The 131,723-nt window shown below is 50.8% G+C and overlaps 2 protein-coding genes and 1 long non-coding RNA gene across 5 annotated transcripts; 2 read left to right on the top strand and 1 right to left on the bottom strand.

Annotated features, from left to right (window-relative positions):
* Positions 1 to 52,313: 52,313 nt before the first annotated feature.
* LOC133220552 (uncharacterized) lies at positions 52,314 to 54,282 on the bottom strand. The gene is made up of 3 exons (XR_009727752.1): positions 53,947 to 54,282; positions 53,746 to 53,818; positions 52,314 to 53,083 (listed from the first exon to the last, which is right to left on the bottom strand). It is a non-coding gene; the product is annotated as an uncharacterized LOC133220552 (long non-coding RNA).
* A 13,061-nt stretch (positions 54,283 to 67,343) lies between these two features.
* ATP5MC2 (ATP synthase membrane subunit c locus 2) lies at positions 67,344 to 68,586 on the top strand. Its single transcript, XM_061368698.1, has 4 exons — positions 67,344 to 67,437; positions 67,880 to 67,957; positions 68,106 to 68,272; positions 68,353 to 68,586. The coding sequence occupies exons 1-4, from the start codon at positions 67,399 to 67,401 to the stop codon at positions 68,465 to 68,467; spliced, it is 399 nt and encodes a 132-aa protein (XP_061224682.1). The 5' UTR covers positions 67,344 to 67,398; the 3' UTR covers positions 68,468 to 68,586.
* Positions 68,587 to 69,050: 464 nt separating this feature from the next.
* On the top strand, positions 69,051 to 131,065 carry ATF7 (activating transcription factor 7). 3 transcript variants are annotated; one of them, XM_061368738.1, is made up of 13 exons: positions 69,113 to 69,133; positions 87,042 to 87,110; positions 105,591 to 105,844; positions 110,777 to 110,873; positions 113,917 to 114,035; positions 116,620 to 116,754; positions 117,746 to 117,903; positions 120,679 to 120,778; positions 122,269 to 122,382; positions 123,528 to 123,674; positions 125,686 to 125,883; positions 127,515 to 127,623; positions 130,817 to 131,065. In XM_061368738.1, exons 4-13 carry the CDS (start codon positions 110,825 to 110,827, stop codon positions 131,032 to 131,034), a joined length of 1,347 nt encoding a protein of 448 aa, XP_061224722.1. In that variant the 5' UTR covers positions 69,113 to 69,133; positions 87,042 to 87,110; positions 105,591 to 105,844; positions 110,777 to 110,824; the 3' UTR covers positions 131,035 to 131,065. The 3 variants fall into 3 exon arrangements, with proteins under 3 accessions (XP_061224720.1, XP_061224722.1, XP_061224721.1); XM_061368736.1 differs by lacking the exon at positions 105,591 to 105,844 and having other exon boundaries at positions 69,051 to 69,133; XM_061368737.1 differs by lacking the exons at positions 69,113 to 69,133; positions 105,591 to 105,844 and adding an exon at positions 78,185 to 78,379.
* Positions 131,066 to 131,723: the final 658 nt, after the last annotated feature.

Below are 131,723 nucleotides of genomic sequence, written 5' to 3'. Positions count from 1 at the left end.
TCCGAAAAGGCCGTCGAAGTCCAAGTTCAAGGCGAGGGAGCCCAAGCTGGTCCCTGTGAGCACCGGGAATGCGGCACCTTCCGAGGGCCTGGGAGTGGGTTCGGAAGTGGAATGGAAAAGGGCTGCAGTGGGTAGAGGTGGGGGAAGATGAAAACAGGAAAAGTAAGCGGATGGGATGGAATAAAATAGAATTGAAAGAAATAAAAATAAATACAATAAGAAGGAAATAAAAATAAATGCAAAGATAAAAATTAAAAATAAATTGAAGAAAATAAAAGAAAAAATAGTGGAATTAATATGAATTAGGAAATAAAATAAAGCAAAATAAAATAAGTAAAATAAATAAAACAAGTAAAATACGTGAAAAAGCCGTGCCCGCACCTTTGGAATTCCACAAAGCGCCGTGAATCCATCCAGAAATCACCCAGCAGAATTACTCCCCCCCCATCCCAAGAACCACATGGCTCGAGTGATAACGCAGAAGCCGAACGAGAAACGACGTGTAAATTAAAGCCGGGTGTCCCCCACGTCGGGGGCACGGGAAGTGGGGAGCGGAATAAAACCCTTCCCTCCCTCAGCAGCCCTCGATATATTTGTTTTCCCCCTTTAATTTGGAAGATGTAGTTAACAGTTTGTAGCACATGCCCTATGTGTGCGGCATGGGGAGGGAATTCAATGTACATGTACATTACGAATGTAAAGGTTGCTGCGAGGGTGGCAGGGTTGGGTGCTGGGGTGTTCGGGGAAAGAGAGGAGCCCCAAAGAAAGGAACCCGGGCCAGAGAAATGAAATATCAAATAGCTCTGACGGGTGAGGAAGGGCTTTGCCACCTTGGCTCCGGGGAAAGAGTGGGTCAATAGGACACTGAATTTTGTCATTCAGTGGGTTATGCTCTGGAAATTAAGGGAGGGAGGAGAAGCAAGGGGAAAAGAGAAGATAAGAGGAAAAGAGTTGGGGAAAGAAGGAAAAAATATAAGAAAACAAGAGGAAAAAAAAAAGGGGGGGGAGGGAACCCCCAAAACAAACAAGGGGGGAAAAAGAGAAAACAAGAGAGAAAGAGAAAAAATATTAAAAAGAGAAATAGAGAGGAAAAAATAAAAAAGAAGAGCAAAACAAGAGAAAAAGGGCTTTTTCTGGAGGTAACGGAGAAGAAAAATCACATTTAACCCATTTAACCCTGCCGTTTCCTAGGCAAGGGTCGGTGTCATAATTTCTTTTCATGCCTGAGCTTTGAGGGTGGCTCTACCCGCGATGGCGAGTAAGGAACCCAGACTAGCTCCGCTTCCCAAAATGTGGAACTGCTTAAGAGAGTGGTACCCATAAATAAAAAATAGGAAGAGGGGAAGGAGCAATTAGAAATAAGAGCAGATGTGTGACCCTTCCTTAGGTTTTCATTTATTTATTTTTGTATACATATATATATACGTATATAGTTCCCCCCCCCCGCCCCCCCCCCAAATTAAAGCTCACAAGTACTCCTCTGTTTGTGCTCTTGTAGATAAAGGCTGGAGACTCCGTCGCATCCTATTTTCAACTTATATTTTAAATCACGGAAGGATGAGGGAAAATTGACCAATATGAAATAACATGGACTTGGAAATTCCTCTTTCTCAGCCTCCAGCCGGCTCTAGGCTTGCAGATTGCTCCGGGAAAAGGAAGGGTTTATATGGATATTTCTGCAGGGAGCGGTTCCCTCTCCCTCTACCAGCGGGTTCCGAGAGGAAAACCTGATTTTTCTTCTTCTGAAGACATGGATGGCTCTGCCTTTTCCCCCTTCCCTTCCTCTGCCATCTTGAAGACGGACCCTGGAAGGAATTCAGTGTATTTTTATCTATCTTTTTATTCCTGCTGGAAAGGAAGAGAGAAACAGATTCCTCACCGAGTCCGTGGGAATAACTCAAATAATTAGATCTATCCTTGCGATATCCAGCTCTGTTCTTTGCAAAACTGCAAGTTGTTTCTCATTCCCTTCTCTCCAGCGCTTTAACTGCTGTGGTTTAAGGCAGTTTTCGACCTTATCTCCTTTAAAATAGCTGTTTTCTTCTTTAAATTAGCCGTTTTCTTTGTTAATTAGCCCTTTTCTTTGCTGCCCCTCTCCCGTTTAAAGAGAAAACACGGACATTTAGGGCTGAACACAGTTTCGCAGGTGAACGCGTGTTTGCAGTCGGAGATCTTGAGGTGGTCAACAGATCGCCTTTGTTAAAAAGCTAATTTGACTTGTAGATATTCAAAGCAAACGCTCCAAAAGCAGGATTTCTGCCCCAAACGGGTGAAGGTAGCTGTTACCCTGAAGTCACGGATGCGTTTGTGGCCAAATGCATTCGTGCTCACATCTAAGGGAGCTCAAAGTCAAGCCAGGCCAGGGAAACCTCACCTAAAATAAAGTTAATCTGCTGCGTAATTTTATGATAAAAATCCCTTTTTATCATACTCATATTCTGGAGGAAAAACACCCAGTAAATAAATGGGATGGAGGAGAGAAAGAAAAAGGCAAATCCTTAATTTCAGTTAGGGATAGACAAATAGTTCACCCCAAATCTGCTGCAAGTGGGTATTTTCCCTTTCCTCTTAATTTTCCTTTTCTCCCCTCTTTGTTTCCCCTTTTCTCCCCTCATTGTTGCCCAAAAGGTTTAGAAATCCCCCCTCGCTACGCCATTTTCTGCAGGAAAAAGACCACGTATTTATGGTTCTTCCCACCTCCAGACATCTTCCATACAAAGGGAAATGGCCAAGGTGGGAATTTTATTGAAGGAAAATCGGCTCCAGCCGCTGTCAGTGCCTCTAAACCACGATGAACCCGCACAGAAAAACCTCTACCTAGATTTATGAAAAGAAAAGTGGCTTTTCCATTATATATATATATATATATTTGGAGGGGGAGGGGGAAGAAGGGGGATAAAGGAGGAGAATTGTAGCTGTGGAGCCCTCAGGGAAATTAGAGCCCGTGGTATGAGAACGTCTGACATCAACATACAATTTTCCCACTGGAGTCCCAATTTAGTGAAGAAATATTCCACTAAATCTCATATTCTTGCAGAGGAATCCAAGGAAAGCTTTCCCAGGCTTTGTTCAAAATGTGCTTTGGATAAATAAAAACCAAAGCCGACTTCTTTTCCCAAACTTCGCGTGCCTTTTTTTTTTCCGAGAGAGAGAAAAATAAATCCTTACATCCCTGCTTCAGCTCATTGCTGAATTAATACAACCACGGAGGCTGTGGCCAAGCCTTAGCAGCATTCTTACAAAAGCAATGCCTGGAATAGAGCAGGAAAAGAAGATTAAATACAGGCTAGATGCCTTGTGCCCCAAAAGGGACACAAAAACACACCCCAAAAGGGGGCAAAAAAAAAAGGGGGGGGGGGAGGTTATAGTAGTTATATTTATCTTACTCCTAGTTTATCACTAATTCTTCATCACCCTCTTGAAGTGGAGATGTTTATGTAGGGAATAAATGGTAGGATAAGTCATAATAAGATAAGGTAGGATATGGTAAGATAATCAGATAATAAAATAAATAATAAAATAAAATAAAATAAAACTTCCCCTGCTTAACCTTTAATTTAAATGCTTTTAAAGAGAGGGAGCGAGGGGGAAAGATGCATCAAGGACGGAAACACAAGATCGGATTTCTGCCCCCTTCGCCCCCCTCCGCGGTCTGGATCAAACTGTCTCGGGCGGTGTCAGGCGGGGAATTGAGCCTGACCCGAGACGATCCGGCTTTTCTCCTTCCTAACCTGTCAGATTCTTGCAACCTGTTTGGAGTGGATCCACCCTCAGGCTTTTTTCAACCTTTTCCTTGGTTTTGTTTTAGCTACCTTAGAATCATGGAATGGTTTGGGTTGGAAAGGACCTTAAAGATCATCCAGTTCCAACTCCCTACTATAGGCAGGGATACCATCAGGAAGAAGCTGCCAGCCCATCACCTCCATCATTCCCTAGCTTAGGAGCGGGGAAAGATGCTACTAAATCTTGAGAATCGTCTTTGTGCCTTTTGCTTTGCCTTCCCTGCATTTTGCTATGCAGAAAAGGGGGAAAATATAGAATCCGGCCCCACGCAAGGCCAGAGGTAGTTTTACAAAGTCAGACTTCGCTGCCTCCATCCCGCGACTTTATCACTGTGTTTTATCCCTTTCCACGCAAAAACCCACCCGCGTTAAAGTGGAAAAGAAAAGGACAAGGATAAATCCCTCTTGGTCTCACTCATCTGCCCAATCACCCCAGGGGTGACAACGCAGCTTCCAAAATCCCTTTCCTCCCATCCCGCCGGCCCTTAACACGGCGGCATCACATTTTGAGGCAAATAAAGGCTTTTCCCCCACCACTCTTTCTGGTTTTTACAGCGACTGCGGAATGTCCCGGCTCTTGGCAATTCCCCACCGTTAATTATTGTTATTATTTCCACGCTGGTCCGGTGCAATAGGTGCTTCTTGACTCAGCGATTCAGAGACAGACAAATAAAATATCTGCCTCAGTTTAGGGCCCCTGTCTGGTCGGAAGTCCAAGTTCAATTCCAAGTTAAAACAGGAGGTCGCCTGAAGCGTTGACAAAAGAAAAGGGGGCCATTTGGTCGGGCTGGTGTCAACAAAGTGGTATCTGGAGAGGGTAATTACTGCCTTTCTCTCATCATTTTTGCCTGCATATTCTCAGGGAGAGAAAGAGGGAGAGGAGACGGGGACACTCAGGTGCTTTGCAGCCCTTTGTGCTCGGATGAAGCTTTATTTCCCCTTTAAATGTAATTTTAGGTCTTTATTTGTAAATGCTCTGAAATACGGAGGCTTATTTTAAAATACAGGGTTTGGTTTTTTTTACTCTGATTTTTTTTTTGGCCGTAGGATTACAACCATCCGGGGCTCTTTTCTCCCCCATCTCCTGGTCCCGAATTAACTCAAGATGCGTCTGGAAGGTCGGAGACTAACACCAGGCCAGTGTAAGAAACCTTCTTTCTCTCTCCAAGTCCCCTTCAGAACCAGCTGTGTGAGAGCTGCATGTTTTAGACTGTTCCTCCCCTTCTCCCACCCGAACTGTTTGCTTCTTGGTCCACTTCATGGCCAAATATTTCATTCCTTGGAGCTGCTGGGAGGGATTGAGGGGGAAGAGAGGGGGCTTTGTGCCAAGTGTATTCACATTTTGAACAGTAAAACACTGGAGAGTTTCATTTCCATAGGTAGAAGCTGAACTTGCATGATGTGTATTTGCCAGACTGGGGTTTAGAGTGTATTAAATAGAGAAATAGAAATGATAAATTAGGCACAAGCGATGCCCACACGTTCACACTGAGGGTGAAAAAAAAGGATGCAATTCCATTTCCAAACAGCATCATGATGGGAGAAGGGTAACTCTCTATGGGAAACCTGGGATTTATTAGGCATTAGCTAGGGAAAATATGTATGCAATAAGCAAGGAAGCAAGAAAACGGAAAAACACCCCCAAAGCAGGCTGATGTTTGCCTTCGAAAAACTATTTTTTTTTTTTTTTTTTTGGTAAATGGAGGGATCCCAGCCTGTTCCCAAAATTATTTGCTGGGCTGAATTTTCAAGAAGAAATGCTTAGGGAAATAAACTGATACATGACTCCACCTTGGCAGGGAGAAGCTGAAATCGCCGGTTTCCCCCCCAAAACGTGTGCGGGTGGTGTGTGGGATGGGCCGCTTTGGTTTTTGCAGGCTCTTGATCTGCCTGTATAGGAATAACCAGAAGTGGGACTGTGCCTTCACCTCAGGTATGGCTATTTATTCTCCATGGCGATTAATAACACTGATTTCATGATAATACTCAGAGTCTATTCTAACTGCCAAGAACCCGATGAGATTCCTCTTTCACGAGCTTAAACTCCAAATATGGATTTTGGGGGTTAAAGTCGGGCTTAAAAAGCTGCTGCCTTTCCACCCCTCTCCTGTAATTGCTCCAAGAGCATCCAAAGCATTAGTAAAACTTTAGCACAAGCAAGATACTTCTAAATTCAGCACCCAGGTAAAAAAAGAGGTGAAAAAAAGGGATTTTTATCCTTTACTGGCAAAAGAAAGTAATTTCTCTCCCTGTCCTCCAAGGCTTTCTCAGGCTCCGACACACCATGAGTGAGCTGCACAACTCCTATGTGTTTAACCCCTCCAGAAACACATGGAAAAGGCCCATGAGGAGGTTTCCCCCCCCCTTCTCCCTGAGGATGTGCCTTCGCAACTGAAAAAACGTAAAATATCGGGGTTTTGTATTGACACGCTGGGGGTTTTAGGCATTAAATGGCAAGTGCATAGAGCAAAGGCTTCCTGAGGAACAGCTACAGAGGAGCAAGGGACGAAGAGGTGGGGATGGAGAGGGATGGGAAGGGGGGATTGTGTTTGCTGAGCTGGAAATGCAAGTTAAATAAGGGAAGGCTAAAATTTTGCTCCTGTGGACCTCTGGGTGCTGCAGAATATGGAGGTTTACCTAAAAAATAGAACATCTATAGAAAATTTAAGTTTTCTGTCCTATATGGTATGGGTTGGCATGAGGATTCATCCCACTCTGAGGGCTGGTGGGGGCAAAAAGAACAAAAATATGGTTGGTTTTGTCCTTTGTATTCATTTTGGGGGTTGGCGTTTAGGTGTAGCCCCGTTTACCTGATTCAGTGCAATTTCGGCATGGGCAAAGGCGGTGTTGGGGTGATGCGGTGATGTTGGATGGTGTTGGGCTGATGCTGGGTAGTGTCACCAGTTCCCCCCGGGGCCCCCTCAACCCTCCCCAGTCTCCGCTTCTAGACACAAGTTGGGCCACGGTAACTCAAGGAGGGACAAGGACCCAGGTGAGTGCCCCCCCCCGGGAGAGGATGATCCTGGGGGATCCTTTCCCTGCATCCCCTTTGTCCCCACCCCACGAAGCTGCAGCGTACTTTGGAGGCAGGAGAAGAGCAGCAGCATCCCAGCCTTACGTGTGATGAGCTCCCAAAATGAGCTCAAAATGGGTATAAAAAATCAAACCTAATTGATTTAGAGTGTGTGGCAGAATTGTGCTGAACAGGTGGGAGCCCAGCAGAACTCGGGCGATGCATCTCTCCCTTCTTCCCTCCATCCCTCCACCTATCTACATATCCATGTCCCCACCTATCCATCCAATTACCGTACATCCTGTATCCATTCTATACCATGCATACCTCTAAGAACTTCCCTCACAGCCTTTGCCTCCAGTCCATCTTCCCTCCGGCGGTTATGTCTGTTCCTACATATCTATCCCGACTATTCCCAGTGCTGCCTGGGAAGATGCTGAAGCCCCCGGAAGATACCTCACCTTTTATTTGCCTTCCAGTTTATTTGACATTATGCCTTTTGCTAAAAACAAAGCTCAAACCAACCAACATTCTCCCTAACCAGTTATTTATCAAATCTTTCTGCAAAATACTTGCAGACATCCCGGGTCCTGCTTTTTATTTCCCCTCCCCACAGCTCGCTTTGAAAGCCCGCTGGCACGTTGTGTCTTTCCAAGGAGCACTATTTAATTATGCCCTTTAATTAATGACTCGCACGGAGACGTTTGGACTCCTCAGCTCTTTCAGGACACTTTTTATCCCCTGTTCAGCTTTGCAGATCAAGTGAAGAGCCAAAGCATTCCCAACCCGCTCCTAAGGCTTTCATTCTGGAGCTAAAGCACTCCCAAATATTCAGCAGGTGAGAAATTAGAGGTAGAGAAATGGGGAATTTAACTGTAGGAAGGCTACAGGGAGGTGGGAACTGGAGACAGCTCTTGGGAGTGTGTTGGCGATGGGAAAGCGGTTGGGTGGCTTCTGCAGTGATTACCCCATGTTATATTAACCTTACGTAACATCATATTATTATATGTAAATGCATCTTGTGAGCTGGAGACCTCCTAGAGCTATTTACGAATAAAAACCACCAAAAAAAAAAAAAAAAAAAAAAAAGCCCCTGTATAATTTCTGTTGGGGACGAGCCTCTTTTGATTCCTTCTCTCCATTTGTCATTGCACGACCTCTGGAAGCAGAACCTGAAGATCTGAGAGTGAAGTAACGGACGCTTGGGAAAATCAAGGGTACAAAAAGGGTTTTATCTCTGCAGATCAATAGATTCGCTGTCTAAAATAAAAAGAGAGAACCTGTTCATTTCAAATAAAAAATGCGCATAAACTGCAGGGAAGGGAGCGATTTTCCAGGGGTGTCAGCCCCTTAAATTAATTCTTCTGTCTTTTTCCTTTCGTTCTTTGAGAATAAACAATGAAAAATAACGGGGAGGGGGGGAATATATGTGTGTATATATTTAAATAACGGACCAGAAACATTTCCCTTGGTATTTTGCAAAGCACTCTCAAAGCTTCTTTCTCTCCTTGCAGCAAAGTCGGGCCGTGGAAGGTAAACTCCCAGCCGGGTCCCTTCTGCACATTTCTGTTGTGCTTTCTTTTCCCAAATTGGTCATTTTTCGAGCTGCTCGTGGGATTTATTCCCCACCGAGCTGTTCCTGCAGCAGCCCTGGTCGCATTCCTGCCTGCCAAATGCATAAACACCAATTACGGGACTTTATCGCTCTTAACGGCTCCAAATATTTACAGGTAAAATTCCTTTTTCTACATAATTCCCCTCCCGATTCCTCCTAAATATTTGCACGTTATTTTTCCAGTCGCGCTTTGAGGTTACTGCAAACTCCCGGCTTTGCTCCTTCTTGCACAGAGCTTTTTACTCATGCAAAGGCTCCAAGGATGTGCCAAGCACCTGGGAAAAACGACAGGATTTGGGGAAGATTTGAGGTTTTCCATGGAAAAAAAAAAAAACAACCCGCAGTTCTGGAGAGCGGGAGGATTTAAATGCCAACAAGGTGGTTAATAATAATAGTAATGAAAGTAAATAAGATTAAAGCCGCCGGTTTATGCCACGAGTGCGGGTTTAGGAGGGTAAATACACGAATTTCTTTTTCGCCCCAATTGCTTTTTACAGCCGGGATGGATTAATGTAAGAAAAACTGCGGGGTAAAGGTGTTTTGTTTCCACAAGTCCCCATTTCGCGGTGGCAGGAGCTTCTCAAGGGCTAGGGAGATATAGAAAGCTGTGTTTTCCTCCCTTGCTTTTGCTGGCCCACGGACACCCCACGGTGGCCATAGCCCTGGCGCTTTCCAGCCACACTTCACCCCACCGCAAAGCCGATGGGAAACAGAGAGGGGAGGAATTCGTGGCCCTAAGAAGTTAAAAGCTGCAAATTCGGCACCTTTGCCCAGCAAATGAAGCTGAAAATAAAGAGTCCAGGGCAGGGCTGAGGTTGGCGACTCCGGTTTTAGCCCTCGGAGCCCCGTGGAAGGTGGGGGGGATGCTCTCGGCTGGACCCTAGGGTGCTCCTGGCCCTCTCAATGGACAGAGACCACTCAGCATAGGCTGTTTACTCCCTAAATACCCCCTTAGAAAGACCTAAATCCTGCATCTCCCATGAGTTTGACAGGGAGCAAGCACCGAGGTGACCCTGAGTCCTCTTCATTCCGTGGCAGGAGGAATTTTCATGAAGGGGAAGTTAAGCAATTTAAAGATGATTTGTTCCTCTTTTCCTGCTCCTCTATATGCAGCCAGAGATTTGAGGATAAAAGAATCTGTGCCTAGACAGATGAGTATGCCTGTATTTACGGCTATGCCTGTGGTTATGTATATATATACAGGCATATTTGCATGCAGATATGGATAAATGGTTGGGGGAATTTAATTAAGAATGTACTTGGCTGCACTAGGTTAACTGGAGCAGCGCTAGGGCTTTGGGGGATACTTGCGTCGGCTTTTTAGGTGAACTTGGGAGTTCTGCTGCAGCTTCTGGGGAGGGAGAGGCCACTGCAGGTGATAAATGCGGCGATTTGCAACTTCTGTGGTTCATTTCGGTCTCTTTGTGGAAGAAAAAGGAAGAAGGAGAGAGGGAAAAGGAGAAATAGGAGAATGAGGGAGCGAATGACAGAAAGGAAAACTTCGATTTCAATATATCCCCCCCCCCCCCCTTTTTTTAAGGCAACTTCAATCACACAAAGCCAAAAGAAACAAGAGGAAAAAATTCACTGGCAAAACTCCAACTTCAGATAATTACAACTGTTCTTCTCTTCCCAGCGGCGGCTGCTTTTGGCATTCCTTGTTCTTTGCTTCCTAGCGACACATTTTACCATTTGCCCATATTAAGCCAAATTTTGCCCGGGGATATACAGAGTGAACCAGAAAGTCCTGGGGCTGAGGAGAGTCGTTACGTAGCCAAGGGGAAGGTGCTTGATGCATCCCATGTGTTAAGCCCTAGAGCCACAAACCTGATCCCCCACTGTGGGCACCTTGTGCCTCCATGAAACATGTCCTGCTCCTGGAAACCTCTTCCAGCTCCCACATTTTTGTTCTTTTCTGTCTGGATGGGGATTAGTAGGAACTTCAGCTCCAAGGTCTCTTGTTGCTGCATCCCCGCCTTGTCTCCTTCATCTGGGTTTCTCCCCCCCTCAGAGGTTAGCTATGGGCTTCAGAGTTAATAGTCCCCAGAGAGAGTTCTTTGCTCTTCTTTCCTGCCCCAATCCCAAATCTGGCACAGATGCCCCTCTTTGCTCATTTTAGGCCCAAATTTGCTGAAGTCTCAGCATTCCATCCAGCCCCATGGAGACAATGAAGCTGTCCCCACCATTCCCCGTGGGGGAGAACAGGATCCCCAGACAACAGAGAAGCGCCAGCAGCCACCATGCTCAAAGCAACAAAGGTCCCCTCCTGCCCCCCAGGAGAACAATGTGGACATCCCCACCCTCCCAAAAACAATAGGAGCAGCCTGTAGCCAGGGCCTGGCCACATCTGGCCTCTTTCATGTCAGGGGCATGCATCCCTGTGGAATTCAGGGTACAGACTCATCACAATTGATCTACCAGGATGCAGGGACCATCTCAGTCCTCCCTTATATTGTCCCCTTGGCCACCTTCTGTGTCTTGAGTCTTCTCAAGTTCAAGGCCATTTTCTGCCTGTTTCATCTTTGTTGTTCCATTTTCTCTGGGACACCAGAAAGGAGAGATCACCTCCAAAAAGTGGGTCCAGTCCATCCAGCTGTATCTATCTGTGCATTTCCTCTCTCCCCTTCTGTCTGCCTTCACCAAGGATGAAATACAGCTGACACCAGGACAGGAAAGGTTTCACCTCCAGGAACAGCTGGCCTTTGTCTCTTGTCCAAGGGGACAGTGTGGGATGGTGCAACGACCAGGACACACACTCCCACTCCTACCTGTTGCAGGACCATGATATGGAGCTGCATGGTGGCAACCTCCACTCCCAGTCCACACACAGCCTGAACCCAGATCTGCTGTTTTAGCAGTCACCCCAACAGAAACATATATCTCTGTGTTCATCTTCCCATCCATCCATCCATCCATCCATCCATCCTTCCCAACCCTGGGAGATCCATGCCACTTCTGGCCTCTCCTTGCCTTGGGGTTTGAGGGGATCCACAAGCTGAGAGGTGTCACTTGGGGACCCCACGATCTGGGGGAGTCGGCAAAAGGCTGGAGAGGCAAAGCAGATCCTGCCGGCTCTGATTAAGTGTTAAGTGGGCATTTTGATTTGCTAATGGACTTGGGGTACGGGGAATGGGGGAAGCCGGGAGCGGTTCTTTTGGATGTCTGGCGTAGATTTTGCACTTTAACTAATGGAAAAGATGCTCCAGGCGATGCTTTTCAACCGACACTGAAACTCAGACATTCTGAAATGCCCAGAGAAATAAAAACAGTGACTGTCAGAAAATAATTACACTGGGCCGGGCAATCCCGGATGACTTGAGCAACAATTCTCCCTGTTCCCCCATCCTGCCTTTCCCCTTTAAGAAACAAAAACAAAAACAACAACAACAACAAAAAAAAGAGGGCAAAACCCCCAAACCCTTAAAACGATGATGTGTCTGGGCTTAAACTCGGGAAAATCCGCCTCCCTCTCGACCGGAGGTGATGAGTTAGAGGCAAGTACCGCGATGCACCTTCCTTGCTTCAGTTTATCCCAGTTTTCTCCGTTCGGGTTGTTGCGTTTTGATGTGGTTTGCTTTGGAGACTTTTTTTCTCAGCAAAGGCCTAATTTTTTCCATGTTGCCTGCGCTTTTGGACTCCCATTATTCCTCTCATACCCCATTTTTCTTCATCTTCCCTCAAAGCAGCCCCTAAAGCAGGGGAGCCCGGTGGGATCGCACCCATCACCTCCCCATGTCCATGTTTCTTCTTCTCCTTCTCCTTCTCCTTCTCCTTCTCCTTCTCCTTCTCCCTCCTTCTCCTTCCGTTTCCTCCCCCTTTTTCCATCCTTTTGCGTGTATTTAATTCAAATCGTTATTTTCCCGACCTGCAGCACAAAACGCGGAATGCCGTGAGGAATTAATGCTCCGAAAAAATACTCGCCCTGGGACCAGCGTTTGACTCTACTTCGGACTTAAGAATTCCACAGAAATCAGTGAAAATGGGCAAAACCGGGAAGTCATCACCCTCCGGTGTCCGATCACGAAGTGTTCTGGGTGGGGTTTTTTCACCTGATGCTCTGTACAGGTCGTTTCGGTGGGTTTTCTGTTAAAGAAATGTATTTCATTAAAGGAATTCATAAACCAGCTCATCATCTTTCTCGGAGATAACAAGAAAAAAGCCCTAAAATATCCTTTTAAACCAGGTTTCTCCTTTTTCCCTCCCAGAAAGCTTTTAACTTCCAGATAAGTTACCTGATGGACAAAGACTGCAAATACTGAGGAGCAAACGCATCGAAAATAAGAAAGTCCGTTTTAAAAAGAGATGAAATAGGTCCTGGAAAAGGTCCTCGAGGTTTAAAGTTGTGATTTTCTGCAAGGACAAAAAAAGCACCAACTCTTAAATAAAAATCGTTTGTTTTTCTTTTGTTTTCAGGGCATATTTATACATGGTTTTCCTTCGGGAATTTCAGTTTCAGATCCAACCTTGGAACTCTCTGCTCCTGAGTGCACACACGCCTTCCTACTCAGTCCATTTCTTTTATTCCTCATTTAAATACCTATTAATTTAGGAAAGCAAAGCGCTGATTGAAAAAGTATTCGATCATTATCAGTCGCGAAACCGCAGCGCCGGGTTTGAATTGGGAATAATTTATTTAAGGAAGGGAATCGTTTCTTTGGGCTTGATTTTCTTTTCCCTTTAAGGTTTTGCTTTTCACCTCCCCAGACGGGAGGCTGCTTTAAAACCCATCGACGGGTTATTTTGGAAAGGAGAGAGGGTAGAATTATGGATCTACTCTGGGTTTTCCTAAGAGGAAAACATAACAATAATAGTAATGAAACAAAATAATACTACTAGTAAAAGCCAGGAAAGCGGCCCTGCACGGGTGGTTAGGTGCCAGCTCGCTCCCGTGGGAATGGGGAGAGATTTCCATGATGATTCGTGCATGTCTTAACTCGGAGCCTTCCCGGTGACCTATGACTAATGCGATGAGCGTTTCCAGGCTCAGCTGGGGATGCGGAGGATGGGGCTCTGCCCCCCGGCACCTGTAGCGCCGATCACCCCCCAACCCCCCCTCCCCCCCCCCCGCAGCATCCTGAGTTTTTTTTCAGGAAAAACCCTAAATAATCGCATTTTGGGGAGTATGGGAAACGCCGGGAGCATCTTCTGCTTACCGCGACGGCGGAAATAGCGCGTTGGTGGAGCTGCGCGGGCGCGTATGGGCACCTCCTCCTACTCCCCCTTCCCATGCAGTGTTTGTACAGCCCCAATTACCCCTTTTTTTCCCCCCTTCTTTTTCCCCCAAGCAACGTGCATCGCTCTGCCCTGTTGTTCCCGGCCCCTTTAAATGAAAACTGTGCACTTTTGGAAGCCACGCTGGGTTTGTCACCTCTCTGACACGCAGTTGTGTCTGTAACTCTCTGTTGGGGTGTAGAGGTGATGGTTATGTCTGGGTGCACCCCCTCTTCAGATCCAAGCTGCAGTATCCCTTGGAGGTGGATGCATTCCACTCACTGCCCATCTCTTCGTGCATCCACTGCTTTTCTGGCCCTTTTCCTCTTCTCCTGATGCCCCCATAGCTCTGTTCAAATGCATCATCTGTACCAACCTGGTGGAAAATGCAGCTGGTGAAAAATGAGACTTTATTTCTCTTGCCAGTACATGAGACTCCAGTTGAGGTTGAAACCTCCAACTCCAGAGATCACTGGCACATGCCTCAAACGCTGGGTAGGAGAGAAGGACCCAGAGGAGGACTATGTACAGGAGGTCTGTTGTACAAAATATGCATTAGAAGAATGACTTCAAAGGTGTTGCAGAGTTCTGTTTGCTTTGGGAAACCCCCGTTTTCCTTCTTGACGATCAGGTTTGCTGGAAGTGGGAGCTGGGAAGGAGAAACATAGGGGAAAGGACTCCCTTTCCCACAGCAGGACGTGTGGGGCAAGAAATACTGCTTCTTCTGGGAGACCTGGTCTTCTCTGCAGCCTCTTATGTGCCCACCTGTGGAGGCCTGTGGTTCCTGTGGGTCACCAGAAAGAAGATCACTGACAGAGAAGATAATCAGGGAGCAGTGTTGAGGTGATACAAGTCAACATGGAAGTAAATGCACATGTCTATTGCTACTGAGTTGAATTTCCACACAGGGATTTCACCCCTAGATGATATTTTTGGGACAAATATTACTTTTTATGGAAAACATTGAATTCTTCAGTGCGAAGTTGGTGGGTTTTTTTCAGTCTTGGGTGCTCTTTACAGACCCAAGACCCTCCATAGAAAATTCTGAATAGAAATTAAATTAAAGGGAAGGTCCATTTAGGAAGGTCCATCTGTCCGTCCGTCCATCCATCCATCCCATTGTGCCATATGTGCAGACGTGGACCTTGGACATTCTCTTACCACATGCGTGGTGAGAGAAAGGGGTCAGCAATGTCCTGGCCCTACAATAGAACTCTCTATCCTCCGGAATATGTTCCCTGTGTATTTCCCAGGTTGTATATTACATTTCCAGGGTATTCTGTCTGTCTTGTCTGTGAACTGAAGAGCAAACCACTGCAAAACAGAGCAGACGCTTCCTCCCTCTCCCTGTGAGGAGTAGGAGGAGGAGGTCTGAAGGCATCTGAACCCAGCCAGGACCTCCTGGACATGCAACTGGCTTTGACCTTCTTGGTTTCCCCCTGCTTCCAAGGCACCATGCAAGGATTTGATTTACTTTCCAGTGCGGTTTCTTTGTTGGTTTTCCCTTACATCGTCCGGCAGCCGTTATGGACTCTTAACTATATTTATAAGAGGCCTTTTGCTCTCATTTTAGTTATGTATTTTGCTTTTCCTTTAGCTAGAGGGGCTGGTTCAATAAATAATGGTAATGAGGCTCCTGTAATTGCTTTTGGATGTGCCTGCAGATGGAATCTTGGATAAATTATTTCTTGGTGGGAAGATTTCACTTGACTTTTTGTTGTTGTTGTTTATTTCCCCTTTCTTCTTGCCCAGCTGCCAAAGAAAATTGGATTTCCTAAAAACCAGCTACAGCTTGGGGACTTTTGAGGGCTTTTTATAAAACAACAACTTTACAATTTACCACCTTGTAGGGTCGTTGGTTAGTTTTCTCCCCCATGTGCTTCCCTGTGCACGGGGAGAGATTTATTCTACCTCAAATGCCTCCTGCTCACAGCAACCCTGTATGAAAAATCGCTGCCCTTACGAGATGTTCAAGCTCATTCTTTGCCTCCTAAATTTGTCAGGCGTAAATTCAACAAAATAAAACATGTCAACAGGAAGAGAAATGACTCACACTTGTATGGAATAGTCCTCTTGATAGGAAAATGGTACTTTTACTGGGTTTAAAGAAAGTTCCCTTTTGACCCGGACTGGAGTTATGCTTAAAACTTGATGGCTGGAGGGGACTCCATAACATTAACTAAATATTGAAGTCAAGAGGGTTGGTTTTGGTTAAAAGAAAGGAAAATAAGTCCGGAAAAGTGGGGTGCTGGGGTTGGAAGCAGCAGAGAGAGGAAACAGGGATGGAGGGATGGTTGAAATGGGATGAAAATGCCCTGGGAGCTGTTGGAGAGGTTTGGCTGGATGGAAATTCAGAGGGTAATGGGATCGGTTGTTGTTATGTGAACTGATTAACAAGAGCTAAAAAAGAAAAGCAACTCACACACCCCCACGACTAAATATGCCTTTGGTTGTCCAGGCTGAAGAAACCTTCCCTCTCCGCAGTGTCTCGCATGGTTAAAAATCTGTTTTCCAGTCAAACAACGGATTTTTCCCATGACTCGCTGCCTCTGGAAATATTCCTCTCCCAGACCTTTCTCCCCTCCCCCAAATCTGTATTTTTTTCCCCTTCTCTTGGACATTTTTGTCTTATTTATTTCCACTGCTAGAACAAAACTTTCCGAGTCAGTAAGGAGAAAAATGGCAGCAAATGGCCAAGGGGCTTCAAACCCAGGGATGCCATTTCCAAAGGCTCGGAAAATCACTAGGGGAACAGTTTCAGAAGTGCCTGCTCATCTCAGCAACTCCAAAAGTGCCCAAGCCAAGAAGGAATTAACCCTTTGGCCCCTAATTTGCTTAAACGTAAGGCAGAAAAAGGTCATCCCCCTTGTCTCAAATCCCACTGTGTCTTGGGGCATGAAATTTGGGCAAGGATCCTTTGGAAACTGCTTGCTGGGGAGACTGGGGGCAGGTAGAAAATGGGAGGGATGGTTCTGGGGGCAAATCTGTCCTGCTTGCTTCACCCTGGCATTTGCAACCAAAGTTGGTCAAAGCAGGGAGGGAAGGCTTTGCTATAACAAAGAATACAGAATCATATAAAGGGCTTTGCTCTTTTGCTTTATATCTTTTCTTTCTAAATCTGAGGGGATGTGTGTGACCCCTCTGCTCCAGTCCCATAGGAGCATTTTATTTCCCTTCACATGGGCAAGGTGCAAAGCTGCTTGGTCCAAAGGTGATCTAGGGAGAAACTACACAAAACCCCACAATGATGGGCAAGAGGGGGTCATTCCATGTCATCACCTTTCCCATTCTATTGCCTTTTCCCACTGAGTTTTGGCAGGGGTAAAAAGCCTGCCTTGATAAGTCCCAACTCGTCACAGGGGCTCCGATTTACACGAGCTGGGACGAGCAGTGATGAGAGCAGCTATAGAAATAAAAGGTAAATTCCCTTCCTAATCCCATGACTTAAAGTGGTTTATTCTTCAACACATACATGGATCTTTTAGGTTAGTGTTAGAGCCAAAAGAAGGATTTCTCTTGCCTTTCTGAAGCCAACAGCCAACACTTGTGCACACACAGACATGCAAAACTGCTTAGTTTCACCTCCTGCATACCAAAACCCAAATGTGATCTCCCTTGCATGCATCCATGGTGCATTTTAGATCTGCAGATATTATTCTGACCTCTGGATAATTAACGTATTAATTGTCATTAATGAAATGCCCAGCCTGCCTCACGCAAGGAGCAAAGTAAATCCAACCTGAGTGCTAGTGTGTTTGCCAGCTCCACCAGTGCTGATGCTTGGGATGGTGCTGGGCTGTGGAGCCAAACGAAGGCAGCTTTCATCAGAGCATCACTCTCGGGCCAGGGCTGAGCTGAGCCCTGGCGTGGCTGGAAGCTCCAACTGCCAAGAAAAAGTCTTCCTTGGGCCAAGAGTGTTGGTGGTGTAAGGCAGGCCTGGCTCCTTTGAAGTGTTTGGGGCAGAGCCAACTTACGCCCAGTTGGGTTTGGCCCATGGTTCATGTTTAGCAACAATATTTTCAAAAACAAACACTGGGGAGGGAACTCATGGGTATTTTTTCCTCCAGGGCATTCAATTTACTAGCATTAAAGGAAGTATTCCTCTTCCTTTCCTTTCCTTTCCTTTCCTTTCCTTTCCTTTCCTTTCCTTTCCTTTCCTTTCCTTTCCTTTCCTTTCCTTTCCTTTCCTTTCCTTTCCTTTCCTTTCCTTTCCTTTCCTTTCCTTTCCTTTCCTTTCCTTTCCTTTCCTTTCCTTTCCTTTCCTTTCCTTTCCTTTCCTTCCCTTTCCTTTCCTTTCCTTTCCTTTCCTTTCCTTTCCTTTCCTTCCCTTCCCTTCCCTTCCCTTCCCTTCCCTTCCCTTCCCTTCCCTTCCCTTCCCTTCCCTTCCCTTCCCTTCCCTTCCCTTCCCTTCCCTTCCCTTCCCTTCCCTTCCCTTCCCTTCCCTTCCCTTCCCCTCTCTGCTCTTCTCTCTTCTGTTTCCTTTTCTTTCTTTCCATCCTCAAACTTGTGAATTGATTCTCCAGGCCCAGTTCCTGGTTCCTGCAGGATTTCAGCGCTCAGGTCCCCAAGGCCTTCCCTGGCCCCAGCCCATCTCAGTGGGAATTAGGTTCCTGGTTCTTGGAAGTCTCAACAGCTGGATCACACCAGAGGTCACTGACCACCCTCAATCCCCACCTGGTTGGGATCTGATGGAGGTAATGCCCACTAAGTTGGAAGACCTCATGCAAACCTCGGGGTTGCTTGTAGGGAATAGGTTGCACGCTCCAAAATCTCTGGAGCAGGCACAGCCTCGTGCACACTCCTGATCCCTGAATCACAGAGCTTGGCTCTGGGGAGTGGGCCTTTACTCAGCATTTGCAACCCTGTGATTCACAGAGGCTGATGGCTGCTTATACCCACGCGCAGCAAATCCACCTCGAAACAACCTCTGCCAAGATGAGCCAGGCTCGACTTTCTGTTTGCAAAGAGATTTTCTTTTGAAGTCTCTGTCTGGTGAGCTAAAAATAAGACAGAAGGATGGGGAAGGAAAAGACGTTGGAAAAGCCAACTGTGGCTTTGGGTTTCAGATGTATGGGCACCAAGGTGTTTGCATGCTTGGCTTCAGCACCTCAAAGGGTCAGTCCGGATGTATAGCCGGAGTGCCACCATCAAAGACAGCTTTATTCCTCCCTGGAGATCTTGGGACCTGAGTAAAATCCATCACCAATGAAGTTGTCCCATCCAGGGAATCATGATTTCACCCTGGGATTTTGGAGCTTGGGTATCAAAACATTGCACAGTCTGCTTCCTCCCAGCAAAATACGCATTACTTTGGCATCATCACGATGGATTAGGGTGACTGAAGTCAGCTGAGGGGACGGCAAAGAAAGCTCACCCCTTTATCCACCTGCAGAGGCAGGAGCTGCCAGGCCAGTCACACATGAACCAGTTCTGCAGCGCTTCAAACCAGCCGCAGCTCCTGATGACACCAGCCCAGCCAAGCTGAGGGTGTCTGGGATTTGGGACATCTTTGGCTTCATCATGTCTGAAGACACAGAAGAGCTGTGAAGTTGGGTAAATGAAGCCCTTTTTAATGATCAGCTTCTCTTTGGTCCTATGTTTGCCCTGTTCCTTGTACAATGAGCCTGGATTTGAATCAGGTGTCTCAGCTCTCCCCTACAAGGTTTTGCCACCACAATGCTTTGTACATTATCTTCTTATATCAATATCTTCTTCACCTTCCAGATCCTGGAGAAGGTCAGTAAATGGGATTTCTGGAAACTCAAGACCTTTGGGGAGGCAAAGCCAGTTGAATCTACCCCTGTCATCATGCTGGGATGAAACTCAGACCAGGGAGTTTTCTTATTGTGTGTTGATGACACCACCTTTTAACTCCATGACTAAGCTCTGGGGATGAGCCATACCCACTCTCACCTTGTTTCTTGCCAAAGCAGTGCACCTTGCTGCAGACACCAGAGATGAGGATCGTTCCAAAGAGCACTACCATATTCATTATGTTATGCAAACCCCCAAATCAGGAATGAACCATTAACCTCCCCAGTTGCTCAGGTCCCTCTTTCAGAATGTCCTCTGCTGTGTATTTCTGTGGAACCTGCCTGCTTCAGCACCTGCATCCATCTCTTCCCACATATGGGACAGACTGAGTTGCATTTGCTGGGTGGGAAGGTATAAGAATGGTTTTTCCATGGATTTTTATTTGCTTTCCTTGCTCTCCAAACGGCAAATCCAAGGAGTGGTAAGGATGTGCATCAACAGGAGAGGACCATTCCTACTGAGCTGGATACATTTCCTAACAATGCTCCATCTTTTTGCACAAATCCAGGTTGATTGCCACAACATCCCATTTCAGGAAAGGGCTGGGAGCCCTTCATCATCTTGTTCTACCTTATCTGCTGTGTGCTCATTCCTGGCTCTGCCATCAACTCACTTGTGACCTTGGCTACATCATTTCCCCTCCCAGTGCTCTAATTTCTTATTCTATAAAATGAAGCTAACGGCTGTGGTTTCCCTGGCAAAACACTTTGACAACTCCAGCTGAAAGACTTTCTAACAACGGGTGCGATGGTTTTATCACTGTCTGACAGGTAGATTTGGGGTTGCTGGGAATTACATGGCTCTGAAGCATTTACTGAGCTGTTTTTAAGCTCGTAAAAGCAAACCAAACCTGTGAATGAGCAGAGGACTCCTCACCTCAAGGCTCCCTTCCACCAGAGCCAAGTGGTTCTTATCCTAAAGTTATAGTCAATGAGGTGGGGTGGGATCAAGTCACCCGCTTGGTTATCTTGGCACGAGCAGAAAGCCTTCCCCATGGAGATATGTCTGAGTTGCTCTTCCAGCACTTGAGATTCAATGTTCCCTGTGAGCAACAGGTTTTAACATCTCCCATTTTGTAACAGCCAGGGCTGTATTTCATCCCTCTTCCCCAGAGATTCTGCATTAGAAAAATTTATAAGCTTGGAGGATTGTACTCAGGGATGAGCTAATGGAGGCCAGGGGTGCCTCTTCTGGGAAATGCTTTGGTGGTCTGATAAAAGCTGGAAATACATACCTATTTTTTCCAGTTAGATCCATTCATCAAATTAAAGACACCAGCTGCCCCGGATAGGTTTTGGCAGTCCCTGGACAAACAAACAGGAAGATCAGCATGGAGCAGGCAATGTTGGGCATCCTGCAGAAATTGCATCTGAAATGGGAATAACTTTCCTCTGTACCTGTAACTCCTTCCATAAGGAAAGAGGAGGAGGAGAGAAGGGTCTAACCCACCAGCCGCATGCTCTGGAGGCAATGGAACTGGTTGTGGACTGGTTAAATATGGGATAAACTGCAGAAAGAGGTGCCCAGCTGGCCCCCACCTGGGATTGCCAACTCCAGGAGGGATTACCATGTCCGGAGTGTGAATGTGGCTTTGCAGCTTCTCCAGCCTGGGCTGGTTTGACTGGGGTCAGCTTGACATGGAGCCAAGTGGGGAGGGAGCGGGCAGGCTCTGGCTGTTCAGCCTGAATTCACCCCTGCATCCTGTAATGTTTTACAATGACCTTATGGGGCCAAGAAACCAGCCCAGATCCTTTCTGGAGAAGCCAAGCACTGGCTGCAGGAGATGAACCATTTATAGGCATCCTTCAGTGGTGGCAAAGCCTGATCCCACAGAAGACCCATCAGAAACAGGCTGCAAGTTCTTCCATTGACTCCAACAAGCCTCAAGCTCATCCTGCAAAATGGCAGATGCTCTTGGTCCTACCATGAGAGACTTCAAAGAGCTGAAAGCTGGGCCATGCCTCCTTTCTACTTTTGCAGATGCTTTGGCTCTTCCACTCCAAGCCAAGAGTTGATGCCCTTTGAGTAATCACAGTGCAAATCCTCATCTTCCATTACGAGACGCTGCACACGTTGAGGGCTCAACACCCAGGATTTAAATCCCAGGCAAGTCCCAGAGGCTCAAGCCATCCCTGGTTGGTGGCTGCTGCAATTGTGTAGAGATGCTCAGAGCACCATGGAAAGAAGGTTTGAAGGAGAAACCAACAATTATTGTTCAGCCAAATAACTCAATTGGGGGGAAGTGGGAACGGGTGCGTTCGCTTTCCTCCTGCCATCCCTTTGCTGAGCTTATTTATCTGAAAATAAATGAGTGGCCGTCCTGTAAAACACTTTACTGGCAGCTTTTAAAAATGGTCTCTCCCTCCAGCTCCTAATGCCACGTTATCCAGCAAAAAAAGCAGTGTTCCACACACGGCAGCCATCAACCGCATTGATTTGTGAGGACTCAAAGATGAATGATAATGCCAGGCCATGGGACGGATGGTGATTTATGAGCCAGGAGGGAGCTGGTGGCTCAGTCCTTGTAGCCCAGGCTCTAGCACTGCTCAGGCACAAGTATCACATCACCATCCTACTACTGGTCCCACTAGGACCAGTAGGAGAGGATTACTGGGAAGGGATGTTGGAGAGAATTACTGGGGATGATGGAGAGTGGCCCCTTGCTTGTGTTCATGGCCCAACAAGGTGATGGCACACCATGGTTTGTCATGCCATCACTGGGAATGGTTGCACTGAAGGTGAGTTGAGGGTGGGTGGAAGCTCCCCAGGACATGATGCCTGTGTTTTTTGGGTGCCATTTGAGCCAGCAGCTATGGAGGGATGGAGGAAACATGGTTGCCAGTGTTCATAACTTGCCCTTTTGAGTAAAGTCTCATTAACTCTAAAGCACGACCTCAGAAATGGATTTTCCCTTTGCCAGCAGGATCTGGGCTCTGGGTGGTTTCTGCTGGGCTTTGGGCAGCATCAACATCTCTCTTTGGCAGCGAGGCTCCAAAGGTTACACTGGTGTGGAGCTCACCCAGACCTCCCTGAGATAGAAATACTGTCCCTCGCCTTCACCTGGTTACATCAATACTGCAGGATTTTAATTACCTTTGAGACCTTTAGCTCAGTACTGATATTAATATGGCCAACAGGTCTAAAAGCCATGGAGAGGTGGGAATTTACACACCGGCTTACATGGACACACACAGAGCATGAGCAATAATTCCTTTAGGAAAGCAGCCTAAAGGTTTCAGTAGGGATTTTTGCAGGTGGATCCAGGTAAAATGGGGATGCGTAGTTGGAGGAGAAACCCCACATCTAGGAACGATGGCTCAGCACCTCCTAAATTTAAGTTAATACTTAAATCCATCTGGACTGCACCCTCTCCCGCTGCCATCCCAAATGCCAGGTTCTTCTTGCGCAAGATCCCAAGGAATCCAATGACGTGCCAGGATTTTCCTTATAAAACTTTTCGCCCTGCTCTGCAGGATTGCAGAGGGTTGGAAAATTCTGCTGGGCATGTGCAACTCTGGGTCGTGCTGGATGCAAATTACCTTGATTACAGGTTGGGTAATTATAGTCGCAGCACTGGCGGTTGGAGGGCTGCGGGGGGGAAGCCCCTTGCCTTGTTTCTTTGGAGGCTGCCTGTGAATCCATCTTAAAGCTTTCAACAGAGAAGGGGGGTGATTGCGTGTGTGTGTGGGGGGGGGGGGACGACTCTGCCACTCCACACTGCAAAGAGCATAAATCACTTATAGGGAATCATAAATCAATCTTTTTCCCGAGCCCTCCAGCCCGTGAATGCAATGAGGCGATGGTGGAGCTCATGCTTCACAGCCTGCATGCGACTCTGGCAAGAAAAACACTCTCCAAAACATAAAGAAAGCTTGAGAGTCTCAAAGCCCTTCATTCAGAATGGGCAGACCCAGGAGGCTGGTAAAAGGGGCCCTGGAAACTCTAGGTATTTAGATAGGGGAAGATTAAGGGGGGCTATTAAGGGAATTAGTGCTGGGGCACCTTTCCCACTTGGATTTTGGGGAAACAAGCGTGGTTTCATCCTGATTTAGTCCCTTTGGGATGCAGACACCTTTGTGCATTTATGTCCTCCACTCTCAACCTCAGCCCACCGCAAACACAGGCCTCAAATCCTGGTCCTGACTTGATAACCGATGCCTTTAGTTTTATGGGGAGGTTTTGTGCCAGCCCCAAGCAAGCCAGTGGTGGGGCTGCTGTGGAGGATGCATGCCTCTGACCCAGCTAGAGAGCATTAACTGCTCAACGCTTGAGCTGCGCACGTTGGGGTTTGCCAGTGGGAGCCACTGATTTCTCTCTGATGAGCATTTTGAACAAGTGTATTAAATGCTCAGCATCCTGCTGAGCCCTCTGTGCTCAGCATGGGTAATATATGTATTAACATGCCAGTGAGACACAGCATTATTCTTATTAAAAGTAATTTATGCAGCCCCATCACTTGACATTTATGTTTCGAAGATGGTATAAATCTGGCGTGCCCAGGCAGGGGGGTTTCTGCATGGATGGGCCATCCCGAAAGGGATGCTCCTACCACCAAAAGCTTTGGTTTGAGGCCAGGGAGAGAAAAAGCAGCTTTGGGAGGCTTTTATTAAGGGGGAAAAGGGAATATTTAGGGAAAGGGGGCTAAGGAAGTGTGTGGCTCTTTCTCCTGTTTTGACTACGCTGTTAATTTGACAGTGAATGACGACGGGGTGGTTGTAAATCTGCTGCCTGTGGATGCAGTCGGCTGAAGCCGTCTGCAGGGTGGGAACTGTGACAGCGAGGTCCCCCCTGGGCCTTGGTGCCTCCAGGTGAGGCTCAGTCCCATGGGATCTGCCTGTGGGGTGCCCCCATGCTGGAGCAAACCTCCTGGTGTGAGTGGGGCACAGCAGGGTCAGAGCAACCGGTTGTGGCACGTCCCTGTGTCCCCAGGTCTGCTGAGCGCCAGCCGCTCCATGAGCTCATCGCTCGGGGGATCTCTGACTCAGTAAATGACCCGTTGGAAGAAATGAGGGGGAAAAATACTGATGGAAAGCAGAAAAAAAACAGGCCTAAAAAAACCCAAAGAAGAGCAAAAGGTTTTGGAACGCGGCTGTCTAATTTGACATCATCGGGTGCTCTTTCCACCCAGCCTCTGCCGTATGCTGCAGGCTGTCCCCAGTGCCCTGATGTGAATTAGTCCTATATGCATGCTGTGCCTCAGTTTCCCCATCTCTAAACCAGCATGCTGCTTGCTCGAATAGGTTGCAGTGCCCCCTGAAGTGAGATACGGCAGACAAATGTGTTTCTCTGTGGGTTATGTGTAGACAAGAGGGGACAGAGCCCCAAAAGAGCTCTCTCCCAAACCCAAAGAGCTCAAAAAGGGATCCCAGTGAGCTTTACCTCAAGCGCATGGCACAATCCTGTCCCTGTGCCCTGAGATGCCCCCTTACACCCCATTTCCCATCACCTGGGCTTTGCCATCACCCAGCATGCAGCACACAGAGGGTACATTGGCCACCTACTCCAAGCTGCTTATCTCAGGATGAGGGGAACCACGCACTGGAGGAAACTATTTCTCTTTAGGGACTCCAAAGGGTGGTGAGGACAACTGGAGCAGGCCCAGGTCTCTGGGGTAACCGCCAGTGTTACAGACAGGGAACTCTGATGAATGAAGGCTGGATTGTGGGCACAGGCAAGGCTGTGCCAGCGGGTGAATGAGAGCGGGGTGACAGCAGGGACAGACGCCGCGTCCCTCTGCATCACTGGCAGCCAGTGTGGGCCTGCATCCAGTGTCTACAGCTCATGGGAAGAAGCCAAGAGTAGTGCCAAAAACCTCTCCTAGAATGGAGGTAGCCAGCAGGTCCCGGAGCGATTGCTGCCACAAAAAGTATGGGGTGACCTGCTTGCTGTGGAGTTTAACTCAGTGCTAAGAAGAAAATAGATGCCTTTAACTAAATCTGCTCCGCTTTTAGTGCCCTATATTCCAGCCTGCCTCTTCAGCAGCAACAAAGTCTCTTCTGCCAAGAAACGCTGCAGCAATGACCTGTTTCTTGCACTGCCAATGCCTCCAGCCCATCACGGTGGCATGAGGAACTGGAGGAGCCTAGACGCTCAAAGATGATGCATAAAGGGGCTCCTCCAACCTCCTCCTTCTGCATGCCTTAATATGGGGTGTAATGAGGACTTTTCCCCTTCCTGGCTATAGTCAAGCAACTTTTTCCACAGGTTTTCTTGCTTTTACAGGTCCAAGGACAAGGGTTTTGTGGCAATCACCTTGTTCCCTTAACCTAAGGGTACATTCTCCATGGTTCTGACCTCCCTTCCTTGGGAAACACACAGCAAAGTGTCACAGGACGGTGGCGGAAAGGGGTTCACCTTGCTTGGCGCTGCAGAAATGCCTTTAATTCCTTAATATCCCCATTTTTAGGGTACAATTACAGATTGGCTGCACCTCGCTGCCGTAAATCAGCATCAAAGGCTCCCTCGCGTCAATAGGAGAACACATGTACTTACAAGACTATGGGTGTTTGACGCTAATAAAAGAAGATTAAACGAGAGGTCGTAATCACCCGCCGAGCCTACGAGTGCCAACACAGTGTGTGCAGCCTGGCCAGGCTGGAGGAGCTGGGGCTGACCCCCTGAGGACACCCCTCACCCCAGGGACCATCCCTTAGGGACCCACTGGGGCGGCTCCAGCTCCCGTCGCCCTCCGCTTCCCCCTTCCCACACCCCACGCTGGATTTTGGGAACATTAATCACCCTCCCTGAACTGACAGTCCGGCTTTCTGTAGCCGTAGCGATTATCCAAGCGTTTTAATGACACCTTGGACCCAAGGTATCAATTAGACATGTCAGGATAAGAACTGCCTTGAGCTGATTCAGCCCATCACGACCACAAGGCAGGGACCTGTTCCAGGCTCTCCCCGGGATGCGTTCAAGCCTCTGGGGCTGGGATGGCCCCGAAATGCCGGCGGGGGGGAACCAGACAAGGATTTTGCACCTTTTATTTAGTGCCTCGCGTGCTGCTAACTCCTTCCCTTGTGCAACAGCTCCTGCAAAGAGAGGCAGGAGTGTGCTTAGAGTTATACTGTTGGGATAGTGTTGTATGGGATTATTGGATCATATGGGTTGGATGGCTCCTTGGCTCAAGCTCCTGCTGGAAGTAGGGTCATCTACAGGGTTAGACAAGGTTGTTGAGGGCTTCATCTTCCATCTGCTTATCTACTCATCCTTTATCTTCAACTGTCTCCCCCTATTTCTCGTATTATTTCATCCCAGGCTGGTGCATCACCCACCTGCAACAGCTTTTAATGTCCAGAATGCTTCCCCGTTGCTCACAGGTGAATCTGCATGATTTTCCTCCTGGATATATCCCTGATTTGCAAATGTGATACCTGCAGCCACCACAGCTGCTGCGGTTGATGATTTTATTTCCCTTTGCTACTAGATAAGAGCTAAGCAGGAGCATCATTTCAGAGTGAGGAAAGGAAAGTGCTCAAGGGAGACCCAAACCAGCAGGTCGCAGTGGTTTGGGTTTGAGTTGCATCTCACACCTTCATGGGCTGTAAGCAGCATCCAGGTGATGGGATGCAGAAGAAAAACCCCACATAGGAGGCAGGAAAAGCTCCCAAAGCCGAGTCCTGGGGGCTTGGGAATTGCTGCTGAGCTACACAACGAGGCTTTTTGTTGACAGATGCTTCTCCAAGGAGTTTGCCAAACAGTCATCAGCATAAAAGGGACCAAACATCTGTGGGGCAGACAGGTCTTAGGAGGAGCCCCCAGAACAGCCCCAGATGGGATTGCTGTGCTGCAGTATGGAGATCACCAGTTATTGCTCTAAAACCTCTCTTCTAGGTGGGTGCCTCAGGCCTCCTGGATCCTTCTGAGACTTGCCACTTGCCATATCCCATGGGAATGCCATCAAGTGGGGTTTGGGGCACAGAGTCCTGGGGCAGCTCTAGGGGGAGCTGAGGGTCACAAATTGGGATGTTGAACATAGCAAAGGTGGATTTAAAGAATCATTTTTCTATCCCTTCGCTGGTGGAGGTTCAAGGCCCAAAGAACCCCTATGCCTATCCTGCCCACAACCCATGCCGCTGTGGGATGGGACACACATGGTACATGAAGCACATCCCTCTCCCAGCTGCTGCATTCCAGCACAGAGCAGATGTGCTTGTAGGTCTCGAGATGACTCTCACAGATGTGGCTGCTCTTGGAAGATGCAAAGCTCTACTCTGCAGGTGGGTATTTCTCTTCCTTGGGGTCACCCAAGATGCATGGACCTCTTTCTCCTGACAAAGCCCAAACTTCTCCATAGTCTTCCCCTGGTGCCAGACGGTCAAATCAAGGATTTCCGCTGAGGGAGACCAAAACACGACAGAAAACCACCCTACCAGTGCAAGAGGCTCAGGGCTTGGGCGGCAGCTCGGCCCGTGGTTGCTTGCCATGTCCAATGACTCAACATGGTTGTGGGCTCAGGTTTTTCACATTCTTCTTTGCACGCAGGGAGTATTTACACCCACAGACTGTAGTGCACACAGAGCTCAGCATCCTTCCTCCTTAGAAAAGCCTCCAAGAAGACAAGAGAGCCTTGAAGCTGTCGTCAACATGTGGGCAAGCAGATGAGCACTTTGTGGTGACAGAGGGCCTGTCTTCGTGAGCTGGCCTGCCAAAAATGTGCCTCTCAAAATGCTGGCAATGACATATTTTTGGGAGCTGGCTTCCTCCTCCTCTGGAGCTGGAAGGGCTCTAAAGCCAATGATCTGTCAAAGCCTAAGGGCTATAAACATGTGGTTTTGCCACCCAAGGTCTTTCTCCTTGGCTTTTGCCTTTGCCATTCTTGGATTGGGTGTTTTCTTTCTTTCTTGGTTTTTTTTTTTTAGAAGAGTCTGTGGGATTGGGCAAATTTAATCCAGCCTACGGTTCCCTGCATTGCTGGGGCCTGCAGCTACACCACTTTTGGGCCAAGAATAGTGCAAGTGTTTGGAGGCTTTGCCGTGAAGCCACAGGCGTGGGATGCAGGACATATCGGCTCCTCTTCACCACAAGGTTGGACAACCTCTGTCCATAATTCATCTGTTTCTGAGTCCCTGGGGAAAAGGTCAGAGTTTCTCAAGTGGACCTTGTCTATGCTCCTTTATTAGGAGGACATGGCGAACCCATTTCACGTGGTGCACGCTGTACAGTACTAAGGGCGATTGAGGTTGGGTCATTCTCAAGAGGTATTCAGCTAAAAGTGACTGCAATACCCCAGTTCTTTTAGAGAGGGAGAAGAAGAAACATTTTTGGCTCCAAGGCCAGCGCTAAACCACTTCATATGACATATTCCTCATAGCGAGGTTGATATTAGGCTTTGAATGATATTTCATGTAGTGCAATCATAGGAAAACCCATCTAAGTGTTTGGCTCCCAGCTGCTGTCTAGGACTCTGAGATTTCTATTCCTCTTCCATTTTGGACTCTTCAAGCACAAAAGTTGCTCCATGGTGTGATAGCCTGGATAGGACTCAGCTTGTTACACGCTGCTCAAGCTTTTGCCTTCTTCTCTTATCCTCAGCAGACAGAAGGGTTAATTTACTCTTTTCAGCACACTTTGACATGAAGCAGCTATTGCTGCTCCTTTTGCTTCTTCTTCCCTAAAGTCCTTGCATAGATTGAGCAAGGTCGTGTTTCCTTCGGCTTCTGATCATTCTCAGCATGTTTCCTTTACCCTCCAGATCAGCCTCGAACAAGGTGCTCAAAAGCAGCCACACAGGTAGGACCTGTCTACGATGAAGGCTGAGATATCAAAGACTCCCGTTATAATCAAAGGTGAGGAAGAGACACCTGCAGAGGGTGAATCACTGGAGATCGGTACCCGAGATAGTGCCGATGAATTGTCCTCTGCGTGTGCGTACTTCTCCCCATGCCGATGGCAGGAACCAGGTGGAACCTGCTTCAATTTAGATGTCGCAGGGTTTCCATTGGAGATGGGGTGGCATGGGCTGAGGTGGCATTTCATGCTGATTGAAGGGGGTCACTTCTCCTCTCTCATTTATGCATCACCATAGGAAGTTGGTGTGAACACATGCAACAGATGCAGTGCCAGGGAGCAAACAGCATCTGGCTACTCTTTTTCTTTTTAATTTACCTTTTCCTTTTCTTCTTCCCTTTTCCTTTTTTTTTTCTTTTGATTTGCTTTTTCCTTTTTTCCTTTTTCTTTTTTTTTCTTTTCCCTATTATTTTTCTTCTTTTCTTTTTTCTTTTTTTTTTTGTATTTCTTATGTTTTCCTTTTTTTTTTTTTTTTTTTTTTTTTTTCCACACAGAACATTGGTTTGATTCCAGGACATTTTTTAAATTGCTTTCAGAATTAGTAGGAGGTGGGGCAGGGAAGAGATCTGCTCTGGAGCTAAGCTGGGATATACAGGCTTAATTTCCCATTCCAAGGGGAGCTTGGTGATGCAAACAGGCGGCAAAGGCCCTGAGCTGAGCAGTTGCAATCCCATCTTCTCTGGGGCACGCGGGAATGTCGGGGTGACTCAGAAAGCTGCTGTAGCTGCTGCTAGGAATGGAGCTAGTCTGAGCCCGTTGCTGCACGTGAGAGTGGGCAAGGGAGGGCAGGCAGGGTTAGGATCAACGTGGCAAAAGGCAAGGAAGAAACCTGCAGTTTCTCATTGAGAAATTAGCTTTGGAAACGGTGGTGTTGTTCACCAGGGCCCTGGTGGCATGAAAGGAGGGGAGCCATCTGTCCATCATTATCCTCATGCCCCAGGCACAGAGTCCAGTGTTACGTGGTCAGGGAGCAGGACTGAGATGGTGATGGGTCTGGCTCATGCACGGGTGGGTGTACATCTGGCTTGTTGAGTTAGGGTCCCTCCGTGTCATCGCTGATGCATCCAATAATCCCTGAATGGCACAAGGTGTGGGTGAACTACAAAAGACCTGCTCTATAAGATACCTCAGATGCCCTGGGGCATCTGAAACAACTCCAGACACCTACATGTAGGCAACCCAACTGAGCTGAACCCTCAACTCAGGCAATCTTAGAAGACCAAAGGGAAGATGTCCCTACATGAGCTGCTCTTGCCAGGCTTCCTGTATTAGCCGGGCAGGGGACCATACACTCCGCAACCATCACAGCAGCATGTTGGGCTCCATCTCAACAATGGTGAGACACAGAAAGGCAGATCCCTTGTGGGATTCAAGCAGTATTCATGGTGGTAATGCATGGAGTAGATGCTCCAATCACTATCTCTTCAAGTCTCAGTGTCACCTCAGTCTCTGCATCTGTGCTTGTGAGCTACACCTTCCTCATTGTCCCATATCTCAAACAGCCCCTCAAAGCATCGCAACAAGTCAAGGGGGAGCAAGAACCCAACCAATGGTCTATAGAACCTCAACTATGGGCACCTGAGAGCAGCTTTCAAGAGCAAAGTGAGGCTCAGAGCTGCACTGATGGGAGCAGTGATAATGGGGTTCCAGTGGATAGGTTTGGGCAGCTCGGGTCTCATAGGGCTTGTTCATCATGTGGAGGTTTCTTGCCATAGGCTTAGTGGTGAGTTGAGTTGGGAGGAACCAAGAGACTCTTGTCAAACCTCTCCTTCTCCTCTTGGGTAAGACTTTATCTTGTCTATCAACAGCCATGGAAAGCTTTTTACTCAACAGAGACTGGTACCTCCAAAAACCCCTCCTTTGATCCTGATTTTGCTGTCTTAGATGATCCAGAGAAGAACTGAGAAGGTGCTCATTTCTCTTCATCAGCTCCAAAAGAACACTAGACAAATTCATGCCACAAGACATCTCCCGGCCTCCATACTAGGGCCACCACATTGCCCTCTCCCATCAAGCCATTTTGGGGTGGACATAGAGTTAGAAGGAGAGGTAGAGGATGGGTTGGAGAAGGCCACCCTAGGTACCAACAAGACCTTGCCTTGCTTTCCTTACCCCTACAGCTCTTGCCATGAGGAGACATGCACCTGAAGAGGTCACGAGTTGAGAGGAGACGTCTTGGCGGTTGGGTTGGCGGAGGAAGCAGGGAGGAGGCAAAGGGGGTGGATTTGTTCTAGGCAAGGAGACAACCAGGCAAAAGAGTCATGAGTTCTTGGCTATGGAGGGGCCCGTTCCTTGGAGAGAAAATTATTGGCAAGTGGCTGAAACACTGAGTGTTTCTCCCCAGCCCTTCCCTTGCTGAGAGCAATATGAAGGCAATTATTAGAGCTACTTCTGAAAGGAAAAAGGGGGAGGGAGAGGAGGGGAAAATGCAACCAAAAAAAAAAAAAAGGGAACAACCTGGAGAGCTGAAAGCTGCTGCCTGGATGTGGGTTTTCAACAAGACTGCTTGGCACATCTGTTTGCCTAACCCAATGCATCACACAACCTCCGAAAGCTATAATCAGGCAATTTCAGGGTGTGGAGCTGGGCACTAAATAAGTACTGAGATAAGTGCACGCATTGTTCACACGCCAAGAGTCAAAGAAGTGCAGACGGAGAGACCTGCATTGGCCCAAGCCATGAAATCATGAGAGCCTTGGGGGCTTGGGGACAGTGGGGACGGTATTGGGCCTGGGTGCTGGTTGTCTCGCAGTGGAGAGCCTGAGGGGAGAAAAGGATGAGCATTAAAAGAACACAAAAAGAAGGGAGAAAAGAGCCTGGCTTCTGCTTCTCCACACCTCCCCACGCCAAAAAAGCCTCGGTGTAAGTGTCAATGGCGTCATCGCGGAAAGGTGGTGCTTGTCACAAATAAATCAGCCCTTGCCTTTTAGCTGTGCTGATAATTATATGGTGTCTTAAGTATCTGTACAAACTGTCAGGGGAAATATATGGTGAGTAAAGAAACTTGGAGCTTGCTAGCAGGGAAATGTTAAGGTGTCTCAGCTTAGCTGCTACAAAGGAACCTTGTCTGGATTTATTTGGAGGGGGGGAATGATGAAAGGTTGGATTCATGTCCTTTCTTGTCCGTCAGGAGACATTTCATGTGGTTGTATAACCCTAATGGTTTTTCTTGAAGGAAAATTAGAGAACCTGAGAGTTGGGAACAAATGTGGTCCAGGACAAGAGGCCAGAACCTGGGCACCTTCCATGGTGGCAGAGAAGGTCTTCATGGCCAGGACAGTGGGGTGGCAGCACCCCAAGTGTTGCCACTCTGCAAATGCAAGGCTAGAAAGCTCAGGTGGGGTCAGGAGTGATGCTAATTTGGGATCAAACCCCACAGGGAGAATGCATGAGTGAGCGTCCGTGCAGGACTTTCACCCGCAGGTGCAGATATCATCTGGGGTTTAGGAAATCCCCATACTGTGGATGCTCGTAGGTATTTCATTCGCCACCCGCCCATTATCGGAACCCATAACTACAAGCAGGCAGCAGCCCAACTTAGAGAATACCACCAACAAGGACTTGACCTTGGCACTGAGAACAGCCCCAGCCTCACTGCATGGTCAACTCAGGCCATGCTGGGCACTTATGGCAGGATACGGGCCCCACTGAGGTGGCATTTCTGCGTTTGGCTGGGCTTTTCCTAGGGCTCCCATCACCATGGCCTTTGGGCGCCTCGTAGCTGAGCTGGGAGTGTAATATCCATGGTGATCACAGCATTAAAAGAAGCTGCGGAGACACCGCAAGAGGGTTATGCTTTCATTTCCCTTCACCCAAACGCAATCAGCAGCCGTGTGCAAACCAAGTTTGCTTCAAAAGGCTCTATTTTTACCAAAACCTGCTCCATTCCTTCTGCATTTCCTTCTCTCTTTGAGCTCCTGGTTTTGGTGAATCCAAGACCTAACACCCCCCCCCCCTCCCCCCCCCCAGGTTGGGTTTGGGCACAGCTATTTCAGTTCTAGGTGTGGCTGCTTACACAAACTATAATTACACCAACAAAACCCCCATGGGGGACACGGTTACAACGACACCGATGTGCCAAAGACATGCATGGAGATAACAAGTCCTCAGTAGACACGTCTGCCCTAGCACCTTCAGAAGAGGGCATCAGCATCACTGTCCCAGCTTTACAGGCAGGGAAACTGAGGCACGGGGCCATGAATTGCTCAAGGCCAGCCATAATAAGGACCAACCTCACCCCTCGCTGCTGCTGTGCTTCACATTCCTCCCTCTCCTTGACAGCCCACAGCCGGGAGCTTCTTACACATATCCTACGTGAGGGCTCCTGGGTTATTAAGCGGAGCCAGGGCTCAGTGTCGGGAAGGATGCTGCAAGCTCCTACATGCTGGAGCTGGGTTAATCCCCGCCGGTGCAGCTGCAGCCGGGCAGGGTGGCTCCACGCTGTGGCAGGGTCCAAAATGTGGGGGTTTTGGTACCCTAAAGATTGGGGAACCGGAGATCTGCCAGGGGGTGGGTTAACAGAGATGAGGGCATGGCAGCCCTGTGGCAGTCCCTGTGCTTGTGCCCATCCCAGCAGCTCTCAAAGCCTTAGCAGATGGGGCTGCTCATCCAGTTTGCAAACTGGATAGAGAAGAGCATCTCCCCTTGTAGTGGTGCCCTGGAGCGGGCACATTCTACTCCAGGGGTCTGCATCCCACCCCAGCCTCCCCTTATTCCACAGGGCACCCCACCTACAGCATCTTCCCAGGGGTCATATCCTGCCCAAGTCCAGCTGCACCATGGGCATCTTCCCTTATCCCTACCCCTCAGCCAATCCCACTCTGCCATCTGTGTTCTTGACCAACCCTGTGCTGTCACCTAGCTCTGCTTCCAGCCAATCTTGTGCTGCCACCTCATTCTGCTTCCAGCCAATCCTGTACTACCACCCATATTTCCAGCCAATCCCATGCTGCCTCCCCAGGGATATATAAACCCCCAGCAGCCACTCCCCTGGAGGGACTGTTACACTTTTGGGGGGTAAAAATGGGTTTCTTTGGTTAATGAAACCACCCCAGAGCACCCAAACCTCTTCCCCACATGGGAAAAAGGGGTCCCTGCACCCCACAAGACCTCCATCCCTGCTTTCCTGCCGGATACAGCTCTAATGCTACCTGAGCTCATTAGAACCTGGTGCTAATTGCCTTTCTGAGCAAATTTGGGCATCGGGGGGGGGTGGTGGTGGTGGTGGTGGTGGTGGTGTGTGTGTCTCATTAACCCCCACCCAGTGTCTTTGCCCTGCCAGTGTGTCTCATGAAGCTGCAATTAAACCCAAGCTCATTTGCATGCAGGTAACGAGCTCTTCAGGAGCAAGCCAGCATCCCATTTCTTAATTCTACATTCCCCCCCTCCTTGTTTCTCCTCAACTCTCTCCAGTTCCTTTGCTTGTTTATTTATTGGCCTTTTATTGCAACCGATATTTGCATGGAAACTGTTTCCTGCTGTTCCCTTCCCACTCCAAGCCATCATCCTCGGGTTGTGACATTAGAGTTTCCATGGCAACACGTTAAGATGCCACAGAGGACCGCGCTGCCTTCAGGTGGGGAGTCAGGCAGATGGAGCTGGTGAGAAACAAAGAGGGGAGGGAAGAAAACACCCGGTTTTGTGTGGCTGGAGTGGTCCAGGGCTTGCTGCAAAGCTGGGCTGGGATAGTGGGGGATGCTGGGCTTGGGGGTTTGTTGCTGAGCTGCGTGAGGGTGAACTGTGGGGCTAAAGATGTCTGTAAAATGCTTAGAAAGGGCTGGGGGGTGATGAGGAGGGGGTTGCTCAAAGGGAAAAGAGCTGAGGTGGTGTTCTACCTGCATCTCAGAGCACCCCATTTCACGCCGGGATGCCCAAGACCTCTATAGGTTCATGCATCTTCAAGAAAACCCCTTGGCATCTCTGTTTGAGGGGCACTGGGAGCTGCAACACCACCTCTCCATAGGCAGCTCTCTCAGCCTCTTCCACTAATACCCTAATACCTTTTCTCCTCCAGATCTGCCCCATTTCCAGCTGAGGCCACTGGCTGGTGTTGTTCCTTCCCCTCCTCGGCTGCAGGCGGGGATGTCTGGAAATCGTTAATCCCAAGAATGTTGCCAGGTTTCTGGCGCAATGGGAAGGGGACGGGGTCGGTCCTATAAAACCTGAGCAGCCTGAGAGCGGGTGGTTTGTGAGCTCGCTCCTCCTCGCCTTGGCCTCTTTGGCAGAGGTCGGGCTCTCGGCTTTCCTGATCTATCCTGATGGCTGCTGCATCTCCAGATGTTTGTGATCCTAGGGGGGGCTCCTTGGTTAGGTGCATGCCCATCTGCAGCCCCATCTTCTGGCTGAACCATTGCCCTTCTGTGGCCCCATTGGGTCCAAATCTCTCTCTGATGTGGGAGAGGAAGAGAAGAGACAGAGGTCTGCTTGCTTGGCTTTCCTTGACCCCTAAAGGTGACCCTCTTTTGGATCCAAAACCCTGGATGTGCTGATCCACACCTTGAGGTGCCAATTCAAGGGGATGTTGGGAAGTTCATGTTTCACCTTTCAGTACAAAACCTGCCCCTGTGAAGGGTGGGATGCGTTGCATTAGGTAGGAAACCCAAAAGTGCTCATTTCTGGTGAGTTTCATACACTACCTCGTATCTCACCTCCATGCACCCAACCTCCTATAGACACCAGCGAGTCCACAGGGCTGTCACAGATGTGGCACCTCCAGGAGTAAGGCCATCATGGAACATCTCCAGTCATCGAATGGTTTAGCAAAGGTGAAATCCAAACCACATCCAAACAACCTCTTCCTCTAGATCTTCCCAAAATGGATGCTGAAGCCTTTGGGATAGCTGCCAGCACCTCTCCAGCACCATGAACCCAGGCTCTAACTGGCTCTCAACTGATTTTTGGATCATATTTTGAGCAAACCTTCATTTCTCCCTTTCCCAGGACCAGCCCTTGGTAGCTCTGTGCTGTCTTTTGTTGTATTTTTGCTTTTATTTCTTTCCCAGTCTATAAAATGACACTAATAGGTGCTGCAAATCAAGGGTGTCTAGATGCTAAACACGCTGCCACTCACCGATGGGCTCTTTGTGACCTCAGCACAGTGGTGCTGAGGGGCTTTTTTTTCATGGAAAAGAGCTTGGGAAAGATCATTTCTCTGCAAAACTAAACCATGACTTCCTGCAACAAAGGAGGGAGCTATTACTGCAAAAAAAAAAACCCACCACCCTGCTGACTGCAACCAGGACACATCTTCGCAGTATATTACTGCTTATTGGAATATTCCCCGCATCTACTTTACCATATGTTTGTCCTCCCTCATTTTAGGTTGTGCTGCTTTGCTAAATTACATGTTTAAAGCCAACCAAAGGAGAGAAGAGGAGAGGGGAGACTGGAAACACACTAAGGGCTTTTCCTTTCGCAAACCCATCGTGATAAAATGAGGCAGAGCTCTACGCTCGCAGCCAAAACCAACCCGATTTTCCTTGTCATTTTGGTCTGGAAGGGGAAAAAACCCCAAGTGTGATGGCTGCATCTTCCAGTTTTGATTCCCCTTGTAAGTCACAGTGGAACAATCGGCTGCTCTGTTCGTGCTACTCTCTATTCATACGGTAATTAGAAAGCTAGGAATGACAGCCCGTTTAATGACGGCTGTAATATGTACCTGCATCTCGCACAACAGCTGGTGCACTGGAGAAAATGCAGCCATGTTTCTTTGAGATGGGCTAATAGGAAAATCTTGAGCTAACAAGGAAATAAATCTCCCCAAGGCTAAACTTCCCCGAAAATGGTTTCGTGTGCAGAGAAAGGAATTTTAAACAAGTCGGGCCAAATTCAGCTTGGTTGGAGCTGAATCCAGCGCTGCTGTGGGTGCCTTCAGCCCGCTGCCGCTGTAACGGAGCTCAGTACCTGCACCTCAATGGAGGTTTTTTTGCTGTTTATGTTGGTATAAATCAGGGCTGACACATCCTGAGCCGCTGGGTTTACACTGGGCTGTAAAAGCTGTGGCTGGGTAGATGTAAAAGGACACGGTAGTTAGGGCTGGGGTTGCTCGCTGGGGCTGGTGGGTGCTGTTAGCTGCCCGTTCCTGGCATGAGCTGGTGGCTGTGGTGTGGCTGTGACAGAGGGTCTCATGTCAGGAGGGATGCAATGAAAACTCCATGGGATTTATGCTGTTTAATTAGATCCCACTTTCTAGGTGACCCTGACTTGGGAGGGGGTTTGGAATAGATGATCTCCAAAGGTCCCTTCCAACCCTAATGATGCTGTATTCTGTATTGCAGGAGATGACAAGTATTGAATGCCTTGGCTGGAGGTACTGATGTCCTATGCAGTGTCCAGGCTCAAGCTCTGTTTTTTCAGGCTCCAAGAGGCAAAAGACACAAGAATGAGGCTGAAGACAAAAAAAATGAGACCTTTGTGTAGGCCCGAGTGATGCAGTGGACCACTGGGAGAAAGATCTGCAGGCGATCTGCAGTCTACGTGGGACTTATCATGGGGTTAACCCTCTCCATTGGAAACCACCTCTGATTTTGAAAGGGGATGTGATTTTCCCAATGACTAGCCACCTCCTCAGGGTCTCCTTTCCTTCCCAGGTCTACTACAGGTCTCTCCATTCATCCACCAGCTCTGGTTGCCTTCTTGTTTTCATTGTGTCTCTTTGGGTGATGGCAGCTGGGAGGAAAGAAAAAAAGAAGCTGAGATCTCCCATCATCCATCAATCACCCCAAAGCCCCTCTCATACAGCTGGTTTCAGCGTGCACAAGGGCATCCCTTTGCACAGCATCCCATCAGAAGGGGCCCATCCCAAACTACACCCATCAACCTGACCTTTAGATGCCCAACAGAAGCAAGCTGAGGTCGCAGCTCCTCCATCTCATGGTCCACAGCCAGGAAAGAGGGCAGGATGGGACGAGGACCCCTGCTGTGCCATGAATTACAGCCGCGGGGCTGCCGAGTCCCAGCCCAGCGAGGACCTGCCGGTGCGGTGATGATTTGCAGCTCGGCCCAGCCCAGCTCGCTGCGTGCCTTCTCCAAACGGATCCGTCTGAACCGGCTCAAGTTCTCCCCAGCACTAATTGATTTCTGCTTGCAGCCGGCTCCCTTTCAGCCCCCTGCTAGCCCCCAGCCCTCAGAAACCCGGAGATAAAGCCCCAGGGTCTCAGTTTCCTGTAGTCAACCTCCAAACATCTGATCAAGTGTCTTAAATTGTGTAGATTTCTCTCTTCCCCCCCACCCCCCTTCCCCTTTCTCAGGCATCCCCAGGGAAGTTCCCAGAACCATTCCTCATTTCTTCCAGCCATCTGCTCCGACCCACGGCGAGAAAAGTCTCCCTTCCTCCCAAATTCCCCTTAAAAACCGCGTTAATCCAACCCGCTTGGGTCGCACATGGGTTTTGCAAGGGACGTGGGAAACAGCTCCTCGGCAGGAGAGGACCTCAAAGGAAACCCGGAGCAAGCGGAAAGCTCTCGGTGTGGAAGGGGGAGAGGGTGAACTCAGTAGCATCCACAGTGCCGTGAAACAGGGCGTCTCAGGGGGCCAGCCCCGACCGTTGTCAGCCCATAAAAAGGAATCCTGCAAACAACTTCTCAGTGTCCTTCCGAAGGGAGCTGCTGCTCTGCTTCGTCCCTCCTCGGGCTGTAATTTAAGGGCTCGAAGGGGGTGTGTGTCCCTTCCTGGAACCGCTGGCGCTCCGCATGCTGTGAATAATATTCCGCTTTTTCCATCTGTGACTAGATTTATGACCCGGCAGCTCCGTTCAGATCTAGGTCTGATTTCGACGGTCGATGCTGGAATGTGATATTTTCCTAAATGTCCCTGTAGTGCCATGAAATCCAGTTATAAAGAAAACAAGGACATGTTTTAACAATAAAACCAATGTGCATGATCTAATTAAATGGCATAATAAAATTAGGAAATAAATGCACAAAGCATGAAAACCTGTTCCTTGAAAAGTGAATCAAATTGGCTACTAAAATGAACGTTTATTCCTTGTGAAGGAAACGGGAAGATCTTGTCCTTTTGCTCCGGGAAGGGATCTCCAAGCTTTTTCCAGGTTTTGGGGAGGTTTGGTCTTTGAGGGTTGTTTTTCTCCAAGAGCTGGATGGAGCCGGAGGCAGCCAGGAGGGGGAAAAGGAAAGAAATATTTGCCTAGTGAATGCATTTACCTGCTGGAAAAACCATTCTTGCACACAAGATTAATAAATACATCGCAAAGAAGCTTAAGATGCCAAAGCTGGGGGAGGAAGAGGTTTGCTGCTTGCTCCAGCAAGACCCAGAAACATGGTTGGGAGGTGATAACCACCCTACAGAGCTGCTGTCAGTAAAAGAAGGAGCAAATTTGGTTGTTCAACACTTAAGCTCCTCTGATGTGCAAATAATATGACTCTCTTTTTATCCATAAGCTTCCTGATGCCCTCCAACAGCGGGTCTGTGAGCTGGAGCAGGGGAAACTGAGGCAACGGTGACATTCCCAGCCCATGGCCATGAGTGGTATTGGCTCCATGTGTGCAAAGTGGAGGCAACAGAGGAGGAGGAGGTGAGTTTGACTCACCAGCTTAGAGCCTCGCATCCCACCGCATTAGCAAGGGAAGAAGGAGCAGGACCAAAGCTGGAGCCCTGGGTTTGTAGCCAGCACCAGGCACAGATAAAAGCCTGGCTCTGCCTGGGGGTTTGATGCTAAAACCTGGCAGTCCCAGGATGCTTGGGCTGTGCTGGAGGCTCCTGGGGGGAATTTTGCAGGATTTTTTCATTTTTCAGTTTTGCAAAACTGTGGAAATTGTGTCTGGAGTTTGCAAACCTCAATGTTTTGAAGCGCAGAGCTCCGGCATTTACAATCACCCTGTGGTCTAAGTTAGGCTAGTGCCAACAACCCTATGGCTCTGGGGGGGCTGAGGTCTACCTGGGGGTAGCCACTTCTTCTCTCCCTCTCTCTCAGCAATGCCTTATGATGCCGGTAGAAAATACCCTTTTCCTTTTCTGCTTGGCACGGCGATCCATCCTTCATCGAGCCCATCCATCAACGAGCTTGGCTCGCTCTCGTTCGCAACTGGCTGTGACATCTCCTGTACCCCTGTGGTGTTAAATAATTAAACTGTAGCACGTTGTAAAAGAGGGGGAAAAAATAGGGATCTGTCTTACAGCTGCGGAATAAAATCATTTGGCACCAGCGCCGAGATCAGATATCGTTCTGGCAGGCAACGGTGCCAAAGCTGGGCGCCGGTTGGAGCTGGTGGCTTGGCTGATGTGTGGGATTTCAGATGACCCTGGTGCTGGATTTGGCCTCCACAGCAGAAGGAAAAGCTCCTCAGTGGAAGGGGGATTTTCAGGAAATGGGAAAATCTATTCCAAATTAATTATTGCCCAACATCAGGTGATGCTGTGAACTCGTAAGTCAGCGTGGGAACGCGGAGTGGTTGGGTTATTGCTTTAATCAGCCTTGCAGGGTGTCGATAAAGATGCGGGGTCTTATTTATTGTGTAGGTGAAAGAACATTTCAGCTCCATGCTGGATCCTTCAGGATCCTGATAGGAACAGAGTTCCACGTGCCTTCACGGCAAGAAGCTGAGCAGCATCTCCGAGCCAGTGGGAGATGTATGGCCACATCCCAACACCAGCGTGGCTGCAGCAGGGGACACAAGAGGGGTAAAACCCCCAGGAATTTGGGGTTTCTCTTTTTGCTTTGCAGTTTTTTACCTGCCAAAGAAACTTCCTGATTTATTCTTGGCCCCTATTTTTCACGCTTAAGGGCATGACACACATTATCATTCACCACCTTCGTTTACATGTAGCAAACATAGGTCAATTTATTTCTAAATCCCCTTTTTTATGGCTCTATTGAACTATTTGCCACATTATTTATACGTTAATGCGATGAATCCCTCTGGATATCCCACTGTCTAATAAATAACGCGACAAATCATTAAGCAGGGTGATAAAATCAAGCCATTTAAAAATACATCAACCTGTGTTGCTTTCGTGTAAAATAAGCTCCAGGGGCCCATCAGCGCGAGAGGAGGCGAGAGACACACACACGTGCACACACACACACACAGAAAAAAGGCAAAACATCTGCTTTTGCTGAATACCCTGGAAAATTAGGACTTGGTTGCTTGGGGGAGGGTGGTTTATTATGCAGGCGATGAGGCTGGAAGGGGAAGAATGAAATGAAAAGGAGGGATGATGCAGGGTTGCACTCACTGGGGGATGAATGGGTAGTTGTGGATGAAAAGTTGGAGGCAGATGGGTGAAACTCGCCCCCAAAACCACGCGAGACCTAAATCTTGCTGGCGGGATGGCGCATGCGGCATCCTCCTGGAACAGTCACGTAGGTAACACAGGCAAAGCCGGCTTGCTGCAACACGCCGAGGCATTCACAGCTCCCAGCTTTGGGCGAGGGAAGGTGCCAGGTGGGAGAGAGGACCCGCACTCCCGGCATTGTGTCTGGGATTTTCCACTGGAGCCATGGCCATGGGATCCCAAATCCCAGGTGCCTGAGTAATAGGTGAGCGGGGAGGGGAGGTGGCATCTCATTCAAGCAACCTCAAGGTGGATTAGGTAGTGGGTGCTTTTGCAATCACACCCCTGACAGCACCCAAAATCCTTCCAAGGATGAAGGAGGTGACCAAGGCCAGTGGAAAAGCAGTGTCAGAGGAACGACAGCTCCCCTCATCTTACCATCATCACCCACCTCTCATCTTGCCTTCATCACCCACCTCTCAATGTCCTTACAAACAGATGAGCATCCAGAGAGGCTTCATCCTCCCCATCGAACAGATCCGCCTGCTCCATGCAGCTCCCCCACTGGAGGTGTCTTTGCTGGGCATCATCCCACCCAAGCCCAAGGAGAAAACCCGCATAACTCGCCTGCTCGCTGCTCCCGAGCCATCGCTTGCCTCTGGCACTTACAAATGATGTAATCCACTTTATTTGTGTGACAACAAAACGGTTATTATAGTAATAAGTATAATTAGCACCAGACAATTACCATAATAATACATTTCCCTTGTTCCAGAGGTGCTTTTAAAAAACAGGTTTATTTAAGATTTTGAAGAAACAAATAAAAACTGCTCAGCAAGGCGCAGCTATCAAGGGTTTCATTGTGCTGATGCATGGGGAACAAAAAGCGGCTCCTGCCAGAGGCGACTGTGGACTCGGAGGTCATCAGGTTGCTCTTTGCCCGGAGCTCAGGAAAACCTTATCCCAGAGATCTTCTCCAAGCAGGCAATGAAGGGAAATATATGGGATAACCTGGAAAGAACACTCCAGCACCATCTCCTGATGGATGCAGCCCATCAAGCTGGGGATGCCCTTTAGATGTGCCATGTGCATGGATCATGGTTTGGTGGTCACCATTGGAGGATGTTTCAGGGCTCAACGCTGTCACTTTTGAAGATGCTGCAGGGAAGTGGAGCTTAAGGAACCACCATCTGCAGCCAGGACTTACAGAGGGATAATTACATGGGTTAAAAACTTGCTTTTTCTTTCATTTTCAAAACACACCCTTCGCGTCCATCGGCAGAGCAGGGAAGCTTTTCCAGGGAGCTTGGGGCTGGAGGTGCTTCAGGGCTGGGAGTTGAGCATCACGCGAAGGGCTTAGCCACTCCGCTGGGGTCTTTAGGATGGATTTGGAACCCAGAGTGGTTAAAAATAGTCTGGGAGACGCGTTGCTGCTGTGACACCCTTGTTCCCAACACTGCTGGGACGTGCCTGGCTCCAGTTGGAATGAAAATGTCACATTCACTGAACCTTGTGTCATTTCAGGGAGTCTAATGGGTGATGGGAAAGCGATAGGAGCAGGCTGGTCCCATCCTAAGCCACCCACCACCATGCACCCCCAAATTCTCCTCTGTTCAGTCCCCTTTATGCTAGTGTCTCTACATGTTGTGGAGTCTCTGATGGCTTGTAGGGTTGTGAAGCTTTTCCTTTGGTTAGACAGGTCATGTCCATGGGGATAGGGCAACAAAGGGACATTTTTGCCTCAAGGTCCAGCTGGAGCTTTGGGCACACCAGAGGCAGCTGCAGAGGATAATGGTCAACAAGCCTCTTGGTGTTGCCTCTTCTTGCCACTGTGGTCCCATGAGCATCTCCCCAGCCACTGTGCTCAAGAATCAGTTCAAAACCATTCCCAAGCTCAGCTTCCTTCCCTGCTTCACTGCCTCTGCCTTCTCTCCTTGGATCATGCAACGCTGCATTGGCAGGATGCCTCTTCCAGAGCATCAGCCTGTGTTTTGGGGCAGGATTTGGGAATTTTGGGCGGAGGCAGCTGTGACGGAGCCACCTGGTGCTGACTTGACTGCTGCCCAAGGGCTGAATCACCTTCTTCTTGGTCTCTTGGCCAAAAGGGATGGGTTTTCCACCCAGACCAGCAGAAGACACCGCTGCCACTTCAGGATGGCGCTTGAGCACTGTCAAACCATCCTGAGTTTCCCAAACTGATGACATTTTTGCATTGAACCCTTCCTGCTTGTCCCAGAGCCGCGATCCACAGGATCCTTGCTCATCTCCTTCCTCACACAGTCCAGGTCGAGCTGTGACCCAAAGACATTTCGTCTTCCTGCCTTTGAAGCAGACGGCGTCTCCTGACCGTGCAGAAAAGCCTTGAGTGTAAACACAAGCCTGGCCTTGGTATTTTTAAAAGATGCTTTGAAAAATCCACTTTAGGACTATTATTCCTGCAGCCTTATTATTTTCAGATGCAACAAGCGAGCTGCTTGGCAGCCGGCAGCCGGAGTTAATACGATGCAAATGCAGCGAATCCACCGCAGCTGAACTCCTTCCATGCCGGAGTAAGGCAGCGCCCTTGATTTCTTTGACAATGGCTCTTTGGAAAGACACCAAAACATCTTCTGCAGAGGCTTTTTCTCTTCTCAAGTCTGGTTCAAGCAAAAGTTTATTAGTGGAAAGGGGGTAATGAAAATAACGTGAGCTGGCATCGTAAACACGCACACTCAGACGGAGGAGCTGAATGGAGTTTGGAACAAGCCATGTAAGCACCATGGTATCGTATTCCTTCAATCCTCTCAGCCAAATGCCAATAATTAGCCATAAATAATACCTAGGCTCCTCACAGCAGGTTAATCCACTATAAACATGAACCAAGCTGGAGAAATAACCCGAGGATGGAAAACAGCCTGGTAGCCAAGTGAAAAGTTTTGCGCAGACGGAGCCGTTGCCAGGTTCCAAGTTGCTGGATATAAACAGCTTCTTGGCTCATTCCACAGCTGCTTGGCCACCGAGCATCCCTGCATTCGCGGGGGATTCGGGTTCCTCCACACTGCAGCAGGGACATCCGGCGGCTGTGGTCCTTCCTCGTGGTGCTCCTGAAATCCCAGCAGGATGCAGGTGGGGTTTGCTGCGCCCACAGGGGTGGGTGAATGGGCACTACTGGGAACCGTGTTGTGAAGGAGCAACTCAAGATCCATCCGGATGGGCTGCAGCGTGGAGAGGATGGGTGGGATTTCACTTGTCACTGGCCCTGATTTCAGCCCAGGAGACATCAAGGTGGTCATTGACCTACAACCCCCTAAATCATCCAGCAACAGTGAAGGCAGGGGAAAACCTGACCAAAATACACCTTTCCCATGGCTCTGTGGGGAGCTCCTGATGTTAGAGATGATGAAGCCCGGCTGTGGGTAAGCAGAAAGTGACAGAGGTACCACTAAGCTCCTGAGATGGAAACTCAGCCTGATCCCCTGCCCTGGACCATTGTTTCCCACCTCCTGGATAGACCAGGATCGAGGCACCCGGGATGCCGGCTCCCGCTTGATTCCCCTTTGCAGGAGCTGCCGATGCTTTGTCTAAATAGAGAACTGTTAAACCAGGCGGATTCCCATCCAGGACCTCTCAGCTGCTATTTATAAAAGCTGCTGCTTTCATTAGAGCAGAGCGGGAGAGCAGGGAGAGCTCACCCAGCCTGGGAGAGGCGAAGCAGAGCGGCTGGAGCAGCGTGCCTGGTTTGAAGACAGCGCCGTGTCCGTAACGCTGTGCAGATGTTTAACCAGAGCAATTCAGTCACCAGTTGCTTTCATTTTCCTAATGGGTTTTTTATCTTTTCTTCTCTTTCCCCCCCCACCTCTTCCCTTCCCATATGTATTTTTTCCTCCTTTTAGTTCCATGCTACAAACCCCATATGCTCTCTCCCTCCTCACAGGGATAACCTCAGTGATCCATCAGGGATAACTTCCCTGTGGCTCTGTCTCAGGTCATTTCCATGGGCCCAAAATCAAGAATCATAGGAGCATAGAATCATAGAAAAAAGAAACAAGTTAAGACCCCAAACCCACAGGCCATGTGGATGCTCAAGTACCACAACATCCCCCAAAGGTCCCCATTGCCCGTTTCTCTCCACCCCAGTCCTCCCAGCATGGGTGGGGGGGCCCTGGGCTGTTCAGGGTGGGGGAGGCATTAGGGACTCATCCCCTGCCAGCAACCAGAGCAACCAGCTTTTAGTTTTTAAGAGAAAAACCTGGATGTCTCCTGCTCAGGGACTGCTTTCCTGCTGAGATGGATTAATCAAATGCAAAGAAAGAAATCCAGAGCAAAAATCCCCATGGAAGTGAATAGAGGGTAGAAAAGCTCTGTCAGTGGCCCCATCTAGAGAAGCAAGCGGTTCTCCATAGCCAGAGAAAGGATGTGGAGTAATGGGGAGAGGATGGTGCTGCTGTGCAAGACAATATGGGACATCTGGGAGGGATGATGTCGTTCCCAAGCAAACCCAGCCTCAGCAGTTCACCTCCTATTTGTATATATATATAATATTGGGTGTCAGCCCTGATGTGAGCTGGGTGGATGGTGAAGAAAGGCCATTTGCTGTCCCAGCATAATTCCTCCTTGTCACTCGCCGTGAGGAGCCACATTCCAGCACCACCAGCCGAGGCAAGCCTTCCAAAAATATCTCTTTCACAAGGAGTTATGGTTTTCGGCTTCCTCTCTGGGGGCAAAATCCTTCCCTCCCCCATCCCTCCATCCCAGCATCCCTTCCAGCCAGCAGAGAAATGAAACACAGGATATTTTGCCCCAGATCTCTCCAGCTGCAGCCAAGAAAAGACACGGTTCCATTGGAGCCAAACGTGGCCCCATTCCAGCTCCCATGAATGGGATGTTTGGAAACCAGTTATAAGTTCTGAAGGGAACCTCAAAGAGTAGGAGGAGGGGTTGGTGGGGTTTGGGGCTTTAGGAGACATCTCTGATGTCATTTGACTTAAAAGTAGAAGAAGGGAAGAGCCAAAGGGGTAAAAAATGGCTTTTTATGCAACTGTTCTCTCCATGTGAATGTGTGTCACCTAATAGCTTGAAGCCTGGAGGCCAATCCCAACTGGATTAGGCAGCGATGCTCCAATCTGCCTAACTCCATTGAAGCAGAAGAAACATCCCCAAAGGAGGATCCTCAATCATTTGCAACTGAGAATCCACTCTGTGGCATATCCTCCGCAGTCACCATGAACCCAACACTGCTCCCTATGACCATTCACGATCTTCTTCTTTACAACCAGGATGACTTCTGGAATTTCAGAGAGCATTCCCTTGCCCAATCCTCTCCGGATTAGCCCCAAATCACTGCTTTCTCTTGCATAAGCCACATACCTCCAAGATGACACCACCACCAATTAGGGATCATGTGTTGGCAATTAAGCATGTTGGTATCCTTGCGCAAGAAAATTCAACTCAAATATCAAGTGGAGCCCATTATATGGACTAATTGGCATGGAGAGGGTGTTAAAATGGGTCTTTTAACTGTGCGTTAATCTCCCCGAAAACAAACTGTTTGTTTTCACAGCTTTATGACTCTCACTCCCACACACATTGTAGATTTTGACCCAGATGATGGACAGAGTTATGGGAGAGAACTGTAAAAAAGTAATTAGGAATTATGAAAAACATATATAGCCCTTTTCAGCCTGGTGGATGAGGCAGTGTGGCCGGTGTCTCGTGAAGATTTAATACTCCTGGGCTTTATTATCTCTATCTAACCATCCATCCTTATAAAGCGATCATGGGACAGTATGCTACTGTAATAGCCCCAAACACGACAGCCTGCAGAAGAGATAAGACAGCTCATGCCCAGCCAATACTCAAGCATCGTTTTATCCTTTAAACCCATGTGAAATGGTCGATTCTTCAAGGTCAAGGCATTTGGGGCAATACCAAAGCTCCATCAATCCCCCTGACGTTAACGAGGTGGAAGAGGCAGGCGCTTGGCCAAGCTGCTGTTTGGCTGAGGATGAGGAGCCAGGCTCTGCGCTGGGGTAGCTGAGCTGCATCCCCATCCCATGGAGCTGGCAGAACCCCTGCGGGGTTCCCCACGTCATTGAATCCACAATGGTGGCTCACAGCCAACACGTCAACCCTGTTGAGTTGACAACACGTTGTGTTTGGTGCTGGGAAGAGCTTCCAGGATCGCTCGGACGTGACCATGTGCGTATGCAACATGCGTGCACAATGATCCTGGCCGCCGACATGTCTTGATCCCACCACATGTGCACCCTGCCAAAAGCTACGCATGTCCTCAGTGGTAGTAGAAGTGCTTTGGGATCATCCAGAAACCACAACTCCACCTTCATAGCCTTTATTTCTGCAAAAAAACAATGAAAAAGGGGCACAAGCGGTGGGTAGCCCAGGCTGGGAGGTAGTCAGCAGCAGTCAGGATGAAGCCACCACCCACCCTGGCAGGTCTCTCCCACTCGATGGATGCTCCCGCTGTGGTCAGAAAGCCAGTGAGGCTGGATGCTGGCAAGGAGCTGACAACGAAATGAGAAACATCAGGTTGGAGACGCTCCAGCTTCTTGACAAGGCGACTACTCACACGCGGCGATGCCAGATGAGCTCCGGCCAAGAGGCGATGGCCAGCTCCCTGCGGGGACACTGCTCCACACTGGCTTCAGCCACAGCTGTGGTGGGAAGGGGGGGGTTGTAAAAACACCTCCATGCCTCGGATTTTAAAATGTGCTTCCAAAAAGATTCAGGTCACCAGGAGGAGGTCCGGTGGCAGGCAGCAGGATGCTGGCTCCTTGTCTGCCATGACGTGCAGGTGAGTCAGAAAACCTCCCCGTATCAGCCAATTCAAGTTCGATGGTGAGGTCTGCTCCAGGCTGGAGAGAAGAGGACATTATCCAAGTTCAAGATGTGTTGGCTGGCTCTCACTTCAGCACTGGTTTCTAGCCAAGGGCATTCTCCAACTTGTCCTCCTGGAGGGGTAACACTGAAAGCAGGGCAGAGGAACCGCCATGAAGGTCTTTGCACTCTCCATTGTCTCTAGCCCTGCTCTTGATGCTTGCATGTGATAAGGATGGTAGAAGCTCTGGAGCAAGTGGACAGTCTTCATCCTTGGCATCACTGTCCTTGATGTCTTCAAGCCTTGGTCATCATTAATGGCCCTAGGTTGGTCCAATGGTCCTTCATGGTCTCTTCCAGCCCACTGTGACATACCAAAGAGCCTCAACAACAGATTTGTCTCCTAGATGGCACGGAGGGATCAGAGGTCCCTTCCCACCTCCTCCTACCCTGCGTTGCCCTTCAAACCCAGCCGCTGCTCTTCAGGCAATGCCAGAGCGATGCAACCAGTGGGAGATGAGAACATCTGTGATCCTCAGCCAGTCCTTTGGCCGTACTCAGAAACATGCAGGAAAATCTTAACTCACCATCTCCCCTCCAGATTGCACCTGTTTAATTCCATGTCTGATTTGGATATTGATTTATAGCAGCCAGGCCCTGGATCTGGGTATTCTCAAATTGATTCCAACCTGCTTTCTATTGATTGAGCTTTATGTTAAGCAGCCGTAAGGTGCTTTTAAATCAACGTTCCTGGCCAATGCAGAGCTGGCACTGGCAGCTTAATAGGGAGGTATTCCCGTAAAATGCCGGTCATCTGGAAGCCAGCGCCTGCACCAGGCTGGGAGCAAACGTAATGGGGTTTTATTTGAAATCCAAGACAAAGGTGGGGTTTGGAGGCAGAGTTTGGCAGGGAGGAAGGGCTTGTGGAGGCCTGTTTGAATTGAAGGGAGTGAATCTGGGGGCCCAGCCCAAGCTGTGTTGCTTTAAGATGGGTAGGGGGGATCACTGTGACCATAACACAGTGGTCGTAACCGGGCTGAGAGGTATCCCCACCACATCACCACATGCAAATGCAGAGGAGGGCCACGAGGATGAGCAGGGGCTGGAGCAGCTTCCGTACAAAGGCAGGCTGAGGACATGGGGGCTGTTCAGCCTGGAGAAGAGAAGCTGTGTGGAGACCTCAGAGCAGCTTCCAGTGTCTGAAGGGAGCTACAAAGATGCTGGAGAGGGACCTGCATCAGGGATTGGAGCAAAGGGACAAGGGGTGATGGGTTCAGACTGGAACAGGGGAAGTTCAGGTTAGATATAAGGCAGAAGTTCTTCCCTGTGAGGGTGCTGAGGCCCTGACACAGATTGCCCAAAGAAGCTGTGGCTGCCCCATCCCTGGCAGTGTTCAAGGCCACGTTGGATGGGACTTGGAGCAAGCTGCTCTAGTGGAAGGACAATCTTAAGGTCCTTTCCAACCCATTCTATGATTCTATGCCCCCATTAGTAAACCTGCAATGCCCAAATGCATAGGGCCAGGAGGGAAACTGAGGCACAAGAACCCATGTTCCTTCTTGCCAGCCCATCTTCTGCAAGATGCTACCAAACATCCCCAGGAGGTGATTTGGATCGGTTATGCCTCCATCCATGAGTCCTTGCTTGTTCACATGGGTGGCTGGGGTGTCCTGGGTCCCTGAATTGCCTCCTGCAGCATCCCCTTGCTCCCCCACAGCTGGAGAACCTCACGAAATCCTCTTCATTGTGCGGGTTTTATTGCACAATAAAAAGGTGTGGACCTTCCAGTCCAGCCTGGCAGAGGAGGGAGAAGAAGATAAATAACAGAGTCCTGTAAATCATGAGAGATTAATGGAGAGAGCTGAGGTAAAGCAAATAAGAGCACGTGCAGGAGTGCAGCGCCACGGCAGAGTCGCTGTGTCCTTCAGGGAAGGGTGGATGAGGCTGTTGGTGATGAGATGCTGTTGGTGATGCGATGCTGTTGGTGATGGGATGCTGTTGCTGCTGGGATGCTGGTGGTGATGGGATGCCATTGGCAATGGGATGCCATCCAGTGCTGCTTAAGCACTAACTGCTCTGTACCTCAGTTTCCCTTCCCCACCTCCATACCTATGGGATGCTCTGGGGGGGCTCTTCCTGCTTCCTCATCTTTCACTGCAACACACCAGCTCCCCATTCCCATCCATCCCTCTGCATCCCCCAGAGCCCAGATGTCATTTGGCTCCTTCAAAGCACCAAATCCAGCTCCAGAGGCAAAAGCCGGGTAACCTGGATGCTCTGACTACTGAGCTGTGCTCCCCCATGTGCTGAAAGATTTATCCCTGGGTAGTTGGCTGAGTTTCTAATGAGAGCCAAGACGGATGCTCCACTCACCAGTTAATAGGCTGGGGCTTGGATTAGTCACACTAACTGGCATCAATGCACTGATTTTCTTTTTATTGCACATTGTAACTCATGCTCTGGGGAGGCGAGATAGAGAGAAGCCTCGTGACACTGGGAAGATACAGCTCCAGAGGGCTATTCCACACTCACCGCCAAGGATTTGCCATGGGTGGATGGAAGGGATGGTTCAGTGCCCCAAACCGGGACCCTCTTGGCCCTTGGGAAGGGGGATACAGGGATAAGGAGGCTGTGGAAAGGATGCTGGGTTTGAGCATCCCATTTGGGATGCTCTACAGCAGCTCCATCATGCTCTTCCCTTCCTGGGGAGGAAGGATGCAGCACCACACCCCTGCTGATGGAGCCCTCATTGCATTTCCTGAATATCCTCCTTTTGGGTTTTGGTGTTTTGTCAAATGTTTAGGGGCTGGGGGGACCCTCCATCATCTGCCACCCTTGGGAGCAGCAGGATCCAGGCGGCCATGGAGCTAGGACAAGCCCTGGACCATAAATCAATGGTCCTGGACATGCTGGGATGAAGCTCAATGAGCGCCCATAGCATCAGTGCACCCAGCACCCATCCGTCTCCAGCTCAAGGCTGGAAATCCCAGCTCTGCAAGGCTGGAGTTGCTCTGGCAGCCAGGCAGGAGCAGGCAGGAGCTCCACACGCTCTTGCTAAGCTGTTATCTCCCCATCTAGTGACCACAGCACGCATAGCAAGACGCACGGAGCTGCAAATTCTTTGGGATGCTCCCAAATTATTTAGGAGCTGAATAAACACTGGACGGAACAAGAGCTCCTGGAAAACACCCTTCCCAAAACCAAAACCATTTGGGTTTGGAGGTGCTTGGAGATGCCACGCGTGCAACGCCACCCAAAAGCCAAGTGCATGTGTAAGGGAGAGGGGTGTCACATCTCTTGCGTGTCCCCCGAAGTGGGGACACGGGGAGCACCCCGAGGCATTCCCACCCCGGGAGGCTTTGAGCGTGAGGCTGCTCCAACCGCAGCCGCCGCGGGGTTTTTCCTTTGCTTTTCCCACTCAGCAGCTGGTTGTGATTTATGGCTCTCGCCTAAACGCTGCCACGTGGCCCAGCTCCCATGGGCGCCAGCCCCGAGCCCCCGGAATCCCGCCGGAGGCCGATGGGATGCGCAAGGGGGATTTGGGGGCTGGTTTGTTGGGTTTGGGTGGTTTTCTTGCGCCGTGCTCGGTGCTTTCTTTGGCTTGAAAAGGCAAATAAGGGGAAAAAAAAAGAAAAAGAGAAAGGCAAAATATGTGCTTGGATTGCCAGGATTGCTTCTGTCTGGAGGGTGCAGCGGGGCTGGGAATGGGCTGGGCACCTCGGGCGCTCTGGGTTTAAGTTCTTTCACCCCTGTTTTCCCCTTTTAAAGTGCTACGGGGGTTGAGTGTTTTTTCTCTGAACTGATTCATTCCACCCCACAACGGTGATGCTTGGGCCTGGCTTCCCCATCCCCCATCGCATCATAGGGCGTCAGGACACCTATTTCCCACCCCTCAAAACCAATCCTTGACTCTGTCTTCAGACAAATCCCATCCTCCCCCTTCCCTTTCTGACCTCATGGGTTGTTTCAAGCTTTACACCCCAAGACACAAAGGCTCCAGCTCTTCCCATACACAACGCAGCTACCGATGCTGGTGATTCACGAATCCCTTCTTTATTCCAGACATTTCCATAACTTTCCCAACCTTTCCAGAGGCAAAACGCGGCCGGTAATTGTGTTAATGCAAATTCGAGCCAATTAAACCGAGATAGAGGAAGGCGAGACGGACTTTCCATCGAGTGAAACCTGTTTGCATTTCATCAGGGCAGTAATTACAGGTTAACAACGGGGGTGATTGCGCGGCCGCTTCTCGGGTGCACGTTTGGCTCCTGGCAGGTTGGGTTTCCTCCTTTTTTAAAGGCTTTTCTTCGTTTCCATGCTAAAAACAAAGCCATGGGACTTCCTCTGCCTGCCCTACGCGAGGGGGCTCCATCCCGCCTGGAAACGGGAAGGAGATGGAAGAAGGATCCAACCCCGCTTAGGGGCAGGCAGGGAAATTTGGGGCTGGTTTTGGCAGGAATGCTGAAATCCTCGCGGGAGTGAGGAAGGGGGTAATTGCTCTGCAGAACCTCTGGAGCCTCGCAGAGCCCCAAAGGGAGGCAGAACCTCACCGACGCATCCGTAAACTCCGCATACAGGGAACAAGCCGCAACAGGCTACAGCCGCCCGCTGTGCCTGGCTCCACTCGGGATGGAGCACAAGGAGAAACGTGTTCTCCCCACACGTTTTCCTCGATTTTTTTTCTCTTCCCCTTTGGCATCCCCATGTAATTCTGGCAAAGAATCGCCCGGTGGAGCTCGTGGAGAGGTTGGTGCAAAGTGGGTGCAGGCACGGAGTGAGGTCTTTGCTTGGTTTCACTTGGATGGTTGGGTGCTCCTGCAGTGTGAAAGCAAAGCCAAGGTGGGGATGTCCAGTGGTGCAAGAGTAAAGGCAAGATGGGGATTTCCAGTGGTGCAAGAGCAAATCCAAGGTGGGGATGTTCAATGGTGCAAAAGCAAAGCCAAGGTGGGCATGTCCAGTGGTGCAAAAGCAATGTGGAGATGCTCTCCTGGTGCAAGAGCAAGGCCAAGCTGAGGAGGATCCCATAGTGCAAGTGCAAAAACCAAGGCTGGGAGGTTCCTCCAGTGCAAAAATCAAGTTGAGGTGGGCTTTTTCCTGCAGTGCAAAAGCCAGATCAAGGTGGGGATGTTCCTGTGGTGCAAAACTAAGATAGAGATGGGGCACAAGCAAAACCCAGGCGGGGATGTTTTCCCATACAAAAGCAAACCCAGAAAGGTCCCACACCAGCTTTGTGGTCCCTCTGCACCCCCAACGCTGCGCAAATTCCCCCAAGCATCCACATTTCCACACAGGGACTCATCCCATGTGCCCATTTTCCCTCATCCCGCCTGCTTTGGAAGGGGGACAAAGGAGCCCAACCCGCTGCAGAGCCCAAAACGCCGGCGCAGCAGCAAGCTGGGACAAGCAAAGCCCAGACAGGAGGTGGCTGCCCAGAAAATGCACCCTGGAGAGGTAAAACCCTCTTGGATTATGCAAACCTTCAGACGCCGCCTTTGCCACCGAACGCCCTTCCAAAGCCCGCTCCCTCCTTGCCTGCAGCGAGTCGTTTTCCTTTTGATCAGCAAATAAAATAGAGTTAGTCAGGGCTTTTTTGGTTTTCCTGCCATTTTGGGTTTTTTTTTCCCACTGTCAGCACAGACCAAAAGGGGGATTTCAATCGTTTTCGTTTCTATTTCCACCTTTTCTGGGCTTTTCTCCACCCAGAATCACCGGGTCCTGGATCCGTGGGGATGCTGCTCGGCCAACAGCAGAGGATTTTGCAGGATTTGGCCCTTTGGAGAGCACTTACAGCAGGATTTGACCAAACTGCAAAGTACCATCAGTTGGGATTGCCTCCTCCCCGGGGGCTCACTGCCTTCTGCTTGGCTTCTCTAGTGTCTAATACGAGGTTGTGCCCTCTGCAGAGGACACTGGTGCCGTGTCTCCCCTTTACCCAGCTGCCTCATTCAGGATAATTTAGAGGTTTTCTCCCTGGATTGGCCACGTTCAGCTCGATTTTGACAAGAGGATTAAGAAATAAGAGTTGGGAGAGGAGAAAGGGGGGGGGGTCAGGAGCACCCCAGGGCGCTGTGGGAGATGCTCGGTGCTGCGAGCAAGGACACGCAGGGCTGCGGATGCGCGGGCACAACGCTCCCCCTGTCGAAGGCGGGTTGGAAAGCCGGGATCCATCCACGCTGCCGCAGAGCCAGGGCTGCCTCTTCCAGGCGGGATAAAACAGGGATGGGGAGGGATGAGAGTCCCAGGGGAATGGGTGTCCTACAGCTGCGATTTCTCTCCCCCCCCTTATCTCCAAGAAGAAGCCTCATTGCCTGTTGAATCCATATTCCCCACGACGCTGGAGAGCAGCATCTTGTTTCCTCCTTGGATTTATTTACCTGCAGCTCCCCAGGCTGATGGAAGCGCCCTGGGCTAACAGCTCCTTTCTCCCCGTGCAGCTATTTATAGACAAGGATATTTATAAACAAGCCAGGAATGCTCCAAACGGATCGAACATCCCATAAAAAGAAGGAGATTTGCAAGGTGGACACAGCCAGGCTGGAGGGGGGGGAAGCTCTCCGAGGCCTGAAGCATCGTGAAGCATCCCCAAGCCATGGGACATTGGGGGATGGGGGTTTGCTCCTTCCTTCCTCCCCCCCCACCCCGCTCCCCGGAATCCAGCTTTTCAGGCTGGAAAATGATGGTTTTCCACCCAAAAATGACCATAAAGGTCTCAGTGGGTCTTAGATATGGGTGTCCTTCTGCAGGGTGGCTACTGAAAGCAGAGCAGTGGCCACCAAAATGTCCCTTTATTTCACCTCCCCACCCCTAAAAGGGCAAATTTCATCCCAAATTACACCCCAGGAAGAGCAGGAAAAGGAGCACAAAACGGAAAATGGGGCAATTCTCAGGGATTTTGAGTCACTCGTGACCAGGGCAGTGGGAAAGGGGTGTTTTGTCCTGTCAGGAACGTCTACCCAAGCTTGGTGCCAATTGGATGGATATGGATGGGTTTCTGCTTTGATTAACCCCCCTCAATTAAATCAGGTGCACAAAATCCCACTTATCTCCATAAAATGGGGCAAAAACCATGGATATAGGGAAAACAATTGCCATGGAGGAGCATTGTGAGGAGCCTGGAGCCCATCTTTGGATGGGCAGGAGCCATCTGAGTATTTCAGACCAGAAGCCTCCCCCCCCCAAAACCCTCTTTTATTTGTCTCATCTCATTTTAATGTTATTAACGGGATATTTTCCCCAAAAGCAGCGGATTTTCAAGCGGAATGAGCCAACGCTGGTGTTCTCAAGGGGCAGATAAAGCAAGCGGTGGGGGAAGGAGCAGCGCCTGACCTTTCCAAAGACAATTAGAATCCTGACGGAAACGGTGGTTTAAGGAGAAGAATCCAAGCTCTGCATAGCAAAAAATCATCAAATCAGGGCTTTTGAATCCCAAGGAGGGTGTTTTTTAGGAACGACGCTGGTTTATGGGGAAATAAGTGGGATTCGGGCTGTGTTTGCACCTGATGATGGCAATTGGGCACAGCGAAAATCCCCCCAGTGGTTTTGGGGAGGTGATAACAGGTTTTAAGGGGAAAGGGGGGGGGGGGGGGAATGATTGAATCCTTGTTGCTTTTTATTCCCCCTTCCTTCGCTATCCCTGCAGCCTTGCTGTGGTTTATAGAGCATCTCTGCGGTGCTCATTACCAGCGGCTCTGGTCTTTTGGACTATTTTAACTTTCTTTCTGATTTTATTATTGGATTTTATCACCTTTTTTTTTTTCTTCCCCCCCCCTTTTCCTAGGTAATACCAAAAAAAAAAAAAGAAAAAAAAAAGCACCTCCCGCAGCCCCTTTGCCTGGAGGGATCCGAGATAAAATACGGAACAATTTGTCAGTTACAACAGGAAATAAAAATGATCTATTAGAGGGACAGAGCCAACCTCCACCCGGCTCCCATCGGCAAAGCTTTCACCTCCTCTTGTCGCAAGGAGCAGAAATGCCGGCTCAAAAGCACAAGAAAGGTGGAGGAAAGATGCTTTGGGGTAAATCGTTGGAATTTGGGGTGATTTATCCACGCTGGGCAATGGCAAGCTGGTTGCAATGGGGATTTCTAAGCGTGGAAAAAGAAGGTGAACAAGTGGAGCTGGATCCTGATAGGCTTCAAAGGAGGTGAAATGCAGGATCCCAAAATGTCCAAGAATTCTTTTTCCATCGATTTCAATAGAAATGGAATCATTTCCCATCATTTTCAATAGAAAAATGTAGATTTGGGGAGTAAAAATGCACCACAAGGGTCAAAACTGCTGTAACCAGAGCTGGACCTGCAGCCAAATGCTCTTAAATGTTCACCTTGAGGTTGGGAGTGGCCAGATTTGGGGTTTCTTCACCAAAAATGAGTTTTTCCCTGCAGGAAACAAATCATCCATGTTAAAAAGTGAGGTGTAGGTAAAAAAATGGTTGGAAATGATGGGAAAAAAGCTATTTTGCCATCATCCTGTTGGTATTTTTTAATCTTGGCATCTTTTTGGGAGCGCTGCTGCAGGAGATGCTGGAGACAAGTTAGTGCAAGGAAAGAAGGTTATTTTATTGGGGGATGAAAATGGAGCATCCCATTGCGGAGGAGGGAGGATCTCCCTGGAAAGCCCCGATCCTGGGGAATGGAGCTGGGAATCCTGCCCAAAACCCGTCTTGCCTCCTCCAGGCCCCACCCATGCCTTGGGATCACCCATAGGAGATGGTGGGTTGGGGGAAAGATGCCTCTCAAGGAGCTGCTGCATCCTGGTTTGGGCAAAATGGGATTAAATCCAAAGCTTCAGGAGGAATTGGGGTGTCTCAGCTCTCACCTCCCTGTCACACACCCCATGGGGCCTGGCTGGGGTGTAGAGGCTGCTCTAGGAGCATTTTGGCCAAGCAGCCATGAAGAAACTCTTCTCTGCTGTATTTTGGGCTGTTTCTAACCCAAATGGATCCTATTGGATATTTGCTTGGGAAGGAGAGATGTGAATTTGGGGGTGGAGGTGGCTGCATCCGCCAGCATCCCAATCCTTAAACCCAAGGTGAAATCCTGCTTACAGTGCTTCACACCATCGTGTTCCTGTTGTTCCCCGTCTCCGTTTTCCCTGCAAAGCTGTGGGAAAAGGGAAATAAAGGCGGAATTCCCCGTTTTGGGAGCGCGGCGCGGACAAAGAACTGCAGCGCCCGCATGGAACAAAGCCCTGACAGGAGGCAGATGCCTCCCGAGGAGCTGCCGGTACTAAATCACGGCCGTGCCGGTGCTTTTCCGGATCCCCGGAGCTGGAAGCACAAGGGGACATGTGGGAATGCCAAGGCTCGGTGTCACCCCCCCGCAAAGCACCCCTTGGTGTGTGTGTGGGGGAGGTTGGGGTGTCTCCCACCCCAGGGTGGGGTTTGGTCCCTGTCCTGCTATCACTGGGGATGGAGGGATCAATACAGGTGCTGGTGTCCAGGGCTGGCCTGTCCGGTCCCCCTCCCAGCCCCTCTGCTGGCCAGTTCGGGTCACTGAACATGCAGGAAACTGGTTGGAAACTGGGATGGGGCAAATCCGTTGGGATAAGGATGGGGCTGAGAGGCTCAAACCCATCAGGATAAGAATGAGGGGACTGGAGGCTCAGCCCCATTGGGATAAGGATGGGGTGGACAAGGGCAGACAGACAGGAAGGACAGGTGGAGAGGAAGGATGGAGAAGTGGACAGAAAGGACAGAGGGGTGGATAGGAAGAATAGACAGAAAAGATGGATAAATGGATGGAAAGGACAGACAGATGGCTGCGTGGGCTGGCTGGATGGAGAGGATGGATGGAAGGAAGGAACAAGCAGACAGATAAAAAGGATAGAAGGCCAGGAAGGATAAATAGGAAGGATCGACAGGAAGGATAGAAAGAATGGGTGGATGGATGGATGGATGGATGGATGGATGGATGGATGGATGGATGATGGATAGGAAGGGGAAATGGATGGGTAGGAAGGACAGATGGATAGAAAAGACAGATAGATGGATCAAATGGATGGACATGAGCAGGAAGGATGGGGGATCCAGGGATATGAAGTCTGTACGGAGAAGGACAGAGAGAAAGGAGAGAAAGGATAGGCAGATAGGTAAGTAGACAGACAGACATACAGGCAGACAGGAAAGAGACATAGGCAGTAAGGACAGATGGACAGAAGGATTTCTCTCTCCCTGGGTACCTCCTTGGACATCTCCTTGCACCTCAGCACCCCTCTCCTTCACCTTGGCCTCCACTGCTCCCCTACCAGCCTGGCTACATCACCTCGACCCCTCCCATGTCCCCACTGCCCTTGTCCCCATCCCTGTCCCCATCCCAATCCCTGTCCCCATCCTGTCCTGTGTCCCCATCCCCTTTCCTGTGCCCTATCCCCATCCCTGTTCCCATCCTTGTCCCCATCCTGTCCCCTTTCTATCCCCATCCCCGTCCTCATCCTGTCCCCATCCCCTTCTCATTCCCAGTCCCCATCGTGTTCCCACTGTGTCTCCGTCGCGTCCCCGTCTTTGTCTTCATCCCCCTTATCCTGTCCCCATCCCCATCTCACTCCCCATCCCTAACTTGTCCCCGCTGTATCCCTATCCCGGTTTCATTCCCCATCTGCATCCTATCCTCATCCCTGTCCCCTGGCCTGGCACTATCTGCCTCCTCCCCCCCGCAGCCCTTCTTCTGCCTTCGCCTGTTTCATTCTCTGCTCGGGTTTCGCGGCGCGGCGCCTGCATACAAATGACACCTTTTCCCCCCTAAACGGAGGAGCGGAGAGGGGGGTTTTTTGGCTGTTGCCATGGAAACCTTCCCTCGGCTGCTCTTCAACTTCCCGAGCATCCCTGGCCAACGTGGCGGCCGTTCAGCCGGAAAGTGGTCCCCGTGGTCCCCCTGCAAGGACTCGCAGGGGACAAGATGAGGACGTGCGATGCACAGGGTGATGGGCAGGGACCAGGGTCCCCAACGACCTTGGGTGTCCCCCACACTGCGGATATAGAAATGGGGTTCCGGGTGGAGCGGATCACTGCAGCATCCCTGCAGGATGGGCCCCTTCCCCACAAGGAAGGGTGAGATGGTTGTGGGCAACGCTCCCTATTTCACCTGGTTTTAACCCCAAAATGGGTCTCTCCGGCCATTTTGCAGCTCTGCTCAAGTTTGCTCTTACAACCTGCCTGTGTTACCCAAATTCCTGATGCTTGGCACCATAAAAGCGGCCACGGAGCCGGTGGTGCCAGGGGGAGCTTCGGTTTTATGGGGTTTGGGGTTCAGGCAGCACCTCATGGCCTCGATGTTACCAGGGGTTCAGGGAGCTATTTCCAACCCCCAAATCCAGCTCCCAACCCCGACGTAGCTTTAAGGAGCCATTCCCAGCCCCAAATTCCACCTCCGGGTGGGCAAACCGGGAGGGATGGAGGGAGCCGGGTGTCCTCCCCTAGATGTGCACATAGGGAAACTGAGGCACGGGAGGGCAGGAGGTGTTGGAGGGGCTGCAGGTCTCCCTATGGAAGAGCTGGTGGCTGTGTACGTGTTCCCCCCTCTCCCCCTCTGCAGCCGCCCTGCCTCTGCTTGCCCCGGCATTGATTTAATGGGCTGTAATGGGAATAAAAATGAAGCCGTTTTAATGGGTTTCCTCCGCTTTTAAATATTCATTTTCCAGCGGCTTTGCCGGCTCCTTTTTCGCCTCCTTTTGTTGCCGGCGCTGGTGGAACGAATCCCATTTCCCACCGGCGGCTTTCACAGGCAGCAGCGGGGTGGCCGCAGCACCCAGGACCCCACCGCTCCGTCCCAAAACACTCCAGTAACAGGGTCAAAGCCTCTGCCCTGGCTTTGGGGTATCCCAATTTGAACCAGGAACTGTGTGTGTGTGTGTGTGTGTGTGTGTGTCAGAGTGTGGCCCCTCAGCCTCCCCCCCCCAATAATTTTTACCCTTTTTTTCGGCTTTTTTCAACCAAATTTGGTAGATGGGGAGTAAAAAATGCAGAGTTCATCGATTTGGCTAAATCTGGGGGAAGGTTGGGGATTAGGCAAAGAGCCGGAGTGAGCCCATAGGGAAGAGCCAGGCAAGCACAACCTTTATTAGACACCAGAGAATCCACTGCAGATGGGTGCTGGGGGGGGGGAGGGGGGGCTGTTGCGCTATGCCTGGGGTCTCTGGGGGTTTGGGGGGTGGGAGGACGTTGGGGAGCCCCACCGAGCCTTCGGTCCCCCTTGGACTTCCCCCATGCGGGGGTGACAGCCCCGGCTGGTCCCAAGGGTGAGGGGCGGGCGCGTCGCTGCGTTCCTGGGCGAGCCCGGAGGGGGGAGCAAGTGTCCCGAGAATGGGAATTGCTGGATCCTTCTGCCCCCTCCCCACTCAGGGGACAGACCCCAGCCCAGGCTTCCAGGGACCTGGAATCTTGGGGGCCATCACAGCACCCATGGGTGCCCCGGCTCCCACAGTGCATCCCATCCTGTGATGCAGCTCCATCCCTTGGGATGTGGTTCTTCCCATGCTGGAATGCTGCACCCCACCCTACCCCACTCTGTCTCATCCCAACCTGCATCACCTCATCCTATCCCGTGGCTTTCCATATGTCCCATCCTGTCACCTATTTTCCCACTCTGTGGTCCACCACCCCACCCTACCTACAACCACCCCATTCCATTGCTCCAAACCCATCCCCAAACCCCACCATTCTGTCCCACCACCTCATCCCACAACCTATTGCCCCAACCCATGACCCACAGCATGACCCACCCCTTCATCCTACAACTCATCACCCTCTCCCATGTCCTACCACCCCCTCCTGTATCCCATCACCCCATCCCTGAGCTCATCAATCCTCATTTTCTCCCCACTCATCACATTGCTTGGGATGAGGCTCCAGAGAGGAGGTCACAAGAAGGAAAGAATACCCCGGTTTAGGTGGAAATCCCAAAGGAGAAAACATGGGAATGGTGGGAGAAGAGGAAGCCCTTGGAGGCGGGCGCTGCTCCTCTGCAGTGCTGCTCGTGTCAGAGCTTCCCGAGGAGAACAAAGGAACAGCAGAAAATATTGGGAGAAAAGGCTCGGGATTGATCCATGGCCTCCCCCTCAGCCAGGCTTTTGTTGCAGGTTCCTGAAGGGGGGATTGGGGGGAAGAGAGGTTTGTGCCTATAAATCACTGCTCTTCACTCAGCTGCTGTAATTGAGGGCCTTAATGAAGCTGCCCCTGTGTCAGCATCCTTAATACCTGGCTGTGGGCAATCCATGGCATCCAAAACTGGGATACTGGGATGTGGGCACCTAAAACTGGGATGCTTGGGACATGGGCACCCTATGGCACCCACAACCAGGGTACCTGGCTATGGGCAAGCACCCCAAACCAGGATACAGAGACACAGGTACCCTGTGGCATCCAAAACTGGGACACTGGGATATGGGCACCCCATGGCATGGAGATGCATGCACACATTCACATGCCCACACGTATGTAAGCATGTGCTTGGGGGGGGGGGCTGTCCCCTAATTCCCACCTCCTCAGGGCTCTCCTGGCCTTGGGTGCACAGGATCCTGCAGGATCAGAATAAGGAGCTGGGGCTGGGTTGACCCAGAAGCCAAAGAACCTTCTTAGGGTTGGTCCAGGGGGGGCTCTGACATCATTGGCTTGTTAAGAGAACTGATGACATCACAGTAAGCAAGCAGTGAAGTCACAGATGCAAGCAGTGACATCACCTCTTCCATCCCAGTGGCTGCAGCTCTGGACCAGACACCTCGGTGAGGGGCATTTGCACAAGGGGAAAGGGCTGATCTCCTCCTGGCTCTGCAGCACCATGGACCCACCAACCCATCATACGTTCCCATATGCAGCAGGTAAAGACATGGCCCCAGGTCCAAGGTACTTGACCGCAGACATGGCCCCAGGTCCCAGAGACTGTTCCCAGCCCAAGGCACATCCCTAGGGAGGAAACGTTGGAGAGCAGGAAAGGGGGAAAGCAACAGGAAGGGGTTGAGGATGACATGGAAAAGCCAAGCCTCTTCCTTTCAAACAGCAAAACCCCTCCAGAAAGCAACATGGTCACCCCAGCACAACATTATACGTGCCACTAGAGAATCCCCATGGGCTCAGTTGGGCTCTACCAACCCTTGTCTTCTAAAGCAAGCCCCAAGCCCCGCATAAATCGTTGTCCTTTGCCTGTGGCGCATCCCATGGCTCCAGCATCCCGCCCGGACAGAGACGGTATCGCTAATCCTGCCGCGCTGTCGGAGTAAATCTCGCAGCTCTCCTGGCATCAGCGAGACCCCAATAAATATCTCCATTTCCTGCTGTCCTGCAGGGGAGATCTGATCAGCTTTTAAATGTCAAATGTAAAGGAAAGTTTGTCATAAAAGAGCATATAAAAAGGAAAAATAGAAAAGAGGAAAAGACCCCATGGAAGTGGAGGATTTGGCGCGGAGCACGAAGCATCCGAAGGTGCTGAGGGATGTTTGGGTACCCCCTTCCCATCAGTGTGGGTTGGGAGGATGGGATACCCAAACCCCTTACACCCCCAAATTACACCCCATGTTTCGGATGAGAGGGTCTGGGGGCACAATGGTGGGTTAAGGGTGCTATTGCAGCATGGGTTGCTCAGCACCCAAAATCCCAGTGGATAAATTGAAGTGTAGCATCACCGGGGAGGCCAAAAAATCCCTGAATCCCCCCCAAAACTCCCCCCTCCACCCCTGTTTTTTCTCACTCGCCGCCGATCCCCTTCCATTTAATGCCTCCCATGACGCCATCCCCATTTGGGCTCTTCTGAATCATCTCGTTTCATGGACTAATTAAGCAATAAGAGCCACCAGGGCCGGGATTTATGGAGCTGTATTTCACACGGAGGTGTGCAATGGCACCGCATGGCCGCCAGCGCTTCCCCGTGGCCACCGCAGCACCCTCTGTGTGGGGCTGAGGCACCCAAGGGTCCCACTGACACCCAAGGGTCGTGGGGGGCCACCCTACGGGTCCTGGTTCCCAACCCAGGGGTCCTGGTTGCCATCCTGGGGGACCCGACTGCTACCTTGGGGTTCTGGTTGCCAAGCCTGGGGTCCTGGTTGTCACCTTGGCATCCTGGCTGCCACAGTAGAGGTCCTGATTGCCACTATGGAGGTCCTGGTTGCCACCCTGGGGGTCCTGGCTGCCACTGTCCAGTTGTGGGTGCAATGGTGACCCTCATAATCCAGCTGTGGATGTGATAGAGCCCCTCAGGATCCAGTTGTGGGGGTAAAACTGACCCCCGTGATCGCTGGGATCCAGCTGTGGACCCCATGATCCAGCTGTGCAGGGGGGCCGGGCCCGGTGCTCACACGCAGGGGGGTGCGCGGTTGTGCCCCCCGGGTCCTACCCACCCTTCTACCTCCGGCCCCGGGGGGTCCGTCGGGGCAGCCGTTCCCCATCCCGGTCCCATCCCAGTCCCATCCCGGTCCCAATCCCTGTCCCCATCCCGGTCCCCATCCCGGTCCCCATCCCGGCTCCCATCCCGGTCCCCATCCCGGCTCCTATCCCGGTTCCCATCCCAATCCCCATCCCGGTGTTTCGGGGTCTCTTCGCGGCTGGTCCCGCTCCCGCCGCCGCCTCATTAGGATGCAGCGCGGGCGGCGACTGCGCCAGCCCCGGGATCGGGATCGAAGACGGGGACCGGGAGCGGGCACAGGGATGGGGACGAGAACAGGGACCCGTAACCCCCGCTCAGGGGCACCCGTTCCCCTTTGCCCCCCCATCCCCGCCCGCCCCAGCCCCCTGAACCCCCTCGTGAGCCCCCATCTGCTCCACTGCCCCCCCATCCTCCCTTCACCCCGTTTCCCCACCGGCTCACCCCACAGCAGCCACCCGGACCCCAGAGACACCCCCCCCCCCCGCCATTCACACGCGTGTGTCCCCCTTGAAATTCCCCATCACCCCCCCAACCCCTCCTCCATCACCTCCCCATTCATCCCCCCCTTTCAATCCTCAGCATCCCCCAATCCCCCCCCATTCCCCACTCCTCCCGCACTCCCCCCTCGCATCCAACCCCCCCCTCCAAAATGGGACACCCCGAACCCCCCCCGCCCAAAACCCCCTATCCCCCCCCCTCGGAACCGCGGCCGCTGTTACGCCGCGGCAGCTTCGCACCCCCCGCTATTAATCGCAAGGTCAAAGCCATTACGGTGAGATTAAAACCATCAGAGCCCATGCGGGGGGTGAGGAGGAGAAGGGGGGGGTGAGCGGGTGCTCCCCCCCCTCCCCCCCCCCCCCGGATGCTCCCCCCCCCATCTCCGCGCACACAGAACATTGCTTTTTAATTTAAGCCGTTAAGGTCAGTTGCAGCGAACGGAGCCGCCGCTTCCATCAGGGAATAAAGGAATAAAAAGTGGGGAAAGGAGGAAAAATAAAGGAGAAGGGGGAGGAAACGGGGGGGGTGTCGAGGTTTGAGGGGGAGCGGGGGCAGTTTAAGGGGGTAAAAGGGGGTTGGGGTGACGGGGGCAGGTTGAGGGGTGCGGGTATGTGCCTTGCACAGGTGCACACGCGTGTGTGGCTGTGTAAAGCCTGTGTGTACACCCTAAGTGCACACGTACAGGAGTGCTCACAGCCATGTGCAACCCCCTTCACACACATGTGCACACACATGCACACGCACGCATCCCAATGTGCGTGCATGTACATGCACACAGGAGTGCTCACTGCTGTGTGCACCACTATGTACACACACATGTACACATATGTGCACACACATGTGCGCACACATACACACACACGCATCCTAATGTGCGTGCACACACATGCACAGTCATGCTCACAGACATGTGCACCTCTGTGCACACACGTACACACACATGTACACATACATGTACACACACATGTACACGCATCTTGATGTGCGTGCACACACATGCACACAGGTGTGCTCACAGCTGTGTGCACCCCATGCAGACATGTACACACACATGTACACACACATGCACACACGTGCTCACAGACACATGTACACACACATGTACACATACATGTACACACACATGTACACACGCATGTACACACATGCATCTTGATGTGCGTGCACACACATGCACACAGGTGTGCTCACAGCTGTGTGCACCCCATGCACACACGTACACACACATGTACACACACATGCACACACACTTGTGCACACACATGCACACAGGCGTGCTCAAAGCCATGTGCGTGTACAACCCGCATCCATGTGGGTGCACACACAACAGTGCACATACATTCACATCCATGTGCACGTGTGCCCCTCGGTCCCGTTTCCCGTCCCCCCTCCCCCCATTTCAGCCCCGTCTCCTCGTTATTGATTTTCCTTTAATGAAAGTTAATTATCGCCATGATTTAATTAATGGCAGCTCCCGCATTAGGGCTGCTCGTAAATCCCCTGCCTGACAACGCAGCCCCGCACCCACCCGGTCACAACGCCCCCCCCCCCGTCTGTAAGGGGAGGTTCCCCGGGGCTCCAGCACCCATCGGGGGTGCCCCCAGCACCCTGGGGTGACACGGTGCCCCCCTCAGCTTCACACGCATGCTTCTTGCACACGCATGTGCAGACACTCTCACGTGCAAGCACAGGGGTCACAGCCACGCACATGCCACTGTGCACACGTCTGTGCAACAGGCACACGCATGTGGGAATGCACACGTGTCACATGTACACACATGGACACACGTCCAGGCATATACACACACTAGCATGCACACGTGTACACACGTGCACACAATGTAAACACGTGTGAGCACACACTCGTGTACAAACATATACATACATGCACACACAGATACATACATGCACACACACATACATGTACACATGTGCCCCTACAATACAGACTGCAGTGCCCCTTCTGGCCGCCAGAGGGCACGGTGCGTAACACCCCCCTCCACCCCGCTCCACTCGGAGCTATCCCCCCGCCTCCCAGCAGAAGGCGCACAGCCCCGGGTCTCCGCCACCTCCCGTCCGACAGGCGGCGCTGCGCAGCGCTCTGAGCGGCTTTCTCAGTGATACTTCCGGGTAGCGTTTCCGGTTGCGCCTGTGCACTCGCTGCCTCCGCGACCTGCCCGCCGCCGGTGCGCCAGGTGAGAGCCGCCGCCGGGCCCGGGGCGGCAGCGGGGGGAGCCCCTCGGTGGGGACAGGGGGAGAGGGGACCCGCGGGTGGGGACGGGGATGGAGACCCGCCCCCCGGGCGTTATGGTGTGGGGGGACAGGGCTCAGCCAACCCTCGCCATGGGGAGCTGGTTGGGGCTGGGGCATCCCCTCACGCACTGCTTTGAGGTGAGCGCCCCGAGCAGGGTCGGGCCTGGTTTGGGGTGAGCACCCCTGGGTTGGAATGCTCCCGGTTTGGGGTGATAACCCCGTGTTCTGAGGTGACCTGGCCCTTTCTTAGGGTGCACCCCCCATTTTGGGTGAGTAGTCGCTGTTTTGGTGTAAAAAACGCCTGTTTTGGGATGATCTCCTTCTTTTCTGGAGCGCCCCTCCTGTTTTGGGGTGAAAACCCCCTGTTTTAGTCTTCCTCCCTCGTTTGGGGTTGACAACCCCCTGTTTTGGTGTGAGAATCCCCCGTTTTGGGGTGATCTTCTCTTCTGGAGTGTCGCCCCATGTTTTGGGGTGACAACCCTCTATTTTAATCTTCCTTCCTCGTTTTGGGTTGACAACCTCCTGTTTCGGAGTGAGCACCCCCTGTTTTGAGGTGCCCCCTCCTTTAGGATGGCCACCCCCTGTTTTAACCTCGCCCCTGTTTTGGGGTTCCCATTCCCTCATTCTGCCTTTTGGGGTGACCTCCCTCCACGCTGGGCTGTGCCCCCTCCCATGCTCTGTCCTCTCCAGCCCCCATGTGCCCTGCAAGGGCTGGGGGTCTCCCCAGGCCATTCCCCCCCCACCACCCATTGAGTGCCTCAGGCTGCACCATTCTCTGCCTCAGATGGGAACCAGGGGCCTCCTGTTTCCCCCCCCGAACCCCAAATCCCTGTACCCCAAAGTGATGGTGCTGAGCCGGGAGCTGTCACTTGGGTGACCAAGGCATGTCTTGCCCTGCATGGCTCCTGTCCCACGGGTCTCCATGCCCCCTGCCTGTCCCCAGCACCCATGAGGCCACGTCCTGTGTACCCCATGCCTGTGTCTCTTCCAGCCGTGCCCTCCACACCCGTGTCCCTCCGTCCCTCACCATGTCCGCCTGTGCAAAGTTCCTCTGCACTCCTGCACTAGTGAGTAGTGACAAACCCCCCTTCCCTCTCCGTTCTTTGGGGGTGGGGGGGGGTGATGTATGACCCCCTTAGGGACAGGGGCTGAGGTTTGGGGACACTTCCTGCTGCTTTAGGGCCACCCTGGAAGGTGAATGGAGCCGCACTCTGGTTGAAGATCATTTGTCATCACTCCAGGGTTAATTACCCCCATGGAGGTGGATGCGGTGCTGGGAGTTTAAGCACCTTTGGGTGCTGGCCCCAGTGGCACACAGGACCCATCCACCCGCTGTGGTTGTGGGTGCCAGTTCAGGCTTTCCCATCTGGGTGCTGCTGGCTCATGGGGCTGAGCATATGGGGGGGGACGACACCAGAGGTGACAGCAGTGGCCTCAGGGGACTCTTGGGTGCTGGGGAGGATGGGTTGGGACATCCCACCCCAATCTGAGGCTGAATGTGCCTTGCAGGTGAGGAGGAGCCCGCGGGTGCTGTGCCAGCCCCTCTCTGCCTCTGTGCTGAGCAGCCCCGAGGCCCGGACGGAGCAGGTAACGTGGTCAGCTTGGACTGGGGGACAGTGGGGAGCCACAGGGGTGCTGAGCACAGGCCTTGGGAGGGGTGCGGGGAGGAAACTGAGGCTGGGGTGAGGTTAATCCCCCCCTCATCTGCTTGCCCACCCTCCTGTCACATCCGCAGGCACTGGCGGGCACCCACCGGGCCCGGGCCATCCAGACGAGTGCAGCCCACCGGGACATTGACACGGCTGCCAAGTTCATCGGTGCCGGCGCTGCCACAGTGGGGGTGGCCGGTTCCGGCGCTGGCATCGGCACTGTCTTCGGTAGCCTCATCATTGGCTATGCAAGGTCGGGGGGGGGCACCAGGGTGGGACTGGGGGGCTCGGGGCTGGGTGTGCTCTGCTGAGCCGCCTCTCCTCTCCCCACAGGAACCCCTCGCTCAAACAGCAGCTCTTCTCCTATGCCATCTTGGGCTTCGCCCTCTCCGAGGCCATGGGGCTCTTCTGCCTCATGGTGGCCTTCCTTATCCTCTTTGCCATGTGATGGAGATGGTGACGGTGACAGTGACAGAGCCCCGCTGTGCCCGGTGCCCTGGCAGGGGAGACCCCCGAGCCTGGCCTTACCGCAGGTGGGAGGGGAATAAAGACGGTTTGATAACAGGACCCAGCTCCTTGTGTCTCTTTGGTGCCTCCTGTGTCACTTGGCCATGGTTGGCATGGGGAGACCGCGCTGTGGGGAGGTGGCAGTGTCCCCAGAGGGCACACAAAGTGCCTGCAGCCACCCTGAGCCCCAAGGGGACAGGGACATCATTGACCCCCAGGGGCAGTGGGGAGCTGCTGGGGCTGCGGCCTGGGCTGTCACCTCCCCTCGTCCCTCCCGGGGCACCACCCGCTGGGGGACACCTCAGCCGGGCCCTGGGGTTCCGGTGTCCCGGTACCGGGGTGGCCCCGTCTCGCTGTCCCCGCTGCAAGGCGGGTCCCTTCTCTCGGAGGCGTGGCTAGCTCCGCCCCTTCGCGATGAAGCCCCGCCCCTTTGCAGCGAGGCTCCGCCCCTGAAGCCCCCTCATTGGTCCGGCACTGTCACCTCCCCTCTGGTCTCGCGAGAGTCTCGCTCTGTGGGGAGGGGCGGTGAGGAGGGGGGGCCCCAGCGCGAAGAGGCAGGCAGCGCGAGGCCCCGGCGGCGGCGCGGCCCGGCCCGGCGCTCCCTCAGGTAACCGGCGGGGCACTGGGCTCGGTGGGGCCGCCACGGGACGGGGATGGCGGCGGCGGTGGAGCCCCCGGGGGCCGGTGGAGGAGCCCCGGCCGGCCCTTCCCCCCCACAACTCTCCCCGAGTTTTGGTGAGGCGGCCTCTCTGCCTTGCCCTTCCCCTTCGTTGATTGACAGCGCCTTCCAGCCAATCGGCTCGCTGCCAGGCCTGGAGTGAGGGGCGCCGCAGCCAATAGCGGCTGAGGGGGCGCCGCGATGGGGCAAGCCCCGCCCCAAGTGGGCGGGGCTGCTGGAGGCAGCGAGGGGCCCGGGCGGTGCCGGAGGGGGGGAACCGGAGGCCCCGGGGCGGGGGGGAACGCGGAAAATGGGGGGTTTCCGGGACTGGGGGTGGAGGTGTCGGGGGCTCAGTGGGATATGGGGTGCCTGGAGTGTGGGGGGGCAGGAGAAAAAGGGTCTGGCGGGGGTCTGTGTGGTGAGGGGCTTGGGGGGGGAGTGCCGGGGCTATGAGAGGGCTGGAGAGGTGCAAATAAGGGGGGGCATTGACTGGGGGGGGTCCTGGGGTATTAAGGAGAGAGCGGTCTTGTATGTCATTCTGGGGGTGAACCCTGCAGAGGTATTGGGGGTCTGTGGATGGGGGGGACGACTTGAGGGGTGAGAGAGCTCTGGAAGATGAGAGAGAACTGAGGGGGGGCTCTGGAGGTTGCAGGTATGGAACACCCCTCGGTGTGCAGGTCTTGGGGGACCCGGAAGAGACGTGGGGTGTCCTGAAGGGGTGATAGATATGGAGACCTGAAGGGTTAGAGGGGCCTTGCGATGGATCCTGTTGGGGACCCCCTGAGGTGCAGTGGGAACCCCTTTAATTGGGCTCTGCCCTCCTGAATGAGGAGGGGCTTGGGCTCAGTGACTCTTTTGGGGCAGGTGGGGAGGGTCCAGGCCTATGTGTGAGGGCTCCCAGTGGCAAGCAGCTGTAGACAGGGTATAGAGAGATTGTATGGTGAGGTGGGGGTGTAGACGGGGTGTAGAGAGGTTGTATGGTGTAGTCTGGGGCCTGGCTGTCGGTCTGCAGGGTGCTGAGAGGTGGGGGACGCTCAGCAGGTCACTGCCTCCTGGGGTACTGTCAGTAAGATGCAAACAGCAAGAATCAGAGTATGAAGTAGTTGCTTTCCAGGTGTTATTGGGGCACTTGGAGAGCTCAGACTTCTCAGAGCTGGTTGGAGTGATGAGGTTTCACCATGCATTTGCTCACCTGCTGCTGGCACAGTGAAATCTGCCTCTCGGTAGCTCCAGCTCTGCGAGTGCAGCTGGATCACAGCTCAAAGCTGGGTTGTTCCTACTGCCAGAAGTGCTGGTTTGGAGTCCCTCAGCTGAGGCAAAGAGATCAGCTGGTTCAGGTGTGTGCTGAAGTGTGTGTGACAACAAAACTTCCTTGTTCTGCTCTGCTTTGCCCATTTGCTGCCTCTTTACCAAGCCCCATCATTACCTTTCCTTATGAAGTTACCACTCTTTCCCCAGCTCAGGTCCCTCTAAAGCCAACATTTCAGGTTAACATCGAAGAGTACAACAGGAAAGTGTCACTAATGCTTCATTGGGCTTCCCAGTTTATTTTGCCTCGCTTGTGCTTGTGGGGCAGGAACTTTTTCCACCTGGAGTGGTCTGAAGGACTCATCTGGTTCTTGCAAACTGCTTTTAAAGCAGTGGTGCCTAAACTGGAGTTGGTTCTGGAGAGGAATGCAGCAGTTCTTAACCACGGGCTTTGTTGCATGCTTTTGGATTGGGGGTTTTCTCAGCAGAGCCTAAGAATAACTTCACTGTTTGAATGTGGAGGAGAAGCTTGTGGGAGGTGGATTGAGCAGCCAGATTCCCGTTTGGAAAGCAAGGAGGGTTAACATCCTTACTCCTCATTTCCTTAAAGCAAGAGATCATGTTCACCTTTGGTGACAGGAGTGGGGTTGCCAACTGCAGGCCCTCTGTGGGCTGGGCTTCTTGTTTGCTCTTGGTGTTAAAAACTAACAGCAGAGGTGCGGGTTCAGGGTGGAAGCAGTGAGTTGGGAATCAGCCTGGGAGGCTTGTAGGGATTCCTGGGCTTCTCTCAGTGTGTTCTTTCTGCTCCTAGAAGCTGCTTGGGAAGTGAGAAGTGGGAGGCTATTTTAGTACCCGATAGACCTCACTGCTTTGTGAGCTTGAATGCAGCCATGAGTTACCCTAAATACCTGCCAGTGCTTTGGTTCTACCTAAGTGTGGGGCGTTCAACACTTCCTCTGCTTTTTGGCACTTGCCTGTCAGCTAACTGTAAAACATCATCATGGCCACCTCAGTTACTGCTTAGCCAAGCCAGGCCTCCAGTTATTTTAATCTTTCCTTGTAAATCAATCCCTCCAGCTGCTTCACTGGATTTTCCTGAATGCCTTCCAATTTGCCAGTATCCTTCTGATACCCAAGAGCTTGGAGCTGGCCATGCTCTGCAGTGAGACTTCCCCTCCCTGCTCTCTGTCTGCTCGGATTAGGAGGAAAAGCTTTACACAGACTTGGTGAACACATTCAGCCTCCCACTTGCCATTTGTCTTTTGCTGTAGCTTTACTCTTCCCTACTGAGGGGGACTTCTAACATTAATCTCTATTTATTGCTTCCATTTCTGTTGCCTAAGGTTCCTTAGTTCCCAGTTTTCTCCGGCACTTCCCACCGTATGTATTTTGTGCTCTGATTTCTTTCCTTCTCTTTGTGATTTATGGAGGTGTCAGGTGAAAATGAACTTGCTCTTGAGCCTTGCTGAGCCCACCTTGGTACGTTGTGAGTGGTGTTACTCATTTTAAGCTGGTTGCTGATTCCTAGTCTGGCCTATCTTGGAAGCACTGTTCTTGAATGGAGTTTGTGGACGTGGCATGGGGCAGGCAGAAGATTCCCCTCTCCCTTTTGGAAAGATAAGGAAGTTTGAGAGAGGAAGTGGATGGGTGATGGTTGGGAGGAAGAAACCAAATCCTCCTTCCATCCTCCTTGGGCTGGTTTCATGTGGTGAGGCAGGCAGGAGGAACTGGCATATCCTCACCCGGAACCAGCTGCTGCCTCTTGATGATGGAACTGTTTTAAACTGGTTTAGTAAAAGGCTCCAGTGGTGCTGGGCTTTGTAGCATGTGCTAGCAGAGGATCTCCGAGATGGATTTGGTTCTGGACTCATGTTCTGCTGCATCACGTGTGGGGCTTTCTCACATTCTGTTTGGGTTTATTTATCCTTATCCCCTTCTTAGGGCCTTTTTTGACTTTCCCTTCTTTCTTCAACATTCCCAGCACCAAGAATTGAGGCCAGATCCCCAGAATTGTTCTTCCTTCATTTATCAGCCAACTACGAGGCGCTGGGAGAAGATAGACCTGGGGACCTGTTGCTTCCTGGATTCCCCCACCTTTTAATCTAATTTCTTGGTTTGGGTTTCAAGGAACCTGTAATACAGAGGGTGAACACTGTGTAGGCTGAGCAAGGATGTAAGCCAGGGGCTGGGTTTCCCTGGGGAGCTGGAAAAGGGCTTTGTTTTGTGCAGAGGTGTGTAGGAAGCTGCCTATAAAGACTGAAACAAAAGCACATTTATAGCCTAGCTTCCTCTAGAATATAAACCTGAGGGTTTAATCAGCCTTTGCATCACAATAACTGTCACATCTTTCTGTCTGGCTGATGAATTCCTACATAGGAATTCCTGGTGAGTTCTGCTTGAAGTCACAGAATCCCAGACTGGTTTGTGTTGAAGGGAGCTTAAAGCTCATCCAGTTTCAACCCCTGCCACGGGCAGGAACACCTCTCACTAGAGCAGCTTGCTCCAAGCCCCATCCAGCCTGGCCTTGAACACAGCCACAGATTTCTCCATTCAACCTATTCCAGTGTCCCACCACCGTAACAAGGAAGAGCTTCTGCCTAAGAGCTGAGCTCCATCTCCAGTCTGGCAGGTTAAAGCCATTCTCCTTGTCCTGTCCCTTTAGACCCTTGTCCAAAGCCCCTCTCCAGGTTTCTTGCAGCCCCTTTAGGCACTGGAGCTGCTCTAAGGTCTTCTCTTAAGGAATCTTCTCTTCTCCAGGCTGAGCAACCCCAGCTCTCCGCCTGTCTTCATAGTCTTTAGCAAATCTTTTGATTCTGCTCCTTCTCTGCTTCTTTGAATCCAAAAAAAGCCAGGATATAAACAGTGTGTGGCCTTATTCTGCCAGCAGAAGCACTGGGACAGGACCCTGAGGCTGTCTCCTGTGTCCTCAGCTCTCCTTCAAGCCATGCACATACAGGTGAACAAGCTGCAGGACCAGGCTATGGAGCACAGCAATGCTGGAGGACACCAGGATTTCCTTATTTACAGCCCTTGGAGGTGCTGGTGTCCACAGAGGTTCCTCTCCAAGCCAGTGCTTGATGTTCATGCACTCGGGTTTGTTCTCCCTCCTCAGAGCTGGTATTTACAGCGTGTTTTGCTGCAATTAGTCTTGGCTCGTGGGAGTTTGGCTTAATTCCTTCTCTGCAGTTCAGTTTCACAATCTTCCAAGAGGCTTCTTGCCTTATTCTTCCCCACACACACCTGGTGGGGCACGTGCTGCTGCACAAGCCAGGCCTTCAGTAGCCTTTGTAGGGCTTTGTTTGACATTTGCTTTTGAAACGTGATGAATTCAGTGCCTAAACCAGCTCCAGCACAGTGTGGTTTCACCCAGGAGGAACCGGATTTTAATGCAGGTTAATGCTTTAGCAGAGTGGGATTTTTCTGGCTTGCATCTCTTCCCTCTTAAGTTCTTTGCCAGTGAGAGGCCAAGTTGGCTGGGATGGATTTCCCTACCTCCACATCAGCCTTTTGCTGCTGTAGGTGAGCAGGAGCTGCTGGGCCATACTGGGACAAGCACAGATCTGAGCTCCCAGGTGACAGCAGCCACATATTGGAAGTTTCTTGCTGAAAGCAATGCATTTTACACCTCAGAGCAGCTTCCAGTGGCTGAAGGGGGCTGCAAAAGGATGCTGGAGAGGGACCTGCATCAGGGATTGGAGCAAAAGGAAAAGGGATGATGGGTTCACGCTGAACCAAGGGAAGTTCAGGTTGGAGATAAGGCAGAAGCTCTTCCCTGTGAGGTTGCTGAGGCACTTTCACAGGGTGCCCAGAGAAGCTGTGGCTGCCCCATCCCTGCAGTGTTCAAGGCCAGGTTGGACAGGACTTGGAGCAAGCTGCTCTAGTGGAAGGTGTCCCTGCTCATGGCAGGGGGTTGGAACTGGGTGAGCTTAAGGTCCTTTGGAATCCAAAGCATTCCATGACTTGGCTCCTGGGGAGCAGCATGGGGATTGGAATCGCTTGCTGCTCTTCTTGCAGGAGCTCTCCCATGGGAAGCCTGCAGCGGTCTGGAATGCTGCTCCCATGTCCCACCCTGGTGTGAGGGAAGAAAGCAGTGGTAGAGATGTGGTGCCAGCCTTTACAAGCTGGTTCATGAATAAACAAAGCTCCTCTGCCAGCAACGGGCCGTGCTACCCACTGCAGCTCTGCAGAGCTCTGAGCTCTCTTTGTGAGCCCCAGCCACTGAAAACCCCTGCAAGAGGAGCTCTGCAAAGACGTTTCCTTCCCATTCTCCCATAGGAAAAGGATGTTTCAACTCCTTAAGGATGAAATGCAAGTTGGTTGTAGGACGCTGGCACAGGGTGCCCAGAGAAGCTGTGGCTGCCCCATCCCTGGCAGTGTTCAAGGCCAGGTTGGATGGGGCTTGGAGCAACCTGCTCTAGTGGAAGGTGCCCCTGCTTTAAGGTCCCTTCCAACCCAGACCACTCTGGGATGCTGTGCCTGGAGTTCCAGAGAGAATAAAGCTCCAGAGTTCCCTTTTCCCTGCCCTTTGGGGTTGTGCTGCTGTTAGCAGAGCTCTTGCACGGCTTTTTGTGTGCTTTAAGAATGTTTTCAGCCCTGGCTGGTGGAGATCTTGCTCTGGATGCCATTGTTACTATGTAAAATAATAAGAATAATCATATAAAGCAGTTTTTCAGACTTCAGTGTATTAAAGACTTGGCTAAATGCACTTGGCGGGGAATAAGCAGTGCCCAAAGGAGTATATTTCTACCTGTTAAAGTGACTGTACCGAGCTGTCTTATGCCCTTTAACTGTTTCCAAAGTGAGTAAAGCAGGCTTGGAGCAGAACCCAGTTTTGGGGGTTTTGTGCCAAAAAGCTCTTGTTGGTGCTGAGTGTGCTGTGAGGAAGGGAACAAATGTTCAGCTCATGAAGCAGTTAATGCTTGCCATCGTTTAAAGCAGGCAGTGTTTAAAATAGACCCGTTTCTGGTCGTGTCCAGGGCTGAAGATGCTGGAAAATCCTTCAGAGCTCTGAAAGGGAGGTTGAACTGCAGCTGCAGGAGTTGAAGGAGGTTGTGTGCAGGGAGGGAAAGCTTTGCCAATTGAATCCTGCAGTGAAATGTGGAGTTTTCCTTTACCTTTTGCTGTTCTCATTGCAGTGGGATCTGAAGGGAGGCTCTGGCAGCCCCTGCTCCTTCTGCTCTTCCAGTGGTAGGAATAGTGCCTTTACTTCTGTGTTTGGAGTGTTGATAAAGCCGAGCTGGATGAGGAGATGAGAACCAAAGGCAGATTGTCACCAGGGCTGACAGCACCTGGGTGCCAGGGCTCCTGGAATTAACTGTTGGGTCGTGAAAAGTGAAAGCAGAGTGGAGCATCCCCCAGTACAGGGGAGATTTACTGTATAGAAACAGGGCTGAGGAGGTTTAGCTGTAGCCTCAATGGGATTAGAAGCTTCTACATGGCAGAGACACTGCTACAAACCTGGAGGGTTTATATAAGAGTGAGCATTGCTCATCATCCAGATGTACGCTCTGACCCAGCCACGTGCACAGTGAACATGACAAAACGTGATTGTTTGGAGCTTTTGGAACATGAGCCTGAGCGTGTTGGCAGTGCTTTAGTGAGTAAGTATGTTTTCATGGAATCCCAGACTGGTTTATGTTGGAAGGGACCTTAAATCTCATCCAGTTCCAACCCCCTGCCATGGGCAGGGATACCTTCCACTAGTCCAAGTTGCTCCAAGCCCCTTTCATGTGGATGTTCTTCACATTTCTACCCCACATTGCTTTCTTTTCCTTTGCTTTTGGGCAAGCTCTGTCTTTTCAATGCACACAGAGTGCCTGTGTGTATGATCCACCTTTAGGCTGCTGTATCCTTCATCTGTGTAAGATTTCAGGTTGAATTATGTCAGTTATCCAGGAAATCATTGCTGTGTTCAGTGCTAAACCACAATCATTCCAAGGCGGAATGCAGCTTGAGTTAAACAACTCACAATAATGTCCCACATTTCTAGACATTGCTTAGATTTGGAATATTTCTTGCTCCCTTCTGATTTTAGGGCTCACATATCAAGTAATGACACCGTAAAACGTGTGTGCCTCAGAATGCTAAATAAATAGAAATGACCAAATAGGATGTAAATAATAACAAGGTGGAACAAAATATTTCTACTTTATGGGCATGCACACGTACAGGAGCTTCAGGTCTCACTGGCTCCTCTCCCACTGGTGCTATTTTAGTTACTTTAATTCATTGGTAAGAGCTTTATCCATAGGTAGTCGCTTACAGAAGAGTCTCTTCTGTGCTGAACTCCACACGGCCTTGACTTTGCTCTTCTCCTTACACCCCATTGTGGAGAAAATATGCCTAAGCTTGACTTGGGTTCTTATGTCCTGTTTTCAGCAAGTTTTTAACCCTCACTTTCATTGAAACAAGGGTTCTGATGAGACTGAATGATTCCAGGCAACGGGACTCTGGTTTCTAGGGCATTTCCGAGCTAAAATAGTACATTCTCTATGGCTTGTCATTGCTCTCATTATCTCTCCTCAGGAAGAAGCAGTGAGTCTCTTAGGTTTTTCCTTCCTTCCTTAAACTTGAATTATTCCTCTCTCCTGTAGCAGCTCTCTTGCAATATGTTGGCCCTGCTGTGAAGAAGCACAGAGCTGAAGATGTATCACCACTAATGGGAGCAACCCCAGAGCTGTAGTGCCAAGATCCAGAGGCTGCCTGCATGTGTCTTGGAGTTTCTCTTTGCTCTGTGTTGTGCTGCAGACTCAAACCTGCTGGAAGCAGCTCCAGAAGCATTTCCTACCCAGTGATCTCTGCTTGGAGCCTCTGTGGGCTGCAAGGGTTTGGTTGGTTGTGGGTTAAAAGAGGAAAGCTTTTTGCTTGGGGCTGCTCCATCTAAGTGCTGCTCTGTCTCTGTCAGGGTCTTGCATGTTGGTCTCACCTTGCCCCTTAGTGTAAATACCTTAGGGACATCTGTAGAGCCCATCTTTCCTTCCCAGAAGCTAAGAGAGGAAGAACTTTGGCATATGAGGGATTGGATGGTGATTTGGAGATGGTCTTTCTCCATCTTCTTGCCTGGGGAAGTTGCTGACTTGCTGGTTTATGTTGGATTGTGTCTCATGTGCATCAAAGTCTTCAAAACCTTTTGGATGGTTGCCTTTTCCTAGCAGAAATCTGATACTTGGCACCTAAGGAGAAACCTTGCCTGTGTTAAAGCATGTTTTGCCAAGCTGCGGCTGCTTCGATGGTGTTTGGCATGGGTAACTTGAAGGAGGTATTTGGAGAGCAGCAGCTACTTCTCTCTCAGGAATCTGGCCATGAAAGGAAGAGCAGGAGGATGTGTGCTGGTAGGGCAATGAGATCTGGCCTTCTCCCACCCTAAAACCCCATGAAGTGCTCACAGGGCACCTGAATAGTGTCCCTCAGGTTGATGTCCCTGAGCAGAAGGACCTTCTGAAGATGGTTCTGCATCGTTGAAGCTTCTTGTGCTTGGTCTTGCTTGCTCTTTCCTCTGTTCTGCACAGATATCTCAGGTTAGATATAAGGAAGAAGTTCTTTACTGTGAGGGTGGTGAGACACTGGCACAGGGTGCCCAGACAAGTGGTGAATGCTCCATCCCTGGCTGTGTTCAAGGCCAGGTTGGATAGAGCCTTGGGTGACATGGTCTATGATCATCCCTGTCCATGGCAGGGCGTTAGAGCTGGATGATCTTAAGATTCTTTCCAACCCAAACCATTCTGTGATTGCATTTTCCTTCTTTCTGTGCTGCCTGGGATGTAGAGGCCGTGCTGTGGCTCAGCTGGGGCCCAGCTGTGCTGAGATGACATGAGACTCTTCAACACCTTGCTCTGAAGTCCAAGCAGGAGGCCAGATCTGATCTGGAGGCTGGCCAGCGCGAGGAGGCTCTCGGACAATGGAGCTTCTATGATGGTTTTTATCCTCCTCATGGCACTTTTTGTTATGGTAACAGTCAGCTCCTTACTGTTTATAAGAGGCTTATAAACAGTGGAAGTCGTGTGCTTGGGAGGACTGGTGGGAGCTGGGCTGGGAGAAGCCTTCTGCTGGCTGGAGCTCTCAGGCAAGGGGGGTTGCTGCTGTCACTGCAGGGGAAAAGCTTTTCTGGCCTCACTGAAGTCACTCATAGCTGATGTGCTGTTTTTGGGGGCACGTTTTAAGGCCCTTGCAAGGGTAAAGTGAGGGTGTAGCACATCTTTGATGTATTCCATTTCTTTAGGGATGCTCTTGTGGAAAGGGGATCCTCCCCAAGCTTGGGAGCAGTGCAGAACACCCAGAAAGGTAGAGTCAGATGGTAAAGGGCTGGACTTTGCTTTCACCCTGTGCTGTAGGTTAACTTGTAATGACTTGTTAAATACTGTCTGTCTGTTGGAGATTTACTTCCAGCCGGTTCCTTGCCAATATTCCAGTTTATACAGTTGGGTTTGCTTTATCAAGCTTATAAAGCAGAAGGGTGTTATGCCTCTAAAGCAGATTTTATAGGGCTGGCTTTTGGCTCTCTTTCCCAGATGACAATTTTAAGCTCTCTTGTAGCTTTCTGGTTACAAAGCAAACATTCTCCCTCCTTCTTTCACACCCCAAAATAACTTGAAAGGCAAAGCCTAGGACTAACAGCAGTCTGCACTAAGCTCCGTGGTGGCCTCTCCCTGTAAAACTTAACACCTTTGCAATGGCTTTGGGTGTATAATAGCTGCTGGTAGTCAGATGGAGCTCTGGGCACCCAAAGGTGCAGAACAGGCTCTGTTCCTAACTCCCTGCAGGCACCTAATTTAGTTGGGAGAGTCACCAGTGGAAATTAGGTGCCAATTGACTTCACAAAGCATCTAGATGCAGGTTGGGCACTGAGCCCTGTGTCTTGGAGAACAAACCCTGTCGTAAGGAAGCCTGTATGCTCAAGTGACTTGTGGGTTTGGGTGGTTTTTTTTTAAGGAAGAACTTGGCATGTTTGTTTTTATCCCACTTTCTGATGGATTCTGATGCTCTGAATCATCACTGCAGTGTCCCGCATTAATCCAGGGTAGCGCAGGCAGCTCCAACGCTAAACCCCAGCCTGATGCTGGGTTCCCTTCCTGCCTTTTCTGGGTGCTGCTCCCAGCTTATTCAGAGCACCGTGTGCTGAATATTCATGTGGCTGGGCAGGAAGCTGGAGGCAGAGCTGTTAATGGCTGCACTTAGACAAATAATAAAGAGCCTTTCCTGGAACACTCTCAAAGCAGCATGTTTCCTTCCTTGCATTTTAGTGGCAAATCTCGGACTATTTTTGCGAGCTTGGGGCAGTGCCTTGTGCTTCCTTCTCTTTTTTTGGCTAGCAGAGTGGAAATGGCTCTCAGCCTGACTGCTTTTCCCTTGACCTTCCCAAAAAGCCGTTTGGGGTTTGATTGAATCCAACCTCTCTTCCCATTCCAGCTCCCAGTGGTAATCCCACGTTCTGCCTGGAGTCTGCCTGCGCTCCTGCATCTTCTCTTGTTGTCAGATGTGTTTCACAGCACAGATTCTGTGCAGCCATCTATAATGATCTAATTTATTGTGGGTTTATCTCCTCTTCCCAGTAGCAGTGTCCTTGGGGCTTGGGCTGGTGTCTTGAGCACTATTTGTGTGTGAATAGACTTGTTTGTATTGCGGCTTGGGTTGTTAATGCTCCTGGCATGGCTCCCAGGTCTCACCCAAGTTATCCAAATGGAGCTGGGATGGCCTTGCCACTCATTAGTCTCCCGGAATGAATCCCATGGAGCTCAGGCTCATCAAAAGTTAACTCCTAGCTCTGTTTTACCTTCTGTTTTTGCATGAAAGTGCTCAAGTAGAAGTAGTGAGGAGCACAGTGAGTGGATGGAGGAGAAAGAGCTCTGCCTGCCATTGGTGTAGCGGTACCCAGGTAGCAAAGACCTCTCTCTTTCGGAGGATCATTATAACAACACCATTTGTGATCCAGTTCTGCTTCTCCTCCTGCTGCCTGCTGAGCACTGGAGTTTCCCTATGGAAGTCACAGCCCTCCCTGCATCCTCTGCTCTTTACCCTACTCAGTATCCTGGGACAATTGCAAACAGGTTCTCTATTGCCTGTTGCTTGAAAGACATCTTCGATTTAGCTGCACCTTGGCTTGGACTTGCTCCTGCAGGCCTGAGGCTCGTCTGTGATGGGTTTTACACCTGATTGTGAAGGTTTGTAAACCAGTTGTAATCTATGGCAGTACATGTCCTGCAGTGAGATGGGAGAGGGTGGATGCACTGAACCATCCTGGTGTCCTCTTTTTGCCTGCAGATGCTGCCTATCTGCTTTCTTCCTGCTGTAAATCAGCCATGTAAAACTGAGGCTGAAATTCCCTAAAATGCCCCTTTTCATAATTGATTGTTCTTTTGGAGGCTGAAAATCAGGAGGGGGAAATGAGGAGCCCTTTTGTTTCTGCCCCTTTCACTGTCACTTTTAACTTGCAGTCAGTTCCCAGGGCAAGTCCTTTCTCTTTATGTCCCCATCTATAGCACTTTTCTAACCCATTCTGCAGCTCATACTTTACTCAGGTCCTCGCAGGTGAGTAAATGTTATCAAGAGAGAGATGTCAGTCAGCAGAACATGCAGTTTGCTTTGGTTTTCTGTTCTTTAAGTCTATTTTTAGGAGGTTGCTCTGCAGCTCTCTTGGGTTTGTCTCATAGTTGGTGCAACCTCGAGCTTTAATTTTGTGGTAAATGTAAAGTTATGGTTTATTCCTATAAGTCTTAAGGCTAACATGTGCTTGTATTGGTGTATCAGGAAGTGTGCTCGTGCTGGAGGCTGGACCTGCTCTGGCAACTTGAAGCAGAACCATTTTAGTTTCTGCCCAACTATTCAATGGGATGTGAAGTATTTCATCTTCTCCTGCAAGGCACAGGGACAGGAGTGGCAGGCACCAGCATTCCTGCAGGAACAACAGTCACATGCAAGTACAATAGAGCCTTATTTTTAGAGCATTTTTCATACCAGCTCTATCCCCCAATATTCAACAGAGCTAATGGCTTGGGAGTGTCACAGAACCACAGCTGGGTTTGGGGTGAAGGGACTTTAAAGCTCATCCATTTCCAACCCACTGCCACGGGCAGGGACCCCTTCCACTAGAGCAGGGTGCTCCAAGCCCCTGTGTCCAACCTGGCCTTGAACACTGCCAGGGATGGGGCAGCCACAGCTTCTCTGGGCACCCTGTGCCAGCGCCTCAGCACCCTCACAGGGAAGAGCTTGTGCCTAAGAGCTCATCTCAGTCTCCCCTCTGGCAGGTTAAAGCCATTCCCCTTGTCCTGTCCCTACAGGCCCTTGTCCAAAGCCTCTCTCCAGGCTTTTTTGTAGCCCCTTTAGGCCCCCATCGTCTGAACATAGGAGGCTAAGAGCCTCAACAGCATCCTCAGAGGGGATGAGGTGCCAGTTGCTTGTGACTTTGGCAGAGCAGGAGAGGCCTGACTCAGAGTTACAAATCGTGGCTTGAGGCTGCTCCAGACCTCAGCTCTTTGTCAGGAATTCAGCTGGAACAGTCTGTAGGAGCTTCAGCAGCACAAACCCCACACTTCTTGTACTTGGATCCTGGTGTTAGTGAATTTACACTGGGGTGTAGGATGCTTGTGGTAACATGGAAGTGTTGCTGTAGGTAACTTCCTACAGACAATGAAGAGTCTGACTGTGGCCTTTCCTGTGGCATCAAGCTGCCAGCCATACCCATGACTTGTCTTGTGGCTATGGGCATATTTCAGAAGCCAAACTAATGCATTTGGAAGGATAAGGAGCATCTTGGATTGAAAAGATCCCTAAATGTGCTTTCAAAAACACATTTCCTGCTTCTCTTGTCTCTTCCTAAACTGTTTCCAAATTGAAGTTTGTCAAATGGGTTCCATGAGGTGCCAACACACTTCCTGGGGGAAATCCTGTTCAGGAAGGCTGCTCTTTCATTGCTGCTGTTGATGCATGTAATATGTCTAATTCCTTTTAAGGGACTTAAAATATTACCCCTAGGTGTCTGTCTAGACTGGGATAATGGGCTTAGTTTTTTCTTAATGGCTTGGTTAACATGCTTTGGGACCACTTCAGTTTATGGACTGATGTACCAGGGGGACAGTAGCATATGGGCTGGCTTGAATAGCTGCAGGAAGAATGGAACTTGGAAAGAAGGGGAAATTTTGGGGTTTGAGGTAAGTGAAATCACTTCTCCCCAGCTCAGGGCCCAGGCAAGCTCTTCATTGCAAACAGAGGATCTGATGAGCAGCTCAGTTTGGGTGAGAAGAGCTCATCTCAGTCTCTCCTCTGGCAGGTTAAAGCCATTCCCCTTGTCCTGTCCCTACATCCCTTGTCCAAAGCCCCTCTTCAGGTTTCTTGTAGTCCCTTTAGGCACTGGAGCTGCTCTAAGGTCTCCCCTTAAGGAGCCTTTTCTTCTCCAGTCTGAGCCATCCAAGCTTTGCCAACCTGGTTCCAGAGCAGAGCTGCTCCAGCACTCGCAGCATCTCTATGGCCTTCTCTGGCCTTGCCCCAGCAGCTCCATGTCCCTCTTGTGTTAATGCCCCAGAGCTGGATCAGGGCTGCAGGGGAGGTCTCACAGAGTGCAGTAAAGGGGCAGGATCCCTTCCCTGTGCTGCTGCTCACGCTCTGGGGGTACAGCCCAGCACACACTGAAGCTGGGTCATGAGAAGAGCCCCTCATCTCCTGGAAGCTATCACAACACGTGTCAGCTCAGTGTCAGCCCAGCATCCTGACATGCACTGAACTGCTCCACAGAACATTTCTCATTTATCTCCATGCTAGCAGTAGGAAGAGGCGATGTCCCAACAAATCAAGGAGGAGATTAACTTCAGGAAGAAGCTGTCATAGCTCTGTTAGTGCTGACACTCTGGATTAGCAGTGCTGCACGGCTGGTCAGGTGTGGCCTTTGGCTGGGCTCTGCGTGTCCCTCTTCACAACCATCCCCTTGTGGTGCTGCAGTTGCTTTGATGAGGAGTTAGAGCTGCGGTTGAAGGTGGGACTGAGATCCACAGCAGAGCAGATGCTCTCTTGGATGCAAAGCTCATGTTTATTCTGTTTTCCCCCATGCTGTGCCTGCTCCGGAGGAGTTGCTCCTGTTGAGAGCACTGCTCTATACAACTAGGCTTCAGGAAATCTGTACTCTTAAATACCCTGTGCAAGCTCCAAGGGGTGCCTGATTATCAGCACAACACACACTGGAGACCGCTGTGAAGTGTGGCTTCAGCTTTCCTTCTTTTACAGCCAGCCTAGAGGTCGTTTGCATGAGTTAATAAGGCAAAAGAGACAGAAAACACACACAGGCTCTTGGAGCACAGTGTATTTGGGTTGAAAATGGCTTTTCAGCTCTCCCTGAGACAGCAGCAGCTTGTCAGGGCCGTGCTGACAGAACTTGGAAGCACGCTTCAGTAATCTGTCTGCATTTCTTCCCTTCACCTTGCTGTTCCCAACATGCTGAAACTCATCAAAGCAGTGAAATACTGTCCCGCCGCTGCAGGAAGAGGAATGGGAACGTGCTCCCAGTATCCAATCAGCTGCTTATTCTGCCTGTTCTTCAGAATAGAATTTATTGAAGCAATTTATCCTGCCTAAATGTGACATAAATCTGAGCACATGTATGTACATACCAGGCATAGGCGGTAGTGAATGAGCAGCTAAATCTTGCTCTAAGGAATGAGTGAATCCTCCTGATGCTTTGCAAGATCAAGTAAACTGAGGGCTTTGCAATGGGTTGCTCTTGGGTTTTAATGGAGCTGCTTGTTAGGAGCTCAGAAGTGACATGCAGGCAGCCCTGGTTTGTTTTCCTGCTCTCCGTTTTAGGTAGTGTTATCAGAGCATGGGGACTGACAGCTCATCTGGTTCTTTAATTTCTCTGCTAGCTTTTATATGTATTGGAAGCACAGAATAGAATAGGATCAACCAGGTTGGAAAAGACCTTTAAGATATCAAGTCCAACCATTCCCAGCACTGCCAAGGCCACCACTAACCCATGGCACTGAGGGCCTCATCTGCACAGTGTGTGAGCACTTGCAGGGACGGTGACTCCAGCCCTGCCCTGGGCAGCCTGTTCCAATGCCTGAGCACCCTTTGGGGAAGGAATTGTTCCTCAGCTCCATCTAAACCTCCCCTTTTGCAGCTTGAGGCCATTTCCTCTTGTCCCATCCTTTGGGAGCAGCCCCTTTCTGGCTCCATCGTCCTGTCAGGCAGTAGAGAGCGGTAAGGACCCCCTGAATAGGATGTAGAGAGACCATGAGGTTCTTCATGTTGGGGAAGGCTTGGGCTGCTTGGGTAAGGGCAGATCCCTGACCTGTGTAATTAAGCCAGCACAGGGTTGGCTGCTCTGTGAGATCCAGCACCCTCCCTCCATCATAATTACTCTGCTTGTTTAACAATAAGATTTGTTTGTTGCTGGAATAAGCGCATCCTCAACCTCATCCCACGCCCCCGAGTTTAAATGTAGGAGGGTGATTTAAGCACTCTTCAAGCACTTCCAGAACTGGCCTCACTTTGACAGCAAGAGGCATTGTAACTGTCCTTTAAAGTCTGGTGACTTTGCTGCTCTCAGCACCACAGCTCTTAACCTGGAGCTGCTTCATCACAGTGTTGCAGACTGGTTTGGGTTGAAAGGGACCTTAAAGCTCCTCCAGTTCCAGCCCCTTGCCACAGGCAGGGACACCACACACTAGAGCAGGTTGCTTCAAGCTCCATTCAACCTGGCTTTATTCTTCCCTATGAGGATGCTGAGGTGCTGGCACCTACTCTAATGGAAGGTGTCCCTGCCCGTGGCAGGGAACTGGAACTGGATGATCTTAAGGTTCTTTCCAACCCAAACTGTTCTATGTTCCTGGCCACCTTTATTGCCTTTATCCTTCCACTTGTCCTGTACAAGGAAGCATTTTGGCCGCTCGCCCGTTCCATTTGCGAGCGGGCTCTTTCTCCTTTGGGAGCTCATGTTTGTATAGGCCCTGGAGTTTTGCTTAGTAAATCCAAACCTAGGCCAGGGTTGTGGAGGTCTCTCCTCTTCTTGCAGGGGAAGACCTGGCAGCTACTTACTCACAGCTTTTGGTTGTTGCTTTGTATGCTGTGGCCAAGCCAGCGTGCGGAGAGGGGAATTCACCCCCTTGTAGCCACCCATTTTCACTGTTTTAGCACATGGTAATACAAGAACAATCTTGTTTTCAAGCACTAAGTGATGTCTGTGCCTCTTCAATCCAAGCAGAAGGGGAGTATTTGCTGTCCCTCAGCATTCCCCCTCCACTGTTCTGTCGCATTCTTGGAGCACTTTCTCATATGGCTCCTAAAAATAACAACCCTCCCCACCCTCTCGCGCTGCTCGGTGCGTGTGTGAGTGGTTAGAAAGGCAAAAAAGGCCCTCAAAAGAGCTTGTGTCTTTGTGGCTGCCTTCGGGTTTCAGTTCTGCTCTTGCCTGCAGTGAGCTGACATGTGTCACCGGAGCCAAGTGCCGAGGAAGAGATGCTGGAAGCAATATGAAGAGCCGGAACGTGTTCGCAGAGTCAACCCCCTGAAGAGAAAGCATTTGCTTTGTTATGGCTTTTTAAAATCCTGCTATAAAGAGAGCAGTGGGGGGGGGGGGCAGCATTTCTGGAGGTGGAGGTGGGGGTGACTTTATTTACTCTTGATTTCTTATTAATAAGGACAGCTTCACTTGTAGCATAATAGGAGTGAGTGTTTTGTTATCCTTGGCTATAAGCTGTGATAAACTACCCCTGCCATCAGCCTTGTAGTTTACCCACTAGGGAGCCAGATTATTGCCTTGTAAACCAGAGCACCACTCCTATAATCCCTTAATTAATTAAATGACAAATTTTAGTTCTCTCCCATTGAAAATATAACTTGTACATAGAGAGGACTTGGATTTATTTCATCGCTTCAAGCTCATGCTTTTTTTTCCCCCCTTCTGTAGATTGTCTTTGCTTCTGTGTCTGTGCTTTCCTCAATGGCTCCATCTGGGGGGTGTTCCAGAGGTCTTTGCTGTGCAGGGTGGTCCTCTGCTGAGTAGCTTCCAGTGTCTGAAGGGGGCTATAAGGGTGCTGGAGAGGGACCTTCATCAGGGAGTGGAGCAGTAGGACAAGGGGTGATGGGTTCAGACTGGAACAGAGGGAGTTCAGGTTGGTATAAGGAAGTTCTTCCCTGTGAGGGTGGTGAGGTGCTGGAATGGTTTGAATGGAGAAGGTTTGGATGAACCATCCCAGGCAGTGTTCAAGGCCAGGTTGGATGGGGCTTGGAGCAGCCTGCTCTAGGGGAAGGTGTCACTGCCCATGGCAGGGGGATGGAACTGGATGATCTTAAGATCCTTTCCCACCCAAACCATTCCATGAGCATCGTCCCCAAGTTGCAGATGGTGCCACTGAGATGCACAAAAGTCCTTTGGCCCTCTCAGAATCAATGCTGGCCCTTAGTCGGAGCCCAGGCATGGAAAACTCCGGCTCGTTTCTCCAACTGGGCTCTCCAAAGTCCAATTTAAACTTGGCTTGGATTAATTCCTCTTCCTCAGTTGTGCACAAAGAATCCTCCTTCCCTGCATCATTCATCAATGCCCTCCCTGCAAAGAGCAGCTTCTGCTCTTGGTATTTGAATTTTGGAAGCTTATTTAACAATTTCCTCTTCTTTTTTCTCTCCACAGCTTGACTCAGCTGCATGAAATATGGGTGACGACAGGCCGTTTGTGTGCAATGCCCCCGGCTGCGGACAGGTATGCTTCCAGGGTGCTTTATTGGGAACGTGGTGGTGTGAATCAAAGTGGCTGTTTTATCACTCAGGCAAAGAGTTTAAAGCCGGTGTTTTACGTGAGCACTGGAGGTAATCAGATCAGAGGATTTGCAGTGTGTAAATCCAGGTTATGAGCAAGTGCACTCCAAAGTAATGAAACCTGCCTTGCTTTGCGGGGTATTGGTATTCCACTGGTGTTTCCCACACAGTCCAGAGAGAACCCTCATCTCCTGTTAATGGTTGCTGGGAGTGTTCCTCAGCTTCTCTCAAGGCTGTTGAAGCAAAGGACAGAATCAGCTCTGTCGGGATGCGTTTGCTGCTGTCGCATATTCCTTAAAGCAGCTGAGAATGTGACACTTGATGGTTTGTGTTATGTGAACCCCAAACTGCTGGAGTCTATTTTGGGCTTGCAGGAAAAAAGAAGAGGCCCATTGTGAATTTGTCCTCCATGGACAAAGTGCTAGAGTTGGGTATGGCCCTGCTTTCCTAGGGGAAAGCTTGGTGCTTTGGATGAGCCACATCATGCAACCAGGAGCGCACCTCTCCGTTGTTTTTGGCTGTGCATTCCCAAAGCTGAGTTTAGGGTCTCCCTGGTGCTTGGTGGCAGTTCACACACTGTGTTAATGGGAGGAACGCAGGGTTGTGCAATTGGGAGCTGTTAGGACATGGAGCTTCTGTGGCAGGACAGCCCTGTGTGGAGCACAGCAAGAACTGGGTTTGTCTCTTCTGAAGCAGTGAGCATCCAGGTGCCAAGATGCCTTTGGTGGGGGGGGATTGTAGCTTTTAATTAGGTATTAAGTGATGTGCACACACTTTGTTTTCTTGGCTGCAGCCATGGGATGTCAGCTTGCCAAGTGATTATGCTGGGATGCATTTGGGAGCTCTAACCCATCCCAGGGTACTTGCCCGTCGTCATCCCTGCTTAGTTCTTTGGTGTATTTAATATCTTAATACCTCTTGTGGGGCTCTCAATTGAGATGAAAGAGAATTCTGCATCCCCAGGGCACATCCTTTTGAGCCTGCATGTGGATTCTGTGCCATATTTATTCTTAGAGCACAGAAATGGGGCCAAAATCTCATCTGGTAACTCTCAGAGATTGGGGCTTTGTGAGAATACATTGTGGTAACTCAGCTTTTTGGCCATTCTGACTCCGGTCTCATCCGGAGCCTTTTGCATTCACTTGCAGGTGATCTTCCTCTTTCTTTCTTTTTTTTTTTTTTTTTTTTTTTTTTTGGGAGGCTGCTTTTTATCTTGTACCTCTTTGGCTGTGAAATTGTGCAAGTCATTTCTAAAATGTATGAGCTGTATTTGAGCACTTAATGGTGTGAGCACTTCAATCATACAACCTTCAGCTCGGATTCAAACACGCAATTAAGGCAAACAACAATGTATTTAAATTTAATCTCCCCCAATCTCCCACAAATGACAGATAAAGGTGGTTGCTTCCTCCTTGTGCTGTTCCAGACTGCTGCTTATGGGTAATTCTGCCAATTCTTCATGTTAATATTGAAATGTTAGAATCGGGGTAATTCAGAGCACGATGATTCATGGGGATCCAACCTGACCTCGTGCACGGCTTCCTAGAACGTCCTTCACTACCTGCTCAAAGCAGAGCATTAAATAGTGATGATCCAAACTTGATGGAAAAGATTTCCAGTGACGGGAAATTCACCACAGCCTTTGGTTAAGTTGTTCTCATAGTTAATTCCTCTTGCTGGTAAGGAAAAATGCTGCCTTGTTCCCAGTCTAAACCTATTCAGCTGCAGCTGCCAGGTTGTGGGTCTGGTTCAGTTTGGTTTGTTAGACAGAAGATCCTTCCTATTGAATTTGTGATGCCTGTAGGTATGCAGTGACTGATCAAATCATCCATAACACTCCTCTGGACTAAATATAGCCAGCTCCAAGCCTCTCCCTGTAAGTCCTAGTGTCTACCATGCATTATTTCGTCCTCTCTTCTGTGTACAGCTTCACTTTGGAGGTTTTCAAGAGCCTTCCCAAATCCTCCTCACCACTAACGTGCAGCAGTACCTCTGGAGTAGCTCAGTGGTACCCAAACCCATCATCAACTAAAATTAACATTGGATGAGCTGGGCTTTCTGGGGCAAGTAGAGTAAGACTGGGTGGTTGTGCTGAGCTGAGCACAAGAGGAATGCAATGGGTAGCTTGGATCTTAAAATGAATGTGAATTTGAAGCTGGGGGGCTGATGGTGCCCAGCAGCTGCCTGCAGAGCTCAGCCTCCAAAGCATGTGCTGCATTGTTTCCCCAGGAGCTTGTGCTGCCTTTTGGCACTAAACCCTGACCCCTTGACAAGCCCCATCAGAAACAGGTTCTCTGTGGGGATTCTTATTAAAGTGAAGCTTTAACAGGGATCAGAGAGGGCTGCACCTCTCTGCTTATTCCCTCATTCCCAAAGATCCAGACCTTTGGCTTTAAACATCGCTCTGTGTGATCTGCCACAGAAACATCCTGACTTCCTGCAGATGCTGGTGCCTGTGGCTCCTGTCAGACTCTGGATAACCCAGAGTTTTGAGCTTTCTGCTAGGGAATCTGGTTTTGTTTCACCCAGGCGCACGAGTGCATGCCCAAGCATCCCATGTTCCTGCTTTTTCCCAGCTCAACACCCATCCAGGCTGTGGCTGGCATTGGAGATGGTGAAACTTCCTGCAGGATTCAGCCTTTTTTCCTGATTCTTTAAGACCTTTGGGTGCTTTTTCCTCAGTAAAAACATCACTGGAATGGGATGGCTGTTGAGCCTCTTGGGTTATCACAGGGTAGCACTTGGCTCACCAGGCCCTTTTACCACATGGCTCCAGCATCTTTGTTTCTTCCATTTCCAAACCTTTGATCCCATGCCCAGTCCATTTTCGTGTTTTTATCCCTGCAGATTCCTCTTCTTTTGGCTATTCCTCTGCTTGAGAGGTGCACTCCGGTTTTGGTGGGCTGCTCCCATGGGAAGAGGCTGCTTTGGCCCTGGGTAAATGGAGATGAGCTTCTGGATTTCACTGTGTGCTGGGGTAGGGGCATGGGGACAAATCCCCTCAGTCCTTTTCCACTCAGTGTAATTAGGAATCTGCCTCTTGCAATCACTGCAACGTGCTGCAGCGTGGGAGAAGGAGAAGGGAGAACTGATTTGAACGGGAGACTGGAGACACTGGGAAGCCAGAGGTGACTTTCCCCCTTTAAAGGAAGAAAAAACCCTGTTTTGTTTCCCAATGTAATGTCTTTGAACCATGAGCTGCTGCTTTCCCTCTGGAGCTGGTACCAGTCCTGTCTCTTATGGTGCATGTCCTTTTTCCTCCCTTTCTTTCCCTGTTTCTATGCAGAGAAAGGCTGTCAGGCTTTTCAGGGAGGTGAGGATGGGGAAGAGGGAATAGCCACCAAAAATAGACGAGCAGATCTCGTTCTACCCCCCGTATCATCGCAGCTAGTGGGCTTTCAGTGGGGCTGTAAACATGTTTTGGTTGCTAGGTCTTGAATGGTGGCTATTTTTGGAGCCTGGACTCAAGATCGCTTCCCAACAGCGAGGCTGCTGTGCCACAGCTGACACCTCAATGTGCTGCAGATCCTGCTTTTAAACCAGATTCTTCTCAAGGTCATTTATGTGGTTTCTCCTCAAAGAGAGAGAAACCTCTTCCCTTACCCTCTTTCCCATGTCCTTTGTGTATGGAGGGAGAAGTATCCTACAGCAGGGACATGCCCCTTTGTGCTGCTGCCTGAGGATGAGGAGGGAGGTGGAATACACAGAGCAGAAGCCACAGAGCAGTGCCTCAAGTGAGGCTTTCATTGACTCTCTTGAGTGAAACTAAGCTGGGCTGATGTGTGCGCACTCTGCAGCTGGGTCATGGGGAGCTTCTCATTGACCAGCATCCCAGGTCCTTCTCCTTAGGCTGCTCTTCTGCTCCTCTACTGATGGCTTTGGATACTTGAGGCTTTATGAAGTGTCATAAAGGAGAAGCATCTTTATTAATAAGACTGTTTGGGCCACTCCTGTTGCCCAGCCTAATGGAGGGGCCATAATATTGAGTATCTTCTGCTAGGAACAGGATTTTCCCTAGCCTTGCCTCCCCTCTCCACACCATTTCCCTGTTCATAAGTAACATGAATCATCACTGGGGTCTTAATTCCAGTGCTCCAGTTACACATCGAGGCCATTTCCTCAAACAACCATTTGCTTTTGAAACCTCCCCTTAATTTACCAGTTTATTCCCTTTAAACCTGTGGCACTGAGGTGATGCTCGGGCAGCGTCCGAGAAACGCAGAGCCCACAACTTCCATGAGGCCAGAAGATGATTTTTCTTCTTTGTGGTTTATTGTATCCTCTTATCTTGTCATATAATAGAAATAATGTTTATGGCATTGAGGCCTCAGCATCACTTGGCATTTAACCAACCTCAAAAGCAGTTTATTGCTTTGTATACTCTGCCGCCATGACCATTATCCCTTAAATCTCTATTGCCTTGTAATATACGAGGCAACAAATGGCTTCTGAGATTGGTTAAATGTGGAACTGAAGCTGAGGTGGGTTTTGTAGCTTGTATAATCCAAATGAATATAGATTATTCCTTTTATATGAGTCCTGGTATAGAGAAGTGTGGGGGGGGAATGGCTCTTCTCTTGCTGAGAGGCTGTGAGCTCTCCTCATCACAGCTTAAGCTTTGGGATGGTCCAGGATGTGTGTGGTGCTGTGGTCACTCCATGGGATTTCCAGCCATGGAGTCATGGCTGTTGGAAGTCTGAGCTCTGGTTTACACCCGTGTATCTTCATCCCACATTCAGGAAGGGACCAGCTCCACCAGTGTGAGGGATGAGGCTTGTCCCTGTCCCTGCAGGTACATCAGTTGCAGAGTAGCAGACTGAAGCAGGTAGGCAGGCACAGAGGAAGAAGTGTTCATAGCCTTTTGCTTTCAAGAAAGCATCTTTAGTATGATTTCAAAGGTTTGCTTTGTTGCCATCCTTCTCTCGTCCCTTTGTAAAGCAAAAGGGGAGGAAATAGTCCCTGATGGAAGCTGCTAGGAGCCACGTTTACCAATGGGAAGTCTCAGCCCTGCTGGAACTTGCTGCCAGCCCTGGCCAGGACCATGCAGGACCCGACTGTGTTTGGTTTGAGTATGAGCATATATGTAAAGAAATGGTTGTGCATTGATTTAACAGCCTCTGGAGATGTAGTTCCTGGAGCTGAGGAAGGGAAGCCAGACAAACTGCCTAAGAAATTCCATGTTCAACTTGAATCCTTGAGGAACTCCAGCCTAACTGGCTGCCTGCTGTTAGAGCAAGCAGGAATGGAAGTGGTTATTAAGCACAGTTATGATACCCTGGCCTCCAGTAGGAATTGTTACTGTCCTGGCACAGGAAATGAGTGGGACTGGACTTGGACACAGGCCTTTGTCCTAAAAAATTCAGGCTTCGAACACCCAATGATTCAATGAAGTAGGAAGCATTATTCCCTGGAAAGCTGTGCCTTCTTCTGTGGATCAGGACGGGGAATGTCAGGCCCCAAAGCTGCACATGAGGGTGCCAGGCCAAGAGCAGGACTCCCAACTGCCCTTTCCAGGCTCACATGAATTGATGTTGGGTCTCAGCTCCAGGTGACACCACGACAGAGTGGGGCTGGATGCTGCATATCACCAGAGACCCAAGCTCAGTGCTGGCTCACGCCAGAGGCGCTTCCCATCTCATGTGATCTTGGAAGCTAAGCAGGGTCTATGGTTCTATGATTCCAAGCGCATGCAGGTGGCTCCAGGCAGTGCCAAGACTTCCCAACATGCCCCAAAGCGTCGCTCCCTGTTGGGTTCAAACTGTGGTGGATGCTTCCTCTCTCAGTATTAAAATGAGAAATGGTGGATGTTAAGGATGGAGCAGGAATAAAACCCTGCCCTGAGCTTTGTGTCAGCTCGGGCACAGCGAGCACTTGTCTGTGTTAGCAATAGCATCACGTATGTGCTATATCCCTACTGCACCCGGATGATTTGAAGAGCTGAGCCATAAACTCCAGTTTCTTTTCAGGGTTTGAAATGGAAAGGAAAAGGCTGCATCTCTGTGGTGAGGAATTCCGAGCTGTGTGCTCCTCCTTGCTTCACATCTGCAGGCTTTTTATAGGAAGCTGAAATGAAATCCTACAGAGAACCATGTTGGGGAAAGGTCTGTCTATGGTTTTACAGGGAGGCAGGTTTCCAGAGTTCCTTCTGGATTTCAGATGAAGGCCTCCCCAGCTGCAGTACCTGCACATCAAGCCCGCAATGGCAGATGCTCCACAAATCTCAGCTCAGTTACAGGCTGTAATGGGTCCACATACAAGTAGTGTTTGGCTATAGTAACTCTTGAGGTTGTTAGCATGAAAAGAAGTGGATTAATCGGAATTGTAACTCATGTATTGTCAGCAGAGTGAAATGAGCTCTCCCACCTCTTGTTTGAAGGTAGGTTTTGGAGGCGGGGAGGGGGAAAGCTAATTTGGAATACTGAGAAGCTTGGGAAGGCATCTGAAAGCAGGAAACGTTTATTTTTTACACTCCTATAACTTAAAAACGGCCAAACCAATTTAAACCAAATTGGATAATAAAAAATATTGCTCCTGGGCTGAGCCCCTCTATGCCAAGTTCCAGCCTGGAATGAATTTTTATGGCCAAATTATAAAGCCCCTCGAAATGAAGGTTTAAAATGGAAATGTTGACAGACCTTTAACTACAAAAGCACTGTCATAGAAGTTCTTTTTTTTCCAAAATGGCTGTTTTAAAATATAATTAAGACTTAAATATTATTTAATAGCAGCATTTCCTGTAAGTTAAAAATCTTTATCATTCCACTGCCTGGGATTCATTGCCACTTCGGAGCGTGCCAGCTCTGCTTTGCATTTGGAGCACGTGTGTGAGCGCTGAACCCACACAGACACTTGTCTGTCAGATGGAAATGGCTCTGGACAACATTCCAGATTCCCCTTTTCTAAATAAGAGCCTGGATGCCAAAAGGGCTCGCTGGACCCCTGCTCCAATCCCGTGGCTCTGGGAAGGAGCAGCCATGTGAGGCTCTGCCAAAGCTCAGCTCCTGTTAACATGAAACCTCAGTATGTTCATTCCTCATAGGAAAACCTGTTTTCATCATCCCCTCTGGCTGCTGAGGTGCTCAGTAGGAGCTGTGCTTTTAGCCTGATGGCTGCTTTGGTGTTGTCCATGCACACTGAGGGCGCTTTGGAAAGCTGGAAACCAGCAGCCATAGGGAACTTGGGAGCTGCTTCCTCGCAGGGATAAAGGAAAAGGCTTCTCTTTCACAAGGGCTTCCCACAGGCTTCTCGCTGTCGCAGTTCCCGATGCCAGGCGATGGCCTCGTGCCATGGGGCAGGATGATGCTGAGCAGTTGTCAGCCCCCCCTCAGCGTGGGGCTTGGTTTTCATCCCTGCCCCTTGCTTGTGCTGCTGATTCCTCTGTTTCGCTGCCTTGCCTTCCACTCCCTCCCCATGTTTAAAAATACCCCTTGGTTGCTGCAGCGTAGACGCAGGGTTGTTGCAACACCCTGTTCCTGCTCTGGCACATGGAAAGTGGAACTGGGAACAGTGCCCTCCTCTCCTTTCCTGCTGGAGCTCTTGCTCTCTCCTTCCTGACAGGTGAATAAGCTTTAACCCTGCTACCAAATGCCTTCCTTGGGCAGCCTTCAGTATGGGATGCTGAGAGCAGGATGCAGAAAACCCTGACATCTTCACCTTAATGATTGGTGTGCTCCTCTTCTTCCTCACCCTTCTGCAGCCACATGTGAAGGGCTGGGGGTGTGAAAGCAGCTTTTCCCTTCTAGCAGGGTCCCAGCCACAAGCTGGGACATCCACCCCTAAGGCCATTCTGTTTTAAAGAGCAAGATTTACCCAGGAATGGTTATTCCATGCATTTCAGGCTGTTTCAGTGTCTTCCTCCAGTGTGTTCTGCATGTGTAGCACTAGGATTTGACTGGCAAAAGGTCTCTGGACGTGCTTGAGAAGGCTCTGCTGTGTGTTTGATGAGAAACCTCCCAGGTTTGGTGGTCGAAATGGATCTGTGGGGTTTGTGTGTGTGAAGTAGCTGCTTCAAGCACAAACTGGTTTAAGGTGTAGAGATCAATAACTTCAACTCATGTTAGTTCCCTCCTAGTTTGGATTTTCTTTGGAGCATCTGGGCTGTGACTTTGGCTTCCTGCTCTGGAGATACAGTGAGGTTTGGTGATGGCCTTTACATTCCTGCCCCAGGGTTACTCTAGACCAAGCCCCCCGTTAGGATTTGTGAGCCAGATTGGCTGCTGCAGCAATGAATATGAAGAAATAGCACCTTTGGATTTGACGAAACAGCTGCATTGTTTCCCCTCCTTTATCATCTAAGACATGCTGTGCCAAGGCTGCAGAATACCTGAATAACACCTTCAAATGTGCAGGAAGCAGCATTAATGCAGGGCCTGTCAGAGAAGATGCAACCGGAGGATGCTCCGTGCGCGCCGGCCGCCGCATCCATGCGCTCTGCAGTCATTCATTAGCATCCTTGTTCATTTTGGCATAAAACTGGAGTATATGAGGCGGCACACAACTAGTAAACCTATTTCATGGGGCAATAGAAGAGCCAGTAATGGATCTAATTGCCCTTTTGGAGCCCCTCTATAGTCCCAAAGGATTCTTCAAGCACTCACAAATCACAGCAGAAACACAGCTCCTGCTGAGCTGCGGTGCTGGGGAAGGGGCTTTGGGGGGGTCCTGGGTGAAGGGACCCATCCTGCCTGCAGAGCAGCAGACCCTGTTCTCTTCAGAGCTGCTTAAAAACTGTCTTTAACCTTCCTTGTTTTGGAGGAAGGGAACTGAGAAGCATTGAGCCTGATTTCCAGGGAAAGCTGGGCTGTTAAACCATCTGCTTTTTGATGGGTGGCTTGCAGATTCAGCAGCTATAAATGTGTATTTAGGGAGAGAGTGCACACTAGGATATGTTCGTACATAGTCTCATATGTGTATCTACATATATATTTATATGAATATGAACATATTATATGAATATGAGCATATAAAGGAGATTAGATGTTAAAATCATGGAATGCTTTGGGTTGAAGGGACCTTAAAGCTCATCCAGTTCCAAGTGCCTGCCATGGGCAGGGATACCTTCCACTAGAGCAGGTTGCTTCAACCCGGCCTTGAACACTGCCAGGGATGGGGCAGCCACAGCTTCTCTGGGCAGCCCATTCCAGTGTCCCACTAAAAGTAAAGAATTTCTTCCTTGTATCTAATCTCAATCTCCCCCTTTTCAGTTTAAAACCATTCCCTCTTGTCCTGTCACTGTGTGCCCTTATTAAAAAGTCCCTCTCCACTATTAGGAGTAAGTTCTTTACTATGAGGGTTTCCCCTTTCCTGGGAACATGACCAGGGTTGCAAAACTACCCCCAAATGAACCCGTGCACTCATAGGAAATGGTTCCTTCTCTTTTTGCTTTAAGGGAGTTCCCCAATCGCAGTTTCTGCTGTGACTGAATTAATAATCTCAGCCCTTATCTACAGCTCTTGCTCTGTTATCAGTAATGCAGACTGCATGTGCTGCTAGTACAGAGCCATAAATTAAACCAGGCTTTTATTAACTTGCAATTAAACTGATCTCAAAGCTTGCTTGTAGTTCTGAGCTTAACAGGAGCAGAAGGCTGTCGATGACTGCATTCTCCCATAGCTGGCACCACCACGCTGGCTGTGGCTTGGGAGTTTAACCTCGTGTGAGCTGATCCTGATCCATTCATACTGGAGGGCAGGAGCCATCCCTCATGAAGCAGATGAGAGCAGGGCACTGGGTTTGGAGGTGGTAGAGGGAGGAGGGCTGGTTGGGAGAGGAGATCTTAAGATACAATCGAAACCTGCTTTACCCTCAGGAATGGGCTTTTCTTCCTCTTTTGAGCTCTGATTTGCTTTCTTGGCCAGTAAAATATTTCCTTATTTAAAAGCAGTCTTTTAAACACAAGGCTGTTTGGTTTTGTGGGGGGTTTAGTTGTCATTCAAAGCCTCACTTGCTACCTGTCAGCTTGGTGTGGTACTGCATGAGTTACTCCCCAAGCATGGCTGCAGCACGGAGCTTTAACGTTGTGCCAGAGAATCACAAAATGCTTTGGATTGGAAAAGACCTTAAGATCACCTGTTTCCAACGCAGGGATACCTCTCACTATCACGGACACACTTGGTTTTCAAAGAGGTGCAGGAGTTTTCAGCATTTTCTATTAGATTCTTGCACAAAATCCAATCAAGTGGCTGCTTAAGGATTAAAAAAGCGACTGTGGGGACCCTTCCTGAGGCTTCCATCTCCTTCCCAGCAAAAGCAATGCTGAGGAGGATGCTTTAGGATGCAAAGAGAAGGGGCAGGAGTGTTTTCCTCCTGCTGCTGAGCCCCTGCATGGAGATAGATGTTAGTAACCAACCCCATGACCTGGTTTTGTTTCGCTACCTAAATAACCAGTGAGTTTCTCTTTTCCTGAGCCCACTTCCCCTGTTCCATCCTCGCATCCCAGAAGGACACAACCGAGCTTTGCAGAGGCAGCGGGGGGCGGGCAGAGCCGGCTCTTGGCGGTGGAAAGGCAGCTCAAATCCTCTCCTTTTTGTCCCAAGGATGCTCTCGCTGGGATGGGAACGGGCTTTGTTGGCTGGGAAGAGGCCGCTCCGCCCCTCTGCGGCAGCGGGCGGGCGATCCATGCGGCTAAACGGGAGATGCTGTGTCCTTATACACGGGGTAGGGAGAAAACACCCCCCTGAGCATCTCATTGCTGAAGAGCAGGGAGGAAAAAAACCCTTTAACCTGAAATTTCAAGTCCTTTGTAGAGATTTCATGTGAGAGCTGAGCTCAAAAGTGGGGCTGCTCATAGAGGGTTTCTGATAGTGCCTTTTTGAAGCATTTGTGGGGGGGTTTGGACTGACATTTCCCTCCGTGGTTGCTGCTTTGCATGAGAACCTTCCTTAAAGGGTCAGCTCTTGGGTTGAGGTGTAAAAGCTCGCAATAAATACATTTATTAATGGATTTTATATAGAGAGAGAGAGAAAGAGAGAGAAAGGTGGATTCACCAGGCAGCCACTGCACCGCGGGGGTTGTGATGCTGTAGCCATACAAAGGGCTGGTGTTTGCATGTCAAAAAGAGAATAAACCCCCACTTTCGGGGCTTTTCCTTCTCTGTGTGCAAAGAAGAAGGCACAGGGGTGGTCCGCAGCAGTCCCTTTGTGTACAGGAGGCAGCAAGCAGGGACTTGTTCATTGCCACCCATGTGTGAGTAGAGCTGGGCTGGAGGAATTGAGGCTAAAGCAGGGCCTGGGTGGGAGAGGAAAGGGCTGAGCTCTTGGTACCAGCCCTACAAATCTCCTGCCGTAATACATCTGAGGAGGAGCATCGTGTTTAGTTAACACCTGCTTAATGCTGGGAGCAGAGAAACAGCTCCACCACTTCCAAGCACTTGGAGCAGCTGTTTTCCTCAAATAATTTCTTTTAGATGTGCTGGATTAAAACAATAAAACCATTAAAGTCCTCACATTCCCCCTGAGAGTAAACATGTAGACAATAAAGAGCTGTGTGTGTGTAGAGGGGATGGGGTGGGAGCGTTCTGCAGCGCTGCAAAACAAGCTGTCAATTCATCTCAGCACTAAAGGCTGCAAATGAAACCGGTCCATCAAGTGAAGTTCTTGCAGAAGGCTGAGCAGGGCAGGGCAGAGATTTGGGGGATGCTGAACTAGTTCGGGCTGTTGGTAGATGGGAAATGCATCTTGTGCAGCAGTTAGGCAGAAAGGGGGGCTTCATTTGGGGGTCAGTGGAATAGCTGACAGCAATTCAAAGCATCACTTCTGTTTATCTGCTTAAAGCCCCTTAGTGTGGCTTCAGACAGGGAGATGAGAGCTTCAGCTGCACTAAAGCTCGGTTAGAAGAATAGATATTACAAGGACTGGATTTAAAGCCATCTAAGCTAGGCTTAAAGAGCAGATCATGCCTCTGCTGCCTTGCTTGTGTTTGTCTTGCTGGCTCGTTGCTAGAGTTGCTTTATGCTTCTACCTTCCCCACTGCTTCAGCTACCCCAGACATCTGCAGAGCCAGTGCTGAGGATACAGCGCGAGCTCCTCATGGCACAGCATCGCCTTGACATCTTCATTTGGGCTTCTGCCCTTAGAAAAAGCTGCTAATTCACCTCCTCGCTGGGGTCTTAATGCAGGCTTTTGTTCCTGAGCCTGGGGGAGGTGTTTCCTGCACACGTTTTTGGTATTAAACCCACTTTGTGCTTGCTGGGGTAGCTGGGCTCCTTTTTAAGAGGCTTACGTGCTGCTTGCTATAAACCTCCAGCCATTTGTGAGCTTTAGAAGAGAATTTCAATGCCTTTTGCTTTGCCTGCACGTGAAATTTTATGTCCTGCAGCCCGGAATGGGGGGCAGCGAAATGGGAAGGGCCCAAAAGATGCAGATCCAGTGGTTTTTGGTGACCTCAGCTGTGTATTTCCACATCGCTGAATCATCACCCCGTTGGCACCGCAGCGGGGGGGGATCTCTGCCTGCGAGGCTGTAGATCAAACACGGTGGGGAAAAGCTGATGGCAAAGCTGCTTGTGTTACATTGCTTCTATCTCCTCTTCATTTTGCTTGCACTTTAAGGGTTTATCCACTTTATTAAGGGCTGCAGGTGGAAAGGGATGTTAAAAGGGTACATACAGGAGGCAATTAGAAGTGACTAAGAGCCCTCAGCTGGTGTGAAACGCAGCTGAGAGCTCACTCCAGGCATAGAAAGGATTTTGCTGGGGATTTGGTTGGGTCTGGAGAGCTGGGAGTGGGTTAATGTGCTCCTGGATGTAATCCTGGGGTGTAGATGGCCCTGTTGTGAGCTCTGTCATCGCAGGGGTTGTGAGATGTGTGGAAATGAATGTGAGAAGAGCAGGACCTCACTATGAGGATGGTGGGACACTGGAATGGGGTCAGTAGAGAAGCTGTGCCTGCCCCATCCCTAGCAGTGTTGAAGGCCAGGTTGGACAGGGCTTGGAGCAGGCTGCTCTAGTGTATGGTGTCCCTGCCCATGGCAGAGGGCTGGAACTGGAGGAGCTTTAAGGTCCAAACCATTCTATGATTCTATATATCTAATCTAAATCTTGCCTCTATGTTCATATAATGATGAACCAGATAAGCTTTAAGGTCTCTTCCCACCCAAACAAGTCTGTGATTCTGTGATTCCCCATGAACCTGATGTGACTTGCTGGGGCAAACCTGGCACCGTTTGAAAGTCGATGCTGTTGCCCAATGATTGCAGCTGATTTGGGGTGGGAAAAACAGGCTCCAGCACCTGAATGCGGGAGATGCTCCTGCTGGAGGCTGGAGTCAGGCAAAGAGCTGGAGTTAGAGCCCTCTGCAATAGAAACCCATAAATCCTGAGCGAGAAGAGGGTCACTGAGAACCTCATCAGGGTGGGAGCAGCAGCGCCGCGTTAATATGCCCATAAATCTACCTGTTACGATAAACCAGGTGGCTCTTCCAAGAGGCAAAAAGAGTCAAGCACCAGGAATTGAAGGGTTTTTTTTGCTGCCTATCTGCTTTTAAAAGCTTAATTATGGTGCTGAGCTGACACCTGACAACTTATCATGGGCCTTATAAAAGACAGGGCTGGGGTTTGTGTCTGTATCTGGGAAGCAGGGGCAGAAAAAAGAGGGAAGGAGCTCTGTGCATGGGCCAAAAGCACCATGTGGGGAGGCAGAAGGGAAGGATGCATGGCCTGGGTGAGATCGCTGTGGGAAGCTGGTTGTGCTTTAAGGGCTGCTTGGAATAAAGGAGGTGAAGGGAGGTAGAGAATGGAAATTGTGCCTTAGGATAAGATGTGGAGCTCTGTGAATAAGGGTGGATGGGAAGGGATGCGGGGGCAGGAATGGCTTTGGCCTGGTGGGAATCACTGCAGGGGTTTGGTGGATTCCTCAGTTTCTCATTTCACATCTTGTACTGGGATAGATGTGGAGACAGGAGCTGGCCAAAGCCATCCCACTGGGCACTTGCACGTCTCACTGTAGACAGCAACCTGCTCTAGGGGAAGGTGTCCCTGCCCATGGCAGGGGTTGGAACTGGGTGAGCTTTAAGGTCCCTTCATCCCAAACCCTTCCATGATTCTATGGCTAAGTCAGTTATGTGGGTCTGCACTTCCTTACAGCATGTTCTTTCCAACTAGCAAATGCCACCCTTAAAGGGGGGGAAAACCCCCAAAGCACTTGAATTCTGTCTTCATTTAACATGCTTGCTCTCACCAGACTTGCTGTTGGAGAGGTGCAAGCTCAGGCCCACAAAACCCAGCCCTCTTTTCAGGCGCTGGAGCCTCACACACCATGAATGGGTGGGCACATCCCCAATATCACGAATGAATTGAAGGAAATCAACCTTCCAGTGCATTAAAAACCTGAATGGGGACCGTGGCATCCTTTTCCTAATTGTAGTGGTGTTCAGAGGTCAAGGCTGAGTCACGGAGGCTCTTCCAAGCTTCAGCACAATGAGAGCTTCCAAGCACTGGCACAATGAGAGCTATTTCCCATTGGAGCTAACTTTTCCTTTAGGATCAGCTTTCTCGTAGCCCTGAAACAATAGTGCAGCAGCGAGAGGATCCTGTTAGCATGGTGCAGGCATCTTCTGAGCGGGCAACCCCCAAACCTCTCAGATGGGACCAAATTTAACCTCCCTTCTCCTTAACCCTTGAGAATTAGCTTTGGGAGCGACCAGTAAGGGGCTTGGATTGGAGTTGAGGCTGTTTGGAGCAGAATCCACTGCTGGAATCCTGCTTTCCCAGCACTGCTTTCTCTTCCTGGGGTAAGTACAGAAAGGGAAACGTCACCATTCCATGCATGGGCACAGCAGCTCCCTGCAGCTCTGCTGTGCTGCTTGAGGACCCAACCATGCACCCTTGCTCCCACAGAGCTGCATTGGGTAGCTAAGATCCAAGCGAGGTCCAGATCCTGCTTTAGGCTCAGTTCTCCTGGTTCCAACCCCTCCATTTCCATGTACCTCTGTTTCCAAGCTCACTGATAGCACTGGGGCAGCATCCCCAGGCTGCTTCCATGACTTGGCAAGGAGCAGGGAAGTGGGAATAGCCCATACCATGGAGCTGCCAAAGCCTCTCCTCGCCCGTGCAGCACTGACAGGCTTGGCCACCATCCAGAGGCGGTTTAAGATCCCGGTGCAGCCTCCCCCAGCACAAACCCACAGCCCTGCAGGCAAATCCATCCACTCCAGGTTGGGGTTGAATGAGTTTTACACGTTACATTCTTGTTTCTCAGGGTATGCGGGGAAGGAGGCTCCTGTTCTGCTGCTCTTTGCACTCTGAATCCCCTCGCACGCAGGCGCGTGCGGGGCCGATGCTGTTTGCAGAGAAGGAGGGTTTTTTGCTCCCACATTCTTCATTCAGGAGCTGTGGAGTGTTCGAGGCAGGAAGAGTGACTCATTTGGTAAACAGCAGAGCCACACAGGGGGAGGCAGGAGCCCAGATTGGGTTTCTGTGGTAGATCTGAAGCCTTTGGGGGGAATTCTTTGTTTGGTTTCCCCTCTTTTTTCCCCTTTCCTTCTCTACCACCACAGGGGCTCAGGATCCTTGCTCTGCATCATACCCATGAATAACCCAGCTGCATAATTCACCCTTTTCCTCCCTCAGTGCCACACAACTTCCTAACCTAGCTCAGCCCCAGCTGAGCAGTAGGGCAGGGCAGGAATTTCCCTTAGCCTCAGCTCGCGTGCCTCTGCCCGTTTTCCTTAGGCTCTGTCCCCCAGCTGCTGTGATGGGAAGAGACGCTGAGCTCCTAATGAATCACTGAGCTCCTACACTTGAAATACTCTCAGGGCAACACAGCTGTAATTGCCTTTGTTAATATATATTCTTTATTTTCCTGCAGTGCTTCTCACATGGCTCCTGGTACTTGTGTGTGCAGTCGGCTCCCTCTTCCCTAACACCCACATGAAGAATTGTGCCTTTTTCCCCCCATTTTATTTGCTCTGTCTGGTAGGTAGGGGAAGAATTGATGGCTTGCCCAAGGTCACACTGCAAACCTGTGCTGCTGCTGCTGGGATTCGAGCCGGGGATGTAATAATGATTCACATCCACATTGGAGCGATCTGGGGGTTCCCATGGGACCGGCGCGAATCCATCGGCACAAGCTGTGGAGTCGCTGACGTTGTGCAGCTCCACCTCCTCACTCACCTCCCTTAATTACCGCTGTGCCTCTCCTCTTAACTTATGTGGCAGCAGTAATTAATACATGGGTTTTAATAACCTTCACTTGCCTCCAAACAAGCCTAAAAACCGCTCCACCATGTGGAAGGAAATAATTATGACGGCTCTAAGCGAGCGCTGCCGGCGCGGTGTGACCTCGGGCAGCTCCCTGCATCCATGTTCTGTGTCTGGCTGCAGAGAGCTGCTGCTGCCACGATGGAGCTGCCCACGGAGAGCTCAGGAGGAGCAGCCTTGGTTCCTCGAGCATCACTTGAGCACTGCAGGAGGACAGTGGTGTCTTAGCAAACCCTGCTTGCTCTCCCGTCGAGATTTATGAGCTTGCTCTTCCCAGCTCAGGTTTGAATCCTAGGGTTTGGGCTGTGATTCCTGCTGGAGTGGTGCCTCTGAGGCACTGAGGGCTCTTTGTCTGTGGGACCAGGTGTACTTAGGGCAAAATCAGGGGTTGCTTTCTCCCTGGGTGCTCCATAAACCACCTCAGCCATCTGCTGTTTGCCTACATATGCCCCTTGAAAGAGAAGGTTGGTTCATGGTCCTTTGGTGCACTGCAGAGGAATTCCTCAGTAGCTGGAGATGGCTTTGATGGGAAAAGCACTCGGTGTCCAACCTAGGTTAAATCCCACTGGGATAAATGCCTTCCTGGCCAAGCAGGTTGGCTGCTGGCTGCCCCAGAAGGATGGTGCTTGGTTTTGCTTGCACTCAGACGTGCCAATGCTCAGCTCAGGCTGAAGGAGAAACGGTGTCTACCATATAGGACTTTATTAAAATCACCATAAAGAGAAGAAGTAAAGTTAAGCAGAGAGTTTATTAAAGACTTTGCCCCGTGTGTCCTTGGCTTCCCTCCTCACTGCTATATGGTGTGCTGTAGGCCAGATGGTTGCTGTCTTCCCCCCTGCTGAAACACCTGCATTTCAGTGGAGGGGCATGTGTATGAGAAGCCCTCTGGGATATGGGGAGCTATAGAAATGTAAATTAAATTATTTACCTACTCGGAGTTAAATGCTCTGCCCTTCTGGCCAAGGAGGAATGGGGATGGGATGGGCTTCAGAACCTGCTTAACTCTTTGTTTAAATTGCAGGAAAGTTTTGGGGGGCAACCTCCGCATCTCAGCACTCATTGCCAGTGATTTGGTAGGAGTCGAATACTCAGCCCATAAAATATCCTCTCCCTCTGGTTGTTGCTGCTTATAAAAAATACAGCTTGTCTGTCACCTCGCAGGCACTGAGCTCAGGGAAGCTGGAGTGTCCTGTGTCATGCTTTGGCGTCTTAACCCTGCTGCTGATCTCCCCTCAGCTCACTGGAGAGGATGGGAGAAGCCCAACGTGGAGCCGCCTGCATTAGGAGGGCAGATGATGTGACACAGAGAAGATGCTGCCGTGCAGCACCAATCTGTGATAACCAAACACCCAGCCCCTCAGAAAAACAACATCCAAAGGCAGATGGTTCTCTGTAAGGAGAAAAAAAAAAAAAAGCCAAATTCTTGTGGTTTGCACAATGTGCATCCCAAAAGTAGTGTTTGTTAAAGCGCTTTTTTGCTCTTTGAATGTGGCTTTGCAATGCCATTGCCCTGTGCTGCCTGTAAACAGGCTGAAGTTTCTGCTGCCTGTTCTTTCTTCCTTTATGCCCTTTTAAATCAAGGAAAGGAAGGTGAATTCGTCACAGGATGTAAGCAGGTTTGTAAAGAAAAAGGCACAGCCACGTCGGTCCCTGGTGTTGCCTGAGCCAAAAATGACATCTCAGGGTTTAATCTTGATGCAGTTTGGGTGGGTGGGGGGGGAATTGCACAGATGTGCTGCTTACGCATGGAGCTGGCTGCAGCCCCTCTCATAGTCACAGGACCTGAGTGAGTAGAAATCAGCTTTTCCTGCTGCCTGTGGGAAGGGCACCGGGTGCTGGAAGCCCAACCACTTTGCAGAGCAGCATCCTGCCGCAGTGCAAGAAGCGGCCCTGCTGCGGCAGCGCCGGAGCCAAGCTCTGCTGCGGGCGCTGAGCCGGTGCCTGCGGCTCCTGCACGATTCCCTCTCATCCCTCTTTCTGCTTTTCTTCCCCCCCCCACCCCTGCACAGGCTGGAGTGAAACGACCTTGACTCCGGGGCGTTCTCAATGTAAAGCCTGCGCTGAGCTCGCAGCCCACCAGCAGCCTCTCCCCCTCCTGCAAAGGGCTTTTGTGCTCGAGGAGCGGCAGAGCTCCCTTTGAATGCTCTACGTGCCATAAATGATGTGGGGTTTTTTATTCTGGAGCTGATCGCTCGTAAACCTTCACTCTTCCTCTCATTTATCCTGTTCAGGCTCGCGGAGGTGTCGGCTCGTCCCTCCTCTAGCAGAAGGATGCTGCCACTGAAACCAGCTTTCCAGAAGCGCTCAGTAACCGGAGCTGCCACGGCTGCCTTCGAGCTGCACCGACTCGGTGCCTCTGCTGCTTCCAGAACCTCAGTGGGAGCAACTGGGCTCTGAGCTCTTCTGAAACCTGGCCTGGCGAGCCCTGCCATAGGGGGAACCCTCCAAGAGGAAACAGGTCCAAAATCTGTGTGTGTCATCTCTCGTAAGTGTAAAAATAAGACACTTTAGCTGTGCCCTGGGTGCATTCTTTCAAACCAACAAGTCTTTGCGGCGTTCCCTTCTCGTCGTCTCCTTTCCCGTGGAAATGGGCCCATTTGGGGATTCACGTGGTAGATAATTGTAATGGTCCCCCCGGCCTTTAAAATCTATGAATCACTCCAGTATCTGGGCACTTTATGCACATTAGTGAATTAATCCTTACAGCCTCTCTGCAAGGGAGGGAATTATCGTTGTCATTGCTCAGATGGGAAATGGGTGAGATGGAGCCCAGATCTGCGCAAGAACTGGGGGGTCACATCACTCACCAGCAGTAACAGCTATAACCTTTGGGCACCCAGCCCTTGGGGGCACCCGTGACCCCGCATTAGTTACCTCTGCCGTTGTGCTGAGCGAACGGGGAATATCTCTCCAGCCTGCCAAGCGGCTGGAAATCCATCTGAGCCCTGTCAGCGGCGAGATGGATGGCTGGGGCGTAGGCAGCAGGTCTGCCGCAGCCGGGAAGAGCGGTGAGGACGTGCTGCTCGGATGCTGGGTGGGCTGGGATGAGTGCAGGAAGTCCAGCATCTCCCCATGGCCTTGGCCTTGCTCTCCCGTGTCTTTCCCACCAGGAGGTTCCCCAAAGTGAAGGAGGTGGGTACCCCTTGCCCATGGAGGTGACAGGAGAGCAAGGCAAAGCCCTGCAGTCCTGCATCCAGCTCTGGGGCATCAATACAAGAGGGATGTGGAGCTGTTGGAGCAAGGCCACAAAGATGCTGTGAGGGCTGGAGCACCTCTGCTCTGGAACCAAGCTGGCAAAGCTGGGCTGGTTCAGCCTGGAGAAGAGAAGGCTCCATAAGGGGAGACCTTAGAGCAGCTCCAGTGCCTAAAGGGGCTACAGGAAACATGGAGAGGGGCTTTGGACAGGGGCCTGTAGGGACAGGACAAGGGGAATGGCTTTAACCTGCCAGAGGGGGAGACTGAGCTGAGCTCTTAGGCAGAAGCTCTTCCCTGTGAGGGTGCTGAGGCGCTGGCACAGGGTGCCCAGAGAAGCTGTGGCTGCCCCATCCCTGGCAGTGCTCAAGGCCAGGTTGGACACAGGGGCTTGGAGCACCCTGCTCTGGTGGAAGATGGCCCTGCCCATGGCATGGGATTGGAACTGGATGAGCTTTAAGATCCCTTCCTCCCAAACCATTCCATGACTCTCTGACACCCCCATCCCCTCACCCCTGCCGGATCACGTCACAATCATTGCTTTAGGGCATCACCACAACCGGATGGACTTTGGAAGTCAAACCTGTTGTGGCTCCTTTTAAAATGGGTGACTTTGAGCTCAGCTCATCCACACTGGAGCTCTTAGTGCACTCACTCCCCTCCCGCGCCGCAGTTGTAGGCACGTGCCCTTTCCTTTTGTTTCCCCCGTTTTCCAGGTGTTTCAACCGTGTCAGGCAGCTCCGTGGTGTCCATGGACAGAATAACACCAACTATACTGGGTTTAAGGTTGGAGCAGCGTCTGTGTTAATGACAGCTGATTAATTCAGCTGTGTAATGAGCTTGATGGAGATGGATTTGGCTCCTCGCCCCTTTCAGTTCTGCTCCGTACCCCAGCTTGTGCTTTCGGTGCGGTAAAGTCTTCTTTTTACAACCAGGCACCCGTGGAACAGCGTGTGCTGTTGTAGCCTACACCCGGTCTATATTAAAACCGCCTCTTGGCTGCATGACTGGCCCAGGGTGTTTATGTGCTCTGCAAATGACTGTCAAGGTTAAAAAATAGCTGTGCTGGAGCTTGCCGAAAGAGGCAGCGAGCACCGGGGCTCCGCGTGGCCGTGGGCTTGGATGCGGTGGCTTCGGTGCTCACCCGACCCTCTTTCTGCAGCAAAGGCGGTTGGAAGCTGTGCAAAAAGCAAGGCAAAACCCCGAGCAAGCCCTGGTTCCTCCCGTTGTGCTTATTAAAGGCATGGAAAAAATCTCAGTCTGACTAAACGCGTCGGCCTCCTGCGTTTCTTCTCTGGCTCTTGCTCTAATGGCGGTGGTGCGTTGGTCCAGCTGGAAGGGTTGTGTCCTATTAAATAAAGCTTTTGAACGGAGCACGTTTATTGATGGGGCTGTCACAGCCTGTTTGAGGGAAGAATGTGGAGTGGCCAGCTTTAGGCTGCCTCCAGTCTCTTTTCTCCCAAAAGCTGTTACAGTCTCTGGGGTAAATAAACCCAACCCTGTGCTTTCCAAAACCCCCAAATGCCATCCGAAGGGAGAGAAAAGCAGGACTCGGGGCGGTGGGTGGTGTTGAAACTCAGGTTTTACTCAGCCCTGGGTGTGAAGCCCTTTGATTTTTCCTTATCCCAAAGAGTTCATACTCTACATCTTCCTTTTAATTCCGACACCCGCAGAATAGCGGGCTGAAATAACACTGCTGGATGGCAGCTGCTGATGGAAGGAGATTAAATATTAAAGCCAATGCTGTGGCTTTAACTCATTCCATTTCCCCCCCCCCCCTTCTTCCCCCCTTTCTCCCCCCGCTTTCGTTCTCTGTGTAAAATGACATGATTTAGAACTGAAGTGCCAGACTCAGCCTCTAGGTTTCGGCGTTTGGAAATGTATGTGGAAAGATATATTGTGTCTGTGAGCATTTCTGTGCAGGGAAAAAGAGAGCTCCCCAGCCTGTGAGACCACATAAAGATGTTAAATAGAGCTGTAACACGCACCGAAAGCAGGGAAAGTGCCCTAGAAAAAATAAAAAAGGGGGGGGGGGGAGCTAAAAAAAAAAAAGGCAGCGATGGAGCAAAATGAAAGATTAAAATAAATTCAGTTATAGCAAAGCTGGGCTGAACCGTGCCCGTGGTGGAGCCAGGGAGGGAAATGGGAGCCCATTCTCTACCTCATCCTTGTGCCGCTTCCCGCCTTGACCTAAGAATCTTGGGTATAAACCAGAAGTGGGGATTTTCTTTCTTTTCCTTGTTCCCCTGGCTCGGGGTGCTCGGTATTCCGGGAGCAGCAGCCTCCTGCCTGCTCAGTATTCATCTGGAACCGGCTGCTCCTTGCTCCTCACCAAAACCCTGATTTATCTTTCTCTGCTTACCGTAACCCACCTATTCTCTTAGCAGGCTCGCCCCTTAAAAACCTGAGGTGCTTTTGGGACCAGAAACATGACCAAGTGTCAGTGCCCCCCCTTTTCCCTCTCTGTGTCCCCCCTTCTCCTTTTCCCCAAGAGCGATGCAAAACGATGCTGCAGATTTGGTCTTTTCCCATTGGGAAAAGGACGGCGTCGCTATACTTGCTTCTCCTTTGTTTGGGGATGCTTTGGCATCGCCGGGATTTGTAGCGCTGGGTGGAATGGAGGCTGTGTTTGGAGCAGAGCTGAGGGGTTTGGGAAGCTGCAGGGAATAAAGAAACCCAGGGCACGTGTGTCTTTAACAAAGCCATTAATAAATTGTAGTTAAGGTTTAGATACGAACTGGATCCGGGGGCAGCAGCGGGAAAGCTGCAGCGTGCCCACCTGGAATTACACAGCCAAAACCTCTTTGCTTTTCGCCCTGCAACACTATTAGGACCTACGAGCTCTGAATTTGTGTTAACTTGAGCCCCGGTGACGAGTCATCACCAAAAGCACCTTCTCCTAGAGCGTGTTTGAAGGACGCTTTGATAACACCCTTATTGCACCGAAGGGGAAGATGGATGGGACGCGTGCCGATGCGCCCGTTGTCTCGGCGTTGCTATTCCTTCCCTCCACTAACATTCCCCCTATGTCACACAGCCCCCAGGAAGGCACCGTGGCAGCTTCCAAGCCTGGAAAACAAGGGATTTGCTTAATAAAGGCAAATAAATCTGAGTTGTAAATAAGCATCAGCGACAGCGAGCGCACCCGGGGCGTGATGCTCGAGCTGATTCACCGACACAGGTGGCTTTGGGTTGGGGTTGTTTGGTGGATGCTTTAAAGAGACTCACGCAATCATGAGGGTTGGAAGGGAACTTAAAGATCATCTGCGAGACAAAAGGAAGGGGGAAAAGGGCAGGAATGTTTCACTGCAGCAGCAGCAGCTCTTTCTAGAAACGAGCCCGATGCTGAGCGGCTCCGGGATGCATAAAAATCCTGCGGTACGGCCCGAGCTGTGCCCTCAGCTCCTGCTTTGTCGCAGTCTATTAGGAGAGGCGCAATCCATCCTCGGGTCTTTATGATGATTTGCTTTAACCCCATCCCTGCCTCACCCCTTCCCCTGCCCTTTCCTTGATCCCGATGCTTGGGGCTGGTGCAGCCGTTCAAAGCAGCCCTGCAACGGATGATGCTGCCCTTTTGTCTGGGTTTCAGCCCCATGCACCCGGCTCCCTGACCCAGTGCATCCCTAAAGCTGTCATGGGTGGGTTTTTATCCTGCAATTCAGGTGGAATTTCAGATAGAGTCTTTATGCTGCATCCCCCCTCTCCGTGTTCCACAGTGGCCGTGCTTCGGCTGCACCGTCGGCAAGCTGCACGGCGGGCATCTCGCTCCATCCTGCTCCATAAAGCCACAGCTTGGATGAGCGGGCAGGTGCCAGCTTTGTCACATACCATCCCAAAACCATTCCCTAATAGCCCCTAATTCATCCCTCCGTTAGGCAGCAATAAAGGGGAGCATCTTGCTGTGTGAGCAGGGTGGGTTTACATCTCCGACATCGGTTGCAATGCATAGCAAAATGTATCATCATCATCATTACTATTAATATTATTATTAACAACAGTATTTGTCCCTCATCCCCCAGAAGCCCCATGGAATGGCATTTTCCTTCCACACCCCACTTCCCACCCAACATGTCCTGCTCTGGTTTGGCTTTAGCACTCGGCAGTGATTGCATTACCGTTGCTCTCTGGCGACTTTCTCTTCCTCCCCCTTCCCCATCCTCCTGCAGGATGTACCCGTAAAACCCCAATGCATTTCTTCACCACTCTCTCAATGGTTTCATTGCAGAGGTTTACAAACGAAGACCACCTGGCTGTTCATAAACACAAGCATGAGATGACATTGAAATTCGGCCCTGCTCGAACCGACTCAGTCATCATCGCAGGTATGCGGCGCTCCGAGCCAGGCCAGCGCGGGAAATGGGGCACATTAATACAGCATGACTGCAAGATTAATACCAGGGACCAGATGCACTGCAAAACGGCTCTACCTCCCATAAAACCCTCTTGTGATCTGCATTTAATCAGGAGGAAAGGAAAGCCAGAGGCTTCCAAGTTGCTATTTTTTTCCCTTTTTTATGGCAGTATCAGGTTTTGTGGGGTTTGGGCTCTTTTTTTTTTTCCCCCTCCTCCTCCTCCTCCTTTTTTTTTTTTAGCTCTCACCCTTTTTATTAAGACTGGAAGATTTATGGCCAAAAGGGCTTTCACGTTCCTGCGTGTGCTTTGAGGACGAGGAGCACAAGCTGACAAACTCAGCTTCCTCTCCTCAGCCCAGGTGTCAATTTTGGTGAGCTTTTAGGCTAGCAGTTAATAAATTAAAGCACCATTGAGTGCACCAGTTTGTGCCTTTGCAGAGCCCAAATGAGGAGCTCCTGCAGCACAGAGTCAATGCAGCCTTTATAAGATTGGGAGAACAAAAGCACCCCCTCCTATATATCGCTGTCTGGCAGCAGATCATTGCTGGTTACAGATACCCGCCTGCCTTGTCAGGCCCTGTTCAGGCAGGCTGCTTAAAAGGTTTGTGTTACCCCTGGCTGGAAAGGCTGTTGCTGAGAATAAGAAGAGAGGAGGAAATGCTTTGTGAAGCCTTCAGAGTTCAGAAGGGGAAATGGAGCTGGAAGAGCCTGGCATCCTTTCCCTATCTCCAGCCCCACTTTGGTGTTGGAGCAGGAAACAGCAGTTCAGTCGGTTCCGTAAAGCCTTCAAATTAATTGTAGCTGCAGGTAGGATCGTAGGAGAGCTGCTGCAGGCTTTGCTGGAAGGGCACAAAGCTTCCCCTTGGAGAGGCAGAGGAGGCTCTCGGGGGGAGATTTGATTACAAATGGGATCAGGCTCATGGGATTCGATGGTGAAGAATCTGGGGCAGGGGCTGAAAGAACCCTCACGTTCCTAAAAGTGCTTTTAGCTTCAGGTTCCCCCCCTTTCTAAACAGGGTTCACAGCTTTTGTTTGCTCAGTGCAGGGTGTAGGTTGGGCGGGTGGTGATGAGGGAGCAGGAACAGGGGATGGTCCCAGCTCCAGCCAAAATCCCACCTGCTCCAACAGGGAGACAGCATTAAAGTGATAGAATGGGTTGGGTTGGAAGGGACCTTAAAGCTTATCTGGTTCGAACCCCCTGCCAGGGGCAGGGACACCTTCCACTAGAGCAGCTTGCTCAAAACCCTCCTCTTTGCAGCCCCCAGAGCTGTAGATTAAACCATGGAGTGATTCTATGATTGTCCCAGAGCTGTAGATTCCTCTTGTGCCCACGCTCCCTCAAGTAAAACCATGGGTGGGATGCAGGGGTTTTTAGCACAAGGAACACAGTCCAGCCCCTCTCCCAGCCCCTCTGAACCGATGCTCAGTGGGTTGCTCAGGGCTAAACCACAAAGGACATAATAAACCCCCCCAACTCCTTTAGCTGTGGGCAGTGCAGGACCAGCTTATTTAATGCTGCCTTTCCCTGGCTGAGATCTTGACGCAGCCCGAGCAGCCTGGGGGTTGCGGGGGCTATAAAGCACGCTGGCTTTGAGCAGCAAGATCCAGGCTGTTATTGCCCTACATTCCTAATGTCCTTTCTGGTTGGCTTTTATTAAGCCACCATTTTGTCTCTGCCTTTTCTTGTTCTCTCCCTCCCTCTTGCTTTGTGCCGAGCCCAGGGCAGCCGCCTGTGTGTGAATGTGCAGGAGGATTCAACGTGCGGCGCTGAGCCTAAAGCGAGTCCTAAGGAATTGTTCTCTCTCTGCTGGTTAGAGGTGGTAGAGATTTGGGCTCTGGGCCGGTGTGCACGGCTTGGAAGGACATTGCTAAACAGGGAATGGTCCAGAAGGAGCCCAGAGAGCTGTTAAAGCACTGGAAAAACAACCTCCTGCTGAGATCTTGAGCTGACAAAGTTTCTTGGTTTAATGAAGAGAGATGGGGGGGGGAAGCAAAGTGTGCTCGGAGGAGACCTTTGCTTTATCGACAGAGGCAAGAGGTAGGGTTTGAACAGGCTGGGAATAACGTGTAGTCCTGTGATAGTGTGACAGTGAGGGGAAGGAATCACCAGAGACTCCCCACCCCTGGCTGGAAATGGAATGGGATGTTTCCCATAGCCCCTTCAGCTCGTGCACAGCTACCGCAGCTCACCCGGGGAGCATCCGTGCCAAGCAGCTGATGTTTTATGCAGGAGGTCAGGCAAAACTATCCCAGGGATCCCCTTTGTGCTTCCGAATCCATGTGCTTCTGCTGCCAGATGGATTCTTTCGGTGCAGTGTGCTCGTGCCGGGTTCCCACTGGTACCTGGACTCCTGACCTAACGTCATGCGTGCAGCACGAGGCTCGCCGGGAGCGGGGCCATTGCTTCCTGCTTTATAGCCTGGGTGATGGCCAGAGAGATCATGACTCAACGTGTTAATCTGGTGGAAAACGGGCCCCAGAGGGATGGCTTTGGACAGGGTGGTAACAATCAGCACTCCCACGGAGCCGTCTGTCCGAGGATGGGATTAATGCATGGAGACAGCACGGGGAGGGAAGCGACTCTGCCTGTCTCTATTCCACACACTGGAGCTGCTCCGGTCAGCTGGTTCCCTTCTCATCACTCTCTATTTGTGAGATCTGCTGTTTCAGGGAGATGAAACCTCACTGATTTCCTTCCTTGCAGCAGCAATTCAGCTGAGGACAGGAGAAAGCCCGGGATGGGAGGGACAGGACACGAGCCACAGGCTGGGAATTCTGCAGGAATCACTGCCTGCCTCTCGCTGCAATGGTTATTTAATACCAGAGAGGCAAAATCAATAAGAAATGAGTTCCCCCTTTCTGAATTGTCACTTAAGACACACACCTTAGCAGAAAAGCACCCAGGCTTCCACAACACCTCATTTTCTGGGGGTCCCCAGAGGGGATTAGGGTGGTTCAGGATGTATTTTCTCCCCTCTCTCTGACTGATGCTTGGTGTTACAACCCCAAACAGATCAGACTCCGACCCCGACTCGGTTCTTGAAGAACTGTGAAGAAGTGGGACTCTTCAATGAACTGGCCAGCTCCTTTGAGCATGAGTTCAAGAAAGCTGCAGAGGATGATGAGAAAAAGGCAAGAGGCAAAGGCCACTGTTGTGATAAAACAGAGCTAGGTGCATGTTGTGAGGGCTGGAGGGGGGACAGTGCTGCTCCGGTGAAAGGCATCAGAGGATGCTGGAGGGTAACTTAGTGTCCTCTGGGATTTACTATGGGACTTCATTATTTGAACTCAGGTGACTTTGGCTGGTTATCCTGCGCTCCGAGGCCTGGTGTGAGGGGATTTTGATGGTTTATTACCCCTTTGGTCTTCCACATCAACAACAAACCCCTCAAAACCCCCCAGAAACCAAGGCAGCGGCCAACGTACCTTGCACCTTGAGGAGATGCAGGAAAAGAGCCAGGACTCTGCTAAGCAGCAAAAATTCACTCAGAGCTTCCTTTGGGATGGAGATGCTGAAGGCTGATGCCTTTGAGGTGCAATCAGCAGGGATCAGCTCAGCTGTGTGCCTTTAGCATGTGAAGGGATGCAAACAGAGCAGGGGCTCCATGGAGGAGAGAAGCTGCTCCTAACAAAGAGCTCCTTCCTACGCAAGGTGGTATCGATTCAGGCTGCCCCTGCCAACCTGGGGAGTGCAGGGGGGGGCTGAAGGACAACGGGATCTCATCGGGTAGCAGCTCATTAAGGCCATTTCCCCCTCCCTTTCACAGGAGCTGAGGAGCAGCAGATGCGTGGTGGGCTCTTAGGCTGGCACATACATTTACTAAATTGATCTATGGGCGTCCATACGCTCGCAGTCAGCGGCGCTGCTCGGAAATAAACTGCAGGAGCAGAAGCCGCGTAAATCTTCCCTCCGATGGGCAACGGAGGAATTCAGAATTAAACCTGAAAACTGTCTTTCAGCCTCGCTCCTAATAACAGGGCTCTTTAAAGCAGAAATTGATCTCTCTCATTGGTATGCTGCAAGGGCCTCCTCGGCGCAGCACGGCTCTGACTTCCCTGCCTTTTGTTCTCGGCTCTGTGCAGGGGAGAAGGTGGCTTTTTGCTTGTGGTTTCCCATCGAAATGGTTGAGCAGCCCACAGTCTAGCCAGCTGGTTTCTAAGTCAAGACCACCCATCTCCTAAGCTGTGCTACCCAATAGCTGCAGCTAAGACCCTTGAGCTGTTCAGTGTTCCCTGGGTTTCGCTTCAGGATGGCTGCAGTCTAAATATTTCTGCCTGCAGCCAGGCAAAGGGGGTGTTGGGAAGCTTGGGGTGGTTTCAGGCATTAGGGAAGGCATTTTCCATCCTAGGAAACCTCTGCAGAGGCGAGGTCCCCCAGCCCAGATGGCTTGTCACTCAGCAAACCTGACCAGAGCTGCCTGCTGCATTTCTGAGATGCTTTCAACCGTTTGGCCGCATGGAGCCCTTGTTGCTGCTGCTGTTTGTGTTTTGTCCTCCCGTTCCAAGGGTGGTCTCGACACCAGCATGTTAATTAAAAACATAGACACAGCAGGAGCTTCCCTGGAGGCACTTTAAGTGGTTTTAAACTTTCCTGCATGTTAATCCCTTCTTTGTGATTCCCAGTGCAAGATCTCCTCTTAAAGAGGGCAGGTAAATGGTTACTGCACCTACCGCAAGCAAAGCCCCTGCATAAATCAGTGCACCCCACTCTGAGCATCAGGCACATCCACAGATGCCTGGATTTACCCTCTTTGCTGCAATTTTCCCTCCCTGGAGAGGACTTAAAATGCAGCAAAGGAGGAGGTTTAGGTTGGATGCTCGGACGAGCTGTCAGCGGTCGGGGCGAGTGAAGGAAAGCGCTGGGATTGATTGTGGAGGGAGGGAGACCAGGTTGGACAAACAGCTGTCAGGAATGATTTAGGAAGAGTTTCTCCTGGCCCGGATGGAAGGAGGGTCCGACCTGGTGATTTGTGAGGTCTGTTGGAACCCAATTAAATGCAGCATCCTGCAGAGTCTTGCTCCGGTGCATGCTCCTCCGGTGCTCCATCTTCTCCCTGGTCTCCTCTTCCTCCAGCTCTGAGGACGGGAGAGATGGCTGTTCCCTTTAGTTATCCCCCCACCTTATTGTCACTTATTGCCCTTTTCCTGTCCCCATCAAGTCATGAACTGGTTAAAATGGGGCACGTGGCACTGCTAGAACCTGGGGGGGGGGGTGGCAGGTTGCCAGGTTCAGGCATATGGTTGGGTTTTATTTTAATGGGGCGCTCATAGATATTTAATAACTTGCATGGCTCTTTGTTTGCTTTTGATAATCGGGTCATAAAATAATTCAGGCTGATTTATACAATGCTTTACAGCTCTGCTGTGAATGAAAGTGCCTTCTGGAACTCGCAGGCATTTGGTTCTGTTACCTGTTCTGAGCAGAGCCCTTTGAGGAGGGGAAAATAGCACCCAAAATCGAAACTATGGGAAGAATTGTGTGTGAGTTACTGAGGAACCACAGAATGGTGCCATCTGGGGCAGAGACTGTCTTCTCCAGGCCTCTGTCTCTGTTTGGATGGGGCTGGTGCGGCCGCCTCAGGCTCCCAGATGCTCTTCAGTCCAGATAAATATTAATCCTTTGGCAGAGCTGTAGCAATTCCTCTGGGAGGAGCCCAGTGCTTCCCAAACAACGTGAGCTAATTGTCCTTTCAGTCTGTGGCTGCTTTCCTTGTAGAGTGCTGGAGCCCTGGACATGTCTCTGCCCTCCACCCCAGACATCAAGATAAAGGAGGAGGAGCCGGTAGAGGTGGACTCGTCCCCACCAGACAGCCCTGCCTCTAACCCACAGTCACCACAGAACAAGGAGAAGGTAGGTCTCCTCCACTATGCCCCATGAAGATGTTGGCCTCTCCTCTGGATGAGGAGAAGCCTTTTCTCCACGTGGGTGTCAAGGTTGGATTTGGGCTTGTGAGGTTCCACTTGTCGTAGAAAGAAAGAGTAAAGTTTGTTTGCTGAAATACATATTTGCTGCCATAAAGTCTCCAGGTGGATTTGGCTACTGCAGAAGGTCTTTTGTTCACCCTGGGAATGCTTTGCTGGCAGGGCAAAAGCGACATACAACTAATGCATCTTCTATGAGACCAAGACCAGCTCCCTGTGTCCTGGAGGGCTGGTGATTCAGAGCAGATTAGTCATGGAATCATGGAATGGATTGGGTTGGAAGGGACCTTAAAACTCATCCAGTTCCAACCCCTGCCACAGGCAGTGACCCCTTCCACTAGAGCAGCTTGCTCCAAGTCCCTGTGTCCAACCTGGCCTTGAGCACTGCCAGGGATGGGGCAGCCACAGCTTCTCTGGGCACCCTGTGCCAGCGCCTCAGCACCCTCACAGGGAAGAGCTTGTGCCTAAGAGCTCATCTCAGTCTCCCCTCGGGCAGGTTAAAGCCATTCCCTTGTCCTGTCCCTACAGGCCTTTGTCCAAAGCCCCTCTCCAAGCTTCTTGTAGCCCCTTTAGGCAGCAGAGCTGCTGTAAGGTGTCACATTATCCAGGTGACATCCTCCCTCTGAATAACTTCCCACCCTAGAGATGCTAGCTGGGGCTGGAGCAGTAACCCAAGGAGGGGGATTATTTCCCAGAGGGTGCTGCAGACAGCAGGATCTGAATTTCCATGTCCCACTCCTTGCTCTGCCATCAAATCCCGGTGGCTTTGGGTAAGTCACTCCCCTTGTGCCTCAGTTTCTGTAGCAAAGGTGCCTTCCATTTGCACTAAACTGCTCTTAAGCCATCAGAAGGAAGAGAAAACCAGGTCATTACTAAACTGATAACTCACAGCTTGTCTACTGCCTGTTGTTCCTCTTCAGGAGATCACCTCCAAGCCTGTCATCATTTCTACACCTACTCCAACCATCGTGCGGCCCGGGTCGCTGCCGCTCCACTTGGCTTACGACCCGCTCCACCCTACCCTGCCTTCCCCAACCTCCGTCATCACCCAGGCTCCCCCTTCCAACAGACAGCTTGGGTAAGTGCAGGGGAAGGACACGAGCACTGAGCATCCTCCTGTCCCGCCAGGCTGCCTGGGCAGTAATTAGGTACCTCAAATCAGTTCCTTGATGATCAGAACAACCGAGGGGCTGTGGTTCCCGCTGCGGCTGCTTGGGCATAAGGGCCTCGCTGCAGCACTTGTCTGCAGCAGCAGAATGGGGTGGAAGTGCAGGAAACAGGAACTAATTGTCTCCGTGTAACGAAACGAGGCAAAACTCACCACGGGGAGGAATTAAACCCAGTCCCCCAACGTGCTGACATGCCACTTGTTGTCTATGGTGAGAGCGGGGCTTGGCTGGGGACTCCCAAGTTGCTTTTGGAGACTGATGCGGCAGCGGGAGCAGCGCTAGGAAATTGTCTGCCTCTTGTAATGGCTTTGGGAATCTCTCAGGCAGCTGTTGCCTCTGAAGTGTAACCTCTCCTGCAACCTGCTGGCCTCCTCCATGGTCACCTCCTGCCTCGAGAGCTGTTTGTTTCGGCACATCTAATGACCTGCTCCTTGTTGCTCCTTTAACAATCTGGAGCCAAGGCTCCAGAGCAGTCGCTGCAGCGGTTACAAGCCCTGTCACACTGGTGGATAGCTCCAGTCCTGCACATAAAAGGAAGGAGCCTAAAGGATGCAGGAAACACATTACAGGGAGCCCTCAGGAGACATATATTTAGCTCCACTTCTATTCTTTGGTGTCAGGATGCATCTTTTTTGCTATGGTCCTGGCCTCTCTCTAATTACCCTTGTTTGAGGCTGGCTCCTTACATTAACCAGGCCATTTGTCCTGGCTGTCAGTTCATATTTGTGTGTGTGGTTTTCTTGCTCTGACCCTCTGGCACCATCAATCCCGATTTCCTGATGGAAAGTTTTAAATCCTGTCTTGAGGCATTAAGGGGTTAAGTGATTGTCCGGAGGTTTTCCAAAGGGCATTAGAGTCCTTCTGTAACCCAGCCCAGGCACCGACTCCTGAGGCTGTTTGGAGTCCCCCTGTGCTTAGAGGCACGCAGAAAGCAGAACTGGAATAAGCTGGACTTGAATATGATTTTATATTCCCTTTATAGCCCATGGGGGTCGATCCCTCCTCAGGGATGGGGTTGTAGCTTTGAGTGTCCCTTCACTGGGGCTGGTGCAGACGTGGCAGGGCTGTCAGCGTGACAGAGATGGAGGGGAGGCTGTGACCTCCCTGTAACTCGCCTTGTTAGGCTGGGATTTTCAAAAGCAGCCTGGAGGATTTGGGATGCCCAATAGAAATGAATGAGAGGCGAGCGTTCGCGTTCCCAAGGCAGCCTTAAAAATTCCAGCCTGAGTTATTGGCACCATGAACTCCCCCCTCCTCTGACCCACAGCTCCTGCTGCTCCCCACCCTGCCGTTACTCCATGCCAGCACAGCTTCCTCTGAGGAGTCAGCCCAACCTCCTCCATCCCCTTTCCATCCTTCCCCCAAAGTTCGGCTCCCAGCAGCTCTGCTCTGCTCTTCCTGGCTCATCTCTGCCTCCATTCGGTTCCCTGCTGCACTGCTAGGAACGGAGGAGGAACAGGACATGAGCCCTTGCTGGCAGAGAGGTGATTTCCTTCCTCTCCCTCTCGTCTGGAGCACATCAGCTCCAGCTTTTCCTCTGTTCTCCTAGAAAGGCTGAGTCGGGAGGGTCAGAGCAGGAGCACAGGGAGGTTTGTGATGCTCTGAAGTGGAGGCAGGGGGTGAGTGCCTGTTGCCACAGGCAGGAGCACTGCATTTCACTGCAGAACATCTACAAGGGAAGAATTCTAAGGAATTGCAATCTGTCACAGTTAGGCTCCAATGGGGTCTTCTCCCCCAGGGAGTGGGGCAGTTCCTGTCTCCCAGAGCAGACACAGATCAGCTCTCTCCATCCCACTCTGGGTTTGAGAGGTTTTCGCTGGAATCAGATTCAGAAGCAGTTGTTAATGGAAACTAAATCAAAGAATCATGGAATGGGTTGGGTTGGAAGGGACCTTAAAGCTTTTCCAACCCCTGCCACTTGCAGGGACACCTTCCACTGGAGCAGCTTGCTCCAACCTGGCCTTGAGCACTGCCAGGGATGGGGCAGCCACAGCTTCTCTGGGCATCCTGTGCCAGCGCTTCAGCACCCTCACAGGAAAGAGCTTGTGCCTAAGAGCTCAGCTCAGTCTCCCCTCGGGCAGGTTCAAGCCATTCCCCTTGGCCTGTACTCCCAGGCCCTTGTCCAGAGTTCCTCTCCAGGTTTCCTGGAGCCCCTTTAGGCACTGGAGCTGCTCTAAGGTCTCCCCTTAAGGAGCCTTCTCCAGGCTGAACCAGCCCAGCTCTCTCAGCCATAGGAGATGAAGCCCTTGCAAACCCTGTTGTGGGTGCTCAGCAGACGTGGCTCACAGGACCAGAAGTTACTGGTAGGCAGGAGCAGCCCAGATCCCCCGTCTGCTTGGTGCAAGGCTCAGCCCATTAGGGTACTTCTCATCTCTTCAAGGAGGCACTGCAGCAGCTCTTGGCTGTGCTTTTCTGTCTGTTCAGGTGGACACTGTGCCTCAGCCAGCATATTTTACCCAGCCCGTGTACACCCAGGGGCCCATCATTTCCCAGGGCCATCCACATCACTGCCAGCCCTCAGTGAGGAGCAGCAGCTGGGATCACCCCAGGGAAGGGAAATGGGAAAAGGAGCCCAAATCCGCTAACCAAACTGAACTTGTGCTTGTGCCCTTGAGCTTGGGGGGGCTGCTGAGACAGCATCAACTTGAAAGCATCCGTGTGAACTCCAACTGTTGTTTCTGCAGGTCTCCCACAGGTTCCCTGCCCCTTGTCGTGCAGCTTGCAAACGGACAGACCATGCCCGTGCTCCCAGGCCCTCCCGTGCAGATGCCTTCTGTTATCTCGGTGAGAGAAGCTTCCAGCACAGCCCTGCATGGCAGAGGAGGGGACAGCTTTTTGCTCCTGCCAAATAGATGCAGCCACTTCCCATTTTGTCAGCGTTAAAATATATCTCCCCCTCTGTGCAAGATAAGACTTGGAAGAGGAGGAGGAGGGGGGCAGCTCTGGCAAGGCAGTAATAGCACGTCCATCACACTAGAGGGCAATAAGTCTGGAATAAAACAAAGCTTTGCCTGGACAGATGGCTCATGCCATTGATCCAGAGCTGGGAACTGTAGGAACCCTGATTAGCTGCTTCCATTTGGAACAGCATACCTCAATTGAAAGCATTGGAGCTTGCAGAGAACATGTTGGTTTTGCAGGCCAGGAAAGCCACCCTACCTTTGCCAGTGGGCTAAAGAGCTGTTGGAATATCAGCCGTGTGGGGTGTGCTTTTCCATACAGAGAATTTTCCATGCTGCAGAGCTCAGGAGCAGATTTGCCTGGTGGGTGGGTGCCTTGTCCATCTTCTGCGTGCTTCAGATCCTGACCAGGCATCCCATGTGCATCCTGCCTGTCTTGCTGGGCACATAATGGCCAAAACCTACTGCCTCAGGTAACAGGAACACTGACGTCAAAGCAGGCAGATGCACAGGCACTCAGCTCAGCTTGTGGGCATGGAAACATCTTCAAACCTTCCTGTTTGTTTGAAACACACCTTGTGTTTTGTAGTATCAGCCGTGGAATGGTTGGGTTGGAAAGGATCTTAAGATCATCCAGTTCCACCCCCTGCAATGGGCAGGGACCCCTTCCACTAGAGCAGGGTGCTCCAAGCCCCATCCAACCTGGCCTTGAGCACTGCCAGGGATGGGGCAGCCACAGCTTCTCTGGGCACCCTGTGCCAGTGCCTCAGCACCCTCACAGGGAAGAGCTTCTGCCCTGCTTGAACCTGCTCAGCTCAGTCTCCCCTCTGGCAGGTTCAAGCCATTCCCCTTGTTCTGTCCCTACATGCAGTGCTTTACAACAGCACACCTGAGTGGCTCATGAAAGCAAGTGCATACTCTGGTTTTTCCCCCCTCTTTGTGGAGGGAGAAAGCTTTGTGTAGGGATGCTCTGCCTTACCCTTGGTGTTGTGGCCGCTTTGCTGTAGAGCTGTGCAGAGATCTAGAGGGGATCTAATACCCTCCCACTGTATCTGCTCTCCTGTACTGGTGGGGAAAAGCCCTCTGGGAGGGAAGGGAAAGGAAGGGAAGGAAAGGAGGCTTTAGAGCTGCCCTCCTCCTGTCCCCAGTGGTTGGTATGGCTGGGTGATTCTGAAACAGGCACCATGGCCACCAAAGGAGTGGCTGCTGGCCTTCAGTGACAGCAGCAGGAATTGATGGCAGCAGTTAAAGGCTGAGCGTGTGTCAGGCTTTATAAATGTGCTCAGTTGGGGAATTATTACAGAGCTGCTTTGCGGAGCGCGGCGTGAAACCACCTCAGCTTCCAAACCCCTCGTGTTGCTTCCTCCCCGATAGCTGGCTCGGCCGATGTCCATGGTGCCAAACATTCCCGGGATTCCTGGGCCACCCATTAACAGCAGCGGGTCCATTTCCCCATCAGGACTTCCAGTGCACTCTGAAGCCAAAATGGTAAGTGTTTGAATCCGTGCTGGGGAGGGTGTCACGTCCATGGTGCTGTCCCTAAGTCTTCTCCAAAATCCTGCAGAGCCATCAGAGCATCTTCCCATACCAGGAGCAGGTGTTGGAAATGCCACCAGGAATATCAGGCTCATCAGCACTGCGGCTCTGGCAGGCAGAGGAGGCACGTTGTTGTCAAGGCAAACGTCAGCCCCATCCTAAACGCGGCTGTTTAGTTCTAGTTCCAAGATAACAGATGGGTTGGAGGTGGGCTTGAGGAAGGCAGAGCCAAGAGAAGAGATGTTGCACTGTAATCCAAGGATCCTGGGAATGGCTTTCATGTAAATCCCTTTAAAAGCTTATAAAAGAGTTTTCCTCTCTTGGCTCTTCATGACTCAAGCAAGGTGTAAGAAGAGGGGGGAGCAAACCCAGGCCAGCTTGGATGGGACTTGGAGCAGCCTATTCTAGTGGAAGGTGTCCCTGCCCATGGCAGGGGATTGGAACTGGATGAGCTTTAAGCTCCCTTCCAACCCAAACCATTCAATGATTCTCTGATTCTGTGACACCCCCCCCCCCCCATTTTTTTGGCCTGGATGGGGTGGAGCTGTTTGCAACCCCACCTCTTAGAGCTGCTCACCATTGTCACTGCTCCCACTGCACCCTGTTTTGGTGTCTGCAGGATCCAGGGGCAGATCAGAGCTACAGGTGGGGTGAGACACCCTAAATGCTGAGGCATAGAGGAGCCATCCTGCCCCACTGGCCTGTATCTGGCTGCTCTGGCTGCTTGCAAGACATGGTCTTGATTATGTGTAGGTCCTTCTCCATCCCAGAAGGACCCCTCTGCGGGTGATGAAGGACAGTTGGGCTCTGCAGCCTGTTCAGTCCATGGTCTGTCTGCAGATCCTGCCAGCTGGGAGTGGACTGGTGCCAGTTGCAGTAGTAATTTTGGGATGTGGACACCTGTCTGCTTGGGCCTAAGCTGAAAGCTGCCTTTGGGAAGGCCAGATGGTGATGGCTTTCGGTTGGATTTGAATCAGCCGCATTCTCTGAAGAGCCCAATCCCTAGCAGCCTGGCTCCTTGGGTGATAGGGGAGCTGGTTAAAGCCTTCACAGCATGGAGAACAGGTCCACTGATGTCCTTTTTCCTCCTTTAACAGAGGCTGAAGGCCAGCTTGGCAGCGTCTTCCTCACTGAACGGCAGCAACCTGGTGGTGGGCTCAGCCAGCACGATGGTGACCGCACGTCCGGAGCAGAGTCAGATCCTTGTCCAGCACCCTGATGCCCCTTCCCCAGCTCAGCCACAGGTCTGCTGCTGCAGGGCTGGAGGTGCTGGGGTGTTCCTAGGCCTTGGGGAAGTCAGGGGAAAGCCTTGTAGCTTCCTGTTTTGCAGAATGGGTTAAAAAGCCTTGTTTTTCAGTGCTACTAATGCTCTCCAACACCACCAGGCAGCAAACTTCAGCAACACATTCATTTGCTTGACAAGGTCTGGAGTTTGGAAAGAGTATTTTTGCTCTATTCTCTCTGCTCAGTTACTGGGGTTAAATGCTCCCCTCTTAGGCAATCAGCTCCAGTAGCTCCTGCCAGCTCACCAAATGCCAGCTTTCCATCAGGATCGCCACCTGCTCCGTCAGTTAGATAGGCTTCCAAAAGTTTAATATCCATATGCTGCCTGACAGCGAGTACCCGAGTGGAACTGCACTCCCTGATTGTGGTGGTGTAATTACAGAGCCCTCGCAGAAGCACCAGCAAGGTTGTGCCTTTGCCCTCCCTGACTTTTCCCTTTGTTCTCCCCAAACCAAAGCAGGAAATATGTGCCTTTACTTGTGCCAGTTGCCTCTGAGAGCTTCTTTAGCTGGAGGTATCCAGGGCAAATTGAACCCAGCTTCATTCTGAAAGCACATTATCCGCTCCCAAGCTGGAATTTGTTTGTGCTCTCTGGATGAGTTACTGAACCCAAGTGGAGATGGAGCTTGGACCCGTGCGTGGTTACGTGCGTCAGAGTGGGATTGAGTGCTCCCAGCCCTGCAGCTGGATGTCACCCTCTGTCAGCTGATCCCTGAGCCCTGCCCATGTGGGAGTCTCCAAAGTGCTTTTAAAACTCTCTTTAAGGGAAATCAAAAGGAAGGTGATTTCCTCTGTGTGCTCATTTACCACCTTAGCTCCTTGGCATGAGGGCAGGAAACTCCTGCTGTCGGTTATGTGCTGTTAGCTTTAGGAGTTTGGGATTTAATGAATTCCCTGACATTCACACATTCACTGGCTTCAGGATCCCAGAGAGTTCGTTCAGGAAGTTTGCAGACCCCACTGAGGAAGGGCTGCCAGAAACACCTGGAGAAGGTTCTTTAGAATCATAGAACCAACCAGGTTGTAAAAGACCTTTAAGATCATCAAGTCCAACTGTTCCCCAGCACTGCCAAGGCCACCACTAACCCATGGTGCTGAGGGCCTCATCTGCATGGTGTGCAAACGTGCAGGGATGGGGACTCCAGCCCTGCCCTGGGCAGCCTGTTCCAATGCCTGAGCACCCTTTGGGGAAGGAATTGTTCCTCAGCTCCATCTAACCCTGCCCTGGTGCAACTTGAGGCCGGTTCCTCTTGCCCCATCCCTTGGGAGCAGAGCCCAGCCCCTCCTGGCTCCATCCTCAGGCAGTTGTAGGGAGCAGTCAGGTCCCCCCTGAGCCTTCTCTTCTCCATCTGAACCCCCCAGGTCCCTCAGCCCTTCCCCATCACACTTGGGCTCCAGGCCCTGCACCAGCTCCGGTGCCTTTCTCTGGCCCTGCTCCAGCATCTCAATGTCTCTCTTGTAATGAGGAGCCCAGACCTGTCCATCCTTCCTCTGTCCATCCTTCCCTTCCCTCACAACATCCTCTCATTGCTCCACAGCTCCTCACCTGAGGAGCTGATGGTGACTGGGGTCAGATCAGAGGCTCTGTCCTTTCACCTGGGTCAATCAGTGCATTTTACTCCCTAAACCCCATCAATCAGCACAGCAATCAACCTCACCTGGTTGAGCTCTTGCTGCCTATAAAGCCTGGTGCTGAGTCCATCCATGGTCTTCAGCCCTGTGAGTTTGCCATCCCTCCTCTTTGTCTCTTGCCCTTTTCTGGCCCTGCTCCAGCACCTCAATGTAGTGAGGGCTCAGAACTGACCTTTCCCCCCAGCTTCCCTGTCTGCCCTGGCTCCATCACTGCACTGGGCAGCTCTGGCTGCTCTGCAAAACCAGATCTTTTATCACCAGTCTCCTCTGCCGAGCCTGGTTGTGCTGCTGCGTGCCTGCCTGCCCACAGCAGACCTTCAGTGCCTCTTTCACCACCAGGTTTCCCCAGCCCAGCCCACCCCCAGCACTGGTGGGCGGCGGAGGCGCACGGTGGATGAAGACCCCGATGAGCGGCGGCAGCGGTTCCTGGAGCGGAACCGGGCAGCAGCCTCCCGCTGCCGTCAGAAGCGCAAGCTCTGGGTGTCTTCCCTGGAGAAGAAAGCTGAGGAGCTCACGACCCAGAACATCCAGCTGAGCGTGAGTATGTAACTGAGGCTGAGCACAGCCCCTTGCCAGCGTTAGGAGCGTCACTCCGCAGGGAACAGCTTCCCTGTGCTGCAGAGACAACGTGCTGCTGTCTGGAGCAGGAGTGCTGCCTCTAGATTTCATGGAATCATGGAATGATTTGGGTTGGAAGGGACCTTAAGCTCATCCAGCTGCAGCCCCCTGCCACAGACTAGAGCAGCTTGCTCCAAGCCCCTTTGTCCAACCTGGCCTTGAACACTGCCAGGGATGGGTCATCCAAACCTTCTCCATTTAACCCATTCCAGTGCCTCACCACCCTCATGTGGAACAACTTGTGCTTATATCTAACCTGAACTTCCCCTGTTTCAGTCTGAACCCATCACCCCTTGTCCTGTTGCTGCTGTCCCTGATGAAGGTCTCTCTTCAGCATCCTGAGTGCAGGACTGTGGGGGGGTTTCCTGAGAGCATAGCAGAGGTGCAGGATCCCATCCCTGAGCTGCTGCTCACACTCTGGGGGTGCAGCCCAGCACATGGAGGGAGTCTGGGCTCAAGCACACACTGAGCCCAGGTGATGGGGAGCTTCTCCTCGCCCACCACCTTCAACAAATCTCACTCCTTGCTTTCCATCCTGATGCTCTGCCTTGAGCGGGCCATGGGGAAAGAGCTCTCCAGTGCTCTGGTTTCTCTCCCTGTCCCCTCAAATGGGCTCTGCCCATCAAGGCAGCAACACCAGCCTCAGGAGGAGGGCACAGAGGCCCCAGGAAGCATCTTCCCTGTGTGAGGGAGAGCTCTTGGCTGGCATGGGGTCAGCAAAAGCAGCCATGGTTCCCTTCCCTGTACAGAGGACCTGGCACCAGGGTGAGCAGGGAGGCTCTGCAGCCATACTGCTGCTTTTTCCTGGACAATGGGGTTTTCCTGGTTCTCCAGCAGCACCCTGGTGTTCCTAACAAGTGTAGCCCATGTAAAATACAGATTTCACTTCCATTGCTATCAGCCCCCTTGTTAATGCTAAGGATTGAAGGGTCTGCAAAGACTGAGCTGGGGTCCATTCTGGGCTTTTTCTTTCACTGGTGGCTTATGACTCATGTACTGGGATTTTCAATAGCACTGATCGTGGCATTTTCATTCTCTTCCCAAGATAATTATAGAAATTGTTTCCTCAGGCAGTTTTGAAATACAATTGACTTCATTCCAGCTGGTTCTCCAAACATCTCAGCAGAGGAATAACACACTTGCACAAAGTCTTCAGGGCAGTAGGTCTGCTTTATAGACGAAGCCCACAGAGGTACCGAGAGCTTGGAGGAGCTCTGATGTTCCCCAGGGCTTGGCATGGCCTGAGCTGGTTTTAAACTCAGCTTCTCACTCTGTTTAGTTTTCCATCGGAGCCAGCAGCATTTGCAAGAGGAATCAGGCAAATGTACGTCCAGGATTAGGTGATTAACATAGCGAGGGGCTGCTGGAGGGAAATGTTTGTTCATGTCTTACACACTAGATTCCCCAACCCCAGAAACACTGGGCTGGAGACATCTCAGATTAGACAACACATTGTAAGTTGGTGGGGCACATTCATTAATGTCCTGCTAGAAGCTATTGCCAAGAGCATGAATGATGCACACGTGTGTGTGTTTGTTTTTCCATCCCAGAATGAAGTTACGCTACTGAGGAACGAAGTTGCTCAACTCAAGCAGCTCCTGCTGGCTCACAAGGACTGCCCCGTCACTGCACTACAGAAGAAGACACAGGGCTATCTCGGTGAGTGGTGGCTTTTGCTGGTCCTTACTGCCTTTTAAGTAGGTCTAAACAGATGAAATGTGTAGGACACAAAGGGAGTTTTCATCTTTGTCTCTGCTCCTTTACCTTCCAGCTGCAGCAGTTGGCAGGACAGGATAGACCTTGATCCTGTGTTTTCTGCTGTTATGGCCTTTAAAGCCTCAGTATTAAGGAGGATCCACCCAGTGCTGGAGCTTCAGATTTTCACCAGGTTAACCTGGTTTATAAGGTCTTGAAGTCAGGCAGAAGGGGCCACAGTGGTGTGAAAGCACTGTGGGAAGGAGGTAGCTCATCTCCCTCTCATCTCTCTAGTGTGGGATGCTTGACAAAGATCCTAGATAGAATCACAGCGTGGTTTGGGTTGGAAGGGACATTAAAGCTCACCCAGTTCCAACCCCCTGTCATGGGCAGGGACCCCTTCCGCTGGAGCAGCTTGCTCCAGGCCCCTGTGTCCAACCTGGCCTTGAGCACTGCCAGGGATGGGGCAGCCACAGCTTCTCTGGGCACCCTGTGCCAGCGCCTCAGCACCCTCACAGGGAAGAGCTTCTGCCTAAGAGCTCATCTCAGTCTCCCCTCGGGCAGGTTAAAGCCATTCCCTTGTCCTGTCCCTACAGGCCTTTGTCCAAAGCCCCTCTCCGGGCTTCTTGTAGCCCTTTTAGGCACTGGAAGACTGCTTCTCCCTGGAGTGTAGGCCAGCATCTCTCCACCCGCTCCCAGGCAGCCTGCCAAGCACTTGATATCCTCTTTGAAGTGAAAAACTATTGCTGCTCTGAAAGCAAAGCCAGAGTCAGAAAAGGCCAGACTCTATAAATGACATCATGGGGCTCTAGATCTCATTCTCTGCAATTCCCATCAAATTGGCTGAGGTTTGGGAGTAAGAAGCCTGTTTTTATCTTCTTTTCTTTCTTTCAGTTTTTATGTTGCTGCCTATTTCATTATAATCAACCCGGGAGCTAAACATTATGGCTGGATTCTTATGTCATCTCTGCAATAACAATCCCACACTGTGGTATTCGCAGAAAGGCTTTGGGAGGATGATGGGGTCCCCTAGCGTTGCCTGGATTAATGCAGGGATGGATGGAGATAGGAAAAGGAAGAAGGAGACAACAAAAGCCAGGAAAGCCGGCACTGTCCTTCCCGACTGCCTCCCGATTCCCATCTCCTGGCTCTCTGAAGCATTCTCCTGTGCAGTGAGGCACAAATACGTGTTGTACAGGGCACAGCCAGTTTATTTTCCCTCATTACAGTGACTCAGAGCTTGAGTAATGTGGTCGTGAAGCTCCTCGCTGTCCCCCAGCCCTTGCAGGCAGGTGTATAATGCAGAGAGGCAACATGATTTTTCCTGTTAACTCCCCAAGTTTACAGTTCCTATTATTATTCCTCACAGTCTGTGTACTCCAATAATAGGAATCCATCACACATCTGAATAATAAAAAGGAAATTCACCCCCTCACTCCCCCCCCATCCGCGGCTGCCTTTTTTATTAGTGAGATTTGTGACTAAACAGGTCCTTAAACAAAAATGCCAGATTCCCTCGATGGAATTACAGCTGCCTCATGTACAGTTGGCTTGTTTTATTTGTAATACCTTGTAAATCTGCTTTTTGGGTATGCCAAACTCTTCTATTGCTCTGCTCGACCTTCCCTCATCACTGAGTCAGTTTTCAGATGTCTGCTTGGCTGGTGAAGGGCAAGCCAAGGTTCCACCAGGTAAAACCCACTTGGGAAAGGGGTCCAGTATTCTGGAATATTTCAAGGCCAGGTTGAACACAGGGGCTTGGAGCAAGCTGCTCTAGTGGAAGGTGTCCCTGCCCATGGCAGGGGCTGGGGCAGGATGAGCTTTAAGGTCCCATTCCATGACTGATTCAAGCACCCAGTAGAAATCTGAGCCCTAAAGAACATTTCCCAGTTCACAATAAGGTTGTAAACCTCTTCTTTGACTTTCTTTCCCCCCGTGTCATGGGATTTACCATCTTGACGTGGAAGAAGTATCCCACCTCATGCCATTATTTTGCTCTTTTAAAGGAAGGTGACCGCATCTTACCTGTAATTCATCTAGCCAAGTGCACAGGAGGGAATTTCCTCCTGACATGTGTGGATAATGAGTGTATACCCCTAAAGAGAGAGGTCTGATTGCTCTCGCCTTGGCATTTGATAGGTCACAAATTATCCTTTGTGTTCGAAGCTCTGCACAGGGGCACAAGGGGCTGTTTGTGGGAGGGAATCCAAAGTGTTGGCAGACCGATCCGCATCGCTCGGAATAGAGCGCAGGAGAAGGTCTCTGCCTCCCATCTCTTCAACTGCTTCAGATTAGGAAAAGAAATGGAGCAAAGAAACAGTTTGTGATGGGCTGTAATTGATTTTAATGTTCTAGAGGACAATAAAGAGCAAACCAGGTAATTTCTATTAAAAATGGCCAAAGAAAGCCCTGCCTTACAGAAAGGTTTCAGTGCACATTTACTCATGTGCTCACCAACAGATGGCAAAGCCTCTGAAGGAACTATTGAGTCTCTGGGCTAAATGGCCTTGAACCAAGTACCATGCCAGGAAACAACATGTAGGAAAGTTCATTTCTTCTAATGAGGAAACAGATTTATTACCCTAAAGGTTATGCAGGGTCTGCTTGTCCTCGGTGTGCAGCTTTATGCCTTCCTGGCCTCAATTCAGGAAGATTTGCTGGTGGTTCACCAAGGGATGGGGCCAGCAGGACCCGCTGGGTCGTTACGTCCCAACTCTAATCAGTTTTATATCCAGCCCTCACTTGCTTTTGCCAAACAGCTGCTTGAGGAGGGGCCTGGCTTGGTGGGAGGAGCTGGGATTCCTGCAGGGTTCAGCCTCTTTGCTCCAGGCTGCTTTGGCTGGGAATTTCAAGGCCAGGTTTAGATGGGGCTTGGAGCAAGCTGCTCCAGTGGAAGGTGTCCCTGCCTGTGGCAGGGGGTTGGAACTGGAGGAGCTTTAAGGTCCCTTCCAACCCAAAGCATTCCATGATTGTGTGATTCAGTGAAAGGTGAGTGTTGAGTAAATCCCTGATTGATTCCTGCACACGCTTTGAAGCGGAAGCAATCTCCCATCCCACCGCCTTGCTGCTACCACCCGGTAGCAACACGCACGACCTCTCTGTAACCTGATTTTCTCCTCTTTTCCTTCCATCCCTTTCTCCTTCTCTGGCCAAGCAGAAAGCCCAAAGGAGAGCTCGGAGCCCACGGGCTCCCCTGCTCCCGTGATCCAGCACAGCTCCGTGACGGCCTCTCCCAACGGGCTCAGCGTGCGCTCGGCAGCAGAAGCAGTTGCCACCTCGGTGCTGACGCAGATGGCGAGTCAAAGGACAGAACTGAGCCTGCCGGTCCCGTCACACGTCATCATGGCTCCACAGTCCCAGTCTGCTGGCAGATGATGTCCCAGCCCTGGGCGTGTGACACGGAGCTCCACGAGCGTACCCGGGGACTGAGGAGGATTTGTATTTCTTTTCTTCTTTTGAGTCTTTTCAAGTGAGCGGAGGGCAGCCGTGGCGCTTCTCACACTGCATAGCCTGTACAGACCCTGCCCGGCCACCGCCTGTCCCCACGGGACGGCCGCACCTCTCGGGGTTGGCGACCTGTCAGCTCACAGAGTGACCCGACCACGCAGAGCTCACTTGGAAGAGCACCTTGAAAGGTTCGCTTTCAGGTCTCAGTGACATTAACACTAAACCTCCATGCTCAGTGCATCCCCTTGGCGCTTTCACTCTTCCAAGTCCGTCCCCCCCCTGCCTCTTTCTCCCTCCTCCTCCTCACTCCCAGCAAAGGAACACAGCTCTTGGGAGGCTGTGACATTTAGTCGTGCTGTCAATGTATTTTATTTTTAACAGCATGCTGCTTCCAGGCATCTGCTCCCCCCTCTGCTCTCGCTACCTGAAACATTGCACCTTCGCACAAGAAGCCTCCCTGAGCTCTGAGGTTAAAGGGATCGAGGTTTGTTTCCTCGCACGCTCACTCCCAAGATGCCAGCAACAGGTTTTGGACACGTTGGGAATGGAATTGCCATAAATCGGTGTGTGCCCAGTGATTGGGAGAGGGGAACACGGGGCTGGGGACACACGTGTGT

This window comes from Neopsephotus bourkii, unplaced genomic scaffold (assembly GCF_033783945.1).
Source record: "Neopsephotus bourkii isolate Nb327-2 ecotype Australia unplaced genomic scaffold, CSIRO-AGI_Nbou_v1 NB_1445, whole genome shotgun sequence".
NCBI classification, from domain to species: Eukaryota; Metazoa; Chordata; class Aves; order Psittaciformes; family Psittacidae; genus Neopsephotus; species Neopsephotus bourkii.
The sequence above is the reverse complement of the archived record's forward strand: the minus strand, read 5'-3'. Positions and strand labels throughout refer to the sequence as shown.

What these genes read in the sequence shown, in the direction of transcription:
- ATF7 (XM_061368736.1), top strand. Translation starts at nt 87,063, where the DNA reads ATGGGTGACGACAGGCCGTTTGTGTGCAATGCCCCCGGCTGCGGACAG. An exon ending in AGATGCCTTCTGTTATCTCG is followed by an intron (nt 120,779 to 122,268) that starts GTGAGAGAAGCT and finishes CCTCCCCGATAG; the next exon opens with CTGGCTCGGCCGATGTCCAT. An exon ending in CTTCCCCAGCTCAGCCACAG is followed by an intron (nt 123,675 to 125,685) that starts GTCTGCTGCTGC and finishes TTTCACCACCAG; the next exon opens with GTTTCCCCAGCCCAGCCCAC.
- ATP5MC2 (XM_061368698.1), top strand. Translation starts at nt 67,399, where the DNA reads ATGTCCGCCTGTGCAAAGTTCCTCTGCACTCCTGCACTA. An exon ending in CCGAGGCCCGGACGGAGCAG is followed by an intron (nt 67,958 to 68,105) that starts GTAACGTGGTCA and finishes TCACATCCGCAG; the next exon opens with GCACTGGCGGGCACCCACCG. An exon ending in CTCATCATTGGCTATGCAAG is followed by an intron (nt 68,273 to 68,352) that starts GTCGGGGGGGGG and finishes CTCTCCCCACAG; the next exon opens with GAACCCCTCGCTCAAACAGC.